The sequence below is a fragment of the Haemaphysalis longicornis genome, unplaced genomic scaffold (assembly GCF_048455015.1).
Source record: "Haemaphysalis longicornis isolate Haplotype H1 unplaced genomic scaffold, Haemaphysalis longicornis Haplotype H1 scaffold_10, whole genome shotgun sequence".
In the NCBI taxonomy this organism is placed as follows: Eukaryota; Metazoa; Arthropoda; class Arachnida; order Ixodida; family Ixodidae; genus Haemaphysalis; species Haemaphysalis longicornis.
The window spans coordinates 124,862,598-124,976,539 of NW_027526204.1; the positions used below are offsets into that span (position 1 = coordinate 124,862,598).

Genomic DNA, 113,942 nt, shown 5'->3' on the forward strand with positions numbered 1-113,942 from the left:
CCACAACAGAAAGTTCATCCCTTACATGAAAGTAAGCTGTTAAGTCACTGTGTACCTTTTTCTTATCAGGCCAACCCTTTGACACATACTCTGCTACCTTCTGCAACGTCACATCGGCCTTCGTTGCCAGCTGCACGGTTTCTTTATCGACTACTGATGTTACCAGCGACACTATCTCTTCTTCCTGAAGTTCCTGACCGGTCTGAATGGGTAATCTTGACAGAGCATCAGCCACCAGATTTTCTGACCCTTTGCAATACTCGATGTCAAAATTGTAGTACAGCAGACGCGCTGACCACCGTGAAATTCTTAAAGGTCTCCGACCTGAGTCTCCTGCGGCTAACAAAGCAACTACAGCCTGATGGTCAGTTCTAAGTGTGAACCGTCTGCCCCAAAGAAAAATGTGCCACTTTTCGCACGCGAACAAACAAGCCAGCGCTTCGCGCTCTCCCACAGAGTATTTTCTCTCAGTCTCCGACAAAGTTCTAGATGCAAAGGCTATGGTTTCAAGCCGAGAACCATACCGCTGCTGTAGTACCGCGCCAATTCCCACATCAGATGCGTCGGTAGTTACTACTACAGGCAAGTCAGGTTTAAAGACTTTCACAACCGGAGAACATGTGAGGCACGCTTTCAACTGATCGAAACTGCGCTGAGCATCATCAGACCAACAAAATGTCTGACCCTTCCTGAGCATGAGGCGAAGTGGTTCAACTATCTCTGCATAGTTCTTTATGAACTTAGCATAGTATCCTGCAAGACCTAAAAATGATTGCAGTGACTTTATGTCCGTAGGAGCGGGAGCATGAACTATAGCTTTTACTTTGCTCTCCAAAGGTGAGATGCCCTCAGCCGAAATCTTGTGACCCAAAAAATCAAGTTCCTTGACCGAAAAAAGACATTTGTCGTTCAACTTCATGCCACTGTTTGCTATACATGTTAAGACTTCAACCAGGCTCGCGTCATGCTCAGCTTGAGTCTTTCCCCACACAAGAATATCATCAAGATAGCAAACAACATTTTTGCAATTTTTTAAGATCTGAGACATCATTTTTTGAAAAACCGCAGGCGCCGACGCCAGACCAAAACACACCCTCTTAAACCTGAATAAACCTTCATGAGTCACGAAAGTAGTTAAGTCCCTACTGCCCTCTTCCAGCAACAACTGATGATAAGCCGACGCCAAGTCAAGCTTAGAAAAACAAACAGCACCATGAAACATCTGCAACAGCTCTTCAACATGCGGTAAAGGATACCCATCAATGATAATTGCCTTATTCGGTTCCCGGAGGTCCACACACAGCCGAATGTCCCCGTTCTTTTTCCGGACGACGACGAGTGGCGAAACCCACTCCGAGGCGTCGACACGCTCAATGACATCATTGTCCTCGAGGCGTCGCAGCTCGCTGGACACTGGATCACGGAGAGCAAGAGGCAATCTTCGTAGCTTAGATGCAACTGGAGTCACACCTGGCCGCCGTTGGATCTTATGCGAGACGTCCTTGACAAGACCCAACTCGCCGTTGAAGAGATGTTCGAAACCCGGGGGCACGTTCACGGGACACTGCACTGCACACACCGATGCTAGTCGACACGTAAGAGACGCACCGTCGATCTGAATGCCCAGTTGCTGGATGGCGTCGAGCCCCAAAAGAGATGTCCCTTTGTCGGTGACGTAGAATGTGACGGAGCAAGACCGTTGCAAGACTTGAACAGGAGCTTGAAATGAGCCGCGGATGCCGATACGTTGTTTGGAAAAATTCCACAAGTTGACGGAAGCCTTGGACAGCGCATGCTGTTTACTGAAGTGACGCTTGAAATCTTCGACAGTCATCAACGACACGGATGCTCCGGTATCGACTAAGAGTTGCATGGTCACTCCGCTGACTTCGGCTTGAACGACTAAGTCCTTTCTTGGAGGATTGTTGACGCTGACTTCAGCTTGGACGACTAAGTCCTTTCTAGAAGAAGTGCTGACTGTTAAGACGGAAGATCTTGCGGGTGCGTTGATCTCCGTGGATGCTGGATGCTCTACAGGTTCCGGTGTCGAAGCGGATCCCGTAGCTTCCTTCGAAGAAACTCGATGCACTGGTGCCGGCTTACGGCACATCGATGCGAAATGTCCCCACTTATTACAAGAGTTGCAGCGCCGATTTCGGGCTGGACAATTTTGAAATGCTGAATTATGCCATTTATTTCCGCATCGTTCGCACAACTGAAGCTTGCCTGCAAACTTCTTCGCCTGGACTGTACCGCGAAACTCTGCAGTTGACTGCGAATGGAAACGTCCATCTTGGGGGCCACCATCTTGCCTTCCCGAACCCGGTGAAATGACGTCACGGCCTCCCCGGCTGGCCAGGCCATCTTGAATTCCTGTGCCGCCATCTTGAGCGCGCCGGCCTCCCCGGCGGCCCAAGCCATCTTGATTCTCCACGCCGCCATCTTGAGCGCGGCGGCTTCCCCGACTGTCATCTTCCGCGACGCCACCTTCTCCTCGTCGACCTACTGCTTGTACTTGATGCGAACCGAAGGCTTGATTCGCCAACGACAACGATTCAAAACTCCGACCAATCTCTTCAGCTTTCTCCAAAGACAACTTTTCGCCATGTGCGAGCAGCTTTTCTCTAACCTGGGGGTTAGACGTTCCATGTATGATTTGATCTCGGACGCGCTCCGCGTACGTCAGCCCGAACTTGCAACGTACGGCTTTCTCCTTTAGAGCGGTCACGTATTCTAAAAAACTTTCCCCCCGAAATTGACGACGGCTTGTGAACTCATGTCGTTCAACAAGCGTATTTGTGGACGCAGCGAAGAGCCGGTCCAGCTGCTCCAAAAGTTGGTCGAATTTCGAAATGGCCGGAGCCGAGGATGCGGTCACACTACAGTCGGTCGCGGAGTCGGTCACGATAGGGCTGGTTACATTAGCGTCGGTCACGTTACTGGCGGCGTCCCTCCTTGCTTCGTCCTGCTCCGCCTCAGCAAAATACCTTCGTTGCCCCTCCCTACCCAAAACACTGACGAGCGCCGACGCGCGTCGTCCGTCATTCCAGTCGCTGCCGCCAGCCGCCTCAAGATGGGCCTGAAACAATTTTTTCCAGTTATGCCACGGAATTGGAGGCGGCCCCGGCAATTCGAGGAAAACGGGCAGGTTATCGAAGAGGCCCATGCTGCCAAGCAGGAAGGAGAGAGATGCAGGAGCAGAAGCAGAAGAACGAAGTAGGGCGAGGCCTAAACGACGGTTCGACAAGCGTCAGCACAAAGAACGCTAGGCCTCGCGACGCCAGACGCGCCGGACAGTCACACTCGAGCGAGGTCAAACGCACTCACGCTTTCATTCTGCCGGACCCGTCGACGATGTCGTCGCAGCAGAAGAAAAGCATCCCATCCTCGTCGCCAAAAAGATGTTGTGTCGTGGGCGACGGCGAGCGGCCTCGGCGGCGACGGGAGCGAAGGCTCAGCGCGCCGGGCCCACGCACAAGCCCAAGAAGAAAGAGTGCGGCCTGCTCGCACCAAGACCAGAGCCCAAAAAGAACGTTTATTGTTCGACAAGACGACACCTAGACGCATACGCACGTGACCCGTCACGTGCGACCACAGCAACGACATCTAGTTACAATTAACACAACCAAGCGCCCACAGTGAGCGGGCGCTCCACTAGAGGGCGCCACTACACCACAACTATCACCGTTAAAATAGTATAGTGAGGGGTGTACATACGCATATGCCCCGTGTGCTCACACTCGCGAGCAGACGCGAAAGCCAGCTTCCCTGTTTTAATACTCTATCTGCGGCGGTGCATGCATCCTCTACAGACGGCGCAGTTTTTTCTTGGTATTTTTTTTGCTAACGCTCAAGATTAAAAACCTTCGTTTTTAAAAGGATCATGCTAAAGAATCGCTTTCTTAACGCAGCACCGGGGTCTCACAGACGCAACGACAGTCATCCTTCCATCGTGTGCCTCGAAGATCACCTACCTGATCTGCTTCCTGATGGCAGCCGTGGCGGGCTCTTGCACCAGCTTCTACTTCGGAGCAGACATCTCCAGGTGGATGTCGCCGATGCAGGTATGCGTCACGCTGGGCTGCCTAGAACTAGCCGACAAGATCGCGGCTTCCATGGACATGGGAACGGATCCGTGCGACGACTTCTACCTTTTCTCCTGCGGCGGCCGCGCTTCAGCCCACCCGGCCTCGAACTTAGACCCGCAAGGTGACGTCGTCTCTAAGGTCCATACGCTGCTGGCCGACTGGGCCCTAGAAGGGGAAGCCAAAACTCCTCTGCAGGAGTCCGTGTCTCTTTACCAAGGCTGTGTCGCCATCATCCGCAACCGTAAAAGAGGCGTGCGACATCTTATACGGTTCTTGGAGAAGTGCCACATCAACGTCGCAAAGGAAGACATCCATGAAGATCCTCTGGACGCGATCTTGAATTTGGTCGTGCGCTATAACATCGCAACGCTCTTCGAGGTGGCGGTTGAGCGGAGGCTTTTGCTGGTGCGCCGCAGGCAAGACCTCTACGAGTGGGCGGCAGTGCGGCTCAGCATAATCAAGAACCACGCGTACAGCAACTACCTCGAGGACACGTTCGCCGTGCTCGGCTTTCCGAGTCGAGTGAGAATCAGCGTGACGGTCGCGTCTGTCTGGGGGACCGAGGACACCATCATGCGCTTGCTAAAAAGGATGAAGCAGGATGAGGGCACGCTTATTTATTTCAACCTCACCGAGCGCGGTATACTGGACCGTCCGGAATGGAAGGCGCACCTCAGGTTTTTCTGGAACCACCTCGCCGTCAAAGGCCCCTCTGTGGCCGCTTTCGTGAACCGGATTTTCCACGACATGACGGCGCTGACCATTACGCAGTACGTGTTTTGGGAGGTCGTTCGACAGCTCGGACCTTTCGCGGACTTTCGGTTGCACGCACCGGACGAAACGGCAGCGGACAGCGAGAAGCGATGCTTTCGCGCTGCGTACGGAGTCACCGGCCTGGCACCTTTGGCATTCGTCATGGCCCAGCAGGTCAGTTCCAAGAGTGTCCAAGCTGCCGGCACGTTCCTCACTCGGCTTCTCCAAAACGTGGGCACGGAAAACGTCACCGTCAAGGTTGTCGACCCTAGGTACCATTTCTTGACTACCACGTTTTCCGCTTCATTGCCAATCACGAGCTCCGACGTCGCCGAGGGTTCCAGTGGCTCGTTCCTCCCCTTTTACATCAGAGCCCTGTTGGCGTCCAGGCAGCGCGAATTCGACTCGCTCAATTCCTTGGACGTCGTGCTCACCAAGGAGGACATGATTGCCCGTCGAGTCATATTCAACGGTGACGAGATCGTCGTGCCTCCTTCGTTGCTCGTGCAACCGTGGTTCTCGCCGGACGTCCCGCATAGCTTCAACTACGCCGGTCTGGGCTTCGTGGTGCTCAAGGAACTGATTCAGTCCGGATTCCAGCCGAGGCCACGACATTCGCAGACTGCCTCCTGGATGGCGCAACCACCTACTGCTCTGACGTCCTGCAACGGAACCGTGAGCCCTTCCGCTCGCGCGCTGGAGTTACTTTTGCAAGTTCTGAGCCATGACCATTACGAAGACATCCACCAGAAGATGCCAGGCTCGCTGGAGCACATGACCGAGCAACAGTTGCTCTTCCTTGCTCTGTGTACGGCCAGATGCGACCTCAACGTGAGCACCAATGGTGAGGAGTGCAGAGACGTGCTACGCAGCACGTGGCATTTCGGAAAGGCGTACGAGTGTCTCCCTGGAGACTACATGAACCCGAGGGAGCTGTCCCACTGCGAAGACGCGCCCGGAAAAGCCACGCTGTCCTTTTTTGCCGGGGCGCTCCTGAAGAACATTACCGGGAAGATTAGGAAGATGGCGACTGATAACGTTACTTTTGTGCGACTAAAAACGTTCATTTCGCGCGCGAGAAATCGCTTGGCTAATGCGAAAGTAACCAGTTTTTAAGCGAATGATTGTAGCTCATGAAATATGTTGTTCATGCGATTCTACGTCCCTCGCCTCTTGTTTTAGTATTTTGTTATGGAACAATATAAACTACCACATCCATATAAAGTGGAGATATTTTTACCTTTGTGTGGTTTTATTTGCTGTAGCAATATACCTACTTTCGGTTTAAATGAGCTCTTTATGCAAAGCTGATATTTTTCTCAAATAGCATGACGCTTGTTGGGAAAGCATACATTTTCAGTAAAAAAATTCAGCGAAGCTTTCACTCATGCGCAGTGATTGAATGGTGAAATATTGATTGATTGATCCGACGCAACGCAGACGATGAGGCGCGCCGTAGTGGAGGGCTCCAGAATAATTTGGACCACCTGGGGATCTTTAACGTGCGCCGAAATCCCGTGCACACGAGCGTTTTTGCTTTCGCCTCCATCAGAAAAACGGCCGCCGCGGCCGGGAATCGAACCCGCGATCTCGTGCTCTGACGAGCAACGCCTTAGCCACTGAGCCACCGTGGCGGGAGAATGGTGAAGTATTGCCGGACACGTAGTCAAGTTTCAGTATCACTGTTTATTTGCACAGTTGCGGTGCTAGTAACATGCATTGAAGAGGTCTTCTCTCGGCGAGCAGCGAATGCAAAGTCACCCTCAGCATTGTAGACGTCCACCAGCTCTTCGTCATCGACTCGAGGCAGAGGTGGCGGGATGTGCAAGTCATTTCGGGAAGGATTGCCACACTTTTAGCCGTGTCTCCAATTATCCATAATGGCATATAGAGAATGCAGCGGCCGCGGTGACCTCTCCAATGCAGGGTGCCTTCTACAGAGTCTACCGCGCGCGAGGGCTCTTCTACGGTGTCGAGCGCATGCGCACGACGACACGCGGACGAACGAACGGGGGGCGTACGCTATGGTGTGTCTTTCTCGTTCCGAGCAAGTGCTGCCACAATTATTTATTTATTTTATTTATTTATTCACGATACCCCTAAAGACCCCCGTGAGGGGGTATTACATAGGGGGATTACATAGCACACGTGTTGTATTAGCGCAGTAAAGTGGAAAAAATAAACAAAAAGAAGCAGGAATGTTCACACGGCAAACGCAAATAAATGCACATTGTAAACTAAAAAAAAATGATAACGCAGTAATCAAATCATTATAGCAAGCAAAAAAGACAGGAATATAATACAGATGGTAATTATGGCGAACGCTGGAGCTTTTTTTTCTCAAGCCACTGCGCGAGCCGGGGACTAGGCGGTCACCGTGAGGCACGTGTTCACGAGCGCTCGGCACTTTTTCGCTCCTCTGGGTTTTTGCCAGTTTTTTTTGTTTTGCTAAAGCCACTGCGCGTGCCGGGGACGCTCGGCGGTTGCCGCGAGGCACGCTCTCACGAGCACTCGGCATTTTCTTGGTATTTTTTCCTGTGGCACCGAACTTACGGCCAGTAACAACAGCTACGCTGTTAATGATGACGTATTTCCCGATTCTCGCATTATTACCTAGCTTACGTGTTAGCCATGTAAGGAACTTCTTTGTAAATGGCTTGACATAATATAATATAACGTCTACGGTGAAGACGTGCCCTTGATTTAGCAGCAAAGCTGTTACTGGCACTTTCGTGTGTGCCGTCGTTGCTGTCAGTGTATACAAAAACTGTGTAGAGTGTGAACCAAACCTTTGTTGTATCTTGCTGGTTCCTTTAGGTTACTTCCCCTCAGCTGTTCCTCTTCCTTCTGTTAAACTGGAGCAGGTCACTTGGCGTTGTCCTCTTTGAGGGATGCGATTCCTCTCGCCAAGTTTAGAAGTTTAGAATACTAATGTCGTTAGGGAACAGCGGGATGACCACGGGCATTCATAATTTTCTGTCCGTTTTATTTTAGTGATCAAATAATCATCAGCTTCGTTGGGCCGTCATTTAATCGCACCGTAGAGTTTCAAAGTAATATATACTAGAGGGAAATCTGTCGCTGCAGTCGCGGGCCGCCGTGGGCGGCGCCATCGCCGCTAGCGACGTTCCTCGCCTACTTGGCTTAGCTAGCCGCATGGCTTCTTTTTTGTCTCGAAGCCAAAATCAACAAAAAAGGGCAACATTTCTTTCTTGTTCATTGTGCCTGATAAATTATTTTTTTTGGAAGTTCAATTTTATAGAAATCTGATAAACCTTCTGCAGTAATATTGTTGCTTTTTTGCAACCAGAGCCAACTTTTCAGTCTGTTCATGAGCCATATGCCATGGACAAGTGGAACGTGCCTACCCGGCATAGAGTTTCATACTAATATATACTAGAGGGAAATCTGTCGCTGCAGTCGCGGGCCGCCGTGGGCGGCGCCATTGCTGCTAGCGACGCTCTTCGCCTGCTTGGCTTACCTAGTTATACGGCTTCTTTTTCGTCTCGAAGCCAAAATCAACAAAAAAAGTAACATTTTTTTTGTTCATCGTACATTAAGCTTCTAAAAACTACTGACATTTTGGAGGTTCCATATTATAATAACCAAACAAATTTCATGAACCATCTACGTTAACATTGTTGCTTTTTTGCAGCCATAGCCAACTTTTCAGTCGGTTCATGAGCCATGCCATGGGCAATAAGTGGAACGTACCTGCCCGGTACATGACGGAACGCTCGCTGAAGCGCGGCTCCCGTAGGCATAGAGTTTCATAATAATATACACTAGCGGGAAATGTGGCGCCACCGTCTAGGGGAGCCGCGCTTCGGCGAGCGTGCCGTCATGTACCGGGCAGGCACGTTCCACTTGTCCTTGGCATGGCTCACGAACAGACTGAAAAGTTGGCTTTGGCTGCAAAAATGCAACAATATTACTGCAGAAAATTAATTGAATTTGTTCTGTTATTAAAAAATTAAAGCTCCATAAAGATTGATTTGCCAGGGATTATTTAGAAGCTCCATGGAAGATGAACAAAAAAACAATGTTACCCCTTCTGGCTTCAAGACGAAAAAGAAGCCATGTGGCTAACCAAGCCAAGGAGGCGAGGAACGTCGCTAGCTGCAATGGCGCCGCCCACGGCGGCACGCGATTGCAGTGCCAGATTTCCCTCTAGTATATATTAGTGTGAAACTCTATGCCCGTAGGCAGTGGCGCCAGATTTCCCTCTAGTGTATATTAGTGTGAAAATCTATGCATCGCACAGCAGTGTGCACCTTTCCTTTTTCAGGGAAGTTCGCGATGACAGCCGCCTTTCCACATGTTGAAATTGTACTGCGCTATTAGTGTTATAACTAGGAAAAACTAATTCTGTGGTTCCTCTGCGCAAGAATTAAATTCGGTATTTATCCCTGTCATCATCATCATCAACAACAACATCATCATCATCCCAGCATGGATGTGTTCATTGCAAGACAGAGGCCTCTCCCAAAGATCTCCAACCACGTCTATCGAGCGCTGCCTGAGTTCCTCGTTTACCCCCTTATTTTCGTAGTCCATCCCTCAATAGATTTCTTTGGCAACCCCAATTGCGTTTACGGTCTATCAGCCGCCACTCCGTAAAACGAATGGTCCATTCCGTGTCCCTCATGTGCATGACGTGAACCACCCATGCCCATTTTCGTCGCCTAATTAGAGCTAGCATGTCTTTTACACCAGTCTGTTCCATAATTCACGGATCTGTCCCCTTACGGCCGCAAATATCTGCGATCTGTTCCGCATCTCTGGTCATCGAGTAAACTACGGTGTCAGATCCCAATAGCAGCCGGGTAAGCTGCCACACTTTCCCGTGTCAATTAAGAGTTGGGTTAAAAGCAAATTCACTTTTTTAAGCTTATTTTTCTGCTCGTACCACTGAACAGAAGTGCGCCAGGAAGGTCGTATCTGGTATTACTATGTGAGTTCGCCTATATCTACCATTTCAATCCTGCACGTGACAGACTGTGTGTGAGTGTGATACACTGTGCGAATTACGAACCGCAACATCACGTTCTTTGTACATTTTGAACGTTGGCGTGCATTACTGAAACGTGTACTATTGCGAAAGTCGCGGGGGCGACGAGCATCGTTGTGGTTTGAAATTGATGAAGCAGGGCAAGGTGAGACGATTAGGACGCCATCTACAATAAGTACGCTGCCGGGGAATGATGAGAATGTTGCGTGAGAATACTTCATTACCCTGGACGACCGTGCCTGCACGCTCCACGAATCGGGGTGGGCCATCGGGTCACTCACTTTATTGTTGTCGGGGGCTTTCAGCGCAGCTAAAGTTTTTGTAACAGGAGCTATAACTGTGAAACTAGAACCAGCCACGGGTCATGACTTAACACGACTGGACCTTGTACTGTTTCCAGGGGTTTTCTATCCTTAGCCCCTATTCCAAACCTCTTGGATGCGATAAAAGCTTTCACTTCGCTGGTGTAGTGGCAACCGGGCTATCTCTGAAACCCTCTATAGGGGAGCAGTACAGGCAATCTCCTCAATGCAACGTTACGCGTCGTTCCCCATCTACACAAACGCACTTATAAAACAAAGGGGCGCAAAATTTCTATGTTGACAGTATCAATCTCTAGGGACATGCTTACCGATGCCGCTGCTCATTTAAGAAAGGCTGAGTGATGTCAAAACGAACGCGAATTCATGTGTAGAAGACCATTACAAACGCCATGGGCGCTATTAACGCAAAAGAGAACGGCGATGTGAAGAGCAGAAGTAACACACATATTAATCACGCCATTTTATTACTATTCATGGATATAAAGTCACATTTGTGCGAAAAAGAAGATGCCCTCCCTAAGAACTTATTTAGTCCCGTTGAGCCTTGCTGTTGAGCGAGAGCATGTTGAGCTGTGATGTTGAGCGGTTGTGTGCCATTAAAATGCTGTTCAGTGGCGAGAGTTCGGCGGAGCCGCCATGCTACGACTTTTCTCCACAAATGCCTGCAAAGAAACAAAAATGAAAGTCATAATCATCATCATCGTCATAATCACCACCACAACCTCTTTAAAAAGGTATAGAAACATCATAGTACAAACTAGTCTTACTTCAAATATTACAATTCAGTACACGTGGTGAAAATTTATACATAAGAAAATTTATACAATCATATAGTGAACAGAAAAAAAAAACATGGAGGGAAGTAGCTGCAAGTCACGGGTATTATTATCATCAACATTGCGAAGCGACTTCGGAAGAAGCAATAAAGAGCGAGAAACTGGCCTAGTTCTGCTACACTTGTCTTCTTGTCTTCTTGACGTTTTCTTTTATTCAACCATAGTTCCCTTTATCTGCCATTATGAACATCTTCATGTTTTAATCTACGGGCCCTCTACACCCATACATACAACTTTTTAGGCAGCACCATCCTCACGTCACACACATTTTAAGCGCAAACCTGACATTGAAGAACCACCTAATAGAGTCTTAGCGCTCTTTTGTCGTAGACACCCTTCCGCCAATAAACACAAACACACTACTATCATTCACGTACCAGTAGGTCACGAGCCACTGGCACACTAAAGGCAGGTTTCTGAATGTTCATATGTAAAATGCAGTTGAATCAAATGTAACCCAACCCTCCGGCGTGCACATTTATGAGCCTGAAATGCTTGCTGGTATGTCAGATATTGTCTTTTTAAGCGAACGCCAGACGACATTAGTATAAGCAAGCAATAGAAATAAAAAAGCCCAAGCTCAAAATTTTTTATCACAAGGCAGCTTTGCAACAAAAACACAAGCCGTTTGTACACTGAAACTCACATGTATGGCCCAGAAAACTAACATTGTTCATTAGTTGTAAGCAAGATAAAGGCAATGCGAAAAAAACACGGCACCAATTAAGAGTAAACAATATGGCGATGATCGCTACTCAAGCATAGCCAAAATGAGCATTACAAATGCTCTTGGAAGGGCCTAAGGAGGCACATCGCACTGTCTACTGCCACTTTTACAGGCATTTGTACGATATACACCGCTTGCTGATCCCACGCGTTTGTTACTTCGGAAATGTGCACCGCATGTGCGATTAGGTCATAATTCCGCGGCAAGATTTCATTCACGTTGCAAAAGCAGTCCTACATTGTTTTCGTACAGGAGTTGAACGACGCCTCGGAACTATTTCGCACCGAATTCACAGTGTGCTATTTCGAAGGCAGTGTTGCCTTTAGAAGCATGCACCCCGTACAGGTCGTGACCTATTACTACTACTCCGGATTATCAGCAGGGCACAGAGCTATCTTTTGCGTGTTTTGTACACTTTATTATATCGCCAGCAGCAGGTTACGCGTCTGGGTTAAAGCCATTTGCTGAACACCCGCCAAGGCCACAACACAGCGCACATGATTCCAAAAGTGCAGAGAATTTGGTTTGCTAGCCGACGATTTAGCCTGGCACCCCACCAGCCACGTTAAACACAGGTGCCGCCACGGGAAGTCCTCGAGACCAAATAACGAAGTAATCATTGAGCTGTTCCTGTGGTGCGCAGACCTAAGGCCGCCTTTAAATGCGTTGTCAGTGTGCTCTTAAAAAAATGTGTGCGACTTGTCACCAGCTGGTGCATGGAAAGGGAAGTCTGGTTTCATGCATGGAATGTGAGCCCTTGGTGATAATATCGTAAAGCTGATAGCAGCGCTCAACAAGACACATAGCTGTACCAACTACCTGGACACACTAGTGAAACTAGATAAGGAACGACAGTACCTCCAGTGCAGGCACGCAAGTGAGCAACGGCGGCCATTTTGGTGTTTATCAGTGTTCCGATATTGCCGCTTCTCGGCAAGTTAGCGGCAAGTTAGCGGCGACGGCGTATACGGCCTCGCCGCTTACTAACCCGCTGTTTACCGGGTCGTTTGTTAACGACACTGCCAAAGATGCAGCAAAATGGTATCTTCGGACACACTTCTGCTGTCGAAATGCTTCTACAAGCGTTATCTTATTCTCATTCGGAACGACATCAGTCGCGCGCAGCCGCAGAGCAGGGAGGAAAAGCTAAGCCAACCAGAGTTGACCGACGAAAACCCATAACTTACAAAAAGGCAGCGCCCATGAACCATCGCAATGTAAACAAATGTCATGAAATTCGAACTGACCAGTGATCATCGTGGCTGTACGGAACAATAGGAGGAAAGAGTGCCGATACTCTGTTACCTTATCTAGCGACACTAGGGCGCATTATGCCACCGACAAGATAGTATATATTGTTTCGTTGTCTTGACAATCGTAAGCGAGCACCCAGTGGCAGGCAAGTTGCAAACGATCCAGAACATTCATCAATGGAGGATGAGACGTACCGCCAGACCTTCGGGCACAGTGGTGGCAGCATCGTCACTGCTCTCGCAGTCATGGCAAAAGCACAGGAACAGTGTATCCAGCGTCATTTCGTAGACGGAGAGGAAAGAGTGGGCGACCAAGAGGGAGCCCAGGGCTCCTACCGACAGCGGGCCCCACTCGCCCCAACGCAGTTGACCGGCTTTGCCCTGCGCAGATACGGTTGTGTGACAACAGATTCTCACATGAACGCGCGCGTATGTGGCCGTGCACACGCACGCACTCACAGACCAGCACTGTGAGCTCAGAAGCGGCTTGCATACACGAGTTCATGGCCCTGGTGAAACATCGTGCGCGTTCTTGTCCGTGTACCTGCGGGTGCGTGTGTCTGTGCGTGCGCACGTGCACATGTGTGTGTGTGTGTTTGTGTGTGTGAATGTGTGTGCGTGAGTGCGTCCGTGCGTGCGTCCATGCGAGCATGTAGTGTTTACAGGGACTGTGCAACACTTTTGATAAGCTCTTTCACTCTGTCCTTCGCGTCTGTAACCGCTGCGAAAGCTATAGTTATCGCCAGCACGGAGCGGCACTGAGTGATTTGCTCGTCGCACCAGATACGCCTTACATTTCTACTTTGTTTTTGTGGCTTTTTTTTAAGTTGCCATCGAAAAGCGTTCATTGCTGCAACTGAAGGAAAACCGGCCAACAGCCGCTACATGGCCTTAGTGACGCAATTCGAGCCGTCGAAACACGTAAAGACCGGGAAAGAGAGAAGAGTCTTTTGAGCGAGTTTACAAGTTATCTGACGGGCATAGAGCAGTAATTTTTGGCTGAGGTACTTTGCGACCCTTTGATCTAAGTACTGGGTGTGTTGGGTGACTACGTTCTGCAAGCATTTAAGTCTTCAAAAAAAGTCGAAAAAGTGTTGCAGGGTTCCTTTAAAGAAGGATTAGTAGCGGCTGGTCAAATTAGATATGGCTGCGCGAAGTATCAAATTGGATATAAGGTAATGGCCAGGCAGAAACCTTTACGGAATTTCGCATACAGAGAATATACTGTTAATTCAAGCTTACCGAATTGACTTTCGGTTCAGTCCACCCCTTGTATCAAGTTGCCTCAGTTACCTTTGCACCAGCGAAGTTAATACTCCTCTAGACTAAATTTGAAACTAAGAATGACGTAGCCACTTTTCTGACAAAACAAAAAATAAAAGCGCCTGCATACAAAAAAATTGGTGGTCTTTTCAGAGACTCAGGTCACCTAAGTGCTCCACTAAAGCGAATTCATCCTGTGATAGGTTTCGGTGACCCAAATCTCAATCTGTTTTGTATACTACGCTTATCGTAATGAAGTTTATCAGGTGTACCCTTCACTTATAACAGAGAAAGGGCACTTTCAGGCAGAGAGAACTAATTCGGGTTAATTAATTCGTAGGCCTCTGTTACGACTTAGCGCGCCGCTACCCTGTACGCGCGTGCTTCAAGTTTGGTGCAGTGAGGTGAAGTTTTCGTGTGCTGCGGCAAAGCCCGTCCTCCTCAAACAAGCTACGACAAGCCGGAGCGACGATTCACGCCCGCGGCAGTTCCAAAATCCGGAACTAACTGGTTCCAGCGGCGTCGTGTTCAGACTTGTCTGCGAACAGACTCAACTCGCTGAAAGTTCTTCTGTGTTAGTACTTTTCTGTTTCGTGCACAAAGTGCTCGAAATGCTTTTGGTCCGTTGGCACTTCGGTGCATAAATTCCGTCCTTCCAATGACTCGTGTCAGTCGGCATTGGGGGATGGACTGAGAGCGTCGCCCTGCCCGTCGGCGGCCATGCTGTTCCTGTATCGTCGATTTTCTCCTGTCACCATGCAGTAAATAAATTAAGCTTTGCTCTCGGCTCTTTGCCGTCAACTCCAAGGCAGCTCTCCGGCTGGCCGCTTGACCACCACGCTACCACTACATGACGGAGGTGACGGACCTTGGTACGGGGACGCTTTCGCGAATATAACACCCTGCACAACGGCGTTCCTTGTAGCCTAGGTGCAGAGTGACCCGCTGCGGTCGCTCAGTGGCTAAGGCGTTGCGCTGCTGAGCACGAGGTCTCGGGTTCGATTTCCGGCAGCGGCGGCCACTTTTCTGATGGAGGCGAAAAGCAAAAAAGCCCGTGTGTACGAGATTTCGACGCACGTTAAAGATCCCCAGGTGGTCAAAATTAATCCGGAGCCCTCCGCTACGGCGCGCCTCATCACCTGCATTGCGTCCGCGCGTTAAACCCTACATTCAACCACTCAATTTAGGTGCAGAGTGTACCTGTAGGAGCCGGTGTCCTGCGTACGTGGTGCCGGCAACTACAGCTACTTTGGCCAGTAGGAGCATGAAGTCCCCGACGCAGTTGATGGTGGCGACCCGAAGTGCGTTGCGGGACAGAAGCTGCCAGGCCTCGCGCGCCGCTCGGCACAGGCCGTAGCCACGAGCAGCTGGGAACACGGAGGAAGTACATCACAAACGTCAGCAGAATTCCCATCACAGTTATTGCCATCATTACTGTTGTCGTAGTCGTTATCATCACGTCCACTGCAGGACGCAATGCTTAGTTCCCATATGTTGACGAGCCGGACATTCCGGTGCGATGCAGAACGTCAATGGAGAGTTTTAGCGTACCGTGTGTACCGAGACCCGAATGCGTACCCGATTGCGTGTGTACCCGACTGCGTCTGCGCTCGCGGCCATGGTGAGCCGGCTCCTCAGCGGAACGGATGCACAGGCACGGCGAGCGGGGGTCGCGTTTCAGCAGAACTAGGCCACCCTACCGGAACGAATGTGCACATGCCCAGTCGGGTCCCGGTAAACACGGTATGCTAAAACTCTCTAATAAATCGTGTTGATATCCCGCGCACCACCACTAAACCCACATAAAAGATGTCAAACCACCCTCATTTACGAAAAGAATACGAAGAATTAGGCTAAGAGAAGGTTTTACAGAAAGAAATCACGGCTTTTGGAACACATTTTGTCATCGCTACTTCTCCAACTCATGCCATTCGCACTGAAACTGCGATTCTACCCGTAGGCCACTGAGGCCGAACAGTGAAGGTGGTTTTTCTGTTGCCAAAACAATTAGGAAGAGTGTTCCAAGCGACCAAATAGACGGCTCTGGTTGCGTACAGGAAGTAAACGGAACGTCGACTGCAGGGCGAAGGTCTCTACCATTGACTTACAACTGCTCCCATCCAGCGCTGTCCGAATCAATTCTTTGCCGCTGAATTTGGTTATCTTCTCCCGGTGTCATCGAGTGCTTCGAACGTCCTTTAAAATTGTTATTCCATTGTTGCGCTCGATATATTAGGGGCATTCGACAATGTCACACACCAAGCCATCCTTCAAGGGCCTGCTACTACCAACTGCGGATACATACTTTACATCTACGCTGCGGCATTACTTACCAGCCGAACCACCAGTGCTCGCATCGGCATCTCCGATGTGACACTTTTCCAGCGATTCCCAAATGAACGTCTCAAAGCTCGGTTATTTAACCAATGCTCTTTAAGCTTGATATGAAAGACCTCCCACCAGTGGTCCAAGCTATTCCGCATCTCTGACACGCTTTCTACGCGAATGGCTTCACGCTATCGACACCTACTGGCTGAATCGGAGATCCAGAAGACGCATTTCAAATGGCAATCTACACTGCCAAACGATGTCTTCAACCCAGGGGACTTGAGTGCGCCCCCAAAAGTCCGGTTTACTTACTGCCCGTAAGACCGCGCACGGAATTCCAGTACTATACATAAATAATCACCCTGTCCCGAATGGCCCCCACCTTCGGATATTGGGCCTCATAATACCTAAAGATGGATGTCGTTTACAAGCCCTTCCCCTACAATCCCTACAGGCCCTAACCCGTGCACATCATCCGCCTCGTATACAATTGTCGCTTCGGACTTCACGAACACGGCACTACGCATTGTACAAGCAGTTCTCATCACGAGGATAGTGATCATCACAAACCAGCAGCGCGAAAGAGACGGGACATAAGGATGAACGATGACAGAGCGCTCAACTCTCAACTGGATTTTATTAGAATGTACACACATATGTACTAAACCCTATAGAGCCACGTTGTCTCATATCTTGGCAACCGCAATTACAACACAAGTTGTATCATTGACAGACTGCACGTGCCAAGTACAACACTAATGCGCACGGCGACCAGGCAGGAAAACAAATTAATTATCAGCTAACGACGCTGAAGGAACACTGAGGCACTTGTCTCCATTTTTCTCATCCGATAAACTTCTATAATTTCCCGCACACTTTGGTCCTCGTGTTTTGCAATTACAACAGTGCTTTGAAAGACGGGGACACACCCACACTTCGCACAGTGCTGAGCAATATGGGAATACTTGCCTCCTTACAACGAGCGCTTGGGTTCCGTGAGTTTAGGAACCCAAGCGCTCGTTGTTGTGTTTAGGCAACACTTTCCGGCGCCTACAAACTAATTCGTATCTTGTATAACACCCTACTAAACGTTACGTACCACGCCCAATTCCTTGCCACCTGTAACTTCTGCCCTGTTGCTGGCAGCCTGTATGTACCACGTGGTATGGGCGTGCCGGCGGACCCTTGATCTAATCCCAAATCCCAATCCTACCTATGAGCAGTGGGTGGAGCAAACACAAGAAATGGTTTTTTGCGCGCTAAGTAAAGGCATCTCCGAACGACCTAAATATACCAATACGTGGTTTAAGAGGTAAAGATATACTATTGTACTCCTTCGCCATGATCGGTGCGTGTATTTCTTTATCTGGAAGCGTTCCTTTTTTCGCGATTTTCAAGTAACCGCTTTGACCCAACGGAAACCTGGTTTCACGCTTTCATGCACGCGCTGTGTGTCCAGAGACCATATCAGAGTTGTTCGGTCGGTCAACCGGTCTACAGGGAAATGCATTAGTTTTTTTACAGAACGCTATTGGTCCCACTGTGAAAGCCTTTGCTTTAATATTCTCTGTAGACGAAGGAGACCAGTTGCGAACCTACGCAACCATTACGAGCTCCCGACAGCCGCACGCGTATACAGCAAACAGAACCGATGGCAGCCCCGCCGTTATGTGAGCGCGCTATTAATGGCAACCTAGTTGCAATAAAAACCACCCTCGTATTTACGACCGCTCTCACACAAACACGCAAAGCCCTGCCGTAAAAACACATACGTCGAGCCTACAGCCCACATGCACAGACGTACGTGTTCATTAACTAAATAGCGGGTGCACGCACAAAAGTAGCGAATACTTTTAGTAGCGAATAGCGAATACAGCGAATAGCTAATAGCGTATAGCGAATAGCGAGTAGCGAATAGTGAAAAGTAGCGAATAGCCAAAAGTAGCAAAAAGTAGCAAAAAGTAGCGAATAAAAGAACTGAAAGTAAGCACAGGTTCAGTAAGGTAGCTCAAATTCCGTTGCTGGCCGAGTATACTATACGCAGTGCCCGTTTCAAAAATGGAATGGTGGGCCTGGTTATAGTTTCTAAAGCAACAAACACGTTCTCACCCGCAGTATACTCTGCGCTTATATGCAGCCAATCGAACGACAATATACTAGAGCGGGTGACAAGATCATCCAATGCGCTGCAGCAAATTGCGTAGGTTTCACAAGCCAAACCAAAGCTGCCAAGTCTTAGCCATGTCCACCCTAAATACATGCCTAGCTCATTCAGAGCCTCTGGAACTGCGGAACATTGCTTTATAAATGGCAGGAGCCATATTAGGTTAGGATGTTCTCGGAAAACTTCGCAAAAATGAATTTATTTGGCCCCTCATGGTGCACATTATCTTGCCGCGTGAAGCTAATATGACGTGCCTTCGGACATATTTTCGAACGTGTAAGTCTTCAGCGTTACCAAATTTGCTTGCCTGGGGGTGTGCGTGCGTGGACACATGTTCGTTCGGTTTGAAAGGTTTAGGTGCCCTGGACAGTTTGGAAGCCGTGGAGACCTGAATGACGCCCTACTCTTCGCAAAGCGTAAATCGTGCCTGCTCAATGATTGAAAACTACTAAAGCTATCAGTGCGGTTTTTTCTGCGGAACAAATATATATCGCCGGTATTCACGTAAGGACATACTATATGGGCTGGAAATAGCTGCCTTAGGCAATAGTACAAATAAATTAGTACAAGGTAAATCGGGGATGCGAATTAATAAAGTAAATTACTTCAAAATAATCCACTTGTCGTACGCAAACAAAGTCTCATAGATTTATAGGAACTTTATAGGGCATTGGTGGTTTATCCAGAAAATGTGTTCCAAAACCCGAGGGAGGCACTCGTGGTGTTACTTCCCTTATTACCCTGTTCTACTGTGTACGCAGTGGTGAAAGTTGAGCTTATGACCACGCGCGATTCACAACTTTATGTAGCTTCCAAAGATGAAAAAAAAAAGAAAAGTACGTAGTCTAACCGTATTTGACTGTGCCTTGGAATTCAGCGCAAGGTTGTGCTAACCTTCAGGTATTGCAAGCGCCGTATGAAAGCCACGTCGTGTGTTTTTAAGAACAGTACAACTCAAAACACATCCTTTAAGCGGAAGTATCAGGGATGGTTTTTAATGAAGCTAAGGGAAACGTGACTTCTGACCTTGAAAAGAGGGAAGAAGATAAGAAAAAAGCCTTAATTCAGGAATACCACCCGATCCAGCCACTTAATTCCATGCGCGGTGGTTTCATTGATTGTGTTCTTTCCACTCTTATTTTTGAGCTGTTGACGGTGCCCAAGTGAACGGAACAGCTGCATGCGAAACATGCGGGTGCTTTTAGTGGGAAAGGTGACGCTGCAAACGCAGACGGTGCCTGTCACACAAAGCGATCTCAGCGTCTACATCTACAACATCAATGACGTTCCGCGTTTCTCCCGCATCCGGAAAACAACAACGTTCCAGCTCTGCCCGAAGCCCATCTACGGACATTTACATTGTTTACGCCTTTCACTCAAGAGGCGTGGCGATATACGGCCGTCGAAGACGTCTGCCGAGTTCCGTGCTGTCAGCCCTTCAATTGTCTGACGCATGGCCTGTGAGGCGGCAAGGGTAGAGTCGAGAGCGCGCGGGTTGATATTGTTTGGGAGCGGTGCTTATGAGCCGCCTTTTTCCTGTTTACGAGCCGCGGACGCGGCGGGTGCTCGTTACTTGCTGAGTTGCAGCGGGCTATCGTGGCTGCGCTCGAACACACAACGGCAGTATTGGCCTTCCTAAGGTTGTCAGCCCTCCAGTACCATAGCGAATTTCTTTGGGAGAAGAATTCTAACAGAGGAGCTGTTCAACCCGTCCGGAAGTTGTCGAACGCGAACAGGGGCGGTATTTTCGTAGCTGTCCCCTTTGAAAACGTCCCTTTTGCGCCCCTTTCATCGTGACGTACTTCCGGTTAAGCAGTGGGCCTTTGATTCAAATACCGTAACTGTTCTTGCAAACACATTTAAAAAAAGTGAAACCGTATCAGAGTATCTTTTATGTGTTTTTTGTTCCGCGAGCGAACCAACAATAAGGCGACGAAAAATCGTCTGCTCCAAATCGTCTGTTCCGAGTAGCCACGGCAAAGGAGGCGATGCCACGGCTCATAGCTCCGCCGTGCTTGTAAGGCGTCACATCCGGGTGTTCGCTTTTAGCCAATCAGGGCTCGCTCAAAAGGGACACTTTTGAAAGGGACACAAAACGGACAAAAAACGGGAATACCGCCCCAGAAAGCCTCTAATTGGAAGAAAAAAAAACGCTTCCTCGGGTTATGAAATCGGCGTCTATCCAATTGAGTTATCATCGTATTCCGGGCGCACAGCGTTGTTTCATTTGGGTTGTTCGTAGCGTTCGCTTTGAACAGCCGGGCCTCCAACAAAGGGAGAGGGGACGCCAGCTCTTCTGCTTCTCCAGCCTTCGCATCACCAGTGCAAGCTGCGCCATTTTTTGTTTTGTTTTTGGTAATTACCTTCGAAAGCTGTTGAGCCCGTCCGCGCGATAAATGGTACAGCATGAGGAAATACAAATTTAGGCGGATGTGAGCGTAGGCCTTGTGATTGAGGAAAAGTATGCACTACAACAGACGACCGCAGGCAGTTAGAACTACAGTAGAACGGACAATCGGAATAGTTGGTAACTGTTTTTCTACTTTCGTCCCTGTTGTGTGAGCGCTTCCATATTTAAGATGAACAGTTTAAACTAGTTATGTTTTTTTTTTGGGGGGGGGGGGGGGGGCTTAAATTTCTTGAAAGTGCGTCGAAAACGCCGTCTTATCTATTCCTTGGCTGTTTTCTCTTTGCTATTTTCAATTTGCTGCTTGTCCCTGGTTTAGCGACGTTTATGAATTAAGATTGCGTCGTTACATTTAATGCAGTACCTTGTTATTCATGACTGGCTTACAGGTTGTGTCGCTCCACCGCTCACAGTAATCGTAACACTTGCACATGAATGTCGTAATAGCGGGAACTCTGAGGACGTTTCTACAAAGCAAGCGTTGGACTTGTTGGATTACTCTTCATGCTAGAACAGCTCAGCATTGATGTCCACGTCAAATATGACCCTCTCGTCGCCACGGCAAAGAAGTAGCGGTTATATAAATGGTGCGATCATCGATTGCGTCAACCGCACAGATTGGTTCGGGCGTAACGGGAGGCTGCTCTAACCGAGCAGTATAAAGGCGTTCCGGTTGAGGAAGCGGAGGCCCACGCAGCAGGCCGCGCAGCAGCAGCAGAGGCAGCCCAGCGACTTGTCCACTCGGCGGCACCGGCGGCTGGCCAGCCGGTAGAGCAGCCTCAGGAGTCTGGCCAGGGCCACCAGCAGGGAGCCGAGAAGCACGGAGCCCAGGTGGTAGCGCACCAGGCGCCACAGGCTCGCCCACTGGGTTCCCCAGGCGGGACACGAACCCCTGCACGGCAGAGTGAGAATGCATGCACATACATATGCAGGGTGATCAAAGCTAAGTAGACAGGTTTTTTAAGCATGAGGCGCTTAGATGTACAGTACGCAACGCCCTTGTCTATAACACTGGGTTCAACTTCAACTGGTTACCTCTCAAAACTGCGGACTCAAACTTGTCACAGAAAACGTTGAGGTCAAAATGTATGGTCGAGACTTCAGAATGACACAATAGTTTTCTTCAAAGTTTTTTCGGCCAAGGCAAGATAAGCCTATAAGTAGGAAATGTTATAGACAAACGTGTTGCCCTCTGTACGGAAAACTACCTCTACAGTGAGGTTATGCACCAAGGGGGACACAGAATGAGGTGGTGATTATTGATGTCGGTGGCTTAATTAACTAAAATTGCGTAATTACCTTTTTAGTGGCTGCAGCCAGCAGGCATGTTTGTATTTAAAAGTTAGACGCAATCGTGTTTCTACGCATTTTTATTTGGCAGAATTCTTCGAGCGCATCCGTGCTCCGAGATATCGAACTGCGAAGTGTAACTGCCGTTCGCATGATTACGCATGCAAGACAGTGAGGTCCGGCGCAAAGCTCCTCCCTTTCGTGACGTGCTTGCTGTGTATGGTGTTTAGTTTGACAACGAGCTGGAGACAGGCAAAAGTGATGGCTGGCACCCTTTCTGTCTTGGCTGGCGTTGTCGCTATCTGCACTACTTTGAATCGCTATCGAAGCACAGAACAAAGGGGAATAGCTTTGCGCCATTCTTCACGGTCTTGCCTCACTGCAGAGGTGGTCTTCACGTAAATCTAAGCACCTATTTTTAGAAAAAGTTACACCATCTTCCCGTAGGGGAACCCTGAGTAGTGTGCGAAGCAGCCATGGGGTCGACTGAAGTTAGTTCCGATTAATTTTCAGTTCGTCGTTTCCGTTGACGTTCAGCTTCGCATGCTTTCGTTGTATCAATAGCTTCTTGACGTAGTTTGAATGAGTAAAGGACATAAGGCGGCGCGTTCGAAGCACATGCTCCCTTCTCGGTTTGTAGCGCAGTGGGAAGAGCGCCACGTACCTCCCGATGCGGCCAGAGAGTCGTGGGATCGAAACCGGGCGCCGCCTAACTATTTATTTTTATAGTGGACTGCACTGACGTCAGCCCAAACGCTGACGGGGTTGTAGAGACGCGCATGCGCAGTAGAGTGCGGACGGCCGACGACAAGGGGGGGAGGGACACAGCTCCGAGATGCTTCGCATCTAAAACCTGTCCGCTTGATTTTGATCACGCTATATAGGAAATAAGGGATCGTTGAGTGACTACAGGGAAAAACAGCAGTTTAGAACGCCAGCGAGGGCCTGGGAGAAGTAGTTCGTTTTTCTGCGTAAAAAGTGGGACAGTAAAAAGAGAACAAGGAAAAATTTTCGCGTTAGGTGTGGAGTCCGAAAAGACGACTTTTGGACAACGATTCCGACGCTAGACTGACTATGCGCGCACTTTGTTGTGTAGGGATGTGTATATGTACGGGCGTTTTTACGTTAAGGTATGGAGGCCAGCATAAATTAGTAGAGGCAAGTAGAGTCGGCTCCAGTGGAGAGGAATGGAGTGCAGTCTAGGTGCGTGGGTGTTCTTGGTGACGATAAACGCATTTAGTCGCTCTTCTGTGTCTGGGCAGTGCGTAATTTGATCACAGCTGCGGATGCCCCTTATAGTCCCTGTTTTGCTTTTGTTACGATTTAATTTCAAATGGATATGAAACCCTTTGATTGGTGGAACAGAAAGGAAGCCGGCCAATAGCGGCGATGTTGCTTGTATGACGTCGCACAAGCACTAAAACAATGCCCATGCTTTGGAAAACATTGAGAATGAAATATTTTGATTGAATTTTGAAGTCATTTAATGTATTTAGAGAAGCAATATTTGAGTCAGGTATTTTGTGACCACCTGATACAAAGACTGGACATGCTTACTAACCACGTTCTAAAACCATTTCAGACGGTGAGAAAAGTGTTCCGGGGGTCTGTGAAAAGGAACTTCTCTCTTATCACAACAGACGAGCCCCCTTTCCAGGGTTTAACTTGCAAGTGCTATCTTCCGTTTCTTAAACTTTGCAGAGGACTTCGACCTGGCACGGCGTGAAGAAGGAAGGAAAATAAAAAAGTTGTTTCTAAGCAGAATGTGCAACAGACTCAGAGAGAAGGAAATATGTCCCTCCGCGTCACACCGCAGCGCTTCACTGACTTCAGTCGTATGAAATTGCGTACAAGTGCGTAGAAATGGGCTCAATGATAGTAACAAGAACCGCGCAACAAGCGATAGATGTGCAACAAGAACCCCGCACTTGGCACAGATATGGCGGCGCCTGGAGTGATTGTGGGTGTCACTGGCCTCGGTGGCTGGTCGCAGCCAGAGTTACTTGATATAGGAGTTGCGAAACTCCCCATAGGCCCCATGCGTCAAACTGTGGCACTACAATTGGTCACTGTTTTGGATTTTCCGTACAGTGGCGCCATCTATTGGTGACAAAATATGCTATACAACGTCGTTTGCCGCGGGACGACCTCTGCGAGAAATGGTATTTGGGTATTTAAGTAAATTTATTGTACCGAAGAAGCACAACGTGCTCAACCACGCAAGTGTTTTATACGCATTCAAACTAAGAGTAGTCGACGAGGGACAGATACAGAAGAGGTAAGAGTAGACGGGGGACAGATGCACAGAAGACGACACTGTGTGTCGTCTTCTGTGTTTTTGTCTTTCGTCTTGTGCTGCACTTGATACTTCGCTATGTATCAACTCGCACAAGCCAATACTCTCCTGTATATAGATCCCGCACGAAAAAGAGTTGCGTGACTTTCCGAAATTTTCCAATCCAAATTAATGTGGAAAAGCTACCCGGTTGGCCTGATGGAGCAGCACCTCCGCGGGGCGCCGCGAGCGTCCTTAGCGGCCGTGGCACTGGCGTGGCCGCAAAGGGGGCTTTTCAGCGAGGCTTTGGATTCTTGAAGCAAAGTCTCACGGTGGATCGTGGAAAAGGGTCGCGGAACTCTCGGAACCTCTTCGGGGAGCATAACGAGGGACTCTAAGGGAGAGCAGTGGGCGATAAACTTAAGATGCATTGTCCACTTATCAATGAACGCTACAAACGTAAAGGTGTCGTGTAAGGTCTGATATCAGTTGGAAAACCATGCTGTTGACGCTGAAATTTGCAGCATCCCACTTTCGTCTCCTCCCATTTTTTCGGCGGTGTGATTACTTACAAAATACGGCGAAGGGGAGGAGGGGGGCCATAGGAAACGGGTTAATAAACAAGCAGCATTGGACTCGTGTTCTATAAGTGAAGCACAAAGGTGGTAACCTATCAATTATTCAAATCAAATCAAATCAAATCAAATCTTTATCTGAACGTCAACAACTACAACTGTTGTTGATGCTGGGGAACAATCAAAAAGCCGTGGCTCAGCATGACTGGGAGAGTTCCCCGTATACAAGGTAAAAAGTATCCAACGCATGAAACACATAAGTGCGTGTGAATTTTATACAACTATGCAAAGTACACACAACTGTGTAAATTTCACACAACAGTGAAAATAAACGTACTATGCCGATACACACAAGTACACCGACACATTCACGTTTAATTTGTACAAAAAATAAAGTCGGCAAAACGCAATCTGTGCGTGGGTTTCCACAAACAAAGAAGAAAAACGAAAATAAGGAAAAGGGTTATGAACGTGGAATTGTTTAACGATGCTTTTAAGCTTCACCTGTCGTGTTCAGTAACTGAGGAAGCTGATAATACAGCATATAGAGGCCGTAATTGGTGCGGGAGTGGGGGACATTACATTGACTTGAAGGTCCTCACACTATACGCATGCAGGTTTTATTACTTGAATCTCATATCCGAAGTCAAATGCCTGAGTACTTGCTTGATTTCAGGCCTGTTCGGCGCCCACGTTTCCAGCCATGCGCTACCAAACGAATGAAGAGGGCAACGAAGTCATTGCTGCAACGTATTCGGACGATATCAGCAGAAATTCCGGAGGGGCTCTACAAGCTGACGCTGAACTCAACCCTGCATGCCTCGATCCGCATACCGCGCAACTCACTTGTGGTTTTTAGACTATGTACAGTTACGTCCGAAACTTCCTTCAATCTAGTACCCTGACCATATAAATTGGAGACCACAAGCTTGACGCGGTACCTCACCCTCAGAGAGGCATTCCCCCGGGCGCAGTCTTCTCTCCTACATTATTTAACCTCGCCATGCGCCGTATCCACCGCGCTCTACAATCTTTCCCCGAAAATCAGTACTCTCTGTATGCCGACGACATTACTATCTGGATCAAACGCGGCAGTCTTGGATTCATTCAAGACACCCTTCAAGCCGCCCTCAGAGCTGTTGATCAAGCAGCTGACACTATCGGTCTAGCGTGCTCGCTGAGAAAACTTCACTGCTGCTTGTGCACTCCCATAATTGGAAACCACCTCACGTTGTCCTTCATCATCATGACAACACCATCCACCCACAAAAAAACTTTGAAAGTCCTTTGCCTTCATATGCGATCTGATGGAGGAGGAGGTTTGGCCGTGCAGCACATTCTCCGTCAGGCCGAACCCATCCTTAACATGATGCGCCGTGTCACTACACGCTCCAGGGGACTCAAAGAACAGGACCTTCTTCAACTCCGCGATGCTCTTGTCATCTCTCGCCTTCGCTATCAAGCGCCGTACGTCGTCCTAACGCGCACCTTGGAAGGGAAGCTTGACGCCCTTATCCGCAAAGCAACAAAAATATCTCTGGGTCTTCCTATTACCACTAGCACCACCCGACTTGCACAACTTGGTGTTCTCCCGCCGGTTACTGACATAATTGACATCCATGGCAGCCACCAACGTCCACGCCTCTCCGAAACTGCAACAGGTCTTCATATCTTACGCACATTAAGATACCCGTCCCGTCCTCCCCGACCTCAAACAACTCCTCTAGACAGCAAAATACTCCAACATATTACCGTAGCACCGATTCCCCGCCACATGGAGAAGGAACGCAATCCCAAACGGCGTCTTATTCGTGCCGCATACTACGTCAAGAAAGTAAACCATGATACCGACAGCCGCCACGTATTCACAGATCCGGTATTTGAAGAAAACCTCGGTGCGGTCGCCTTCATCACTTCAGGGGGTACTCACTACTCCATCACTCGACGCTGCATGCTGCATTTCCCGAGAAGAAGCCAAAGCCGAAGAAGCCGCTGTCGCTTTTGCCGCTACTGACAACACATCCCCCGTCTGCACGACCAATATCTACACCGATTCAAAGTCAGCATGCTACCGCCTGGCTCAGGGTCTTGCTTTCCCCTCCTCACTGTCACTCTTCAACAACGTTCACGTGCCTTTTCACGTGCAGTGGATCCCTGGTCAGGCAGGCGTTGCAGGGAACGAACGCGCTCATCAGCTTGCCCGCGAAGCTCTCCTCCGGGCCCCTGTCGACGATCGCGACACAAATCCTTGCCCTCCCCCTCCGCTCCCCACCTTAGCAGACCTTATAAGCACACGCCGCACGTTCCCTGCCCTCCCTTCCGGGCTTACCCGTCGCGAGAAAGTAGTCATTCGGCAGGCGCAAACATCTACACTGCACACACCCACTCGGCTCCATCTGTTCCAACGCGCGCCAGACACCCGTGTCCCACTCCGTCCTCACTGCCTTATTCCCCCAACCCAGGACCACATACTGTGGGAGTGCCCCTACAACCCTACCCAACCACACAATTACACCGGAGAGTCGCTGGCTGTTTGCGGCGAGTCTCCAAGAGCAATGGGAACTGGCGGCCCACATCATCAGGGCCCTCAGCGGCTGCCTGGACCGATGAGGCTGATTCGCCCAACCATCACATGAACAATAAAGTTTCTATCTATCTATCTATGTAAATGATTGGGAATTTTCTCGTTTGTATTCATGAACTACGAAAGTCTGTTTTGCCCCTTACTGTTTCTTGGTCCCCAATTTTTATGGACAATCTACCGCCTTTTCTATGCAAAACTATTCTGTTGCATTTTTCAAAACGCCTTCTCCTCCAAGTGCCTGCATTTGCTTGTAGTAAAATATAATATTAACGCGACTACTGCCGCTGACGGTTTGCTGGTCACAGAACTGCATTTTAACTTCAAGGCTAGCGCTGTACCACAATCGAAGAAAAACATATTCGACCCAATTGCTACAAACGCCCAACCTTTCCTTAGTTTTTTACTTCATGACCTCAGCTAACAATAACGGTTCTTCTTAGTAGCTTTTGCCACTGCCACGATCTGATGCCTGATGCTTCGAGTAAAGGAAAACTGAATAGGAGGTACCTGTTGAAATACCAGTCTGCCGCCGCTCCTGCCACCACGACCGACTGGCAGTTGACTGCTAGTTGGAGCAGCCAACACAGTGCCAGCCCAAGGTACCAGGGCCCCAGGCGGAGTAGCGAGTCTTGTCTCCGAACGATCGTGGTCTCTCCAGTGTCATAGTCTCGGACCACCACCGTGTCTCCCGCGGTCAGCACAAACAGCATCGCCAGCGCTCCTGCTGCCAGGCTGAGTGCGCAGAACGACAGCGTCTGCGGGGAGCATACCGTAACTAAGAATCGTCGTCTAGCTATAAAACCAACACTCCTCTCACTTCATGCCATATATCAATTTTCAATACAATTTTCAATACTACGTCATAGCTTAGCACGGTACATCTAAGCATCTAGTCTGTTGAGGCTTTCCCAACAATGAAAGCCAGCTATAGGTGAGTCGACTTGTAAAGCGAAAGATAGCAGAAAAATTATGTTTGACTTTACATCAATCCCTGCGCCTGGTGCAAGTAGTATGCTCCCCTCACGCTGCCAGCTCATTCAGTCTTGTAACCACTTGTGGTTCGGATAACCCATGATGCGTTTGGAGAGGAGGGCGCCACATTGTTCAACGAACCAAATTCGAATAAAGCTTGTTCGGTGTCAGTATCTCTATCCCTCTCTCGGTCCCTCCACGTTGAAAAAGTGGAAGAATCGAATTCGCGAAGTACTCTTAAAATTATTTTTGTTGTCGGGGACTTTCACTTTGAACCGTTGTGGGTGGTGGCCTAGTATGTTCTCAGCGTCTTGATATCATTATAAAACTTGCAATCACTGCAAGCATAATAAAGTACCTTGACTATTAGCCTTTGAAAGTTCTTCTTTACAAGTTACTACAATCATTGTGCGCCTGTTTTATCTTCGCTACGCGAAAGCAGCCCCGGTAATCGCGTCGGTGATACACACCTTTTCGCATTCTGACGAAGACAATCCAAGAGTGAAACGAAACCTTCATGTTACGTTTAGGCTTTGTTTTTAACTGTGCAAAAAGGACCAGATATTGTGGAACTTCTATGCTAAAAATGTTGACGAAAGCCAGAAACCATCCTAGTCCAGGTTCACACCACTAAGGCTGTTTCGCTAGCTCGACTTAACCGTATTAGCAAGTCCACTGCTGCAGTAGGCTATGACAATTTATCCCTGAAGGCCGGAAGAAGGAAGTGCGTGGTGCGAACTCTTGGAGACGGTTCCTGAGTGCGAGTACCCATGCAGGCTGCAGAAGCAGCCCAGGCATGGCCGCCAGCGCCTTCCCGGCCTCCGCGAACAGCGCCGTGACCTGAAAAGGGGTCATGGGCGATGGTCAGTTGCATTCGGGTAGGCACGCGGACCGAGCAGGTAAAGTCGGCGCTGCAAACGAATCAGTCTTCGCAAAGAGAAAAAGAAAGCAACAAGAACACGCGCAAGTAGCTACATCTTAACACTGATCTCAAAAGAATCCCTTCAGCGAATGTTACAGATTTTAGAGTTTGTTTTACATGGTATTATGATGTAATTTGTACGCCGGCGAAAATGCAATAAACGCGACGGCATCGACAGACAGCCGTGTCAAATAAGTGCTATAGTTTAAAGGGACCCTGAAAGACTCTTCGATAAGCGCTTTCACTCTTTCCTTCGCGTCTGGAACCACTGCGAAGCTATAGGTATCGCCAGCATGGAGCGGCACTGCGTGTTTTGCTCGTCGCACGAGCTACACCTTCCATTTCTGCTTTGTTTTTGTGGCTTTATTTTTAAAGTTGCTATCGAAGCGAGTTCATTGCTGCAACTGAAGTAAAACCGGCCAACAGCGGCTACATGCCTTAGTGACTAAATTCGAGCCGTCGAAGAACGTCGAGACCCGGAAAGAGAGCAAAATCTTTTGAACGAGTTTCCAAGTTATCTGATGGGCATATTGCAGTAAGTTTCGGCTGAAGTACTTTACGACCCTTTAATATAAGTACTGTGTGTGTTGGGTGACTACGTTCTGCAAACATTTAGGATTTCAAAAAAAGTTGAAAAAAGTGTTGCAGGGTCCCTTTTAAACACTGGATCGCGGTAAATTTAAGGCCCTGACGCAGAAGCTTCGGCGTTGCGCTAAGGTAAGTGCTGCTACGTTAGGAAAGTCGGCAAACGACAGAAAGTGACAGGGGAAGTCGATCAATCCATACTACGAGTACTTTACTCACACTAATAGCTCTTTATTAACCTGTCTCGGAGTATTCAGCCAGCATGCACTGTGTTGGGCGCGCTCAGTTTGGCTGGTACGTGATCACCCACTCAAGTTGCGCATGGTGTCAGATCACTTTGAGCCGACATACAAACATGTTCCATGTTTTCACGCGCAATCACTATCGTAGGGTTGTGAGACTCTCGTATGGGAATAATAATCGCAGCACTTATGGATGACATTGACTAAAACGATACAAAACTCTAAAATGCGTTTTTTGATGCGTAAATAACGTAGTGCCTGGTTAAGCTTTGAGTGGAATGAATTTTGAACTTTGACATAGTTAGATGCCCAATCCAAGGGGCTGTGAGCAGCCAGGTCAAAGTCGTAGCCAGTACTTGCCAGTTGGATCCGCTTGCGCAGGACAAGTACTGTGAGAAGTATCAGAACCTGCACAAAGGACACACCTGCTCAGTTTACGGCCATCGTTTTTGCAGTAAATAATAACGACATAAATAACACGCATGCGTCTTGCGTGCTTCATTCAGCGGCACATTAATCACCAGAGTGCCCAGCAGCTCTTAGCGACAGTAAAATTCCCCGCAATGCCATTCAATTTTTTCTGGTCTATAGCCAACACGATTAGGTTGAAACTCCAGCTAACCTAAAAAATAACCCTAATCGACTTAACGCAAAACTCGAAGAAATTACTCGTAGCGCGAAACGCCAGGAACCTTTCAATTGGGCATTATTGCAATAATGCCTTCGCTTTATTAGATGTCCTCGGATTTCTTTGTTAATGCTTGTGCAGCATTGTTAGCTCATTAGCAGCGAATACATTATCTGCTGTAGGCTGTCCTTTTTGACCACTGGAAGACCTTGATATCCGCTCTACTTTACAAGCCTGTCCACCGAGAATGTTAATCGGGAATTCTAGCATTTTTTCAGGTGTTATTTAACAATTACCGGCACCTAAAACTCCCGTCTTTTATATTTTGTTTCGTTCAAAGAAATAACTATACTCGCGAATCCTCTTGACAACAGCTGGGCATTATACAACGGCCTAATGTTTGTATTAATTGTTTATACAGCACTTCTACTGCATTAACGATTTTCAATTTACCCCTTCCAGACGGGACTGGGAACCTGCGTTAAAAAGAAAACAAAAGACGGCGCACCACGGATATCATTGACCGTCTGTGCACAGTGGTTATGTTGGCAGTGACGCTGGCCAGCTCCGATTCCTGCTCCCAACTTCGCCTGGTGAATAGGGCACGGATGGCCGACTACAGGAAGGGAGTCCTGGACTGACAACAACCCTCACTGGTCCGGAGTGACCACATTCAGGACTAATGGAGTACATAAAGCTTATTCTCTCTCTTTTTCTCTCAGCATTGCTGAGTCGCCATACAGTCCCCCTTTGTATAAGCGTGCATGTTAATTCTCTTAAGATGTGGAACCCACCATGGCTGTTGTTCCGGCAACGGCAGCCGCAAGCCACGGCCCCGCCGTTGGCTGTGCGTTGCGGCGCCTCGCGTTCCACGAGAACCTACGCGAAACAGCGCTTCAATGAAATCAACTAATTAAATAAGCAGCGAAATGAATTTATATCTACACATTCTACGAGAAGCCGAAGCTGGCATTAGACCATGCCACTGTGAGCCCAGCTTCCTATGACAAAGAATCTGTGTGTTTCTGAGATTAACAGCGCGAAAGAAGCTGTGTGTGGTGCATTGCTTGCCGGTCTGCCTAATCAACACCTTGTATATGTTATAAGAAAATTATTCTCATCTTGAATGATCCATATCACTCGTCCTGCCACCACATGACGACAAGGTCAGTGGAACTGGATCGCAGTGGAGTTTTCTTGAGCGTCTCTTTTCAGATACGGGTGGGGACCTGTGTCAGCACCGAAAGAGCGGTTCACATTGGCGACATAAAATGCATTGACGGTGCGTTTTATCGCGTGTGGGAAAGTCGGGTCAAGCTGCGCCTGTAAAACAACTCGCTTAAAATTTCTGTTACCGGTTAAAGAGTCAACACAGCACCGGTAATATGAGCCGGCTGGAAAACAACCTTACGTTTCGACGTTGTGGTAGAAGGGCTCTGGTCCGTGCTAGTTGTGGTACCTTGTGCTTTGACGGAGAATATATGTTTTATTTCCTGACCGCCGTCATTTTTATGCACTTCATTGCTTCACAGGCAGCTTTATAAAATGACCGCAGTTTTGTATGTGCTGGTTTATGACTCTTTGGTGTCTTATGCTAAGCAGCGCTGAACACTTGCATGCCGAAAATGTTGCCAATGGATTACAAAAGATTGCGTGCTGTTACGCAATCTTTTGATGACCCTTCAAAACGCGGCTCCCAACGCGGCTAATCACTAAGCTGACATGCCGAATTGTTTCGGTGTCTGCGCTCGTGTCGCGCGGTGGTGTAGCCTCGAGCCAGCACATCAGGATGGCTAGGTTCCGCTGTCTCACCCTTCGAAAGACGCTCCTCACCATTTTATTTCCGCCGACGCACGGCCGGGCTACAGCGGCGGCGTCCGCCACTCTATCCCGGCCGTGGCCGACGCTGCTGCGTTCGGGACGCCACCGCGGCATTCTGCCAACCGTTACCCGTCGAGGTAACGGCTGGCAGAATCTCTGGTTTCACTCTTTGTGGAGCCACGTGTGTTAATTCAAGTTACGTCGCAAAGCTTTGTTTTCCAACCACCTTCACAGCGTGGATTGGAGCCATTTTTTTGCCTTTTTCTATTTCTTTACACCTACATGTCCAGTTTTATGCATGTAACTTTGCCATTCCTTGATGCGCCCTGTGGCAATGGAGCGATAAAAAATAGGATACGTTTTAAATCCTCTGCATGTCTAACTGCTCTTCACAGCCATGTATGCCAGAAAAATGTGTTGTGCTTTCCCAGATGGTGCCCACCATCAGTGCTTCCTTACCAGAGATAACACGTGCCGCCGACGCAACCGAGGGACAGAGCCAGCAGCAGGAACCACACCAGGACGGCCACGCAGTACCGCAGCAGCACCAGCGCCGCCACGCTCAGCCCTGCAGTTTCATCCGCATGTCATTTCAGCTTGCCTTATATTGCTGCAGGCAACAGCTGTGACGACCCCCCGCGGTGGATCAGTGGCTAAGGCGTTAGGCTACTGAGCACGAGGTCGCGGGTTCGATTCCTGGCCGCGGCGGCTGCTTTTCTGATAGAGGCGAAAAGCAAAAACGCCCGTGTGTACGAGATTTCGGCGCACGTTAAAGATCCCCAGGTGGTCAGAATCAATCCGGAGCCCTCCACTACGGCGCGCCTCATCGCCTGCGTTCCGTCGGCGCGTTAAACTCAGCAATCAATCAACATCTGTAAGGAGGTTATTATGAGGCGCCTACGAATGTGTCTGCACAGCGCATGCGGGGCGCGTAGCAATAGCTAGCCTGAGCATAGGGGCTTAATCTTCACCAAAAGATCCCCACAACGTGCGTTTAGAAAAGTGTAGATTTTAAGCCAGCCGCAGCATATGTGGTCAGTGACTGACTTCGGCATTCTGAACCCCTCCTCCAATCGAGTCTCCAGTCGAGGAGATACTTGAAAGGGATTTTCGCATGTGAAAGCATTGTGGTATCTTCCATTCAGCCGAGTCGACGAAACAGATGGAGTGGATGACTCAGAATACGGCTATTAGGATAGTATGGCGTGATGTGCGGGCACATATGTCACTGTTGACAGTGGAAATGGGAGACCATTTTGCTTAGAGACCAAGCTACATGACAAGAACATGTCATGGAGCTAGCGAACGACGCCGGCAGGGCCCGTGGACTTTTGGCAGCAGTCGGGCCGGAAGGGGTTGACACCACTCTCGCAAGAATCAACGTTTTCTGCGCAGCTAGTGACAATAAAGTGAGCTATCGCTCGTCTCGTCTGCTTCCTATGTCCCCGTCTTTTTCACGCGGTTGTTAAGATAACCATAGAGTCTACTTGACTTGACCTGACCTTGCGGGTACACGTTGATGCTCGGAATGTTTTAATTTTTGTGTCGGTGCGTGTTTTTTCGGAAGTGCACGTGTGTCGATTGTAGAGGTATCGGGAAGTTACTTATGTTGTGTGAGATGCGTTTTGGGACTTTCAAAACTTCAATGCGACGCGATGCATTGACCAAGCAAACAGCTGTTCGCTACTTTTGAGTTCGTTGGAAAGCTTGGAACCATTTTGAGTAATGTTTTGTACGGCCGAGAGGGTGTGCCGTCTCTTAATTGGAGCAGAGTTAATGGGAAACTCAACTGCGCAAGCGTAAAATGATACGAAATATTCTGGACTCCCGCAGCTTCCTGACCGCTCCTGTCTCCACCACTCATACAAGGAACAAACGTGGCCAATAACGAAACGTGCATGGTTTAGAAACACGGATGCGTACATTTTAATGATAACGACGTGCATTTACATACCCAGGGCTATGACCCCCATTAGACCAAGCTCTTGTCGGCAGCCAGCTAGGTCTTGAATCAGCTCCTGCGTGGGACGCACCGAGAGACGATGGAAAACATTAAATGTATTCCGGGACAATGTCACGGGGAAGCAGGTGTGTTGCCTCTAATCGCTGGGCGTAAATATAGGTGTTACTATATGCACCAAACACTGATTTCAAACTGAGGTGTTCAAAAACTACGAACCCATAGGGGTAAGCTGAGTACCAGCGTAGATGATGCCTTTTTTCATGCAACCTCCGGGAAAGCTAGGCCCTGAGACGAGTTTACCGACCATGCTTGTAGGCAAAAAGGAAGTGCTCCGTGCAAAGGACGTCTGAAAAACGCAGTAGCCAGGAAAGACAGAGGGTGCAGCCGTGGTGAAGGCATTTTAAGGTGTTATTTTCTTTTCTTCTACCATTGCTATATCTAACTCGATGCTGCGCGAACAGCAGGGCGTCTTCAATGCAGTTTTAGCGAAATGTACCATGGCATAACAACAGGTCAGACGATTCTTTTTGTTAAAAAGCTGTGTCCAAACCTGCGTGAAAAACAGGACACTGTTGGTTACAGCGCTTACACGCGCTGTAACCAACTTCTCTGGCGCGCTGTTACAGCCCGAGATCGATACTTTTTTTTTGCTGCAAAGGAACATGGGTAATGCGGATTCTTGGGTGAGATTTTTTTTAGAAAATATTTTATAAAAAGTGGGTGTCTCAACTGTCCCAAAGATCCCTCAGTAACCGGTCTGTGGGCAAAGAGCGTATAGTGTAAGCGGGGGTACAATCGAGTGATTAAGGGCCGTATCTTGCACGCACCTCAAGTACGAGGCTGCTGATGTTGAGGGTTCGCAACGCGAGACCCGTCGGGCCAGTGTCCGAAACGCATCGCCTGAACAGGGTTTGCCTGCAACATTGTAAAAACAGAATGGCGGAATGAAGTTTTGCTGCAACATTAACCCGAAATAACCTATCTTTCCTGTGTCTACTTTAAAAACTCCGGATAGGGAGCAAGTAGTTGCTTTATTTGAACGTGAGGAAAAAGCTCTAGAGACACAACTTAGGCTCAGGTCTACGTGAGGTTTACATCAAGGAGATCGCGTGACGTCATGCCTTGGTCTTTCACTCACCACCATCTAGAACCGTTTAGTTTGCTTGTGGCAATGGAAAGGTTTGAAAACCATTGAATAGAATAACTTGGTAAAACAAAGCGCACTAAGCATGACGTGTCTGCTGCATTGGAGCTAATCACAGAATGCTGCCATTTGCCGACGATAACATAGCCCTCGCAGAGCATTTAACCGCGAAGTAATGGGAACTGCATTAAGGCAACTTCTTTTCAGGCATTGTTCAGAGCTAGATGTTTATTGTCTCTCTCTCAGGGCTATTTCTGCAAGTGAGATAATGCGGAAGGTCCCTAAACATATTCGAACAAGATGAAGACGCAAAAGTGTGCGAGCGATTGAACGTCAGAGAGTGAGTGAGCCGAGAGTTGCGCCAATTCTATGATACGATGTGTTTATGTAAAGCTCAGGTTGTAACTTCGCGCCTTAGGCCAGCTCGCGCCATCTAGTCAATCGCCGGCACGGCAGCGCCCAACACTGTGCCCAGTGCCATCATACACCGTGTGTTGAAACTAGTGGGGAGCGCCTTTTCTTTGCCTAATTTTCTCCTCTTGGTGCAAATTAGTTTACATATTAATCTTTCTCGAAGGCCGTGTGCCACGTGACGTTGGCGTAGAGTGACGGTTATTTCAGCTCCCTTTCACCGCACCTCTGGGGGTTCGACTCCCACCCGTGCCAGAGTTTGTTTAAGTTTAGTAACGTAATTAGTGTGAGCGTTTGTGGACACCTTTTGCGCATGGCAGCTGGGTGCGTGATTCAGCGGCTAGGCCAGAAAACGCTGTTAATATAGACAAAGAACGCGGGCTCAGATCCCGCACGCTGTTTTCATCTTTGCCTCTGGCAGTCCCACTAATTTTTTTCTGCTCAAGCGAGAAAGATGCACAGCATGAAGGAGCTTGCCGCGTGCACGCTATTGCATTGTCTTTGCCGTGGATTCAGGCTTGCTTACCTGTATCCTTCAGGGCAGCGGGCTGCACAGTGTCGCCTGTAGCCTAGGGCATCCTCTAGAACAAGCAGCCTGCGGACGAAGACAGGGCCGTCGTCATCGTCAAGCATGCACAGCCATACTCACAGTCGCATTTTCGTAACAATAAAAATGAACTCTCCAAAAAGCACACTGCATGAATTGTGTGCAATGCATCCAAAGGGTCTTTTGCACCTGAGGATGAGAATAATGTGCAGGTACCCGTAACCGGTGTTGTTTTATTGACGGGAAACTTATAACCAACCGCGGAGGGTGAGAGGATCACATTATCAACTCATTCACTAGACTAAATGCGCCGCAGTAACTATTTTTGACCCCCTACGATGTTGGAGATTTCGTCTGCTTTGATCTCGTGACTGCTTGCATAAGACGCATGTCTGCATCAAACTCTGCTAACATTTTAATTGCATTTCTATCTCACTAGGTACTTGCTCCGGTTTGTAATTGTTGAATTGGGTTTAAAAACTTCTCTTTCGTGAACCAATATTAGAAATACGCATTTCTTTTTCCCGCGGAAGTCACTTCATTATGTTTCTTTCCTGTCCAAGACGACCACCGCCTTCTAAATGGACACAGAAGCAGAACTGTTAGTCTCGCGCCGAAAAAAGGAATATACCAGGCCCTGGCAGGGGTTTCAGGAATGAAGCAGATTAGCTGGCAGCGACACACGCACAAAGAGAAAAAAGTAGCTAGGGGTGTCAGAACGTCATCGCTTATGTAATCACTTTTTTTCTCTTTGTCTGACTTTATTTTGGATAACAGTGATCGTACGAGCGAAGCCGGTCGCCCGTTCATGCCCATGAGCGCTCTGGCAAATGTGAGCGGTTTTGATCGATCGATTGGTGAATGCGGCGTGAACTATTCTTCAATGTAGCATGCTGGAAGGCCTCTTTTTCCCCGTCCAGGGTGCCAGCAGTTGATATAACTCACTCACTCACTCACTCACTCACTCACTCACTCACTCACTCACTCACTCACTCACTCACTCACTCACTCACTCACTCACTCACTCACTCACTCACTCACTCACTCACTCACTCACTCACACTCACTCACACTCACTCACTCACACTCACTCACTCACACTCACTCACTCACACTCACTCACTCACTCACTCACTCACTCACTCACTCACTCACTCACTCACTCACTCACTCACTCACTCACTCACTCACTCACTCACTCACTCAGTAACTATGTTTGACCCCCTACGATGTTGGAGATTTCGTCTGCTTTGATCTCGTGACTGCTTGCATAAGACGCATGTCTGCATCAAACTCTGCTAACATTTTAATTGCATTTCTATCTCACTAGGTACTTGCTCCGGTTTGTAATTGTTGAATTGGGTTTAAAAACTTCTCTTTCGTGAACCAATATTAGAAATACGCATCTCTTTTTCCCGCGGAAGTCACTTCATTATGTTTCTTTCCTGTCCAAGACGACCACCGCCTTCTAAATGGACACAGATGGACACTCACTCACAAATGGACACTCACTCACTCACTCACTCACTCACTCACTCACTCACTCACTCACTCACTCACTCACTCACTCACTCACTCACTCACTCACTCACTCACTCACTCACTCACTCACTCACTCACTCACTCACTCACTCGGTTACCTCTTCTTCAAACTCGCCACGGTACAACTATATACTGCGCAGCCTCGATTCTTTGCGGGATAGCATTGCGACAGCGAGCCCCACCATTGCGGCTGTGTGGGTCACCGGCCTCTGCGAAAGGGTTGCTACGCCGGCGACGTCCGGAAGTGGCCTGACTCACATAAACCGACGCACTTGAGCGGTCACGGCACGCCGGCGACCTTGCATGGATTCTCAAATGCCGTCGTCTGTCGAGATACAGTTCGTTGACCGACGGCGGAAAGGCGCACGCAGTTGTCTACGTGCACCTCCACAGTTTTATGTAGTTCGGTAGCACTGGTCCAATGCTGATGTAGTAGGAGTCCCTGGGTTGTACTTACTCCGGTCCAATTTTTATTGCGGATGAAGACAAAATATAGCCTTATTTAATTTGAAACAACTAGCCTTTGGTAACTCCCTCAACTCTAGAACAACCCTAAAATATTTTTTAACAAAGGAGAGTGGTATAGATGTAGAAAAACATTAAAATATAGTGCTGCAAGACGTCAGCAGTGACTCAAGAAGGTGAACACCAAGAACATCGTTATCAGAGTATTATATGACCGTTAGCATTCAAGTGATCCGATAAAACAGAACTAGACGCTCCACTACAATCGCCCAGTGATGTCTCTTGGCAGTGACTTAAGTCGGCGGTGCCAATCAGGCACACAAGATTGTGTTACGTCACAGAGCCCTATCCGGAAAGTGGCCGGGAAGTCACCACTGCTTGATCTGTTTGTGACAAAATTAGCATAATTGTTACCAGTACAAAGGAGTCCTTTTAAGGAACCGCACTTGCATTTTGTATTCATGCTTTCGTAAGCGCTTGTTAGCGTGTTCAGCGGCGGCGTCACTGCCGGCGTAACCCAGCCAATGGTCTAGTGGCCCAGGTGATGATGAAAGGATGAAAAAGAGTGAATGCGAGCCGAATCGGAGACGGAACAACAGAAACGCGAGGGAACATTGGGAGGAAAAAAAAGATACATAAACTGGTAATTGGCTTCGAACGTGTGAGAATTATTTCTAGCCACTCTTCTGTACACCCACATTGTTTAAAGAGGCCATGAAGACAAAATACAACATTGTTTAATTTCAAAGAACTAATGTCGCTAGTCTCCATTCCAGCCACCAAAAACGTTTTTTAACATAAAAGTGTAAGAAAGTTGGAAAAACTTTCAAATTTCGCGCTACAGTGACCTGTTATGGGGCAGGAGTGACGTCATATGAGCCAGTTTTAAAAACACCATTTTTAGTGTGTTACCTGTATGTTAGAATTCAAGTGACGCAACTAATCGGGAGAAGCGGCCACACTGCTACCGTCAAGTCATGTGTCTTAGCAATGGGTTAGTTTGGCGGCCGCCAATCACACAAGCAAGATTCTGTGACGTCATAGCAAAGTTGCCGGAAAGTGGCAAGGGGGTCGCCACTGCTTCACATGTTTTCTTTAATGTTTCCATTATTCGTTCCAAGTTTGCAATGATATTGGCCTCATTGTTCTCGCGACAAAGCGGTTTTTCTAATAAACCAAACTTGCATTTTGTCTTCACGGCCCCTTCAAAGACGGTTTCACAACTATACATAAATACTTAAGCAAAAGGGGCAAAAGAAAAAATCAGTCTTATATAATAGTACGAAGATCCAGTGCACCCCAAGGAGTCTTGTGCCAATAATCTTTTGAAGGTTTGCTTCTTTAAAGTACACAATCGCGTCGCTGGCGCATCGTGTCACGTGTTTTTCTAAATTTTTCGACTGTTGCTTGTTTATTCTGAAGGAACCAATCTTCGAAATCTGCACAATTATAACGGTAACGGTGAGCGATTGTGCATGTATTTGTAAATATAACGCGTCACGCTGAGGCGTGACCACCGTGCAACGTGTTTTAAACAAGTTTTTGCTCCAAATTTCGAACAAGGAGCAGTGGGAAGCCGCGCGTTTCAGCACAGCACCTCTAACTCGGGCTTCGCTAGCCCACATGGCCGAAGACACCGCGGGGACCTGTATGAATCCCGCCTTCGATGAAAGGACAGTCAAGTCAACCTGAAAAAGGTCCCACCCTGAGGCAACAATAAAAATTTTCTGATATTTCCTGACCTGATATGAGCTTTCACTCGCTCTTTCACCGAATGACGGGAACCGACGCTGCAGAGTTCTGCCGACTAAATAGAACATGAATATGTAGGTATAACGGCGTGCCCGATGATGTGGTGGCGAGGAAAGCTGTGTGGAATTCTACCTAACGGAGGCAAAGTAGAATAGAGAAGGGGGCTTATCGTCCCGTAGTTAAGCCTCCCTCAACGCACACGTCACGCTTCAAAGGTGGCGGGAGCGAACATTTTCCAGCACGTATACATCGGGCAGTAGACGCCCACGAAACAAGGAAGTCGAAATCGAATAAAAAGATGGAAGACAATTGACTTAATAATTATAGTGGTGGCGATTGCTTTACTCGTTATCCCATGCATCACAAATACCATATTCCTGATAACCCTTTAGCCTAATGTCCATCTTTTGTTGAAAAGAAAGAATCACAAGGCGCAAATAAATGGGCACAACTAAGCGAAGTTCGAAATAAAGGAAGCGCACGTCACGTGGATCCCAAAAATGTAGTTAGAGCTGATACATAGAGTCATACAAACATCACGTGTACATGGAAGACAGACATTTTTTTTTTCTCCCAAGAGAAATGTTTAAACACCTTCTCGTGTTCACCGTGCCGTCAAGATACCACGTTTTGAAAAGTTCAGCGTTTGTGATCTGTTGTGAGGATATTTGCAGCACCCTCGGCACCAACAAAGTGAATAGATGTTGTATTACGCGCATGCGCACAATTATCTCACATTGTGTACAGTGGTTGTGCGCAATTATCTCACGTACCCTGCGCGCCTTTCATGACCAGACGTTTCCGGTCTGCCGTAATGTTCACCCGTCGTCTTGGCATTCCTCGTATACACCACTAAACAACTTGCTGATGCGCTTGCGCCACGTTTTTACAAATACCGAAGTGGCGCAAGTAAAAAAAGAACACGGACGGGCACACTTTACACCTGTTCAGTCAACGTTCAATTTGCAATCTCGAATTTAGATAGCTCATCATTAAAAAAAGGGCCCATCTCCCCGCGAGGGGGACTCGAGTAAATGCGTCGCATAGGGGGTGGGTGTATTGCGTTAACGTAGTGTTTGGGGAGTTGGTGGTAGTGAATGCGTTGTATCAGCAGCTTGTTGACGTAGTTTGAATGAGTCAAGGATATAAGGCGCGTTCGTAGCCTTTCATTCTGTGTCGGTTTTGTGGCGCCGTGGGAAGAGCACCATGTACCTCGCGTTCCGCCCACAGGTAGTGAATGCGTTGTATCAGCAGCTTCTTGACGTAGTTTGAATGAGTCAAGGATATAAGGCGCGTTCGTAGCTTTCCATTCTGTGTGTGGGTAGAGCACCATGTACCTTGCGTTCCGCCCGCAGGGTCGTGGGATCGAAACCCGGCGCCGGTAAGTATTATTTTTTTTATGTAGTGTAGGGGGAGGGGTGCGGACCTGTTGTTGAGAGCGAGGAGGGTAGCGTGATGCGGGAGAGGAGGAGTGGGGGAGAGGGCGCACCTGGAACGGCTGTTGCGGACGCCGAGGCACGCCGACAACGCCGGGTGACATCGTGAGTTAAAGAAATGCTCTGCATTCAAAAGAAAAATCCGGGCCCATCTCCACTAACGTCAAATCTGGGGAGGGGCGAAGCATGCAGCGGAAAAGTGTATTCTTGGCGCCTTGGTGTTTTTGCCAACGGAGATGAAACCGTTTGGCGTGTAGGCATACAGATTGGCTGCAAACGACTCTTGTCTTTGAAGCACGAATCTCTCTAGCGCAAACCGTTAGCGAGTGTCCCGGTGTTTTTTTAGTGCGCGTTGCGAAGCGCTCCAGCGCGAGGCGTAAACGAGTGTCCCGGTGTTTTAGTACCGCGACTATATGAGACGATGATTACGACGACGACATGAGACGCCAACAGCCCCAGCCCCTGAGGGGCTTCGCCCCTAAAACTGTGTTTAAAATAACCTCCCAAGTTTTCCAGCTGCACGTGCGTCATGAAGCACCATCCGACCATTACCGAAGCTGTTTAATGCCTACCTCCCCTTTGGAATTTCCCTGTCCTCGCAGTTCTAGGCTGATTTCTTTGTGCTTTGTTCACCGTCTGATTTTCTTTTCTGCTTCTCCTTCGTCGCGCGTCCGTGCAGACGACACGGAAAAGTGGTCCACTGGTAACAGGAACGGCTGTGCATTTCCTCGTTCTTGGCGCTGTTGGCGCGATGACGCATAGCTAAAGGAGCACAATGGAGAGGTGCATAGGGGCACTACTGGTAGCGAATTAAGAGCAAGGGGCGACAGCACATGAGGATAAAACGAATGCTTAGACAAACAGGTCGACATTGAAAACAAAAGGGAAAAAAAAAAGAACGCGTGTCGTAAACTCACTTTACGCTTTTGTATGCTCGCTCGAGGTAGCGATTAGTTTTGCCACTACACTGCCTATGGAGTCTACCGAGCGGGCGCGGCGCCAAGCAATTTATAACTCTGCTCGCCGGTGCGAGTCCCTGTGTGGTGAGCATTTAATTTGTTGTCACTTTTACTCCAGGAGCATGTGACGCATGCGCTCTCTGTTGAGGAAGTGTGGTATACTATAAACAGTCGCGGGGCGCAAATAAACTCGGGTGACGTGCTTGCCAGGACGTTTTGGCATCGGCGGAGCCGCTTGCTTGCAGCATATAGTCGCGTCGAGCACGGGCACACTAATTTCTCAAATAAAAGTTTGCTCACACTCACACACGCACAAAACCGCACACGCACACACACGGTCCCGCAGTCGCACCGAAACACACAATATTTTCTGGGTAAGTCCTGAACGATTCACATCGTCGGCAATAACGCTTTAAAAGCAGAAACTTAACGAACGCGCGTTAAAGCTCAGCTGCAATCATACTGGACACCGAATCCGAGGTCATGATAACACGACGCCAGCTTCTTCGGGCTCTGCTTTTAATGTGCTTGAAATGTGACTGACGTTGTTGGTAACTGCTCGTATTGGACGCAGCAAGTTGCTGACGTGAGTGTTCTGAGACGAAACGGTATGGTTTTCACAGCGAAGCCGTCTATGGCTACTTTCTGAAAATCTTCGCGTCTGTGGACTGAGTCACGTCGACAAATAATTTTGACTTTCGGGTGAGTACTCTGTAGCTCTCAATCAACGCCGCCTGTATATAATCGTTGCCTAACGGGTGAGCGAAAAATGGCCAAACAGTCACTCTCCTGTTGCTCTCTCCTACCCTTTCCCGCTCCGTAGCCTTCGTATGTGCTTTCATGTCCGCCAGCCAGCGCCGCTTCTCGGAAACTATGCAAAATAGTTGGCAGTTTCTCTAGCGTTCCCCAGGCGGCGCTCCGACGCCTTCGAGGCAAGCTGACAGACACACGCTGTAGAAGTGGGTGCAGTGTTCGCGACTCGCGAGCAGTGACGTAAGGCTGAACGTGCGCCGGTGCGCGCCACATACCGGATGAATGCCTTAACTAAGCGTCCCTACCGCTCCCATTGCAAAGCGGGCGACGCGTTAGGCAATGCTTATACAGGCGGCGTTGTCTCAATCTAAGGAGGTATCATGAAAAACATCATGTACTCCTTTCATCACGGATTGTGACCCAGCTTTGGTGCCATTTGCGTTGCCGACACCCTAGCACTTTGTGTCAAGTCGTCACCCTCCTCCGCTATAGTTTTCTTGCTGCTCGGCTCACTAGTCTTTTTTCTGCGCTTCATACCCTGTTGGACCTCCATCACCCATCAGTTCGGAACCCACTGTTATTTCACTGCGACGCATCAGCTTGACGTCGAAGGCCGTGCGCATCGCTTCCGCCATGACTTCACACCTTGTCATGGCGTCACGCTGGCCTTCAAGCAGAGGCCTCCCCAAACATAGCGCACACTTTTTACGAGTACGTGGCCTGGATGGGCCTCAAATCTCCTTGAACAGTCTGGAACCTTCCCCCGTTCCCTGAGGCTTGAAAACTGATGCTTCAAAAAGTTTAACTTACAGGTCTTATACACAGTATTCGCATATAAATTCCGGAACTTAATTTCGGGTTTCAGTAGTCTGACATTGGCGTCGCTAACGTTGCCCGTCAAGATACACTGACGTTCTAGCTAATATCGTGCACGCTACCATGAGTTTCCTTTCCCAGCCACAGCCGGCGGCCAACTGAGAACGAAAAAAAAAGGATGGCATGCGCGGAAGGATCAGAAGACAGTGGGGCTCACGTGAGTCCTGTAGTGTTTCGGCCGGAGCCTGGTGCCCCCGGCAGCTTCTCGCCGTTCTCGCGTCCGCAAATGTTTCCATGGCTGTCCACGCCATTGATAAGCCGCTCAGGGTCGCCACCCTTGCGCACGGCCCAGCACAGCACCACACCCTGCGACGAAGAGGGGAGTCAGAACTGCACACTTCTAGGATCACTGCGCCTTACTTTTACGCCTACGGCCTTTAATAGCTGACAAGGGAGCCACTTTTGCTCACACCGCCGTGCGAGAACACCAGTGTGCGTGAATACCGACCCTATCATGGCGCGTACGCCCTGCTGTGCATACAAGAGAAGAGTTTTGAAAACGCGAGAGGTGTAGCGCAACCGGGGCTGGGCGGCTATATGGGCGCCTCCCTTAAAAAGCATTATATGGCCCATTGAGCGAAAGAGCCTAGCCATCCCTTCCTAAATAAAGTTGAGAGAAGCGCGATGGCTTTTTCTCATCAGAACTGCGTTGAACGTGCGCCAAAAGCTTCGTTATAAGTGCGCCCAACTTTCGCCGAAAGGGAGTCCAATCGATCGTCAAACATGCAAAGACTCAAATCGCGAACGAAAAACGAATCCATGCGACGATTTTTCGCGCACTAAGAAATAAACGCATCTACGAACGATCTAAATGTATGTCCATACGTGGTTTATGAGAAAAAAAGGTGTACTATTGCACTACTTCTTTATGATCGATGCATGTATTGTTTTATGTATAACCGTTCCTTTTCCGCTAATTTCAAGTAACCGTTTTGACACAATGGAGGCGTGGTTTCACGCACGCACCTTGTGTCCAGTGACCTTATCAGAGATTTTCGGTCGACAAACCGGTCTACGGGGAAGCGCATTAGTTTTCTTGTAGGACGTCGTCGGTCCCACTACAAAAGCTTTCACTTTAGAAGCCGGCGCCCGGTGTCTGCCGCAGACAAATGGCTCCTAAACCTTCTAGTAGCCGCGAAGCATTCCAAAGGGAGGTCTTCCCGGCAGATCTGTCCAGAAGTACGTGCTTAACAGTGGGGCTCTTCGATTTACAGTCTCGGACTCACCGCATATAGTCCGCGGGCAGTCCGAGGATTCCCCGAAGCCATAGGGATACACGGGAAAATGGAATGCCAGACTACTTCTCGGGGAGTCCGCGGTGAGTCCGAAACTGTAAATCGAAGAGCCCCAGTATTCGAAGCATCTGCGTAATCAGCCGACGCAACCCGGGACACAATTCCGAGTTGCGCCCGTTTCAAAAGTGACCACTCCGCGTCAGTTTCAGGCGTGACGTAGCTGTCCTTGCGGGGACTCTGACCAATGGCATGCACAGAATCCGACACCCCGCGTTGTTTCTGCTGCGTCCTATTCGGGTCATCTGCTTTCAGCCAATCAGAGCTCGTTCAAAATGAGTATTTTGAAACGGTCGTGAAATGGACAATGACAAAACTGAGAATTTCGGCCCCCCGGTCAGTAGCGGAAGGTTGATCCCCCGATGAGACCAGTCAGTAGAAGGGTGTACTATCTGAACTTAAGACATGCGTTTATACCAATAATTTACGCAAGCTCTCCTTTGCGACGGGCTTCAACTACTATCCCGTTGTCATTAATACACCCCTCGCGTACTTCATGGCCTAGTGTCTAGGCATGCATACCAATCCAGCGCAGAAGGCCGCGAAGACCAGGAGCCAACCGGAGTCAGTGCATGACCGCTGCCTCTGCAGACCCTGCAAAACCATAAAAAAATCCTGACACTCAAAGTATACACAGCACCTTACATGGTGTGTAGTCTAGAAAAGGTAGCAAAGTGTTGATGGTTGTAGTGGTTATGGTCAAAACGAGTAGCAAGAATGCTTCGATATAGCTTTCTGGCGTGGTTTCTGCTTCAAAGAGTTTTACCGTAAATGATTCTTGTTTCGAGCAGTAGGCGGGCCAGCTAGCCAGCGCGGACCAGGGCTTCCCGGACTAGAGGATGCCCCCCACCGGGCGGGCGTCCAACCATCAGCGCCTGAAGCTCGTCTAGATAAAGTTTATCCACTCCACTCCACTTTCCAGCAGAATATTGTAAAGAAAATTCTGCGAGCATTAAAATGAGCATGTACAGCAATAGTTCTCAAATGGGGCTTCAATTACCCTAGTGGGTTCGAGAAGCTTTCCACAAACCTTTCCCCAAATTCTTTTTTACTTTTTGCCAAATCTTGCTTGATGATGATTAATGGTTGCTATTGGTTTCCCCTTTTAAAAGGGGTGATGACATGTCATCTTACCAAAAAGGACTAATACAACCATGTTTTACACTCTTGGTTTAATACTAGCGCTGCTTAGGGCAGGCACGAAAAGCTTATTAGGCCCGAAATACTTTTTTTTTTCCTGTTACAGGTGGTAACTGTCCTAGGCAATATTCCCCTCTCTGCTTTCTGTCCACCAGCATTCTAATCTTCTTTTCGTCCCCTCGACAGCTTTGAAGTTAACTTCCTCTCTGATACCCGTAAATCCTAGGGCTTCTGGAAGCCCAATATTCCCTTCATGTAGATTTGGATGGATACCCTCACATTCTAACACTATGTGCCGCATAGTTTCTGTTTCTTTTCCGCAGACCGCGCATACCCCATCATTTTGTGAATACTTCCCCACAAAACTCTTAGTACGGAGGCAACCTGATCTAGCCTCAAAAAGCAAAGCACTGCCCTGGGAATTATCGTAGAAATTTTCCTTTCTGATGTTCAATTTCTCAGCCCTGTACACCTCTAACGACGTTTTAGCTTCCATTTTTTCCCTCCATTTATTCGTTTCAATCTGCCTTGCCTCTTTTTTGGTAACCTTGGCTGTTTTGGATTCTCCACTGTTCTTTCCGTATTTCATCGTTAGCCTTCTGGTCTTTCTTAAGCACTGAGTGTCCACGCTTTTCAAGTATAGATACCCAAAAACCTTAGCTGCCCACCTTCGTTGATCCATTGCCCTCAACCTCATCTCAAAGCATATTTTACTCTGTGCTTCTCTAACTTCAAACGACGCCCAGCCCATATCTCCCTGAGCTGCTTCGTTACTTGTTTTTCCATGCGCGCCTACGGCCAAACGTCCTACCGTTCTCTGGTTTACTTCCAGGCCTGATAGAACGTCTGTGCTTGGTACGCAAAAAGGTGGCTTCACTGCATGACTTACACGCTTCAATTATCCCCGTAGCGCGTGCTTTAAAGTTGGCATTTTGCGTAACACATCAGCAATGCAGAAAAGCCAGACACACAAAAGGCTGGAAATGGGTTTGCTGACGCTTAGCTGCAAGAGCAAATTACTCGACAGTATGACACGCGTCAGCATAAAAGTCAGACAGAAAAGGTTGGCATTGAATGTGTGTGTGGGTCACTTACGCTGCAAGTGAAAATTGCTCGACATTTTTACACGAATCAGCATCGTTTATCGTGGATTTGTCCATCACTTTTGCCAGCCCGAAAGGGGTCCCCGGCATACTCATGGTTGAAAACCACTGATGTATAGCAATCGGGCCAAAACAGTTTCTTGAGACTTCTATTTTAACAGAGGCACTTTTATTGGTGTAAAGAAGTTGGGTTCTTTTCCTTAAAGACGCAGTAATATGTGCGACTGTATCAATATTCTTATATGTAGAATAGGCATTAATAAGAAAACAAGCGCCAGCCTACCAATCTTCTTCTCCCTTGGAACAGACAATCCATTCAAAATACGCGAGTAAGGGTACAGAATGAACATTTTTAACTGTGCATTCTTTCCGGGAACTCTGCACGACCGGAATAATTTACCAGAAGATATTGTCACCCCCTGCTTCATTGTTCTATTTATTTGCAGAAACTTTTGTGCAACACTTCATTGTCGTTTGTGTTCCCCAGGACGAACATATGCACCTGTAGGCGCCGATGTAGTCATGCGGCTGACCCTACATTTTTTTTTCAGATGAGCTTCGGTGGCAGCAAGAGTCCACGAGTCGGGGAGTGCCCGAAGAATGCGGCCGAGCAGCGCAGTAGCCTGGGTGTTCTTCCTCGCGTGGCTCGTCGTTGGTGTCGAGGCAACGCGCTGCTGACGATACAGGCAACGGCCAATGATGATGATGGTGGGCGCTTGCTGTCGATGATAAAGTGGCCGCTACACAGCTTTTTGTTTTCGTCGATGGTCCCTGTTTTGTCACGCAACAAAATGTGATATTGTAGTTTATGTGGGGCTACACTGACGTTTCGTACTGAGTGTCGTCAGCTGTGCTGGGTATGCGTCTTTTCTTGCGTACTCACCACGTGAGTTTTGCTGGACAATTCGCACAATATCTTATCGCAGTGTCTAGAGTGCCGTCCGACGGCACTCTAGCTGATCGTTGCAGGTATGGCTAGAGTGCCGTCCGACGACATTCGAATATTTAACACTAGGCTAACACTGGCTAGAGAGTCTGTCGTTGTAGTGTAGAAAATCCGTCTTACCTTCTTGATCCCAAAGTCACTGGTTCGAAACCGGCTGTTGCCCTGGTTGTTTTTTTTTTCGATATTTAATTGAAGTGTAATTTTTATGCCCTAGTTTTGGTGTTTCAAATGATTTATTTGTGTGCGTTATGTTATCTTATGTTATGTTTAGGTTAGGTTGCCTAGCTTTACGTTATCTAGAGCGATGTACTGCCACACGCGACAATTTTGTTACAAAACATCGGTGGACGTCGATATAGCGAAGTGCTTATAATACCGTCGGACGGCACTCTAGACACGGCCATATCTTATTCCCAATATTGCGTCACCTCTGACTACTATTTTTTGGTACATCCTCCCTCTGGAGTAATGGCGGACACGTACGCCATGGGCACAAAAAGGAATGAATTGCGAAATACTTGTCAAAAAATAAACAAAAAAACAAATAAATAAGTTCATCTATTTTAACTTAAATAAATAAATAACTAACTAACTAAATAAATAAATAAATGAATAAATAAATAAAAATTACATTGCTTACAAAACTCATGCATAAAATGGGCTCGGAAAGTCTTAAGGAGGCGGAAAAAATGCTAGAAACGATTTGTCTACCTTGTATTAGAATTATTCCTCAGAACACACACGTTGATAACAAATATCTTGTTCAGCTTCTAAACAGGCCATGGGAAAACGATTGTTCGCCCTTCTTAATCAGCTCCACATCCCTGCCAAATCTCAGCCCTCAGAGTACACAAAAGAATCGACATCAGAAAATGTGGACGAAGAGTATGGTATGAAAAAAGTATTAGCGTTGAAACACAATTTTTAGCACTGTCAACTTGCGTAGGGAATGGAACAGCGACAGGAAAGCTTGTAACTTTCTCAGAATATGGTGCACACTGTTCATGATTTTGACGAGCTTGGAGTGCTAACGGCTGCTTTTTGTTTTTTTAAAAGGGCCAATCCTTTATTACTCCAGGTACAAGCCCAGAAAACGCCCCGTTCCGTCAATATCCAAGCTCAGCCAAAGTGAAGCCAGCGTCTCGCATGGTTGCGCAGTGAAAGCGTATAATCACTCGTGCGAGCAATTAGACGCGCTGGGGATCCAGTGAAGCGTACAGCGGGATTTGGAGCAGACCTCATTGTGTGACGCAATAAGGAAAACTGGCTTACAAAAACAAAGTTTGCACCGATCTTCTTACAGTTGGCTTCACTTCAGAAAACTAACGCATTGCGGGAATGACATTTTCTATTTTTTAAGGGAAGTGTCCGCTTTCATATACCCAAGTATGAAGCACTGGAGGTGAAAAGGTGGCCGAAGGAAGGGGGTGTACCGAAGTGAGAAGTCAGGAGGCCTCACTGTATAACGCAATGTGAGGAAGCAAGCTTAGAAAACGAAGCTTACACTGATTTTTGCGAAGTGGGCTTCACTCTTAAACAGGATTGCATTGTTGCAAAGACAATTTTTAGGGGAGATGTACGCCCTCTTATATCAATACTTGAAGCGCCAGACGCGAACAGGTGGCTGAAGGGAGGGGGTGCGTCGAAGTGAAGAGCGGCTTTTCGCGACCAACGGATGCTAAAAACAAAAACAAAAAAGGGGGGAGTTAGCCTATAACAGCTCCACTGTAAACAATAAACGCGAATGTTTCCTACGTATTGGGAACTCTTAAGGGAGTAATTAGACATTGCTTATAACTGACTTCACTCTCTCGTTAAACGCATTTTCAGGTCATAGCACTTTCCAAAAGTTGGCGTTTATCACTGATCGCAACTGGGCCGAACGCGTCTTTCCGAGTTTGCAATGGTTCTCCTTGCGATGTCTCTCCATTTCGGCTTTAAAAAAGCGCAAATGTCTCCCAAATAAAGGAAATGTGGTTTATTTTTTCTCCGTGATTCTAACCTTCACCTTTGTTGGGCACGACAATGACTAGAATTCTGTATACCGCAGTTCGAAAAACAGGGTCAACGGAAAGATCACAGGTAGAAACAAAGTTTCTTTTTTTTTCCATTCGCATGTTGCTCCCAGAAAATGAAAATGACCGAGCTTGCATATATTTTGTGAAAAAAAAAAAAAAACAACGAGGGAGATATTTGAAATTACAGAGCTTGCCTGCGCTCTGTGGAAACGATTCGTTGTTTTGGTTGCGCGTAGCTTCGATGCGAAAAATTAGTGCGCCATGAACCGATCTAGAGTGCTTGTTCGCGTGTCCGCTTCGGCCCAGTTCATTTCGAACTTGGTGTCGGTCGCGATCTGGCAGAAAACCGCGGATGAAACCGCAACGGAAATGAATCAGTACCGTTGCCACTAGCCCTGAAATTGCAAGGGCTAAGCTTATGAACAGAAAATTTTTCCATCGATCTATTTTGGGCGCGCTTGCGTTGTCTACGCCGCCGCGAATCGATACCGTGTCTGTATGCACGCGATGTGCACAGGTCGTTTATATTAAGTTATCTTATCGGCGCAGCTTGGCAAGTCCTAAAGACCGAACCTCATTGCCATCTATCGATTCAGTTCCAGAAGACAACTCATCCAACAAAATAAGCGAACTTTCTAAGTGGAAAGAAAAAAGGCTTTAATTTTTGTGCGTTGTATTCGTATTCAGCCCGTACTATCGAAAACAAAGGTTGGTTTCAGCTGTCAAAGTTATTTTTCCCAGAGCCTGGCTGCCGAGCGTTTACCTAACGAGTCCGTGAAGTGGGACACCAGCTCTGATGAATACAAATTAGGTGTGTGCCGGCAGAATCGGAAGTATATGATGTCATAGCTGTAGCCGCCACCACTCTCTCCCCGGCTCACATTTCCGATATCGACGATATTGCAACTATCATTCACACGGTGTTAAATGAGAGATATGTAACTAAAATCGGCTTATTCATGGGAGGTTGTGGCCATTACTGCACCAGGGGGGGCCAATCCTGCTCTGGTCAGGGAGTGCTTTACCGGCAATGGTCGCCGGGGTCAGGCCGCACCCCAAGCCGCATTCTGGAATTCCATCAACACGCGAATTTTTTAAAAATCCGGTGGGAATTGCCCGGCACCGGGATTCGAACCACGGTCCTTCTGCACGCAAGGCGGATGCTCTACCGCCTATTTACGCCTCTTCATAGCTTCCTTGATTTCTGCGTTCCACTAGCTTCTTGGCATTTTCTTGCCTTTCCATTGATTTGCCCTTTCTGTCTTGACTACTTCTACCTGCATGGTTTTGGTGAGTCTGTCATATTCCCATATTTCTCCAAGATTTCGTTCTATGCCAGCTTCTGCCGTTCTCGGTCGAGCACCCGTTGACATTCGAGCAGACGCAAGAGAACCACACCTCCGCTGTTTCAGCAGATTTTACACTAGGTGGAACTGGATTCGATTCGTCGGTGCTTTATTGATCACTAAAGAAACAACATACAGTGTGTACATACAGGAGGAGGCCCCGAAGTCAAAGACCACTGGGGGACCTACCATAATAAAAGCATCAACAAGTAAATGTTTCAATGAACAGTGGTTACAGAATTATGTGGAAATAGACAAAAGGGAGACATTACAAAACTGACATTGCAAAATTACAGTAAAAAGCAATCAAAACAGATGATAAACGTAAACAAAATGAACTCAAATTGACTGAATATGTGCGCACAAGCTATTCTTGAAAGAATAAATATGTGAAGCACTTTTTGTAAATTAAGGCAAGCAGTTTCGTTCGTAAGCAGCAGAAAAATGCACAGCTTGTTTACCATAATTAGTTTGAGCACATTAGTTCACTTCTTTTGTTTTGAGGAGCCGAGATCAGGCGGCTCAGTCGTGTCGCGGTCACGGCCACCACAAGACTGTGCCCGGAAGCAAAAAGGTACAAATGTTCCCTGCTGTGTCACGCAAATAAATCACTATTAGTGCATGCATTTGGGCGATCATACAAAGAATAATACAGCGACAAAATGAGGAACGCAAGACACGGGACGGGCGGAACTTACAACTAAAGATTATGCGAAGCGACATGGCACTACATGCTGTGGCAAGGGTCAACATCGTCTAACCTACAGCATAAGAAACCTAGCTAAGATCAGGTAAAAAGGAGAACATATCTGGATCAAAAGGGACCAGTGGGAGTATCGTTACAGCGGCACGTGACCAACAATAGCAGAATAAAAAAGAGCTGTACGGCTAAAATGTCTGCCATAGACGGTAGTACCCACAACGGGCCCGGTCGACCACGTGCCCACTGTCGAACTTCGGCATGTATAGGAGTCCCTCTTCTTTGCCTCACTGTGCCCTTTCGGCACAAGGAGAGGAGGAACGTTTATTTCGAAACGATTCTAAAAGCTCCAGCATAAGTTTGCCAGTTCGGGTGCTATTTCATTATGATGGAATCCCTAATACTGCTTGGGCGCAGGGCGTATTTTGAGTCCATTACGGTGGTCCCTGATAACACGGTGCGTTTAATTGCTACGCCTAGTGATTGTCGTTTTATAGGTGTTCCATTTCGCCTCATTCTCAAACGCATTTTTATAACCTCTGAACAGTGCAGTAGTAACAAGTAGATTGGTTAGCCGCAGACAGGTATATAAGAGTCGTAGAGAGGTACGGGGGATTTCTGTCTGTCAGTCTAAGGATACGAACGAATCTTTGCCAACTGCTAGGCGAAATAATGCAGGGGGATCGCCGGCAGATAACATAATAAATAAAGAGTGTAGGGAGAGAAATGGAAAGGGTAACTAACCAGCCTTTTAATAAAGATGATCAAAAACGTGTAGCATAGGCAAGTTCAGTTCTACGCTGTGGTCAATAACCGAGTGGTACCTTTTAGGTGTCACTCGGTTATTGACCACAGCGTAGAACTGAACTTGCCTATGCTACACGTTTGGTCAATAACCGAGTGGTACCTTTTAGGTGCCACTCGGTTATTGACCACAGCGTAGAACTGAACTTGCCCGTGCTACACGTTTTTGATCATCTTTATTGCCACTCGGTTATTGACCACAGCGTAGAACTGAACTTGCCTATGCTACACGTTTTTGATCATCTTTATTAAAAGGCTGGTTAGTCCAGCAAGGTCTTGAAGTCTTGTTCCGGCTAGGACGAAAGGTCTCTCGGGAATTGACGGTCACTGTTTGTTGGTACTTTGTAGACCGATAGACCAAAATCTGCTAAGTGTCTCTTCGTTGTTCCGAAGAGAATATCCGGTAGGAGTATGGGTGGGGTTGTTCGTTTTCGGGTTTTATTAATTTGTAAAAGGAGGGCGGGGTAAAAATTGGGTGCCATTTTTCAAACTGAGAATCGCAGACAAATTATGTTTTCTTTGGGAAACCATTTCTCAATTCGGGTGTTTTAGAGTTAAACCTGCAGATGTACAAAGTAATACAATCACTTGATCAGAAGGTATTAAAAGCTTCTTAGCTCTAACGCGTTAAAATTCGTGATTGTTTCAAGCTAGAAATAGGGGGGACATTAGGGTTTTCTAGTAATACTATCCAAAATTCGCCCTTTGATTGGTAAAGAATCAGTAATGACGACAGTGAAGAGCGTTGATAACTCATAATAAATCAATCATTTTATTCAGAAAGAGCTGGTCATCAATTTTTTACACATCCTTGTTTACATACACTATCATCAGCATGTTCCACATGTCAGTCCCCATTTGAGACCTGACGGATCGTTGAACGGATCTCAGCCGGGAGAAAGTTCCCCAGACGTCACAGCTTCTTTTACATAGGCCAAACAATGTCGTTGCAGCATTTTCCAGCTTGGGGTAGCGACCGGCGGAGTCATGCCAATACTCAGTGAGTTCGACAGCTGTGTTTGTGGGTCTTGCTTCAATCAACGATTGGTTGAGCAGATCGATTGTGCAGATCGCTACCTTGAAAAGGTCCATTCGGGGAGAAATCGGGTTTAACCTGATTCTCCCGAAACGTGTTCGTGGTGCAAAAATCGCGTAAAATCGGGTGTTACCTGAAAACAAACAACCCTAAGTAAAGGGTTCTTTAAAATTGGTTAACGCGTCCCCGAACCGGGCCCCGTCGCCTCCGTCAATATAGTGGTCGCATGGTGGCTAGCGGCCGACAAAAGAAGCTGCCTTGGTTTTGACGACAAAAGCCGAAGGCAAGATTTAACTGGTTTACTGCATGGCGAGAGATGATCAGTGAGGACTCAGAAACATCACCCTTCCGGGCGAGCTTACAACAGGACTCGAACAGAGCGACAGCGGGATCGGACGTTGTCAATGTGATTCCGTTTGGCGCTCGGAGGAACTGCGTATTTATTCCCGAAGCGCAAACGGTCAACCAGCTTTCCTAGTGCTTTGCACGCGGTACGAAAATAGTACAGACACACACAAAAACTCTTTCCCGAGTTCGTGAGGGCCGGTAGTAGTGGCGCTCATTGAGTCTGAGAGACGGGGCAGAGAGGAAATCTCGGCTGCGGCGTCCGCTGGTAGGTTCAAGTCCTGGCATGCCGAACAGTTTGTTTTGTATTTTGCAACTGCCACGGCTCGAGTCATCGCTGGCGGGGCCTGTCTCAATATGTTCGAGGAAGGTTGGATTTTCGCAAGGCACAGGTGCTTCGCCACACTACACCGATTTGTAGCACGCGCGAACAGGGTAGCGGCGCGCTGAATCGTAACACTACGTTTGATGATCTCGTTAGATAAAGTAGGGTGAGGGAAACCTTAGTAGTTGGGAGTTTTCTAGTGCAGAGAGGGGAGGAAAGGAGCTTACGAACGTGAACATTTACGAGCAGAGGGGGATTATGGCCAAATGGTAACCATCATCATCATCGCCAGGTTAAGCATCATTATCATCACTGTCACCAGTGTCGCTGCCTCAAACTTAACTTGAAAACTGCGCTCCTCCTGTGCCACTCTGCTTTTTCTCGTGTCACCACCATATTTTTTCTGCGTGCTGAACTCACGTTCACTATTGACTGAACGCGGGCGGTGGATGCGGGCAGTGCGATGACATGCGAAGTTTGGCCAACACTCACAATACTCACTCCTGTTGTGTGCACTTGATTTGTTCGATCGCCGAAGCAGCAGCCCATGTAGACGCGGAGAAAACCGGCCGCGATCTTCTCGGGCGTGTGACCTGCGTGGTGTCATGTAATACATTTTAAGGAGTTGCGCTGGGTGTTGACAGGAACACTGACTGCCACGGGAAAAGTTAGTAGTGACTAGCAAAGATGGGAGGAAAAGATTTATTGGTTTCATTCGTTATGAGGTTTAACGCGCCGACGCTACACAGGCGATGAGGCGTGCTGCAGGGGAGGGCTCCGGGCTAATTTTGACCAATTTGGGATCTTTAAAATTCGCTCAGATCTCAAACACACGGGCGTTCTCACTTTTCGCCTCCGTCGAAAAGGGGCGGCCACGGCCGGGAATCGAACCCGCGCCCTTGGGAGATGTAAAGGATAAGCTATAACGACGGTTTTAAATGTTCCAGTTGACGCTGCGGTTGAGGCACCATAAACAAAACAAAAACAAGACATAAACATCTCGCAACAACAACTCAGTTGGAATGGTTTAAACGGCCCAGATCTGCTAAACTCTTCCGCACTCGTCTACCTGCAATTTCTGTCCACCGCCCGGTACACTGTACCATCAGATTTGGGAGTGCCAGAAGACCCCAGGCCTTGCCCCAATAACCTGCCCCTTTTACAAGCAGTGCGCGAACCGCCTGACGAGCCCGGACCTTGGGATCCAGCGTGAACTGGTGAAGAGGACCTGGACCGCCAGCCGAGCTCAGGGTATCCCGGAATAGGGAAGCTCCCCACCGGGTGGGTGCCCTAACATCTGCAACAGCTTGGCAAATAAAGATTTATTCATCATCATCATCGCCCAAGAAGAAAGCGCAGCGAAGGCTACTCAAGCATGAATGGTGCGTACTATATGACGATGCCCGAAGGGGAAGTTTGGACCCAATTTGTTTATTCTACCACCAAACGTCTATGCAAAGACGTTCTACTACATCCCTGGTGTTTACTGCGCGTTCAGCTTGTCTTTGTAAAACAACATGTCTCAACGCCGCTAGCATGCCCCTTGCGCGAGAGCCTCGGCCGCTACCGGCAACTTGACGGGCGGTCCGCAGGCAAGTGTGGTCGATAACGGTACCTTACACGGGGAACTCTCGCGAGCGGCCCAAATTAGATCGGGCAGGCCTTAGCCGTCTGCTTTTCATGCGCGACTGATGATCTTGTGGCGCGTGCTGTCATCCACTGCACGGCAGCTGACCTTAACGATCTTCTGCAACCACCCGAAGAAAAGAAGATTTGGGCGATAGAAAAAGGACAGAGGGGGGAGGAAGAGGCAACGTGCTTGTCGGGCTTTCGACTGGCGATTACATTGATCGACAAGTTTATGTGTTTCGTACTTCTTCTCATCTATTCCAGGCCTCGTGAAAAGTGAACACCGAAAGGGAGGAAAGCTTAAGCATAAGTTTGGCCAACCTTTGATCGAAGCTGAGAGGAATTTCGGAGAACCAAGCACATCCTGGTAATTTTAGCCGTCGCGCAGTGCTCATTTCTACGAGTACATATTTGCGTGCGTGCGTGTGCGTGTGTGTGTGTGTGTGCGTGTGTGTGTGTGTGTGTGTGTGTGCGCGTGCGCGTGTGTGTGTGTGTGTGTGTGTGTGTGTGCGTGTGTGTGTGTGTATGCGTGCGTGCGTGCGCGTGTGTGCGTGTGTGCGTGTGTGCGTGTGTGTGCGCGCGCGCACGTGTGTGTGTGTGTGTGTGTGTGTATAAATATTTCCCGCCGACTTGAGCCTCCGATTTTGATTACTCTATTAATTGGTTGACCCCTCCCTAGATTTGTTTTTCTTGCCTCCTGTTCAGTTTTTTTTAGGAAAAGAATTGCTCTTGGGAATAATTTTGGACAAAAAGCTTTGAGTCGCCGGCGAGCTATTTTAGCCAAGTTAGCACACAAAAAAGCTTGATTTTAGGTTGTGCTATCACGTTTTCTAGATGGATCGATTTCTTTCATTCGAAGTAGAGTAGAACTGTTTAAATCTATCTTGATCAATTAGTGTTCGAGGTGTAAACATGAAAACCAAAATCTCGCGTTCACGGCATCTTTGCTTAGCTTCCTAACAGTTGCAGCCCTTTCCCCAAAATTGTGTAGATTAAGCTCGTGCTGGAAATTTTCAGGCGCTCAACAGAGAGCGGTGGGTTAAGTTCTCGCAGCGTAGGGCATGCTGGGATATTTGCAAATCTGGCACTTCCTCAGTTATCTGGAGCCAATCTTTCCGTTTAATATTATTATCCTAACCTACCTCTCAGTTTCAAGCTGGTACTCAGATATAATCTACCACTATCGTTAAAATCGCCTTAACAAAACCCTCCCCTCATCCCTCACTCAACACCAGCAGCGCACGACTTTGGCGGCACCTCCAAACGCAGAAGTCATAAAACAAAACATTTCCACACAACATACCACCAGCCTTGCGTCCCTACGAATACTCATCGTGCAGAACTTACGGCGCCGCATGCCGTCCAGTATGGGCCCGTCCTATCAACCAAACCCCATCCCCTTTCCCTCCCTGGAGCAGTAGGATTGCGAACTGACAAGTTGCCTACCGGAAACACAGGTTAACTTGGTGTCTCGCGCGACAGCGGCTGCCTATTCTGGGGGCTTTCCAGACTGAAAGGGTCGTCCAGAACCGCATCTTCCGCACAAGTATACTTTCATAAACAGACACCTCACGCCAGCATTTCATGGCTAACTTTGACAAAATATAAAAAGGAATTCGTTGGGATGTCGTGAATTAAAAAAAAGCGTTTGTTTGTTTAAACGGTTACTGTGTGCTTGCCTGGAAAGAGATTTGAGATGCTAAAGCGCCGACGCAATCATTTCGGACATATTTTTAAGGGAATGGTAAAACATAACGCCGCGTAAGATTGGCGACAGGTATCGAGTGAGCCTGCCGCTGCAGCCTTTGATGGTGCAATCGTTTGCACCTCCCAAAGTTTCTTGATGCTATAGACACACTGACAGAAGACACGGCAGCGACTAACGGTTACACGTCCTGAAGTAGTGCAGTCGATCCACAGAGAAATGTTTTGTTTTGGCAGGATCCAGTTTTTTCTTTTCTTTCAGCTGGCGTGTTTTTCTGCCAGAAATTGCTGTCATCAATGTACACGAATAGATGTAGGTTTCTCGACTCAGTTTAATTGCGCAAACTTGAAATATGCATTGGGCTAAAAGCCGAGATGAACTATGATTTCCATCTGAAATATCAGGTTCAGTGTAAAAGGTGGTTTTTTCGTTTTCTAATGGCGACATACTTTGATACTTCACAGGAAAAAGTAATTAAATTTTGTTAAAAGGTTTGAAGTTAAACAGCTTAACTGCGAATACTAGTGGCTCAGAAATGAATTTTCGGGCAGAGAGGAGGTTTCCGGCATGCTTTCGGAATGCTAAACCCAGGTGCACTTAAAAAACGCCGACGCTTTCATTCAACCGAAAGAGTGGAGGAGTGAAGAAAATAACTTGCAAACTAAACGACGAGAAATTGTCTTAGGGATCACAATAATGGACGACCATTGGGATAAACTACCAGCTCAAAGAATCAACACATTACAAAAAAAAGAAAAGAACTTCCGTATTAAGAAATTCCCATTTTCCGGCCGCGTTCAATACGCCCTAATGACTTGCACCATACCGTTCTGCAATCTTCTTTAAGCAAATGAATGCTCCCTCGCAATTACCGCTTCCCCATAATCGATCGACTCGCTTTCGGGAAAACAAATCTAGCGGTTCTGGTAAACGCCCAACCGCCTGTTGCTACCGCCGTCATGATCGATGTCGCTCACTGCGCGTGACAATCTGGCTCAGTACCATCGGGTACCTAGCACGTCCCAATATGGATAGTGGCAGAAACCCGTCTACGACACTGTAAAGTACGACTCCACCTAAAATTTTGCTTGGTGTAACTGCAACGAATGTGGACGACAAGAGGACGCGACGATGCGCTTTTCGCGTACTTGCGACGTAATTACACGCAGCGCAATTGCAGATATGAAGCAGCCCCAGCACCATTTGTCTTCCTTTTAACCCAACTTACGAACTTTAGTCGATCGACGCGTAACACTTGCCTACATTAAGGGAGCCGCATTGCCGTTCGCCACTAAATAGCAGCACAACATTTGATATCAGACGATTTGCACGGTATCCATTTATAACGCCCCGTCATTTATATTTTTACAACTCGTTACATCTACTGAAACCATCTGAAGCTTCCGCACTTGCTGCCACGGTGTTTCTCGGGCCTACCCTGAGCACGCGGGACAGACAGACGGAGAGAGAGCGACTCACCGACCTAGAACCGCGAGGATATCCTGAGGATAGACTCGGGACACGGCGAGCCGCGGTCGACCGCGACCTTGTGTTCCGCGGGCTTGACGCGCGTTTCCCGTGGTTACCGCGGCTGGGCATTTTAGCGTTTCGGGCTGATTCCGTTGGCACCCGCCACGCCGCGCCACCCGCCGCGGTCTCCTGTCGTTGGAAGAAGAGTAGGAATCAATCCGGGGTCGACGAACCAGGAAGCGTGCTGTGGTTACTCCCATAGACGAAGCAAAAAAAAAAAGTGTGAAAAATTGCGGAAGTGTAGGGACAGTTCTCCCTGTGTTAAAGCTACGTGCCTGTCTCGTAGCAGCAACGGAATGGGCGTTGCTTATGACGAGGTATTTGAACCTGCTATGATGAATAAGCATCAGAACACTGAGAAATAAAGGGATCAACGGATTCTCTCCAATTTCTACTGACGGAAAAGGTATAAAACGCTGCAGGATACCGCTGCGGAGGATTCCTCCGCCACCCTGGAATTAATACTCTTGCGGAAGGTCACCGAAAGATAACGTCCATGCTTCCCTGCTCGCACTCAACCCGAGAAGATACTGATTACTGGTGCAAGCAACAAGGAGCAGTCATTGTCTGCGGAGAAGCTGCGTAGGCATACATCTGTAACGCAATAGTTTGCTGTACTTTGAGCTAATAACTAAAGTAAACAGTCGTTCTCGGCAAATTCGCCTCTGAGGAGCTGGGGGGCGATGTTTACGTGAGGTAAAGCCTATGTGAGTAAAAATTCTACTCTACAAATATCTGATCTAAACAGATGGAGTGAGCTGTTGAACATATCGGCATCTGCAGAATAGATGTGCTCTGCAGCCTTAACGGGGCCTGAAACTGGAGCTGAAAGTACTGAAAAGGTGGCTTCTTGTGTGGGCAAGAGAGACTGTAGCGTGACCCGAGAGAGAAGTTCAGTATAGATACATTTTTAATGGTTCAGCGGAAAATAAAATATATATTCTCATCTTCATCGTGCTTGTCTTCAGGCAGGGCACTACTTGTTGTTTCAGCGGTCCTAAGTAAGGTGGCAAAGCGCGCGAGGGAAGCGATGTCTAAGGTACCATAACCGTTTATGTTGTAGTTTATCAATATTTGTTTCTTTAGACTTAGGCGGGAAATTGCAGGCGAGTGGGGCAGAGTGTTGGACTGATAATACTTGAGTACAGTATCAAGAAAGTGCCAACGCTACCGAATCCGTTACATATTCTGAAACCACCTAAGTTCAGAATAGCTCGGTGTTGATAAATATAACCTGTGGGGTGAAGGTAACCTTACCATCACGGTGCCTGCCTAGGTCAGGGTAATTGGAGGCGAAGTAAAATTTTTGAGTACAAAAAAAAAAAAAAAGATGGGTGGTCAGTTTTGTAAGTGCATGTCAGAGCTCTGAAATTACGCCGGAGGTACTCTCAGATTTCTGTCTTCGCCTTCACAACAATAACAGGTACTACTACTAATATTACTACAGTCAAACCTGGATGTAACGAACCGCTCTCTAACAAATTCTTGGATTTAACGAAGTTTTTCAATTCCACAGTGCTAGCCCCATTGAAACCCATGTGTTTGCGACCTATATGTAACGAAGGTGTTTCGGCGGTTGACCTTGATGTAACGAATTCGCTACCCTGATGAAGCATTGTTTTTTGCACTTTTTCCGAAAAATCGGCTGGAGAAAAACACTAACTTAGTGCATTTTTCCGTCACCGCCAACTACCGTGCGTTTCCACGTGTGAGTGCGGTGTCGGTTAGGTGCTAGGCCTGCCTGTCGGCGTGTAGTCAGCTGTCTCCACTGCTATCTGTCGTGTCAGTTCGTCGGCGATTATTTCTGCTGCCAGAAGGCGAAATGCTGTGCCTTTCCAAGACAAGTTCCCATTTTTAAATGCCGCCTCCGCTGGCAAGAAAGAACGTCGACGACCGCTATGTAGCACCCCCCGATCAATTTTGATTTCGGAAAAACATCAAGTTCGCGAAAAGGCGTCCTTTCAGCATACGTTTGGTCCTTGAAACGCGCAAAGGCACCTAAAAGTGTCAAAAACGGAAGTGATACTTCATTTGCGTTTGTGAATCCGGGGGTGAGTGACCTCGCTTCTTTCGAGTGCCGTGTACTGACTAAGATCGTGGGAAAGCAGCCGACGGAAATCACGCAGTTCGTCACTCCTTGAAGGTGAGTTACGCGTCACTGATGTCTAGCATTTTGGTTTTGTTTCCGGTTCATTCCCGCGAGCCAGAACTGGAAACCTGCATGTAACGAAAAACTTCGAATTTTGCTCAACTACGTTATGTTCAGGTTTAACCGTTGCTGCTGCTGCTACTACTACTACTAATACCACTATTGCTACTGCTACCTACTACCATTACTACTAGTGCTACTACTAGTACCAGTACTGATAGTACGATAGCGACTACTGCCGCTCTTATTATTAATAATAACAGCAGTCACCACATCCACCACAAGCATCGTACTAGCGTGTTTATCGTCATAATCACAACCACCATCGTCATTAATTTATTCGTGCGTTTGATTTTCCCCTCGCAATGAAACGTGGCCAACATATAAGCCGTTCAGCGATGGCTTGAGGGTACCTTGTCAGCCTGCGGCAACGGCGGGCGCCGATCAAAAACCACACAAAGAGCATGTATCCACAATAAATTGTTCGCGAGCAGTAAGATTCAGATGCAGGGCAATTATGCAGATAACACGAACTGCGGAATGTAATAATTACATGGTTTAAAAACATGTCCCCAAGGAGAAAAAACGCAAATACAAGTCGCACAAGTCGATAACATAAATGAAACACACATCATGGCGCACCCATACGTAAGTTTCGTAAAAACTAAACTGTACTTTATGCACATCCTCTTCAGGTTAAAGAGAGAGTGGTATTAGAGAAGTGGTTGGGAAACCGCGTAAATACCATGCAGCCATTCGGCGAAAACCTAATAGGAAAAAAAAAACAAGTAGGCAAAACATAAAATGAACGAAATACAGAGTAACTAACGTACCTACGTGTTACCTTATAAATAAATCACATAAAAAAGCAGCGCTTAGCGATGTCAGCTCTAATCACTGGAGACAAAACCGATTAAGCCACCGTGCAAGGTTTATTACGAGACGTGGAACGAGATATATTTGCGCGAGATTTTGGAATCTTCCATTTGTCTGCTTTTCTGGTTTGGTAAGACAAGTAATTTCCACAAAAGTTGACTATTTCAGTGAACAAGAGGTTGTTCTTTATAATACTGGTAGCCAACTCTCGTGCTAGGAAGTATTCAAGGTAAATATAAATGGTAGCGAAGCTTCGGGTGAGAAGCGGTTCAGAACCTATTGCCAGCGACATCAGCATGGGGGCTTGTGGGAGTGGCGATTGAAGCGCGACTAGGTGAGGAGGGAACAAACACTAGTAACAAAAAAACCAAGTTTAATTCAACAATAAAACAACAGTTATATTTTACGAACGATATTTATTTCTGAAACACATTTATTTAGGCACAGTGTGCAAATAATTTATGAAAATGTTGTTCATTCTCAGAAACCTTTTTTGTAGCGTCCTCTGAAGAATGGCACATGTCATTGCTCTGTGATGCAGTCCTTGTAGTGCTCGGAAAGGCGCTCCTAAAGTTCGTCTGCTAGGAAACCCCTCTCGCGTGTTTTGGTGGTGCGCAATTGCATTCGTTTATCCTTGTTAATTTGCTGTGCACTTAATTTTTGCTGTGCGTGGAGTTGCGAGGTGCGTTGTATCGTCGGTGAACACGTTTAGTACCGTGCCCGGCGGGCACGGTAAACTACGGGACGATGCTGCCAATGGTTGGAGCGGAGCGCTTTCCTCGGTACCTACGCAAACGATGTGCTGTACAAATTTGCAACGGCAACTCCCGTACGCCTGGCGTTTCACTGCACTATTTTCCTCTCATTTCCACAGGTAACGCGAAACTATAGAACTGTTAATACGTGCACGGGGGTTTTGTAAGGGGACGTGGTGGTGCTTCGAAAAAAAAAACTGGGTGTAAAGCTTTGTTATGTCACAGTTATCTCTTGATTTCACCTCAGGCTGACTCGGAGCAAGTGGTGTCAATTACTCTAGGACTTCTCAGCGTATTACCTCTCTAATTTAAACGATTCGCTTTAATTGTCTATCTCAGTGCCTTCTATATTGCATTACAACGCTTGTAGTGATCGTTGCTTCCCGCACTTGTATGCGCAAGCATTAGTTCCATCGCAGTACTGTGTTGTGCTGCGCCGTGCTGCGCTGCTGCCAGATCTTTCCTGCTATGTGCTTTTACATACTGCCGTCGCTTTCTTTTGCGTTGATCAAGTTTTCCTCTTTTTACTTATCTGTTGCGACACTTGCCTACACAATGCAACCAGGAAGTTGCAGGCGTGAATGCTGAGTGAAGTTCTGTAGAAACCCATGTCTACTTGATAAGACGCTGGGCCAGCTGCTGCGGTGTTCTCGCTTCTCTTTCGTGAATCGGCATTCCTGCGGCCCGGTTTTCTGCGTCAAGATGCGGAGCCTACTTCTTTTCTTTTGTTTCGAAGTAGTTCTGCTGTTGAGACTTTCATTGCTCATAATGCTATGTATTACGGGTAAAGTAAAGTTTTCGGCGCGTAAGGAAAATCATGTAGTAGTGGCCACGAATATTTTGTACTAATTGTATACGTGCTGATTTTGTACAGTGTGGTAAAGTTGTTTTATGTTTATCCTGGAATAAAATTAAAATGTCTTGATTATAGCATGACTATGCGTTATTTATTCTCTTAGAACAGAAGTACACAAACCGAGCAAGCATTATATAGCCTTGATGTATACTTAAGGCACGCACGCAACCTGCGTATGTGCGACGCAATTAAACCCAGCAGTGGCGTTGGTAGAAATTTGTATCGGGGTGAGGAGTGGGCATGTTTTTGATATGAAAGGGGGGGGGGGGGCAGGGAGAGTGGCCAAGTGTCATTTTGTGCCCTCTATCTCATGGGAGAAAAAAAAATTCCGGTCGCGGGAGGGGGGAGGGGGGTACGTGCCCGGTTTCTGGTTCGCCACCCACTGCAATCAATATAAACAACTGATTGCTTTTATACAGCGGTGGAAGGCATGAATACAGAATAAAGGTTCAGAGAAAATGCAAGATGTTTTTATCAACACCGAGGTGAATCATACGACAGTATGCTTAAGTACGTGTCTCTAGTCACGAGTCTGTACTAGTTAAGCTGGCGTTGACTTGAAGCACATACGCCAAGGGCTCGTCAACTTGCGTCAGATGGCGATGACATGAGCCCTCAGCGATCAGAGGCCTGCTACGGCTATTTTGAAGTCAAATTTTTCCCTCTAATGCCACCAAAATGACGTCACTTTCTGACCTGATCTTTCGTCGCGTCCTGTTTATTTTTTATTCCTCCGGAAGTGTTCCCTCCTCACACAGATGGCGCTAAGCCACATGAGCAGCTTAAGAGCCGCCATTTTCTGAACGTATGGGCTTTTATGGAAGCTTCGCTACCAGTTACATTTACCTTGAAGTATTCATAAATGTCATTCTCTATTGTAATTATGAACTTACTTTACAGTTGCGCGTTTGCACTTGTGTATGGCTTGTCCGCAATTACCCTATTGGCTCTGTTTTGGACTTCTAGTAGTTTAATGAAGTTGGTGCCTGTGGATCCACTAACTACATGACAGTAGTTTAAATAGACAACAAATAGGGCATTGTACACCAAAAGCTTCACCCAAAATATCATCCTAATCATCATCATAATCATAATCAATGTCACTAAAGCCATTGCCATCGTTACCGTCGCCATCGTAATCACAGTCATCGTCTTCATTATCATCAACACCATTCGCGCCATCACCGCCATCGCCGTCGTCCTTCTAACCACATCCAACTAAGCCTACCAACTGCCCGTTGACCCGAACCTGCAGCGTCCTTGTTACTCCGGACTTCACACCCAACCGGTGAAATGACAAGCGAGATGTCACCAACCGACATTCCATGCACCTCAGGAGGCGTCAGCGTCTACGGAACACCGACTTTACAGATTATCCTTGCGACCAAAAGCAATCACCAGGGCCCGCCGAAACAAACTCCAGACTCCGTCAACATCGGAGGGGGTGCAAGCACAAGCCTGCCGCTCCCGGATGATGCTGCCCCGCCTACTCCTTATGTAACAAAGCCTTACGCTACACCAAACGCGCCGTCCCCAACCACAAGCCCCGCCGAACGCGTGAGCGATCCCAAATTCATTGACGCCACTTTGGCGGCTGTTGCAAGTCCTACTGAAGAACAATCGCCTAAACCTGCCGAGGTAGGTTTGCGATTTTAAAAATGCAGCGTATTCATCTAGTGCACGTAACGTGGCTTAGCGGAAAGTTCGGAGCCGCCGTTTTTGCGCAAGTCAACATTCACAACATGCCTTGCAGACTGCGAGAAGTCGGAGCACCTCGAAATCAGAAATCCACAAGGAACCAAGTCTTACGTTACCGAAGGAGCTTTGCAAACCCAGTCTATTCCAGTCTATAAACCACGATGGAATGTTAGCACCAGAACTTTTGTTTAAATGCAATACAGTAGGCAGGAGAAGTTACATTTCTGGGAAATCAAAGTATGTCGTGCTGCGAAGCCATTTTAGAGAACTGTATCGTCATTTGACGCTGTGTTATGGGATGGCCTGATCAATTAACCGTACTGATAGTATAGCGTAATGTACTGAATGCTGTGATATTATTTTAGTAGTCGACTTTCTGATTAAGTTACGCAAATTATCATTACTATTGGGGTTTAGTTCTACAGCAATCTGGAAGGGTAATTCTTCCTTGGTCCTCGTCACACCGTGATATACTATCACGTACACCCTTCGGAAGGTGTACGTACACCCTTCGAAAGTAAGGAAGGCTTTGAAAGATATGAAAGGGGGCAAAGCACCTGGTGAGGATCAGATAACAGCAGACCTCTTGAAGGATGGCGGAAAAATTGTACTTGGAAAACTGGCAAACCTGTATACGCAATGCCTAATGACCGCAATGGTACCGGAATCTTGGAAGAACGTGAACATCATCCTAATCCATAAGAAAGGCGACATGAAGGACTTGAAAAATTACAGGCCGATCAGCTTACTGTCAGTCGTCTACAAGGTATTTACCAAGGTAATCGCTAACCGAATTTCTGCAACCTTAGATTTCAGTCAACCTAAAGAACAAGCAGGGTTCCGTAAAGGTTATTCAACAATGGACCATATTCACACGATCAATCAGGTGATAGAGAAGTGCGCTGAGTATACTGAACCCCTATATATAGCCTTCATAGATTATGAGAAAGCATTCGACTCGGTCGAAACCCTAGCAGTCATTCAGGCATTACGGAACCAGGGGGTAGATGAGCATTATGTAAGAATACTAGAGGATATCTACAATGGGTCTACGGCTACCATCATCCTCCATAGGGAGAGCAGTAAAATACCTATAAGGAAGGGTGTCAGACAAGGAGACACAATCTCTCCAATGTTATTCACAACATGTTTACAAGAAGTATTCAGAACATTGGATTGGGAACAGGTGGGAGTAAGGGTTAATGGAGAATACCTCAGTAACCTCAGATTTGCTGATGACGTTGCCTTGCTAAGTAACTCGGGGGACGAATTGCAAAGCATGCTTTCCGCACTGGGCGAACAGAGTAGAACCGTGGGCCTGAAAATTAATATGCAGAAAACTGAAGTAATGATGAATAACCTAGGGACAGCACAGCGGTTTCAGATAGGTGGCGAGGCAGTGGAAGTGGTAAGCGAATATATCTACTTAGGCCAAGTTGTGACCCCAGATCCCAACCATGAAGCAGAGATAATTAGAAGGATCAGAATGGGGTGGGGTGCATATGGCAGACATTCTCAGATAATGAATAGCAGCCTACCATTGTTGCTGAAGAAGAAAGTGTATGACAGCTGCATCTTACCGGTACTCACCTACGGGGCAGAAACTTGGAGGCTCACTAAGAGGGTTCAACTTAAATTGAGAACTACTCAGCGGGCAATGGAGCGGAAAATGGTAGGTGTAACATTAAGGGACAAGAAGAGAGCGGAGTGGGTCAGGGAGCAAACTGGTGTTAAAGACATATTAGTAGAAATTAAGAAGAAGAAATGGACGTGGGCAGGGCATGTAATGCGAAGGCAAGATAACCGCTGGTCATTAAGGGTAACAGAGTGGATCCCTAGAGAAGGCAAGCGCTGCAGGGGGCGGCAGAAAGTTAGATGGGCAGATGAGATCAAGAAGTTTGCGGGGAGAAATTGGTCACAGTTGGCACAGGACCGAGGTAATTGGAGAATAATGGGAGAGGCCTTTGTCCTGCAGTGGGCGTAGATAGGCTGGTGATGATGATGATGATGACACCCTTCGGAAGCATTATATTTGCGAGTATACATACACCTGCCTCACCAGTTACCGTGGTATACTTGTGTCAAACTAAATTATTTGAATCCAAGATGTTCACAAGTGGTTTCAGTAATTGATACTAATTGAAAACTTTATCGAGGGACACGCGCACACACGCTCACAAAAACAGAGGGCCATGATGCGACGAAATGAACTGCCGGTTTTTCGAGCCGTATTTTGTAACCCAAGTGTGTCATAGTTGCGTCTGAAATTGACTCCCTTTCGGCTGCAACGATGCTTAATGTTAGGAACCTGGCCATCATAACCATTCATTATTGCCCGTTGACTTCTTCCACTTTGATTGCAGGTGGTGCTGTACCCAAGCAGTCACGCAAGGTGCGCCCTCCTGGCCACACTAGCGGCAATCTTCGCTGGCGCGATCCTGTTCGCCATTATCGGCGCACGTCTGACCAGCGGCTGGAAGCTCAAAAATGTCTGCTCGACCCGTGCCTGCCGCTCCTACAGCGCCTCCCTTCGCGCCTCCCTCAACACGTCCGTGGACCCGTGCCAGAGCTTCTCGCGCTTCGTTTGCGATGGCTGGCGACAACAGCATCGGCTGAGTGTCCGCGAGGAACATTTCTTGTACCTGCTGGACAGGCTGACCCTCAGCGTCCGTGCCATGACAATTCGCAACATAGGCCAGAGTGATGAAGAGAAGGCGACGAAACTGTACCTCACCTGCGCTGACGTCCTTGATGGCACCAGCGACCAGCTACCCGCCGTAAAAGATGCCCTCGCTGAAGCGGGTATCGCGTGGCCGCGACGGGCAGAACAGCCTGACCTTCTTTTCACTCTCCTCTACAGCTCCTTGAAACTTGGTTGGGACGTACTGTTTGAGTTCTTTCAAGCAGCGTCCGACCGGAAAGGCTCGTTTCTCGTCAGCCCTGGGAAGTCGCTCGAGTTCCTGTCGTCTAGGTACTCGCGCGAATACTTCAACGACACCAGGAGGGCTTACTTCGAGGCGCTGAAAACTGCGTTCGAGAAGAACTCTACCAGGGACGAGATCACCTACGAGGAGACAACGCTTTTGGAAGACATGGCTCTGATCCCGCTGTTGCATTCGTCGTCTGCTTGGAACGCGGAAGTCCCCGCTGACGAGCTAGTCGATTCGCCTGATGTAAAGCTGTCGCCAGCCCGTTGGCTGGGAGCGCTGGAGAAGGTTACCGGAGAGAAGACGTCAGAGTACGGCGTTCCCATTGTACTCAGGACGATGAGCTCCGAGTACACGTCAACGTTCATAAGGCACTGGCGAAAGTTGGGAGAGCCACGAATGTACGTAATTGCGTCGTGGTGTGTGGTTCAGGTCGCGGCGCTTTATGCAAACCTCGAGCCCGTCCTCAACTACTACGACAACGATGCGACGAAGGCGCGCGTCTACCACGGCGCGTTCTGTTTCAGCCGCGCTTTTGTATTCAACCGACAAGTCCTGTTCAGAAGCCACAACAGCGAGCTGCTGCGAAAGAAGGGTCACTACGGGGTCAAGCAGTTGATTTCGTCTGTGCTTCTTACCTTTCACCGCCTGTACAATGAAACTTCGTATTACCCTGACACTGACGTCATCACAGATTGGATCGCACAGAGTACGCCTTCAGGCAACCTCGCATCAACATTTGAGGTGGCAGGCAGCAAGTTCACGTCACTCTTCTCAGACATGACGGACTCCCTCATCGCGAATTGGCGACAGTCACAGATCGCGCTGGCACCTCGCGGCGCGAACAATATACGCAGGGCATTGTCCGCAATCTACGAGCTCGCTTCATACGTTCTCTTCTACAAGAGCCACGAAGGCTTCCAGCTACTGCCTTACTCGCCATCATTCCCGCTCTTCGACCCAGATCTTGTAACCGCTGTTAACTATGGCGGGATCGGAGCAGAGGTTAGCCGAGCATCGGCGGAGGTCGTCCTCAACGAACACGCGAACTACACCGACGGTTCCCAGGTGATGGAAGCACTGACTTCGTGCTTGGCTGACGATTCCTCCCTCAATAACGGTACTGAGTTACCTCAAAGAGCAAAGGATATTCTCGCCTCGGCCGCTGTGGTGGAAGCGTACCGCTCTGCTGCCACGGGGCCCGAAGACATGCGACTGGAAGGTTTCCTCCAGTATAGTGGCGTGAAACTGCTTTTGATAGCCATGTGCTACGCGAAGTGTACCGGTAGCGCCAGTGAAAGAAAGCTTGATTCTTTGTGCGACTGGGGCCTCCGGTACACTCCTCAGTTCGTGGAGGCCTTTAATTGCAGTCCCGACACGCCCATGAACGCAGTGCGTAAGTGTGCGCTACCAGGAACTTGGCCGATCGCCGTTCGCGTGGAATGAGTTTAGAACTTATTTTTCGCGGACCTCGTCGGATATTTCACTCCTGCCGTTCCCGGCTTTGCTTACTGTGAACTGGTTCTCGCTATTTGTATTCGTCTTGTTTCTAAATGAACTCAATCATCATTGATGCGCAGTGTTTTGACAACATGAATTTGGGCAACCCCCGTTCAGTGTTTGTTTAACCTAATGGTGATTCGGGGCTAGCACAGTGTTCCGGCTGAGGTGGGTTCATAGTACTGCTACATGTTCTTCACATTCCCCACTCCTGACCCCATATTCTGTTTTAAATGCGAACGCATTTCTTAGTCGGGGGTTGTCGTGCGTTGGCCGGCGTGCGCCTAGCAACAGCTGTGGCGCGCCTAGCAACCGGAGCATGTGGTAGCTCGGGCGGGAGTAGCGGAGGGCAAGGGGAGAGGAGGAGCACGCTCGGCGTGTGAGGGCGCTCGCATCGCGGAGCTCGGGCGGAGTAGCGGAGAGTGAGTGGAGAGGAGGAGCGCGCTCGGGCGTGTGAGGGCGCTCGCATCGCGGAGCTCGGCGGAGAGAGCTCGCGCGCGGGGCGGGCGTGTTGCGCGATGCCGGCTCCGACACGTGCCCCACTACCATTCACGGGAGTTGCATTGATCTGGTCTTTACGCGAAACTGTGCCGCGCGTATGCTTCTCAAAGACCCTTTGACCGTGCACTTCAGCGACCACAAGGCGGTGATTGTGGCCGTCAGGTACAACGATAACACAAACAGGTGCTGATGAATGAATAAATGGTTACGTTCACACTCGTCTCTCTTCATTAAGTACGCCATTAATAATAATTTCTCTCAGCGCACTCATCGGTGCACCCAATGCATTCGCATTTCCGCACGAGATCCCCTTCGGAGCGGTGGGGGTTTTTTTTGGCGTTTTGTTCCGAAACATAAAAAATAGGAATGAAGAGAGAGAGAGAGAGAGAGAGAGAGAGAGAGAGAGAGAGAGAGAGAGAGAGAGAGAGAGAGAGAGAGAGAGAGAGAGATAGAGAGAGAGAGAGAGCGTGTGTAAGTGCGGGTTTGAGCGCGGGTATGTGTAACTCCGGTACGTGTAGCACTACAGATAAACCTGACAACTTGTAAAATTAAATGAAAGTAACTTTCATGTGCTAGGAATTTCGGCGGCACCAGAACGAGTTATTACGTTATTTAACATGTTTACACTATCATATCTCGTTTCCGGTGTGGGTGACGTATAGACAGGGATGACGAGGAGTCTACAGCAAGTTAGGTCTTGAGCACTATACGACATCATGGAGTTTCATACTAATATATACTAGAGGGAAATATCTCGCTGCAGTCGCGCGCTACCGTGGGCGGCGCCATCGCCGCTAGCGACGTTCCTCGCCTACTTGGCTTAGCTAGCTATATGACTTCTTTTTTGTCTCGAAGCCAAAATCAACAAAAAGAGTAACATTTTTTTCTTGTTCATCATGCATGATGCATCTAAATAATCACTGACAAATTTATCTATTTGGAGCTTCAATTTTATAATACTAAACAAATTTAAGTAATCTTCTACAGTGATGTTGTTCCTTTCTGGCAGCCAGAGCCAAATTTTCAGCTTGTCCTTGAACCATGCCAAGGACAAGTGGAGCTGGCCTGCTCGGTACATGACGGAACGCTCTCTGAAGCGCGGCTCCCCTAGAAGGTGGCGCCAGGTTTCCCTCTAGTATATATTAGTGTGAAACCCTACGTACGACATCCTGGCGGCAGTGGTAGTCAGAGTTCTTCAATATATACAGTTGATTAACACCGCTTCACAATCCGGGCCGCGAGTGCCCCCCCTGCTCCGTTGAAACTGAGGGGAAAGTGTACTGGCGCGCCCCTAGGGGACGAAAATTCAATTTCGATAAAGTGTTACATAATCACATTTTTTTTTGTAAAATAAAGCTTGCTTTTAAATTAAAAGACATGAATTATGTAAAATGTACCTTTGTGTTATGGTTTTTCGTTTTGTGACTTACAGCAGCGGCCGCAAGCATTTCAGTACTACTTCAACTTTCTGCCGACAGACGACACGCTAGTCAACTTGCCCCTTGCTTGCCCCCAGCGCAGGGCGAGGGGGGGGGGGGCAACCAAAGACCGGCTTTTGATACATGGGGCCTATGGGGAGTTTCGCAACTGGTATATATTCAGTGACTCTGGTGGTCGTGGAATCTCCTAGCCCGTGCTAATACTGTTATGTCATGCAACTTGCTGTACAAATCAACTGGTTGTGGCTCCTTGGTCAATCTCTCCCTTCATCCGGGAGGGGGCCCTCTCTATATCACTCATAATTTTTTGCGACCGACCACGACGGCCGATTGTCGGGAACACGGTCGTGATAACTGACGTAGATATATCTATTGCAAGTTGCCAGCAATTTGTTGTCCCTCGTGGAACCCTTGTACGTTGCAATAATTAGTCTAACGTTAGCCACACATGTACGCACCTGACGATAGGAAGAGAGAGCAAGAGATTTATTTCTAGACCGACCAGCTTCGTGGCCAGGATGTTTAGTCCAAAACTTTGATTGTGCGGCCGGCCGTCTTCGCTAGCCCTAGCTGCGTTTCGGGCAAGAGCTAGTCAATTCTCACTGTCAGTGTTCGCCTTAGGGGAGAAAGATTGAGGTGGTAATGAGTGTGTGTGGGGGAGTTTCAAGTTTTTGGCTTTTTGAGTCAATGTAGTACAGTGCGGCTGCGGATTGGCTCTCAAGGATACAGGGGGAGGGGCGGTCATAGAGGGGATTGGCTTAAGAATACAGAGGCAGGGAGGGTCGTAGAGGAGAGGAGGAGGACAAGGAAAAACTTTATTGTGAACCTGGTGATGTGGGAGTGGCTCCTTAGTCCAGGAGACCATGGGACGACTTTGCTGTCTCAGCTCTGGACACCAGGAGGGTCGTAGAAAGTTGGAGGAATGGCGTTTGAGCGTGATGGTTGTGAGGATGCGCTGATTTGGAGGGAGTGATCTCAGGATGACACGCACCTCATTTTACCCAACCGTGATGACCTCTCATTCTTAAGAGGAGTGTAAAGTTCACCAAGTATAGCTACTCTCTGTCCCTCTCCACTCCTACTAGACCGTATTTCCCTCTCTAGGCGTCGATGCTAGCGTCGTTACCCCTTAATTTAGTCAGCACTTAGAATGTGACAACGCTCTCTCTCTCTCTCTCTCTCTCTCTCTCTCTCTCTCTCTCTCTCTCTCTCTCTCTCTCTCTCTCTCTCTCTCGCTCTCTCTCTCTCTCTCCTTCCATGTCGATCATAGGTAGATAGGTAGGTTAACTGGTTTATAGAGCTGAGAGATTGGTAGCCTATAATGAATGAAAGGTCACGAACCCAGTTGAAAAATCCCCAGTACAGACAAAAATGTTCGCTGGATTCAGTTGGTGTCCATGAAATGTCCTCCGCTGTTCGTATTCACGGGCTCGCGGTGAAACGCTTACGCTGTAGGTTAATATTTTGAGGCGCTGCCTTTCGACGTGAAGAATACATTTAAGGCGCGAGCAAACTTATTTTGAAGACCAGCATCAGTCCATGGACCTCTTATAATTGCTAGACACACCATACAACGTTCAGCTACTGGCAGTTTGTGGTACAGTTCACGTCCTCGCCGGGAGTACAATGGACACTCTAATAACACAGGAGAAAGATACTTCCACAAACTCTCCGCATGTGCAGCAGGGTGAGTTGGCACAGTTACTTTTGAACAAAAAAAGAACTTGGCTAGGCTACACCGAGTCGCATACTATGGAACAGAGTTTCCACATTCCGCGGCAGCTCCTCATTCACTCAGAACTGGAAGGTTGGGTCTATTGCGTACAGCAAAGGGTTCTTCGTAGCAAATCAAACCACGCCTGTGCTGACCGTTGCCCACCATAAAAAATTAGATTGGGCAGCCACGTGCTGTGGGAGTGTAAGGGCGTCGAGGAACTACCGGAGGTCCTGGCGCCATCACCGGAGCAGTGGGGGGCCGTGCTGACCAGCGCGGTCCAGGAGAACCAGCGTGGTCTGGTGACCCGGGCTCTTCGCGCTGCGACAGGCCATATCATCCCGGACTAGGGACGCCAACCGAAGGGGACGATCATCTGAAGGATAATGCAGGAGATCATCCTCCGCTCATTTACCATTTGTGGCAAATAAACGTTTATACTACTACTACTACTGCTGGGCTGCCACGCAATTACTCGGTCGGCAACGCAACCACGCGACCCAAAGTCGCGTTGCGTGTGGTCAGAAAACAAGAAAAAATTTCGCAGTGGAGCCCCCTCTATTTCCCTAATTCGAAAGTATTGATGAGCATCTCCCACGTCAGTTCTAAGTATGCACACCGCGTACTATGCGTCACTCAGTTCTCGCAGAGCTTATCCCACAGCTTTTGCGAGCTGTGCTGGAAGTTCTTCCTCTGCTGTGATATGAGTCCAGGGACTGTTTAATATATACTTTAGTGCCATGAATTATTAGGGATGTGATTACAGGGCGTTAAAGCTCTGTTGTTCTTTCCTTCATTTTTCTGGGGGGAGAAATAAGAAGAAGAAGAGAGAGAGGGTTTTGCTCCCATTTGCTTGCGTGTTGCTCTCCCGTTATCGCCAATACTTGTTAGCCCAGGACGTGTCTGATCACGGGCTGCCCACGTCTCCGGAACTCAAACATCTCAGGTTCTGTCGGAAAAGAAGCCTCTGGCAAATTCACCCGTGCGAAGTTTCGCTGACCTCGTTTGGTTGTGGTGTTCCCCCACTTAATCGGTACATCTATCGGGGAGATCTAACAACCTCACCCTTGTGCTACTACTGCCATGCAATTGAATCGAATGAACAGTTCTTCCTTTTTTTGCCGTCGATTCTCTAATCATAGAAGAAGGCTGCTGGAGGCTCCCCTGCGACGTCTTGGACTGCCATTAACTCGGCCAGTGCTTTTGTTTTTTTCGGGGCACGAAGCTAGGCCATTGCCATGTGGATGTTTGTATACATTCCTTCATTTCAGAGACGGCTCGTCTGCCGTGCTAAAATGATTCCGATTAGGCTTTCTCGTTCCTCTTTCTTTTTCCCTTTCTCCCTTGAATCTACGTACTAAATTCTTTCTTGGGCTGTACTATTTTGCCTTATCTGGTTCTTCTGAATGACAAAAAACAATCTTTTTGGCCAATTCCCCTGAGCGGGTATGCGCCAGTTTATGGGTCACCACCACCACCACCACCATCACGCACCACCACCTTCGGATCAGGTATTGGGGGTGGAGGAGGCCCAGAGAGCCGTCGCGGCCATTAGGGTCCGGAAGGTGGTCACGACTTAGCCTGACTCCTCCGGATCGCGCAAAACCTGATCCCAGACGGGAAGGAGGCTAAATGGCGGGGGGATGTTTATAGCACACTTTTTACAACAGAGCTGTCTAGACCTGCATAAATACGTCCGGCATAGAAAGAAAACCCCGAGCGCACGTGAGCACATGCCTCTGGGTGACCGCTCGGCGTCCCCTATGCGAGGCGCCCGGCACGACCTACGCGCGTTGGCTTTAGCAAAAAAAAAAAAAAAACACGCAGTGCACGTGAGCGCGTGTCAGCGACGACCGCCCGGCATCGTCCAGGCTTGCGCGTGGGCTTACGCCGCATGAGGAGCTTCCGCCTTCGTCATCGTCGTCGTCGTGCACCGACCGGCGCGCCACGGGTCCGCTGCGCTGAAGACGATGACGCAAATCTGTCAAGCCATTGATGATTATAATAACTTTGTTTTGCCCGAAACTGGGTGAAAGGAGGAAGGGGAAGTGGGAGCCTTCCTAAATTTCTCAACCTGAGATGGCGGCCTGCAGCCCTTGGGCGCGAGCGGCATCTTCGGCCACTTGGACGGTCTTGATCTGTATTTCGGGGTCTTAGCTAAGCAAACAGGTCTCCCACTGCTCCGCACTGGTAATTCGTAAGCTTGCTCGTAGATTTCGTGAGTGAGCATCACAAGCCCAAATCACGTGAGGGTGTGTGGGTCGCTGGGTGCACCCCTTCCCAAGCCATTCCTTTATAATCCACACGTGGATACGGCCACCGGACCAGCTGACAAAGAAGTGGAGATCTACCATGGCGAGGACGCGCTGCAAGAGGGTTTGCCCTATACGCGGCTGTGCCGTCGGAAGACGACGACGAAAGGGATGGCGACGATTGTTACTCAATAAAACACTGTGCGCACTTTATTGGTCTTTGCTTCCCAGTGCCGTCCAAATAGGCTTTGAACTGCTGGGGCCCAGTTGCTCCCTCTCTGCTAGGACCCGCTGTCAGTGTGGGGAGAAGGTAGGTCTAGCCACAGCCTTTCACAGCCTCCTGTTTCTCCAGCCTTGCACCACTAGTGCAAGCTGCACCAGTTTTAAAAAGGAAGCTTTAATTGCCCCGTTTATGCGATAAAGACCCGTCGTTGTTTTAGTTTTTCCGCAAAATGTTTTTGTGACATTTATGAAAATGTATTACCGTAAAGTAATAATGCAGCAGACCACTCACAAAAACAAGAACTAACCATAATATTGAAGAGCCTTCGTGTTAACTATGGTCGCTGACGTCACAAAGAGGTGGTACCAGGGCTGGCATAAATCACCATCATCATCATCACCAGCCTATCTACGCCCACTGCAGGGCAAAGGCCTCTCCTATTAATATCAAATTGCCCCGGTCCTGTGCTAACTGCGACCAATTTATCCCCGCGAACTTCTTCATCTCTTCTGCCCATCTAACTTTCTGCCGCCCCCTTTCCACGCTAGCCTTCTATAGGGATCCACTCTGTAACCTTGAATGACCAACGGTTAACTTGCCTTCGCATTACATGACAGGTGCTTAAAAATCGCTTAAAAGTGTGAGGCAAGTCGTGCGCAGAAACGTATGTTTTTTTACTGAAGCTGGCTGTAGCAAATGTACTTATTATAAATTCTCATAACTGATTTAGACAAATAACAAATAAATTGATTTATTGATTGATAGCGTTTAATGAGAAAAGGCAAGACATCGTGGTGTGGGAAAATATGGGAATGGGTTATGAAAAAATTAAAGCCGTTTCACTCAATGTGAAAGCTGTGGGAAGTGCAGAGCAATGATTCGCCATAATGGGCTGCAGCGCCGTTATCCGCTCGTTGCTGCCACCCAATGCTTTTCAAATTTCCCTCCTTCGCAGTGCTTGCGCACCAGATGCGGGCCCTGCAGGTGGGTCTCCACCACATCCACCGCCTGCAGGGCACACCTGACGGCGTGGCACTCCTTGAGCGCTACCGCAGCCGGCCCAACTCTCGGATGGGCATGCTGCTCAGTACGTACGAGAGCCACATCGCGTTGCCGCAGCGGCCACGCCTGGAGCCACCACCCCCAGGCACGGGGCAGGCTCTACGCATTGTCACCTCATTGCCGGGGGTCCGTAGGGGGGGGGGGGGGGGATCATCCTGACTGACTCACGGTCTGCCCTCCTCCGTCTGCGTGCCGCCGACCAGCTAGCCAGCTCTAGCGGCTACGTTGAGCGGTCGCTGGCGGCCAAGCTTCATGCGGTGGAAGCGCAGGGGTGTCCACTGCGACTTCACTGGCTGACATCGCACGTGAACATCACGGGCAACGAGGTTGCAGACGCCTTGGCCAAAGGTGCTGCTCGCCAGGCAGGGGTTCCAGCCTCCCGGGATGTGGTGTCATTTGACCCTGCAAGGACTATCCTGGCACGAGTGGTGGAGGCCATGAATCCAGATTCCCGAGTAGTCAGTGGCCAGGCCCCACGGGTCTTGCCCGGACGCATTAGCAGAGACGCCCGGTCGCTCCTTCTTCGCCTGCGGCTCAATTGCTGCAACGTGGGAGCGCGCTTGCACCACCAAGGCCGCCGAGCATCCCCCACCTGCGCCGACTGCCCAGAGCCTGAGACGCTAGAGCACTTGCTGTGCTCTTGCCCGCAGCACGACACCGCAAGGGCGCAACTCCGGGCCGAACTCCAGCGACTCGGTGCCCCAAGCCACAAGCTAGAAGACTTCCTGTTCCCCACGGGACCGGACGCCATCCGACGGGAGGTCTTCTAGCACCTAGTCAAATTCCTGGTTACAACAGCACTAGCGCTGCGTTTGTGGCCATCGAGTCATGGACTAAACGAACGCGATATAGACTATCTCCCACTCTCCTACCGCTCTTCTCTTCCCCCTTCTCTCTTCCTATCCTTTGAAGCCCCAATCCCCTTCCCTGGACTGGGTCGTATGAGGGTGAACTCCCCGTTGAGTTCAACAATATCCCCAGGCCTATTCTCTTCCCTCATTTGTTAAAAAATCACCACCACCACCCCCTGCCTGAGACTGCGCCAGCGGGAGTGGTGTTCTTTTTGTGCTTGCTTTAATTTCGTATGCTGGATCCGTTTTGCGTCATTTGGAACGCGCCATTTTTTTCTTACGCGGCTGAAGACTTTCTGCGGCACTTCGAACGCGCCATTTTTTTCTCGCGCGTCTGCGTTTTTCGCCTACTATCGCAAAAACCAACCCAACGAGCGTTCCTAACTAAATGAACGTGGGGGCTGCCGGCTATATATTCAGATTTTTCATGATATGTGCCTGAAGTTTTTTTTTTTTTTTTTTTGCGTTAAACAACGGGGAAATGTATAACAAGGGCCAGCGGTTCACGATGTTCGAACGGATATGACAATTTAAACCGCGTGGTTTTCGAAGCCTCAGCGTGACCCCCTGACGACGGTACAGAAGGCTCTACTTGGGTCTGTATCTCGCTGCGCTGCCTGATACCGGCAGTCGCATCGACCGTTAGTGAGCTACGACGACAAGGCGAGCCCTTAAAATCGGTTGCACTTAAAAGGGCGTAAGGAGCATTCGGATAATTGAAAAGTAAGATTCAGGTCTTCTACTCTGCACTTGAGTTCTTCGAAACACACTGGAAAATCCTATAATAGTCGTACAGTTTTCGACCGTTCTCTTGATTAAAGTACACTTAGGGGCCCTGTAACCGCGGTCCGGTTTGCGCACTTTCCCTGAGCGTTCATCGCGAGGACAATCTGAAGAAGGCGTCGACGTTGACTTATCAAACAATTTTAAAGAAACTATTTTAAAGGAAAAAAGTTGTACATTTTTCTTTAGAAAGTTGGTCATTTCAACTTTTAACAAAAGAAAACAAGAGACCAAGCCTTTTTCTTTCTCTTCTGAACACAGGGGCTCGAAGCGGTTAGGAAGAAGAAGAACTCACGCGCCACGCCCAGTTGAGTGTTCTGCACAGCATTTCTCGAAGCGCTCGTATAATCCCCGCAACTAAATTACCAGGTGAGCTGGCTGTCAGCGTCGTGACGCTCAAATAGTGAACCATCTTTCAGATTGGAGTGAACCCTTGAGAGAAACACCAGGAAGATTGTTGATGGCCTAGCTTTGTGTCCGCGATATCCCCGATCAAAAATGCGCCGGCACGGGACGCATTTACACCCCCACCTAGCTAATCTAGCTGGTGTTCCGCACTGATATTCTCAACGTCTCAACTAATGCACCCGTTACTTACATATCTTCGCCGTTATCTTCAAGGAACTCGCAATTTGATAAAGAATTCGCGTGCCGGTGCCAACACCAGTGCTCTATGGCAAGCTGTTGTGAATTAGTAATACAGTGAAAGCTCGCTCAGTCTATGATTAATTGTAGGGTTTAACGCGCCGACGCAACGCCGGTGATGAGTCGTGCCGTAGTGGAGGGCTCTGGATTAATTTTGACCACCTAGAAATCTTTAACGCGCGCCGAAATCTCGTGCACACGGGCGTTTTTGCTTTCCGCCTCCATCAGAAAAACGGTCGCCGCGGCCGGGAATCGAACCCGCGACCTCGTGGTCAACAGCGCAACGCCTTAGCCACTAAGCCACCGCCGCGGGTAAGCTCGTTCATTCGGATCTTTACAAAATAAAAAGGTTAGTGTATATTATCCCGGCACCCGTGAGAATTACCGTCAGAAATTTCTCACGGCAGTCGCCTCTCATTGGCCAAGCACGCTACGCGGAAATTCTATGGGATAAATATTCCCTAAAAAGCAGTGTTTGCAGCTGGCCGTGTAGCGGTGTGGTGTAGTACTTGGTTTTAAACCAGAAGGCCCAGGTTCGAGTCCACCATTGCGACGTTTTTTTTAGCTTTCAGTATTTTTCGGTCATCGTGATTTTGTTAATATACTTTTCTTACTCTGGTTTTTACCAATCAAGAGATAGACGCGCATGACTTCTATAATGGGTTGAATTACGTTTAATATAGGTTGTGTTCTGTGTCGTTGGGCTGGGTTAGATTAGGTTTGTTGCAGTTGGGCTGGATTTGAGTAGGTTATGACGCGTTTGGTTAGGTAACGCTAGGTTCGGTGAGGTTATGTTATGTTAGGTTACGTTGGGACGTAATATTATTCAGCAAATTTTCGGTGAGCCAACTTTTTTGGAAACTGTCGTGAGAATTTCCCGGAGGTGGCTCTCCCGGCTGCTGTGAGATTAGATGCAGCCAAAAAAATGTACTAGTTATCGAAGCAACGACAAAAACAGCACATTTGCAATTCTTTTATGGGCGCCTTTGCATTGGGGAGAAGTCGGTGATGCTAGTTTGTTTTTTAGTGAATAGCTGGGCCGAAAGATAAAGTTACCGGGCGTGCAGCGATCCATGCAGAGCAAGACTATCGGATGGAACATTATATTACAATTCTTGCAGAACATCGCGAGCATCCGGAGGTTCTTTTGGGTGCCGCTGGCTGTTTACTAACCGCAATGCATGCTCGCATTCTCCCCACCGCCAACAGGAGAGAGCGGGTGAGCTAAGGAAGATGCGTTGAGTCTCATGTTTCGAGAAAGCGCTGGTCCGAATTAAGCGGCGCGCGCGTTAATTTTCCCTTTCTTGTACTGGCGTGACGAGGGTGATAATGACGAGTAGCGCTAGGGATTCGCTTTAGAGAGAGGTGTTGAACGAGATGATGAGGGCATGGAGAAAGGATGAAATAAGGTTAGCAACCTCACAGCCCAGGTTTCTCTACAGCGTGTAAAGCCCCTTGTAACACGATTATTTAGAGCGAACATGCATATTATTCGGTTTCCACATAGAGCGCGCGTAGATAAATCGGTTTAGGCCGGAAATTTCTCACACCCAAGAACTAGTGTTTTGTGTTTCGTTCTTGAAGGGGTCGTGGTGTGCCACACAGGCCGGTGTTTTGTAGCGCAAGCTGCACTACGCTACCTCAGGCTGTTTCCGCGGGGTGTCCAGTTTTGCCCTTGAGCGCTAGAGGTCAAACCACACCCCCTTCCCCAAGCGCCCGGCACAGAGCAGCGGCCCTATAACGGGGAGAGATAAGCGGCAGGGGAGAGATAGGAGAGGAGGAAAAGGAAAGACCCGTGCGCGGGACGTGGCGGAGGAAGGCGAGGAGAGCGCCGCTGCAGCGATAAGCGCGCGCCACGAAGGAAGGCCACAACACCACGCACGGCGCAGAACCGCGTGCGATAGAGGAAGGCGAACATCCAGCGGTGGTCCCTCGTACAGCGGCGAGGCTTAAACAGCGTCGTGAGGCGAAAAAGAGGAAACAAGCTACTGTTGCGAACAGCCTCGCTACACAAGTCTTGCGCATTAGTGTGAGCTTGCTTCAATTTTTTCTCGCCCCATTTGAAGCTTTTCCGGAGCAACATTTTGGCCGGTGTCCTTCACAGCTAAACGTGCGCACATCCCCGGTTGCTCGTTTACGCATGCACATGGGGAGGGAGGTGGAGGAGGGCGCTCACGTGAAGTCAGGCTTTATGCGCTCACCGGCGGCATGGAGGTTGTACTCACGGGAGATTCAAACGCCGACGTCTCGCGGCCCATGCGACCCGCCCGTTGTCCTCCGTGGTTGAGAAGTTTGGTTTGGTGTGGTACACAGTGGGGCTATTCGATTAACACTCTCAAACTCACCGCGGGTAGTCCGAGGATTCTTTGAAGCCATAGGGATACATGGGAAAATCGAATGCCGGACTGCTTCTCGGCGAGTCCGCGATGAGTCCGAGACTGTAAATTTATGAGCTACTCTAAGGTGTCTATCACGCCGGAGGTAAACGAACAGCGCCATGTTTGTCACCTGGAAAAGTCCTCTCAAGTTTAATTAAGATATTTAGCCGGGAATTATGTTGAATTATAAACTACTAAAAGGCGTCAGCTGTTTACGTGTATTTGTGCTTCACGTATTCTTTGGACTACGCACAGCTTCGCTGGCCATCCTTCAGAGAGTGGGAGGGCAGTGAATTCTTTTGATCTTACAGAAATAGCTACGCTGTCAAGTGCAAGTCAAGTGGGAAGATTCTCGTGAGCTCATGCAGTCTATAACCGACCACACTGTTCTGAACCTTCTTTTTCGTCTGCTTCCAGAATGGAGGTTCCGCGCCAGAAGTGGGCCAGCAATGTGGAGTTCCTGCTAGCCAGCACAGGGATGTCCATCGGACTGGGAAACATTTGGAGGTTTCCGTACGTTGCCTACAGCAATGGCGGTGGTGAGCAAACGTTGTTTTAAGCACCCTAGCTTATTTTATTTGTCTTGGTGGGGTCTGGTGGAAGAGTTCGTTATCTGTGCGCGCGTGTCTTTCAGTTTGCCCTCGTTAGGGGAGTATTCGATTCAGATATGCACAATTCAAACGCATATTTCAACTTATGCGCAGATACGTCTGTGGCTCCCTTTTTCCCTCGTACAGGGTGAGTGAGAGCGGGAAGGGGGACATCACGTAAGGGGAAGGTGCATGTGCGCTTTTTGCGCACCCTGTTTGCTGCACCCGGCTGGGATCGCCTGATCGAGCGCCTTATTTCACATAGGGTTTATGAGCGTGCCGTTGTAGCTGCCATCCCGATGAAAAAACAAAAACATTCTGGTATCTACCAGGAGGTGGGCTATGTAGAACAAGAAAATATTCTTTGGAGAGGCGCTTAGCCCTGTGAAACCTTCTATGACGACACGTCGCAAGTGCTTGATATCTAAATGCTGTTACGAGGCGTCAGGAGAAGGAATGCGAAGCAATGGGTTAAAGCGATGAGTCCACATGTCGCCGATGGAAGCACCGAACCGAGCTCCACGCCTGCTCTTTCTTCAGAGTTTGATTGATTGATTGATTTGATTATGAGGTTTAACGCGTCGACGCTACACAGGCGATGACGCCCGGCGTAGTGGAGGGCTCAGGATTAATTTTGACCACCTGGGGATCTCTAACGTGTGAAGAAATCTCGAACACCCGGGCGGTTTCGGTTTTCGCCTCCATTGGAAAGGCGGCCGCCGCGGCCGGGGATCGAACACGCATCCTTGCAATGGGCTCAGCAGCGCAACGCCTCAGCCACTGAGCTACCGAGGCGGGTTCCTTCGGAGGTTCAGAAGAAGATAGCTAGGTGCCACTACCCTCCTGGTCCCCTTCTTGTAATAATATTGAAGGAAAATTCAGCTTCATGTATCGGTATGCAACCGCACTATCTTAACTTTGCATCTTAATGCCAATTGAAGACATTTTCAGGACGGTGAATTCGACACACCTGGTCGGTTAAGGGGCGTGGAGTCCTGACTGTTTTAATTTCCCATTAAGGTACTGCTACATGGCTTCCCTTTCTGAAATCCCAAATGAATGGTGGAGTGGTCGCTTCGTGCTTGCGCAGGGGCGTTCCTGTTGCCCTACCTGATCATCATGACGGTGGTGGGCCGCGCCATGTTCTACATGGAGATGCTCATGGGGCAGTTCCGCAGTGCCGGCGCCACCCAAGTCTTCGACTGCGTCCCCATGGCCAGGGGTGAGCACCAGTGGCCGCACCGCACGAGCTGCGCATTGCTTTCACCGATCGCCCTCCTTTCAGTCAGTTTGTGCAGCAATAAATTTAGAGGCGCCGAAATATTACGCATGGAACTTGATTAGGGAATTAGCGACGGAAGTGTGGGCAGTTGAAGGAGCCTCGATTAGGAAATTACAGACGAAGTATGGGCAGTTGAAGTAGCCCCGAAACATTTTTAACAGGAAAGTGTTTTATTCCGGTATGCACAAACACTTCACAGACGTAATATCCGTCACGGAAATGACGCCAGTACAACGAAACACGCTGTTTGTAAAGGGTGCACCCCGGCACACAGGATCTTCTTGCGGGGAAGCAACCTTTAGAACCAAAGGGTTCGGTATACTTAGAGTTGTTCCTTTTCGGGTTTTATATTTTAACGCGAAAGTGTTTTTTATGCCGGTATACACCAAGATTTCACTGACGTCATATCCATCACGCAGTACACCTTTGCCGAAGCCACCCGGCAGCAGAAAGTCGCTCGCCAAGCACACCCACTAGACAACCACCGCTCCTCAAATCATGCTTAGCTGCACATTTCGCTGCTCATTTCAGTTTCGTGTTTTACCGATTTTTATGACAGAGGAATCAACAACAGTGTTTCGGATAAAAAAAATGGCGTCGGGAAAAAAACGGTGCTTCCAAGCATTTTATTGGGTGCCCGTGAAGGTTTACAGGGCAGTGGCAGTTGATGCTTATCTTAAAGGCTATCAGTGAAAGGTAACGAATTTGGAAAGGCATTGCACACCTTGTAAGGACGATAGTAATAGGAATGAGGAACTACATCGTTAAGTAGCGCTTGAAACAGGACGAAACAAGAGTTGATAAACACGACGGGGTTGCTGAACAATGTATCACCACCAACTAGCCCAACTCGATTTTAATTGGGAACTACATTTGGCAACCACTGCAGACAGCCAAGAACAAGAAGCATATTTATACCAGTGTCATGAAGCCAATCAACCCATTGGGAGCAACAGAAAGGCAGCATTGCGCGCAGGTCTGGTGAAATGGGGATATACTAGCCAAGTAAATGACATGCCATTTAATACTATTAGCGGTAGAAAAATTAGCGGTAAATAAGTGCGGTGATTAATAGCGGTAGAACTGAGTAAATTTGCTATGCAAGGGAAGAGGGAAGCAAAAAGTGGTATGTTTTTCATACGAGTCATTCTAACATACTTGGTTTTGCAGGACCAAATAGTCGCACACTCCATGTTCCCTGAGCTTGTTTACTCTATGCCAACACATTTCTTTGCTAAAATTGTGCTTGTTTCAGACCTCCCTCCTTTTTCTGAATTTTCGAGAGGAACCTTAATAACTTTTTTTCCTGTGCGCATTCTGTGCACGTGCAAGTCAGAGTTCTATAGATTCGCACTGCAAGTAATCGAGGTGGCAAAACCGAAGAGATGGAAAATGAAAAAGCATCAGTGGCAGGCACGCAAAAACTGAGTCTCTAAATGGGGAACCTGCGACTAGAAAAAAATGGCCGCGTATTCGCTCCTTTCGTTGCAAATGTCGCCGAAAGACGATAGTCGACTGGCGCCCCTGCCAAGTAAAGCCTCCCTTCTTTTTCCCGCTCACCTCTCATGCTGTTCCTCTCCCGTCTCGCTTATCCCAAGGTAACACGCTAGAGGTTTGCTCAAGTCAATTTAAATTTACGGCGTTCCACTACTCCAAGTCAGGTGTCTCGAAGCCAGCGCTGACGTACGGCGGAGACGCGTGAGAATTGAGGCACCCTACTACAACATTTATAGATCTACATTGCCCTACTCCACGAACGTTCCAAGCGGAACGTGGGACCTATCTAGTGGAAACGTTCGTTGCTGTTGCCATTTGATTTCTGAAATGCCGCCAGGACCTACAGTAGCGCGGGCAACAGCAGGCGATGGTTTCTGCAGTTGGTGTAGCATTTCATATTCTATCGCAAAAACCAAGCATCCATGAATTCTTTAACAAAGGAACACTGCAAATATCACTTATGTATTGATTTTCTGCCTTATATTCGCGTAATGTCTTGTTCTTGTTCAACAATGTTGACAAGTATGAACACCGACACCGGACTTGGACGTTCAGATTTCGCTGTGAGTGTATAAGACTATTGCGCAGCATTCGTTTTGCTTTGGCGGGTTGGCTGAATCGGGTCACAGACACACAGACATACAGACAGACAGAAATTCGTGCGTTTGAGTAGCCCAAGAAAAACCATCGTCTTTAATAAGCATACTTTCCAGCACCTCAAACCTATTCGAGCCTGTCTCTCTCAACAGCTGTAACATCTTTTCTTCTTTAGAGACTTCCTCCATCCCCTACCCATATCACAAATACAAATGACAGCTAACAACCTTAGTGCCTTTTGAGCGAAGTTGTGGGGCTCAAGAGGCTATCATCTCTTTCCTTTTTTTTCCTCCGGAATTTTCTCGCATCGAGTAACTAGACAACATAAAATGAGGTTAAAAGCGCTTAACAGAGGACAAGGAAGAAAATGAGAGAAGACACTACGAGAGCTAGTTGCAGCTTATTTCGTGTTCGTCCTTGTCGTTTGACAAGCGCTGTTAGTGTCGTTGATGCATCAGCAACAGTGCCTCACCTCGATCTTGTTAGAGAATGGGAACTTTGAAATTGAGAGATTGACCTTTGAGCTACTCTTGGCCTGAGCCGCGCTCTTTACGTTCTCTTTCAAGGCGTGGGCTGGGCCATGGTTTACACGTGCTTCGTGATCGCCCTCTACTACAACCTACTGCTCTCCTACTCGCTGAACTTCCTCTGGTACTCCTTCAAGTCGGTCCTGCCCTGGACTTTCTGCGACCCCGAGTGGGCGGACGAGAACTGCGTCGACAGCTCCACCTCCCTGGCGAGTACACTGCTGACTGATGAAAGCTGCGGCCATGTTCCCCGATGCACAAAACCGCCACTTTCAGGCTCACTGGGGCTCGGCAAGAGGGTCTAGAAGACCAAATGCTATTTTGTCCAGTTTCAAAGAGCTGGCCTTTGGAAACTCGCCCAGTTCTGTTGAATTCCCGAAGGACGTTTCTTAGTTAAAAACACGCTAAAGATATTGAAAATGTGCAAATTTCGTACTATAGTGACGTAATATAGATCACCTTTAAAAAATCTAGTTGTTGTATGAGTGTGTTAGCTGTATGCTAGCGTTGAATTGATACGATGGAACAAGAGGCTCCACACCCGCCGTGGTGGCTCAGTGCCTAAGGCGTTGTCCTGCTGAGCGCGAGGTCGCGGGTTCGATTCCCGGCCGCGGCGGCCGCTTTTTTGATGGAGGCGAAAAGCAAAAACGCCCGTGTGTTCGAGATTTCAGGGCACGTTAAAGATCCCCAGGTGGTCAAAATTAACTCGGAGCCCCCCACTACGGGGCGCCTCATCGCCTGCGTTGCGTCGGCGCGTTAATCCCTACGATCAATCAAATCAAGAGGCCCCAGTATAAATCACCCAATCGTCTTTCTTTTCAGGTTCTTAGGTCGGCGGCCGCTGGTCGCACAAGCAATATTCTGTTTCGTTATCGAGAAATCGCCTAAAAAGGGGCTCGTGAGATTTGTTTAAAGGTTGCGATGAAATGGTATTATCGTTATCCGACTAAAGCAGTGTTTTCTCATAAAACAAACCTATATTTTGTCTTCATGGCCCTTTTAAGTGACAATGAGGCCACTGGGTGACTAACCGGAAGAACACACCAAAAGCTATTCACAGAAACAATGTCCTATTAGGCCGGATGGCGTGCCCTTTTTGAAGCAAAATTGAGAGACGAGCTAGTTGGTTCGCAATTTCCATGAGTGAAATTTCCATGAGTGCCCTTTTTGTAGCGACAGCTTGAATGGCTGTATTCTCGCCGTTTCGCTGGGACCGGTGGCCGCACCTCGGTTCTGTAACTGACAGCGGTTTCTAGGGAAGCTGCGGCGGCTAGGGAACCTAGCGATTCCCTAGCCGCCGCAGCTGGCAGCGCCGCTCGCCGCGCCAAAAAAATAAAACAGAAAAAAAGTTCACAAGAATCAAAATAAAATTAAAAATTGAAAAATAAAATTAAGAATAAAAATAAACATAGTACAGAAATTCAAAAATAGAAAAATCGTGTACTATATGCAAGGGGCGGCTCGGTGGGATTCTTCCTAAGGCTTCATCGTCGGAACGAAACCACGAGGAGACAGCGAGCCGAGGAGACGGAGGAAGAGCGAGCCGCACGCCTCGAGAAGCGTCGCAACCGTACAGAGAACCGAGCTAAACAATAACATTAACCGCACCTCTCACTATGCACACCGAGGCATAACTAAGTTTTGCCACAGCCATTTTTTAAATGCATAGCATTTTAGTAACTCACAATGTCACGCGGCGTTCGGCCTAGTCCGCAGCCAGGCCACTACACTATAAAAGAAACAACAGTTTCCGGCGCCCGGATTCGAACCCATGACGCCGCGGGCGGAACGGCAAGTGCCGGGCGCACTACCGATTGAGCCACGCAACCAACACGGATTTCGATTTTATTGGGTTGACTGACCAAATCACAAACCGTTGCGATGGCTCCGAGGTACTGCACTCGCCTCGTATGCGGGAGGTGCCGGGTTCAAATCAGCCTACCGCCGGGCACCCACCGGTTGCTTTAATGGGTACAGGCGTCCCTGGTCGAGTGCGGTCGCTTGGAAGGGGAATCCACGCCTGGAAAGCTGCCTCTGCCCTTGCAAGGGGCCCCTGACCCCTGTGCATCTGGCGGGATCCCCGGCCGTTATGTCGCGTTGCCGCATTGCCGGGGGTTAAAGACTCTGGCGGCATATCCTGCCACAGGCGATTACCGAGTTGAGCATCTACCGTTGCTGTGGAAGTCACCGGGCGCATTCGTGTGCCTTAGTGGCGCCGGGTACTTAGCGGTAAAATTGGTACAGGCGACTTCCCGGCCTGGCGCTCGGCCTTTATGTTGGGCTACAACACTTGGGAAGTTCACCCTGCTTGTACGGGAAATCGCCCTTATGGAATTGGGCGGCCGCAAGAAATAGCTTTTACTACTGTAGACAGCCACGTCCGTAACGGAAAATGATTCAGCTCTTTCGACCGAAACTTTCACATTTGTTAAGGTGAGATTCCCCAGTAGGTTTCACCAACATGCGCTGAAACACGACTATATTGAACAGTCTGGAAAACAGCGCAAACACAGGACTTGAAAAAGGACGCGAAAATGCGTGGAATGTGACTAAACATGATACAGTGGCGTGTAAGCATGCGCCTAACCTTGTCGGCATATTTCACAATGTGGCGCAATACATTTGACATATTAATCGGCTCGGGAAACAACGCTACATCAACCGTAGAAGGTGTTACACACAGGAAGCTTGCGAATCTTATGTAAACGTTTGTGGAACAAAAGCTACCCGTGACCGTAAAAACGAAGAACAGCATTCAACATGGCGTGTATCACACTGCCACGTTCAATGCTGAATCTTGTTGCCAAAGCTGTCCGCGATACGCCCCCTGGAAAGCGCAATTTCGAAAGACACACTTGTGTTGAGTTTTAAAAATCTAAAAAATACCGAATTTCTTAAAATAAAAACTTTATATTGCTCTCTGTAACGCTCTCGTGAACAAAGAAAGACTTTGCGATAAGACTGAATGCCTAATATTAAAAAAAAAACATTTATAAGCTTTAATTTCTTTCTGTGAGAAATCTTGAAATAAAAACTTTGCACGCGGGATAGCTGTATTGCCTTAGTGCAAGAATGGGAAGAAAGATGCTTGTGCACGCCCTCTAAAGGGCTAAAACGTTTTGAGCATTCAACTGATTGGTTGGTTGTGGAGGGCGCCGGATTAGTTTTGTCTATCTGGGGATTTTTAACGCGCGCCAAGACGTTGATACAGAGGCGTTATCGCTTTCTGTCTCCATAAAAAAAAGTGATCGCGGTGGCCGTGAATCGAACCCCCGTCCTTGAGCTCAGCAGCACAACGCCTTAGCCACTGAGCCACCCCAGCCGGTTCTAACCACTTAAAGGGACACTGAAGTGATATGTAAACATTGCGGGATTACTAGCGCAAATTGTAGTCCGGAGTCCCCATTTCGACCACTCTAGGCGCGTTTACGCGATTTTATTTAGTATAAAAACTAATTCGAAAATGCTGTCCTCCTCTCTTTACGCTCGCCCATTTTCTGTGGCGTTTTCGTGTGACGTCAGGAGGGGATGAGCTGGCAATTGGCTGCGCCACGGCTGCGCTACTGCACGGCTCCCCGGCCGACAGAGTCAGTCGGCCCAGCGTTTCGTCCGCCGGCCGCCGGCGGGTCGTCGCAATCAAGGAGGTTAAAAAAAAATTGCTTGGTCGCAATTCGTTCGCTTAGTTGAAACGAAGCCAGGACACGTTTGTGAATGGAAGAATGTGCCTTTCTTTACTTGGTTTGTTTGTACACTGTATCTAGCTCCAAGTCAAGGTCGCTTCACACAAGCGCTGCACATGCGACGCTTCGCTGACTGGTACGCCAGTAGGAAAATGTAAGGCCTCTTGAAGGCGGGAGAAGAGTCAGCGAAGTCAATATAGGTACTAAGCAAATAAAATCAACTGATATTTTTACCGTACAGCGTAAAACTAGGGCGCGGGAAGCACTTTTTTGCGCTGGGCGAACAAGCACAGCGGTCAGCAGCACGACTACGCATCTGCGAACGCTTTTCCGTCTACGAAATGCAATTGCTAGACGTGAGCTACTGTGGAAACTCGGGCGACGCTTACTGCACCACGGCCGCTCGATGGAAACTAGGTCCGGCCTGCCGAACGCGCCTCTCCGCCGGTGACGGCGTTAGTTTCACTTTCCGCCGCAGCGTCAGTCGTGGCGCTAATCATCGGTGAAAGAAGAGCGGCGGCTGCCGGCCGCGGTCACGGTTTCAATGCGGTGTAAGTTGTTCATGACTGCACCGACGGCAGAAGTCAGCATCTATATAATTTATAATAAGATGCGGTGATACGTGACGGGGAAACTCACAATATAGGCGTCACGTACTAACTATTATTTCAGAAGTAGGCACAGCGCTAAATTTGTTTTCCTTTTAGCGCACCGCATGCGACATTATCATGTGGCGCATTGACAAAGTCGAGCGCAATAGGCGGATTTCTTTCTATAGACTTTCCCAAGGCTTTCAGGAATAATATTTGGCGTGGCAAGCTAGTCTGAGCAACCGCATTTATTTATAACAAAAGACGTTATAACTTGCGCGTACGTAAAAATTACGTAAACGTTTTATGCTGCGCCGTACACGCCCATTTCTCAATGCGCGTTTGACAAATGTGACTGGATATTTTCACACCTTGATTTAACTGCGTTTTCAAAGGAAACTGGAATAATCTTAATACCTTTCAGGGTCCATTGGCCCATTTCTTTTGGAAATATTGTTAGACTGCGCGTTAGGTTACAGGGTACACAAAATTATGGAGGACACACGAATAAAGTGGACACGGTGAACGAAACTATGGACTGATTAATTGCAACAAGAGCACTATTTACATGGGAACCAAAACTCGGAAAGGATGCAGTTGGAATGGGGTAAAACTGTGGCAGTCGTTCTTTGATTTACACTAGTTGCAAAAAGTAATATACAGTTGAAAGGTAATTGAAATTAAATCGCTGGGACATCAAGGATAAATTTAATACACCATTTAAAGGGGGATTTATTGGGTTTGTCAGAAAATATGTAAGTCCTCTTCGCCTATGGCTCACCGGCCATCAGCTTTACAAGCGGAAAACCTTTGGCGAGAAATGTTTTCGCGAAAGCTTCAGTGAATTCTCCACAGAGCTATTAACGTCGCCAGCCCAGGTGGCAAGAAGCAGCCTCAATAGCTTTTTCAAGACCATTTCGCACAGCTCATGACAGTGGAACGGGTCCCTGTTTATGGCGCACCACATCAGCGGACAGTCTGCGAGGTGTGGGAATACGGTGACTGAAAGGAGCTTACAAATTTGTCTGCTGTGTCGAACTGCCTGTACAGCGCGGTCCTCCTCGAACTTCTTCACTTGTTCGCGAAATTCGTCGCAGCGTTTTTTCAGTTTTTGTAGTTTTTCGTTTAGTCTGTTTTCTTTCATTTTAAAGCGGCGGGCATTTCTCTTGGTGTTATCGAAAAAGCCTGCCAGATCGAACCAAGTCTGGCATTCTCGAGTCTCAAAATTACGTTGGCCGCATGATAGCATGTCCGTGAGAGCGTACAGGATTGTGTCTTCCTCTGCCGGTGAGTGCGGTTGATCTCTTTCTTCATTCCCAGTTAGGTCCAGAATTGAACGTTCAATCGTTTAATTTTATGCAACCATTGTGCTCACTTGCTCTTCATTGCTTGCTTGAGATGACGGCGCACACGCCTCGAGCGGCGGCCGAAGAAGCGCCCTCCTTCTTTTCGGGCTTCCCGGCTGCATGTACGTTGGGTACGACGGGAATCTTGTCGGCACAGCTGTTGGTAGCAAGAACTTGCGCTTCAATCCCACCTTGTAGTCATCCTCTTTGAAGTGCAGCGAGCAAACGACTGATCGGGAGCTTGGTTTCCATTGGCTGCCCTTGTCGATACCTTGACGGGAGATGTTGTGCAGCCAGGGGTCACGGAGTTGCTCTTTGGCCGGAAACTCGTGGTAGCAGACGCCCGAGGTTTTCGAGGAATTCGACTTGCAGCGCGGCACGCAGCAGTACTTAGGCATTTCATAGCCTGAAGCACACTAGTACGTTATATTAAGCGCGCAATGCGCGGAAGTATGCGAAACGAAAAGCTCAAAGCGCTCACGCGAGCTTCAACACTCCCGCCACTGCTGCTTTTCGCGCCCAAACCGTAGTCTGCGCTGATACGTGGCGCCCCACTGCGAGTACAAGCGGCAACTGTAAGCTTCGCTTTCATGACCTCGCCCGTCGCCCACGCGCGATGGTGCAAGCCGCATTAATCCTTCCGACCACGGCTGCTCGATGGACCCCATCGAGGGGCCGTGTTCCAACCGTGTTGCTTGCCCGGGTTATTCCGGTTCCACTCTCCTGAAGTTAACATGTACGGATTACTAACACTGGAAGCTGAGCTAATTCGTTGCTGTTCAAAATGAAACACGACAAGCAGTGCAAATGCTAGACGACATAGAATCACGCAGAAATACACAAGTTCTCACTCGCACGCAGTTTTTATTACATCTTTGAATACACACCCAAGCGGCCTTTCAGACTTCACACAACAAATTTCACACATACGGCACACTCGATCGCACATGCGAAATCAAACCACGATTCAAACGAAATACGGAAAGAAGAAAGCAAACCACAAACACATTACCGATAGCACGCAGGTGTTTCTCTAGCAAAACAATCAGGTTCGCAGCGCATCTCAGCATTTTACGTCCCTGTTTAACGAGTAAATAACTGGTTTACTCAGTGATGTGGCCAACTATTTCTCCGCATTTGGGGACACGTAGTTCGGGGCAAAATTACCGTGCCTGAATTCAAACATGAGACAGCCCTGGTGCTGCTGAGCCTGTGCTTGGCCATGTTAAAACACGGCCGTTTTAACATTGTCCTTCAATTAGCATATGGTGAATGGCAGCTTAACAGAATTTTATTTTCCAGCACAAACGGGCTGCAGTGTTCAAACCGAATTGGCATTGTAACATCTACAGTCATATTCCCGAACATCGCGGGAACTGGGTCGCGGGAGCGGTCGCATCGCTTTCGTCCTTTTAAACCGCGAGCAAGAATTACTTACCGCCGTCAAACAGATGAAATTCTTAGATGTTGAAGGCATGTCTTTGCCGTAAATTGTGGTGTTATTATTTTCCAGATACGCATGTTACAACGCGAGTGAACGACGTTTGAAGGAACGATGACCGTCGGTATTCCGTAGGCGCCCCGAAGCGACCGCCGCGGGAGCTGTCACCGATGCGTGGCGCCCCCGCCGAAAGTAGCGGCGGCAACTGACAACTCCGCTCTCACGCCGCCGCCCATTGCCGGCGCGTGAATGAGCAGGCCGGACCTAGTTTCCATCGAGCGGCCGTGACTGCACGATCGCAGTACAACAAATAGTCACCTAAGCTGCTTGAAATGCCAAAACTAAATGAAAGTGTAAACCGGTTGTACAATATATGCCCTATATAGAGACTCACTCGCGTCCTGCTCCGTGGCTCAGCGGTCTGGGGCGCTGGGTATGTCACCGCAAATGTTTTGCGAGTCACGAGTTCGAATCCCCGCGGGTACGTGCTTTTTTTTTTTGTAAGTTAACTTTTTTGTTTTCCCCCGATGTTTTCTATATTGAGTTCACCTTTTTTTGGGCCGCAACGTTCATGGCTACACGAACTAGTTCACAAAACGCGCGCAGGCTGGCACTGGCGCGCTAGCGAGTTCTCGTTGGCGTGCTGTTGCCATAAGCACCGACTGCTTGCAGGCAGTGGGCACAGGCCAGAATGAACAGACCCTTGGCCTGGTGCGAACACGCTTTTTACGATACAGGCATGAGGGAGGCAAGCTCCAAATATGGGGGAAAAGCGCATGACATTTGGGCGCCTGCGGGTACGCGGAGGGCGTTCATGCACTGCGTAGGTCTCGGCTAGTGAATGCTACGACTACAAGCCGTCCTGGGAGGCTTATATAGTGCATTTTACAGCCGACAACATGGCAAAAGCGCGGTACGATGATTACTGAGATACTGAGAATGCCCATCCAACAAAGCCATTGGTTATGTTTTACAGAACCGAAACCGAAACTTGTGTGATTGCTAACCTTGGGCATCGTCCAATCACGGCGCCCCTCCTCCCAACGTCACAGCCTTAGTTGGTGCGGCCGCCGCAAACCGCGCATGATAGTTTTTCTTCTTTCGCGCTTTCTAAAATAATTACCGATTTGTCAACCGGATAAACGATGAAAAGTGTGCTAATCTGAGCCAGTCTACGCAGTGCAAGCAAAAACGGGAGCTTGACAAATTCACTTCAGTGTCCCTTTAAGTCGTCCACGCTACCTAGTATCGTTTTTCACAGGGACCTTCACGTCACGTGTTTTGATGCTTTGGGAAAGCTAAAAAGTCACAACAAACGTACAAATATGACCAGATTTGTGTTCCAAGATTTTGACTGTTGCGAGCGGCTTGTGGAGCGTAAATCCCGGCAAGCGAAATGACGCAAGTCAGAGCGTGTGGTATGCGAGGTGAACGGTGGCTGCATAACCTGGGAAACGAAGATCTTACTCGAAGGAAAGTTATGAGGAGGCAAGGAGAAGCGATCAGGCGGCTTAAATGAAAGGAAAACGTTCTGGAGAAAATATGCCATTGTGGTTTAATTCAAGCTAATTTAGAAAGGTGGAAACTTGCCGGAAAGAGTCCTTTACCTTACGTTCACAAAAATGGGGGTGCAATGTAAGAAGTCCTCGAAGTCGTCTTCACCCAAGCGCTCCGGATTAATTACTTGAAGGGACAAAGTGTACAGATTTGACCAATGACGAAGCCCAACATTCGATTTGGCTTAAAGCTGCAAGCGTGCAGGGACAACACATATGGCGTGCAAGGAGTTTTGCACTGCCCAATGTATCTGCGCACTGTCCCTTTCCAGTCACATTTAATGCTTAGCCACGTCATTGGCCGAATTGGCACTGTAGGCCTCTTCGACTGGTCATTATGGAGCATTGTGGCGAAGACGGACTACAGGAGTTCTTATAGTGTATGATGAAAAGTGCGATTGCGAAAAAAAAAAATAAGAAACAGCGAATGGACGCGAATGGGCCAATCATGGGTGATGTTTTCTGTGCTCGGCTCCACGTGAACGCAGAGGGCGTGCAAGAGCGTGAACAAGACGCTGTACAGCTTGTACTCGGGAAGGAACGGCACGGACGTGAACACCAGTGTGGTGTTGGAAGGCAAGAATGGGTCGGTGTTGGTGCCTTGGGACGCCTACAACGGCAGCTTCTCCAACTGCAGTGACTTCGTCGTGAGCTCGCCCGAGGAGTTCTACGAGTGAGTTCAGCCGCTATTTCGTGTGTGTACCCAATGGTCCTTCAGCCGCATATTATAGCGAGGCTGTGTTGCGCCGCCAGGTAATGACAAAAATTGCGTGCGTTTATCGGGTCGCGGCGACCAAGAATCTCACGTGTTCGCTGCAAAGCAAGTGTTAAATGGTTTGTAGCTTTCAACCTAAACTAGGTATATAAGAAAAAAAAATGATTAGGAAATTGGACGCTAAGACGTACGACTAATTTACTATAATTAGTTATTTACAATGAAGGTATAAACGCTGCGGGATTCCAATCTGCTACCAGTGCAAGCCGCACAGGGAAGGCGCATCGTTACAGAAAACGGCTTTAACTCTCGTTTTATATAAACTACCCCGAAACAAATTATACGAAAATGGTTTATATACTTACTTCTGAGGCGCCTATGTGTATGTGTGTTTATTGGGTCATTATAGGCAGTCACCATAGATAACGCAGTGTAGTTTTCCACCAAGACAGATTCTCTGGTCCTCTATCTTCACAGTAAAGAAAGCGCTCTAATTTTGTGAATGGTAACGTGGTCATCTCAAAAAGCGCAACCCTGCGCAATACAGATCTTGTGGCGGGGGAAACACTGGTTCCAACGTACAACGTATGCATCAATAAATCAACCAAGTACATGCAATACAAACTTAATGACAATTCGTAATAATTTCATGTGCGTGAGTGTCTAGCTTCACAAAGACCCTTCTTAGACGTATGCAACGTATCTTAAAGACGCAGGCACGCTATGTATGGGTCTATACGCCCCCTAGCGGCCCGTTTCAAAAGCAGTCGCGGGAGTCTCCGGCCCGCCTACCACTGTCGCCGTTGCTTTCGCGGCACGTGCACGACTGGTATTTTACGTTTGTATGCGTTGGAAATACATATTTATGGGGAGAAGCCACTCCGTTCGCAAATGTGGTGTATTTATGAGAGTTTAAATGCTTCTGACGCGATCTTAATGTGGTACCTTTGGTCCGCATAAGCGCCAGGTGCGTGTCACAGGCCGGCGTCGTGAAATCGGCATATGCATGTAGCTGATTGTAATACCACTGCCCTGAAATTTAGTAACAGTATTTCTAATAGCAGCGTTCGTTCAGATGCTCATGCTACGGCCATACACTACGAGGCAAATCGGTTTCGTGTGCTTACATAATCTAGCGGATCATTCATACCTGACAGCACGCGAGTTACACTTCATCTCAGATATTGATCACTACCCTGAACAAGCCAATTTGGCAAAAGTTTCATGAACATTCTACGCAATAAGCACAATGGATAATGGAAAAGTATATGCGGGAGTCAGCACACAACAAAGATTTTACAGCTTGCTCGTCTTGTCGCGAGGTGAGCCGTCGCAAACATTCATCATCTGCTACATACATCCTCCGCTTATATCCGCGTCCGCTACTAAACGGTTCTTCGAAACATCGTCATATGACAAAGCAAGCCTGCAGAATCTAGCACAACAGTGATATCAGAGGGCCTTATGAGATACCACACCCTTCCAACGACACCTTTTATCGCTAATTGGGAAATTATTTACTGTAAACTTCAAAAAAATGTTTGCGCCGAGTGATCAGCTGTTCCTTAAATTCGAAAACAAAATAAAAGTGAACGCGCAGTTTGCGCGTGATGGCTGAAACAGCCATTCCTTGATTTCGCTCCACATTTGTATACAACGATAGTTAAGCGCCCACCTTCCCCCGTCTTGGAAAATAAAAGTGCATTTCGCATCTAGTTAGTCTAGTGAGTCCAACCTTAATTAAGTTAAGACGAACGTCTCTAGCATTTCCGAAGCTGCGTTAGGTTTTTTTCATTCCCGTACGAGCTATTATACTGCTTCCGGACTTGGCAGACCATTTATTTTTCTGTGGCTTCATTAACTCTCCTTGGTCCTTGCTATCAGGCGGGGCGCATATTTAACGACCCACAGCTCTGGAATATACTTAACATGTTGGCGTTGCCTCTAGTCTTATAAAATGCACGTTATTGTCAGGTATTAGGTAATCACATCCCCGAATCATATTTTTCTATGACGTATATACTCGAAACAAAACTGCATTCGTTGTCCGCGCTGCAAAACGAAACCAACCTCTCACTGTGCCAGTATCAGGTCTAAATGAGGCGACAATAGAATTCACTTGCGCCTGACGTACTTGGAGGTGACAGCGGTCATATGCTGACATCGTCGCCGACGCCCGTAAGAGCGGCGAAGAATTTCTTCGCTTGGTAACACTGGAAACGGCCACAGACATGGCCGATGCGCCACGGACACGGCGCGTATGGTCCCTAGAAATATCATACGGCGCGGCTTGGGCCACTGCGCCCGCACGCCGAAGACAAAAAACAAAAACAAAAAAAACCTAGCGTGCGTCGTCTGCTTTGTTTAAACGCGATTCCAACGGTGGCGTCAACAGAGATGTTATTAACCATGTATTCACGTATTGTGCTTGGCTTAACGCTTCGGCACTTCATTCAATCCTGCTTGAAAGTTTGATGTGGAATTAGATGCGTTTTACCAACGGCCCAACTTCCTTCCGTTGAGTGTTCAGCCAAAAGTCAATTTCACGAAGCCCGATTTAACAAAAGTTCAGATTTAACGATCTCCCAACCCACACTCATACGCCCATGGAGCCAAATGCTTTTATTAGCTCGAAATAAGGAAACCAATACCATGACCTGTCCCGATTTAACGAACATTTTCTAAAAAAATGCGGCTCAAAAAGTGTTCAGTTTTGGTCTATTTTGAATACCGCGCCTCAAAATTGATTCATGGCGTGCCAAAGACAACAAACCTGTAGGTTCCTTGTACCGCTTTTACGAAACTGCGCGCCGCAAAACTGGAGTAGTAGTTTTGAGTTGAGTTCACCAGATAGCGCCAGCGGTTAAAAACAAAGTTTCGTTCGCACGTCATAGATGGCACTGGTGCTGTTTCCAATTTGGAATGAATGTTAAAAAGAAGGCGAACACCGAGTTAAGGGGTGGATGCTCTTTATCTGTTCCGGATGCTTACCGGAACGCACGAGGATACCGAAGACGGACAGGACGCACTACAAACTTACAAAAAATCGGTGTGACCGTTTCTTACAAAGCGCATGCAAAAAAAAAAAAAAAAACATCACCGACTTCCTTGCTGGGAAATGAATTTTTAGTGCCCCTGGGCCTTTATTTTTCAGGTAACAATTTTCGTAATCTTTTCTTTATATGAGCGGGCAAGAATATTATGCTCGGAACATATACACTTCGCAAATACGACGCAGCATAAGCTTGCTGGATGCCGCTACAGCGTATTATAGAATGTACCGAATTAAGTGACCAAGAAATCACTCGATTTACCGAAGTTCTCCATTTAACGAAATCATTCGCGACCCCTTTCATCTTCGTTAAATCGAGTTTTGATTGTATTAGGTCATTTGCAACGGCGCTAGCGCTACATCGAATAGGCTCGTGCAGCGTCTAGCGCAATAGTATTTTCTTCAAATTGTGCCTGATTGTGCGTCGAAAGAGTACTAATTTATTTGTCCATGCTCACCAACAGCACTAGGCTTATTCTCGTGTGGTGCATTATAAAAGTACAAAAGACATACAAAAGAAACGATAAAATACGCTATGCTATAACAGTGCAAAAGACAGAAAAAACAAGACAATACACTTGAAAGGGTTAATATTGTCAGAAAAGACGACCAAGACAAGAGTATGTTCTTATAATTATGCCAAATAATGCTGCGAAAGAGAGCTAATTTATTTGTCCATGACCACCAACAGCACTAGGCCTTCTAGTGTGGTGCACTATAAAAGTACAAAAGACAGACAAAACAAACAATAAAACACGCTGCACTATGATGATTTTCGTGTCGGCGTCTTTTCGACAATATTAAGCCTTTCAGGTGCATTTCATTGTTTTAAATACATAGCATTTTAGTAACTCACAATGTCACGCGGCGTTGGCGTGCCTTGTCGTAGTCCGCAGCCAGGCCACTACACTATAAAAGAAATAACAGTTTCCGGCGCCCGGTTTCGAACCCATGACGCCGCGGGCGGAACGCAGGGTGCCCGGCGCACTACCGACTGAGCCACGAAACCGACACATATTTCGATGAACGCGCCTTATATCCTTCACTCATTTCTGGTTTGTTTCGAAAGCGCCACAAGTTGTCCCGCGCCTCCGAAAGATGGCGACACGGGTCCCGCGATCGAGAGATACGACTTGCCGGCGCACCCCCTCGGAAATACTGTGCATTTGATCGTGCCCCTCGCGAGGGGGATGTCTTTTGTCTGTCTTTTGTACTGTTATTTGCCTGTCTTTTATACTGTTATAGTTATAGCTTACAAAAGACAGACAAAACAATGAACTACACTTGAAAGGCTTAAAATTGTCAGAAAAGACGTCCAAGAAGACACAGAAGTCATCATTACGCAGTCGCTGCACTCGGAGCACTTAGACAGCGTCTTTGAAGCCACTACATCAAAGCATATGTGGGGACGGAGTGCTAGCACTGGCGTTGGAAGCTGAACAGAGCTGGCTAACACGGGGTGAGGTGAGGTGACTGTGAGAGGGAACGAGGTTCCCAGCCTGCACCACACATGTATCGCAGGGAGAGAAAGGGAAGGGGAGGGGGCAGAAATATGGGTTGAGGTAGTGGTACAAAGGTGGTTGGGGCAGAAAAAGGAAGGGGTAATGGGGAAGAGAAGATAGATCAGCGACCACCGCCCGGGAACGGGAAAACGGTCACCGGGCTTTTTTTTTTTGAACATGAAAGGAAAATTTCCTTGTTTAAAACGAAAAATCAGAAAACTCTACAAGTATTAAAAAAAATAACAAACCCTAAACCTCAAGAACACTTCGTTCTAAAAATTGATCTTCACTGTCGACTTGGATCCTTGGTAGACGTCTTGTCTTGTTTGTTCTTGTTCTTGATCTTGAACTTTACTTGATTCTTGATTCTTTGATCTTGGTTTGTTGATCTTGTTCTTCATGATTTGTTCGAGAACTGATTTGACCGGGTATATAGATCTGTTCCGCCTGGTGGTTTGTGATTATGTGTTGGTGTTCTGCTTGGTTTCCTTGTGTTGTTATGGTGTAAGAAGGGAATGACTGGAGATGTGGGTGGAGGAAGCCTCACCAACATGGCGTTTCTGCTCCATCTCCGTATCATATCCCATCTTTATATTGTCGTGATTGGTCGTGTTGGTGTTCTGTTATGTTTGGTGTATTCTTATGCTTGCAGAATGAATTCGTTAATTTTTAAAACCATCTCTTCTAAAATTAATATTGTATCCTCTTTCTTAATTATTTCCGCTTTTCTGTTCTCTAAGTGCTCTCCTAGTTTTTTAATGAGTCCTTTCCTTTCATTTATTAAGAGTGGGCATTCTGTTAGATAATGATCAAAGTTCTCTATATCCTTGCTACACTTGCATATAGATGCCTGTGTTATTCTGAATCTTGAAAAATAAAACGGGAATCTACCATGCCCTGTCAGGGCTTGGGAAGAGTAGAAGTTTGTAGGAAAGTGGTCCGGAATTAGATTTACGTTCTTAATCCACCTATAAGTATAACTTGTTTTGCCATCTTTATTCCAGACCTTATTCCACTCCTGGTTTAACTTGGTATATAAATATTTCGAAATGAATGATTTTGTTATTGGAGCATAAGTTGGTTCTCCGTTTCTTGCGGCTTCTTTCGCCAATTCATCTGCAAAGTTATTGCCTATTGAGGAGCTGTGTGCTTTTACATAACTGAGTTTTATACTTACTGCTGCTTTCTCTCTAAGGACTAGTTTTTGTTCGTTAATTATTGGATTTGTGTTAAGTGGGTTTTTTAGTGCTTGTAGTACCGACCAACTATCGGTAAATAGTTGATGGCTATTGTTTGCTTTGTTTGTTATTATGAATTCTATTGCCTTTTGAATGGCTATTAGTTCAGCTTCGTAGTTGGAACTGTATTCTGGAAGCTTAAGTTTTTCCGTTCTTGCTATTTGGTTGTTATTGTTAAATATTACAATCGCTGCTCCTACTTCTTTTTCCGTCTTTGAACCATCCGTATATATTCGGTAGTCTACTATTTCTTCCGTGGGAGTGATTATAATGCCGCTTTTATTTGCTGGGTGATCTGTCCAGAGATCGTATTTTTTCACGACTTGATTACTTCTGTATAGCTTGTCGTCACATGAAAATGTTTTGCCCTCTTTTAGTACTCCATATTGTTCAATTTCTTTTTCAATTGTTGGATACACTGGCGGGATTTTTGCCATAATGTTTAAGGACAGGTTTGATGTTGTTTTAAAAGCTTTCGTTATCATTAGTAACGGTAACCTTTGGATCGCCTGAAGTTTCCTTAAAATAGTTACCTTCCGAGTGTACCACACAAGTGCTGCGTAAGTAAGGATTCTTTCAATGCCTCTCTTAATCATTACTCGCACTAATTTTCTTTTTGAACTCTTGTCATCGTTTAGCGTCCTGTACAGGTTGTATGTTATCTTAGCTATTTTTTCTTTTAGATATTTTAGATGAGGTAAAAATGTTAACTTATGATCTATTATTAAAGTGAGTAACTTCATTTCGTTGACTGTTCTTATTCTGCTAGAACCTATTTTAACAGAAAAAAAAAATCATTCACGATTCGTACGTCAAAATTCTAATTCGTCCAGATTAAGCCGCTTGAGGGCGTTGTTGCAAGCGCATTTAGCATGCGGGGTGTAGCGGCGAGAAAAGATTGGAGAAAAGATATGAGAAAACGTTTTTTGCACTTTTGCACCCTCCCCAACCGCAAGTATGACGACGCACTCAATTCAAGACTGCCGATGCGAACTCCATCTTGGGAATAATAACAGCTTTATAGAGGGACGATCGTCCTGAAAAGTCTCTTGTCGCACCAGAGAGCGCACCGAGAGAGCGAAGAAAGAATTGGGCCAGGTAGTTAACTCGAGATGTGAACCGAAGACTGGAATCCATCACAACACCCAATCGCGTACCAGGCTAACTCTTTTTATCAACTTAGAGTCGAGGTGGTAGAAGAAATTGAATAATTATTTTGACTGTATGTAATAGCAACGATATACAAAGAATTTATGTTTATGTAATTAGTTTTACACCAGATGGAAATCGCGTGTTCGTCGCTTTGAAGGTGGGCCCAATCTGCATGTGCACGATGAAGTTTCATCTAGTCTGCAGGCTGCAAGAGAGATGAGTGTTTTATAGCGAACTCTATATAATTCACAAATACGTTAAACAGTAGAGGGCCCAGAATGGAGCCTTGGGGAACTCCGGATGGCACATCGAAGCTGCCAGACTGAGTTCTATGGGTGTTTACTCCCACCAGGAACTACGTGCTAGGCGTCAGCAGCGGGGTACACGAACTCGGCAAAGTCCAGACCGGACTTGCGGTCGGTCTTGCCGTCTCCTGGGTTGCCGTGTTCTTCTGCGTTTTCAAAGGAGTCCGCTCTTCAGGAAAGGTGAGGGCCGCTCGCTCTTCCTTTGCTTTGAATCTTCGTAGCACTCCTGCGACACCCTGGGGTAATTTTCGCAACTTCACAGTGGCGCTCAAATGAAATTGTAGTACGCGATTATAGATGGCGCCAGAGATACTGTCAGCGCAAATCATGGAGGAAAGATGGCGCAAATTGTTGTGGAGAGCGGAAAGTTGGAAAAGGAGAAGACGGGAAGTGCGGTTTTGATAGGATGATTGGACTGGAGGAGCGGTGAAGTTTGAACAGCTTATTTGAAATAATGATGGGAGATGGGAGCACTTACCCATCTCTTTTATCACCCCCTTTCTCTTCTAATCTTTCATCCCCTCCCCCGCTCCCCCCGCACTGGGTTGTATGCAGGTTAGCCCCCAGATGGGCTGAATAATATCCCCAGTGCACTTCCTTCCCTTTTCACCCGAATCACCTACCTACCTACCTACCTACCTACCTACTAGGTAAAAGCATAAAAAGGCTGATTTTTTGCAGAGTTCGAGGCACGTCGAGAAGTTAATTACTCTGAATTTGCGCCGCTTGCGTGTCTCTCACGCTGCATTTTGTTTACGTGCTTGATAAACTAGTTACGAAAATAGTGGGTAATAGCGCAAACACAGTATAACTAGTTAACCAATGCCATCATACGTTAGCGTAATATCATGTTCTCTGCTGACATGCTGACAGTTAAATTTTATTGATTCACTATCCCACTATCAGCTGTCAAATCACGATGAGGACGTTCTGGTTGCTGTCGGTTCTGTACTGGCGAAAAGTCGCAGTTTCTGCAGTGGGGTAAAGACATGGTTTATAACCTATAGCTCACTGGAGCGTGAAATGGCGTACAGTTGAAATCATCCACGAATTAGAAATATTTAAATTCAAACTTGAGCTTATTTAAATTCAAACTTGAGCTTGATTCTTCGCTGTATTTTCGGCGAAAGCGGCAGGGTAGTCTCATAGCCAGTCATCCAGAAACTGGAAAGTGGTTACTGTAATGAAGTTGGCATAAGGTTTTGTTTGCATCATAGCTGAGTTTTTTATTGCACCGGGTTCGAATCCTGCCTGGAGAGGGCATTTCAACATCCACGCGCCTGCGCACTCCGTGCTTATTTGCTTAATAATTTCATGCAACATCTGTGTCTGTTAAGGTGCAGTGACCTTATACTCAGTGACAACTTAAGAACGGCACCGGAAGTTGCCGCTGTGCCTTATCACCGTAGCCGGATGTTTCTCCGCGCGGCGCAAGTAGAGCGTTACTGGGAATATTTTGAACATGGCGTGAGCCATTCCCGTGATTTTCTGGACTTAATATGCTTATAAACGACTCCAGTGACGACAGACAAACTGCGTGAGACAAGGCAGACGATATCACGTGTTCATAGGAAACCCCTTTCAAAACGAGCGCGCACTGACGTCACGGGTCCGGCGCTTTGGCGGAGTGCTACACTACATGAGGTGGTGCCGTTCTTGAGTTGTAACCGAGTATAGTGCGACATCGTTTCAAAAGTTTGAATTCTATATAATTCTATATAAGTTGCCTGTGTCACTACCCTTTACCAATTGCGCATGCACTGTTCTTTCCAACTCCACGCACTTACTCTCGAACCCCCTTTTTCGCGGTGCTATTCTTTAAAGGAGGTGGGGACTTAATATTCCGGACCACACGAGCGCGTGGCAAACGTGACCAATGCGCACTCTGGAGGCCTGGCGTCTGTTGTCGAGACCGGCGCGGCGCGCATGCGCGTCCTTGTTTACTCGCAGGCACGCTGATTTTTTCGCTTCCTACAGCGGTGGTGCGATGGTCACCGAAGCACCGCAGAGCGACGCCTTTGTAGCATTCCTCTGTAGCAATTCCTTTCATTCCCTTCGAATGTGCGGCCTAATGTGACGATTTCGGCGGCTTTGGCGCAAGTGCTCTTCGCGTCCTGATAAATGCTTCCGGGGAATGCTTGGTGTTGTATTTTTGTGCGCCATCGTTTATAAACGATGAGACAAGGTGCTTCCGAGCGGCGTCGCTGAATGAAGCACGCATATGAAGCACAATCACAGGGTGCCCCGCCATCGACAACAAAGTGCCAGGGAGATGAATCGCGAACATTTATTCGTCCTGTTTATTTTGTATACTACTTGACTAGTGAACTTATTTTTCATCTAGCTTTCCGCTGCCGATAAAGTAAACGATTTGCAAGGTCATTAAAAGAAATTATCTCAATTTGTTGCTCTCTACTTCTTCAAAAATGTTCCAAAAATATACTCATATAAATTTTCTGTCCGCTCTGCCCGTCGAGATTCGTCAAAATGGCACCTCGGGTTCCAATCGAAGAACGCCGAATGATTATTCGCTACTTCTCGACATAAGATTATTCGTAGCTTAGTGCCGGCCGATTTTTTTTTTTGCATTAAGAAACAGGTCTTCAACCGCTGCAGCAACAGCTTGTCCTCCTCTTCTGTCGCAGGTCTTATCCTTCTGATCCGCTGGACATCGGCAACCCCCCTTATTCATTCGTGTAGGCGTGAATTGCTCGGCAAGCAGCATCCCCCGACCTGTTAATAAGCCGGCAATTTCCCCTTTGAGGAAGGCTTTATAATAAGTAGCGAATAATTTTTCGGCGTTCTTTGATGGGAACCCCAGAAGCCATTTTGACGGATGTCGACTGGCAGAGCGGACACACAATTTATACGAGTATGTCTTTGAAACATTTTTAGAGAAGTACAAAGCAAGAAATTGAGCATTTCTTTTATGATCCTTGCAAATCGTTTACTTTATCGGCCGCGGAAAGCGAGCTGAAAGATACGTTCAGTGGTTAAGTAGTATACAAAATAAATAGGATGAATGAAGGTTCGTAATTCATATCGCTGCGACTTCGTTGTCGATAGCGGGGCACCCTGTGATTGTGCTTCATATGCGTGCTTCATTCGGTGACTCCACTCGCAAGCCGCTAGTCTCATCGTGTATGAATGATGGCGCACAGAAATGCAACACAAAACATCCCCCGAAAGAATATATCAGGAAGCGAAGAGCACTTGCGCTAAAGCCGTCGCAAACGTCACATTAGGCCGCAAATTCGCCATCGAGATGAACGAAATGCTACAAATGCGGCGCTCTGCGGTGCTTCCGTGACCGTCACACCACCGATGCAGGAAGCGAGAAAATCAGCGTGCCCACTAGTAAAAAATTCCCGCGCCTTCCCGCGAGGGGAACACGAGTAAATGCAGAGCATTGGGGCCTCAGTACTGATTGAAGGCAGTGTTGCTTCCATCGCTTCTTCCGTGATGCTGGAGTAGCAGACACGAGTAAACGTGGGCACGAGCGTCAACCAAGGAAGGAAGGAAAAACGCAGTGACTGAAACATGAGCGACCGCTAGCCGCTATTGGCGGTGAGCGCGACCACGGGCGGCGCTGCGGAGCGCGCCTCCGTGACGTCGGCTTAGGGATTCTCGCATTTGTCGTCTGCTTCACTCGGGCTCGCTCTGTATGCTGTTTCTTTGCGCGCGGTTGAGATTTTGTGCTTGTCCGCAGCAGATCTCGCGAATGCGCAACTTTTTTTCGTAGCAAAAGACTTAAAATAGCGTAAACTAGCTCAAGGCGTGATTTTAAGTATAGTTTTTGATACCGCTCCGGAAAAAAACATTGCCGGCGTCGCCTATGCATTGCTGTGAAACTGGTCCTGTGCGGAGCGCGAAGAGTCGGAGCTAGGCGTCAGCCTCTGTGTTCAGCAGTCTTTCGAACAAAGGTAACAGCCGCAGGCTGACAACCGACAACAGCGAAAATGGAAGACCAAAACAAATTCCAGGCCTTCGGGGCTGTCGGCTTTGGCAGAAGGCATTACGATTCCAGCTAATCGCATGTAAGGTAAAACAGATTTGGCAACCTTGCCTAACGCTCGAAACTATTGTATCAAGTCACTTTACGTTGTCACGGCATGGAAGTGTGCCGACATGCATTATGGGGCACAAATAATGTAGGTTGATTTCCAAATAACCTGCTGTGTGTATAGGCGCGTGCTGGTTTTCTACCTGGCTTCTAACCAGTATGCAGGCTTATTGAGCAAAACGAGTTACCTGTAAGGCAAACATACAGTAAGACTATGTTTTTTCATATTTGGAGGGATATTTCGGTACATTTGCCACAACCATATCATCCCAATGTTCAGACAGGCATTATAGTAAAACTGCACTGAAGAGGGGGAGGACCAGGAGGAGGAGAAAACAGTAAAATCGAGCTGATTAGTGGGCAGGCTCCTCAGTCCAAGACGAGAGAGTAAGATTCATTCTTCAATTCACCGAACGTCATCCCGAGCAGGCCAGGACTTGTTCTTTGCGACTGAAGGGGTTGGAAAATAATAAAGAGCTGTCGGGACATATTCATTGGTTTCGAATTGTGTTATACTGAAAATTGGCATGTATACTATTTGTTGCGTTAGTTAGCAAGTATATCAAGTTTTCAACACCGTAATCATGTCAGAACTTTTCGGGTTGAGATTGAGTTCGTTACGATATCGATGGTTGGATAGAAATTAGGTGCACAAAAGCCGCCTTCGAGTACTGTGGACAACGTTATCTGCGCCGTAGCACAGGTCTTATTGCATTGAATATTCACACGAACTTTGTGAGCCTCGCAAACATCCCCAAACCTCCTAGGACGTTTAGGACGGTGCATAAAATGAATGCGTTGGGCACAGAAGAAAAAAAAACGTTCATCTAACAACAACGAAAGAAAGAGAAAACACCCGTTTTATTTCCTGCTGTGCGACCCGCTGTTTGATGCGTAGCATTAGACTCTTGAGTCTTGATAAGAGCATCTCAGAAATAGTTAAGGGAAGCCTACGCATTTGATTACTTATCGAGGAGCTCTGAGCGCTGAAACTCGCAAATACGCTAGATAGGACGGGGGCGAGTTACGTCTGAGCGATGTTCTCTGAAAGTCGTTCTCTCTCTCCTCGTGTGTTGTAAAATTGTGCGGGACAAAGCTTGAAATTATTCAGAGTCGTCAGAATCTGATTGAAAACACGCTTTTTAAAGCACCAAAGCATAAAAGCGGGCGATTTCTAGCAAAGGCACTGCTGCCAGTCAGAACGGGACGACCGCGGCGCGGGTGTAGCAGCGCGGCGAATGTAGCAGACGACAGCGGAGCGGGTCCCTAAGCTGACGTCAGATCCAGGGGGCGCCACTCAAACATCTCACCGCCAATATTTGCAGCGCGCGCAGTAGAGGGAGAGCAGTACGGGGGGGAGAGCGCGCATGCGCAAGCAGCGCGCGCCCTTCCACGACCCACCGCGCTGCTATCACGCACCTGTTAGGCCGAGACCGCGACGGAGCGATCGGGCTGACTACGACGCATGCGCGCGCCAGCTGCTGTTGAGAGAGAGGAGGGAAGGAGAGGCGCACCTGCTGCGGACGCGAAACTGTTGACACCGTCCGACGCAGGAACAGGCGAGGCTAAGAAATGCTCTGCATTTAAAAGGACGCGATTGCGCACCGCGCCGGTCTCAACAACAGGCGCCAGACCTCCAGAGTGCGCATCGGTGGCTTTTGGGCGCGCTCGCATGGTCCGGAATATTAAGTCTCCGCCTGTACAGCCTCCCAAATTTTTAATAATACAGCGGGAGCGACGACCGGTCGGCGTGTTAACCCCTTATCACGGTGTTCACCGGCGAAATAGGCGAGGGTACGCGCACGCGCCTAGAACTATCTGTTGTGGGAGCGTCGTCTGCTCCGCTGTTCTTCTCAGGGCAACACACCCCTGTTTTTCTTATCCTGCAAAGCCGTTTCGCTACCGCCTAAGGCGGCAGCGTGGGGCACGAAGTCATTCAGATGCAGTAGCAGGGGGTGCGCCATCCTCAAGGGAACAGCACAGCAGACGCAACTCATACAACAGATGGCCCTATGCACGTGCGCGCACTGTCGCCTATTTCACTGCTGAACAACCATACATAGTTTCATACTAATATACACTAGAGGGAAATTTGGCGCCACTGTCTAGGGGAGCCCCGCTTCAGCGAGCGTTCCGTCATGTACCTGACAGGCACCATAGTTTCTTAGTAAGTATACTAGAGAGGAAACTGCGCCTTGTAAGCCGTGTCGTCGGGGGGGGGGGTCATGGGAAGACCTCCCTTTTTGGCTTGGGTTTGGCATGAAAATTGGATTATTAAGCGGTTTTTTGGGTTTGCTTTCTTCACTATGATTAACTCGTTTACGAGCTACAAGGAAGCCGAAATCCTCCCTGTTCTGTGGTATCGGTGTTCGGTGAAACAGCAGGCAGTGCGTGATCGCACCTGACATTGCTCATGCCGCAGTCGAAGGACGCATGACTGAGCGGATAATATGACGCCGCGACATTTGTAGTCGACGAAAAGAAGAAACAAAACGTACTTCGACGAAGACAAGATACGAGCACGGGGATGCGATAGATACGGGCGCTTTTATGCGTCCTATCTTGTGATCGTGCAGGACTGTTTAACGCCACGTTTTCCTTTTTCTTGTTAAACTAGTTGGCGGTCGGTGCACCGGTTCACCACGAAGGCAACGTTTTCATAGGCACGCTCAAAAAACTTCCCAAACTCTTCCAGCAACTTCTTATTTGCAATATAGGTAAAATTAATAAAATCAGAGTCAGTAATGAGTTTCCTCCCCAAATAATAACCTTGTTCGCAACTACAACCTTGGCCTGCGGAATAGCGGGCACAACTGTTCCGACAAAAATACGCTTTATTACTTTTTTCCTTAGTTTTAAAGCAGGCTGTTTTTATTTTCCACTTACATTATCGCACACTATTCTTGGCGTTTTTGTGGTACTTTGTTTAAATTTGCGGTCACTAAAATGTTTCAATCCAAGCCAATGATGAAACTAGGGCGAACGCAATGTATAATGGCGGTCCATGACGACACAGACGGCCTTGATGTGAGCCGCATAGACGCTAGCGCCAGATTTTTCAGTAGTGTATATTGTGAGAAACTCTATAGCAGGCACGTTCCACTTCTCCTTGGCATGGCTCACGAATAGGCGGAAGAGTTGGCTCTGGCTGCAAAAATGCAACAATATTACTGCAGAAGATTAATAGAATTTGTTTTATTATTAAAAAAATTAAAGCTCCAGAAAGATGTATTTGTCAGGGATTATTTAGAAGCTTCATGCAAGATGAACGAAAAAAGCATGTTACCCCTTTTTATTGATTTTGGCTTCAAGACGAAAAAGAAGCCATGTGGCTAACCAAGCCAAGGAGGCGAGGAACGTCGCTAGCTGCAATGGCGGCGCCCACGTCGGCCCGCGAGTGCAGCGCCAGATTTCCCTCTAGCATATATTAGTATGAAACTCTATGTGCTGAACGCCGTGATAAGGCTCTGACATGCCGGTCGGTCGTCGCTCGCGCTATATTATTAAAAATTTGGGAGGCTGTACACGCAAACGTGATGACTGAACCTTTAGAAGGCCCGGAAATTCCCTCTATTTAAAGCAAACCACTCCACAAAAGTCAATTCATTTTGCTTGAGGCCTCAGCTGAGGCTGCACGATGCTGCACTCCTTACCATTTTCCGGGATTCTTGAAATTGAACCAATAATGTGCAATCACGCAGGTGTCTTACTTCACGGCAGTGACACCATTCTTCATCCTCGGAGTGATTTTGCTCCGAGGCATCACCCTGGAAGGAGCCTTTGACGGCCTCTCCTACTACTTCTACCCCCAGTGGGAAAAGCTGAAGCTCTTTAAGGTGGGTACCGAAGATACTTGGGCGTCTCTAGTCACTTCCAGTTTCCACCAGCGCGCGGGTTCTAAGAGATCTAATAGAGGTTTTCTCTTGGTTGGATTTGGAGATGTATTCATTAAAATTTGGATCAAATTTCCTTGTGCTGTCGCAGCCCGTTTAGGCTGGGCGAATAGCATTTGACGGCTTTCGTGGAGTGGATCAGAGAAGTTGATCTTTATTAGGCCTAGTGAGCTATCGTACGTTCTAGGCCGGATGTCTTGCTTGAAAGCGAGGTGATAACTTTCGTCGCTAGAATATTTAATGACTTGTGCATTCAATGTTCAACGCGCTCAAAGCCTAGTCCCTGGCATAGCTCACCGCCTACCCCAGTTCTTGGGTATACCAATCACTGGGCTTTGTGGATGTTTGCCGGCTGACTGACAGGTTCTAAATATTGCGCGTTACTCGTCCGGCCTGCACTGGTCCATTAAATGTGAGCTTAGCTCAACGATGCCGTTACGGCCTGCCATGCGCGGTGATCAATAATTGAACAATGAGGAATCCCATTGCATGATTTAGAAAGCCACGGCGCATTGTTAAACATCACCCCCTCGCGTATTCGTCAGTTTCGGCCAGGGACTTAGTAGTCAAGAAGACAATTAGGATAACATATATTTAAAGCTTTCACCATCGGTCGCAAAATCCACAAATGGCCTAATGGAAACAAACGACGTCTACACGTACTTAGCACAAGACGAAGGTTTGGAGAGTTACAGTGTTTTCCTGCCTACGGAGCTTGTGCATACGGTTACAGCCTGCATACGGTTACAGCCTGCATACGGTTACAGCCTGTTACAGCCTGTCCAGGTTACAGCCTGGACCACGACGTCTGGCGCAGCTTCACAGCGTAGTCGCGTTGCCCGCGTTAAGAGTTTGGGTTGATAAGGTGTAACTTAAAAGAATGCCACAAACGCCCATCACTCCGATCATGTGGATAACGAGCGCGCGAGCGGACGAACGGACGGACAGACGAGGCAGCAAGCGAGTGACAGAATAGACAGACAGACAGACAGACAGACAGACACAGATGGGCAGCAAGATGAGAGAAAATACAGATCTGAGATGGCTTAGCGCTATTTGTTGGTGAACGCTATCATTAAATAAATAAATAAATAAATAAATAAATAAATAAATAAATAAATAAATAAATAAATAAATAAATAAATAAATAAATAAATAAATAAATAAATAAATAAATAAATAAATGAACAAACAAGCAAAGAAACAAACAAGCAAACAAATATGGGCAACAACATGGGCGTAATTACAAACCTGAGGAGACTTAGCTATGCTTGTTGATCAGGGAAAAATAAATAAAATAAATAAATAAACACAAACTAGAAAATATTAAATAAATAAATAAAATCATAAATAAGAAATAAATAAATATTACAGCCGTCCGTTACACTAAATGTGAAACCTGTCGGAAGTGCAGAGCAGTGATTCGCCATAATGAAGTTTAGCGCCGTTATCCTCTCACTGCTACCACCCAATGCAATTCAAATTTCCCGCCT

At 47.9% G+C, this 113,942-nt stretch overlaps 3 protein-coding genes across 3 annotated transcripts in view; 2 read left to right on the forward strand and 1 right to left on the reverse strand.

Annotated features, from left to right (window-relative positions):
- Positions 1-3,989: 3,989 nt before the first annotated feature.
- LOC144160077 (uncharacterized) lies at positions 3,990-8,502 on the forward strand. The gene is made up of 2 exons (XM_077691686.1): positions 3,990-5,888; positions 8,497-8,502. Exons 1-2 carry the CDS (start codon positions 3,990-3,992, stop codon positions 8,500-8,502), a joined length of 1,905 nt encoding a protein of 634 aa, XP_077547812.1.
- A 2,133-nt stretch (positions 8,503-10,635) lies between these two features.
- LOC144157948 (choline transporter-like protein 1) lies at positions 10,636-60,838 on the reverse strand. The gene is made up of 16 exons (XM_077688658.1): positions 60,768-60,838; positions 56,452-56,543; positions 46,710-46,781; positions 45,053-45,201; positions 37,092-37,160; positions 35,838-35,925; positions 35,002-35,065; positions 33,507-33,615; positions 32,021-32,105; positions 30,959-31,006; positions 29,618-29,689; positions 28,385-28,632; positions 21,804-22,045; positions 15,455-15,621; positions 13,187-13,372; positions 10,636-10,837 (listed from the first exon to the last, which is right to left on the reverse strand). Exons 2-16 carry the CDS (start codon positions 56,497-56,499, stop codon positions 10,784-10,786), a joined length of 1,701 nt encoding a protein of 566 aa, XP_077544784.1. The 5' UTR covers positions 56,500-56,543; positions 60,768-60,838; the 3' UTR covers positions 10,636-10,783.
- A 23,003-nt stretch (positions 60,839-83,841) lies between these two features.
- Positions 83,842-113,942, forward strand: part of LOC144157949 (sodium- and chloride-dependent glycine transporter 1-like) — a 51,747-nt gene continuing 21,646 nt past the window's right edge. The window contains exons 1-6 of the mRNA XM_077688659.1: positions 83,842-83,962; positions 85,104-85,235; positions 87,956-88,125; positions 97,018-97,202; positions 104,541-104,673; positions 112,258-112,392. Of these exons, the coding sequence (XP_077544785.1) occupies positions 83,842-83,962; positions 85,104-85,235; positions 87,956-88,125; positions 97,018-97,202; positions 104,541-104,673; positions 112,258-112,392 (876 nt within the window). The remainder of the gene's footprint in view (positions 83,963-85,103; positions 85,236-87,955; positions 88,126-97,017; positions 97,203-104,540; positions 104,674-112,257; positions 112,393-113,942) is intronic.

Coding starts and splice junctions, on each gene's coding strand:
- LOC144160077 (XM_077691686.1), top strand. CDS start 3,990: ATGGCAGCCGTGGCGGGCTCTTGCACCAGCTTCTACTTCGGAGCAGAC.
- LOC144157948 (XM_077688658.1), bottom strand. CDS start 56,499: ATGGGCTGCTGCTTCGGCGATCGAACAAATCAAGTGCACACAACAGGA. Junction 29,690..30,958: donor TGCGCAAGCGGATCCAACTG/GCAAGTACTGGC, acceptor ACCCCTTTTCAG/GTCACGGCGCTGTTCGCGGA. Junction 22,046..28,384: donor GCAGACTGGTATTTCAACAG/GTACCTCCTATT, acceptor TCTGCCGTGCAG/GGGTTCGTGTCCCGCCTGGG.